Source organism: Abramis brama (genome assembly GCF_963993115.1).
Source record: "Abramis brama genome assembly, chromosome: 1".
NCBI classification, from domain to species: domain Eukaryota; kingdom Metazoa; phylum Chordata; class Actinopteri; order Cypriniformes; family Leuciscidae; genus Abramis; species Abramis brama.
In genome coordinates this window covers 21,542,781-21,679,219 of record NC_139963.1, presented here as the reverse complement: position 1 = coordinate 21,679,219, position 136,439 = coordinate 21,542,781, and the positions used below count along the sequence as shown (strand labels likewise).

General features: G+C 37.7%; 7 protein-coding genes across 14 annotated transcripts; 4 read left to right on the top strand and 3 right to left on the bottom strand.

Annotated features, from left to right (window-relative positions):
• Nucleotides 1-2,306: 2,306 nt before the first annotated feature.
• On the bottom strand, nt 2,307-13,460 carry csf2rb (colony stimulating factor 2 receptor subunit beta). Of its 4 annotated transcripts, none has more exons than XM_084114840.1 (14): nt 13,331-13,460; nt 10,561-10,718; nt 9,757-9,895; nt 9,439-9,608; nt 9,204-9,352; nt 6,757-6,904; nt 6,523-6,649; nt 6,269-6,420; nt 6,043-6,176; nt 5,765-5,945; nt 5,060-5,156; nt 4,816-4,885; nt 4,377-4,471; nt 2,307-3,856 (listed from the first exon to the last, which is right to left on the bottom strand). In XM_084114840.1, exons 2-14 carry the CDS (start codon nt 10,661-10,663, stop codon nt 3,397-3,399), a joined length of 2,025 nt encoding a protein of 674 aa, XP_083970966.1. In that variant the 5' UTR covers nt 10,664-10,718; nt 13,331-13,460; the 3' UTR covers nt 2,307-3,396. The 4 variants fall into 4 exon arrangements, with proteins under 4 accessions (XP_083970966.1, XP_083970967.1, XP_083970964.1 ...); XM_084114841.1 differs by lacking the exon at nt 13,331-13,460 and adding an exon at nt 13,169-13,287; XM_084114838.1 differs by lacking the exon at nt 13,331-13,460 and adding an exon at nt 12,820-13,280.
• Nucleotides 13,461-26,336: 12,876 nt separating this feature from the next.
• pvalb6 (parvalbumin 6) lies at nt 26,337-70,679 on the top strand. 2 transcript variants are annotated; one of them, XM_084124482.1, is made up of 6 exons: nt 26,337-26,601; nt 39,735-39,768; nt 68,077-68,145; nt 68,327-68,459; nt 68,739-68,848; nt 69,914-70,679. In XM_084124482.1, the coding sequence occupies exons 3-6, from the start codon at nt 68,085-68,087 to the stop codon at nt 69,937-69,939; spliced, it is 330 nt and encodes a 109-aa protein (XP_083980608.1). In that variant the 5' UTR covers nt 26,337-26,601; nt 39,735-39,768; nt 68,077-68,084; the 3' UTR covers nt 69,940-70,679. The 2 variants fall into 2 exon arrangements, with proteins under 2 accessions (XP_083980608.1, XP_083980607.1); XM_084124481.1 differs by lacking the exon at nt 39,735-39,768.
• Nucleotides 70,680-71,118: 439 nt separating this feature from the next.
• Nucleotides 71,119-82,197, bottom strand: baiap2l2a (BAR/IMD domain containing adaptor protein 2 like 2a). Of its 2 annotated transcripts, none has more exons than XM_084124233.1 (14): nt 81,975-82,197; nt 81,511-81,586; nt 79,773-79,859; nt 79,090-79,151; nt 78,896-78,967; nt 78,550-78,630; nt 78,316-78,447; nt 77,858-77,959; nt 77,675-77,726; nt 76,364-76,556; nt 74,778-74,843; nt 74,545-74,701; nt 72,791-72,831; nt 71,119-72,653 (listed from the first exon to the last, which is right to left on the bottom strand). In XM_084124233.1, the coding sequence occupies exons 1-14, from the start codon at nt 82,026-82,028 to the stop codon at nt 72,581-72,583; spliced, it is 1,248 nt and encodes a 415-aa protein (XP_083980359.1). In that variant the 5' UTR covers nt 82,029-82,197; the 3' UTR covers nt 71,119-72,580. The 2 variants fall into 2 exon arrangements, with proteins under 2 accessions (XP_083980359.1, XP_083980358.1); XM_084124232.1 differs by having other exon boundaries at nt 74,545-74,704; nt 81,975-82,183.
• Nucleotides 82,198-85,583: 3,386 nt separating this feature from the next.
• cbx6b (chromobox homolog 6b) lies at nt 85,584-95,357 on the top strand. The gene is made up of 5 exons (XM_084123053.1): nt 85,584-85,774; nt 87,434-87,477; nt 87,561-87,626; nt 88,005-88,071; nt 89,905-95,357. The coding sequence occupies exons 1-5, from the start codon at nt 85,610-85,612 to the stop codon at nt 91,153-91,155; spliced, it is 1,593 nt and encodes a 530-aa protein (XP_083979179.1). The 5' UTR covers nt 85,584-85,609; the 3' UTR covers nt 91,156-95,357.
• A 244-nt stretch (nt 95,358-95,601) lies between these two features.
• On the bottom strand, nt 95,602-103,575 carry LOC311088776 (uncharacterized protein). 3 transcript variants are annotated; one of them, XM_084123065.1, is made up of 10 exons: nt 103,483-103,575; nt 102,227-102,439; nt 101,929-102,030; nt 101,639-101,772; nt 101,115-101,139; nt 100,850-100,999; nt 97,837-98,390; nt 97,662-97,757; nt 97,349-97,582; nt 95,602-97,271 (listed from the first exon to the last, which is right to left on the bottom strand). In XM_084123065.1, exons 2-10 carry the CDS (start codon nt 102,414-102,416, stop codon nt 97,149-97,151), a joined length of 1,608 nt encoding a protein of 535 aa, XP_083979191.1. In that variant the 5' UTR covers nt 102,417-102,439; nt 103,483-103,575; the 3' UTR covers nt 95,602-97,148. The 3 variants fall into 3 exon arrangements, with proteins under 3 accessions (XP_083979191.1, XP_083979192.1, XP_083979193.1); XM_084123066.1 differs by having other exon boundaries at nt 102,227-102,429; nt 103,483-103,569; XM_084123067.1 differs by lacking the exon at nt 103,483-103,575 and having other exon boundaries at nt 102,227-103,042.
• Nucleotides 103,576-115,214: 11,639 nt separating this feature from the next.
• Nucleotides 115,215-125,422, top strand: nptxra (neuronal pentraxin receptor a). The gene is made up of 5 exons (XM_084125794.1): nt 115,215-116,106; nt 117,713-117,968; nt 118,622-118,863; nt 121,495-121,674; nt 122,830-125,422. The coding sequence occupies exons 1-5, from the start codon at nt 115,429-115,431 to the stop codon at nt 123,061-123,063; spliced, it is 1,590 nt and encodes a 529-aa protein (XP_083981920.1). The 5' UTR covers nt 115,215-115,428; the 3' UTR covers nt 123,064-125,422.
• Nucleotides 125,423-128,184: 2,762 nt separating this feature from the next.
• On the top strand, nt 128,185-134,444 carry dnal4a (dynein, axonemal, light chain 4a). The gene is made up of 4 exons (XM_084125692.1): nt 128,185-128,317; nt 130,846-130,928; nt 131,666-131,749; nt 131,960-134,444. The coding sequence occupies exons 2-4, from the start codon at nt 130,857-130,859 to the stop codon at nt 132,122-132,124; spliced, it is 321 nt and encodes a 106-aa protein (XP_083981818.1). The 5' UTR covers nt 128,185-128,317; nt 130,846-130,856; the 3' UTR covers nt 132,125-134,444.
• The last annotated feature ends 1,995 nt before the right edge of the window (nt 134,445-136,439 follow it).

Here is a 136,439-nt window from a genome sequence, read left to right as displayed (position 1 = left end):
TTTTTCATGCTTGTAGAGGACCAGTGGTTACGTTCACACTGTAAATTAAAAAGAGTGATAACTGCATTTAAATTTCGGAGAGAATCCGCAGAATTTTAGTCCTGTGAGTCATGAAATTGCGATGATTGACACAGTAACTATAGCAACATGAGAACGTGATAACCAAAGCAACATTTTGGCGTCTAATAATGTTATGATTTTTGTTACATTGATTTAGCCTACACTTTAGTCATAAGTTTACATACACCTTGCAGAATCTCCAAAATGTAATATTTATTTATTTTTTAATGAGGATGATCATAAAAACATTGTTTCTAGGCTATTTATTACTGCCCTGAAAAATCTTTTTCACATAATGGATGTTTAATAGCCTAGTCCACAAGAAAAAATACAAACACAAAATACAAGACAAATTACATAGGCTTTATTTTAATATTGTGTTTCTTTACCTGAATGATCCACAAGTTTTTTTTTAGTTTTTTTTTTTAATGGTTGTTCATGAGGAAAAGTCCTCCAGCTCCTGCACATTCTTTGCTTTTCCAGCATCTTCTGCATATTTGACTCCTTACTAGCAGTGACTATGATTGTGAGATCCATCTTGTCACACTGAAGACAACTGATGGACTCATACACAACTATTACAAACCCTGCAAACATTTAGTGATGCTCAAGAAGGAAGCAACCATTAGGAGCCAGGGGGTGTACATTTTTGAACTGGATCATTGGTGTAAATTGCTCTTATTTTATTTTAAAAATCATTAATTAATTTAGTCCTGCCATTTAGAGGCTAAATAAGATATTAGCATGTAAAACAAAATAAGATCATCAAAATAAATAAAAATTAAAAAATCAACGTCATCTTGCTCGAAAGTTTACTCCTGGCTCTTAATGCATTGTGTTATATTTTTGAGCATTACCTTGCAGAATCTGAAAGATGTACGATAGGTAAACGTATGACTGTAACTATACATTGGAATCATTTAGTAAGGTTTAACATATTAATTTAAGAGCTCAGTGTTGAGACCTTTCACTGGAATTTGATTGACATGCGATCTGACCAATCATAATGCAGATACCTGCCATTTTTGTCCGACAAACAAACCAAACCAGATAGTAGATTAAAGTCATTGGACTTGAACTTGAAAAATGGTGTGTATTGAATTCTTTTTGCAGTTCTGATGTTCATTCATGTTTAATTCGTGCTATAACTAGAAGATATTATCAGTTCATGTGCTGCTTGAGTTGAGGCCTATATTAAAGCACCACAAAACGGTGTGTATTGTTTTAATTTCATAAAAATAAAAATTACAAAATTTGAAAGCTGAGACTTTATTTCATACCAGAAGTAGCCTTGTCTTGTCTGTTGGCGCATTGTCAGTGTCCTCTTTGCTCCGCAATATATATTTCACTGTGTGAGAACATATTTCCGGAGTGAGAGCGGAATGGCTTGTCGGACGTAGCGACAGTAAGAGGGGCGGGTCTTTGTGAAAGGTCAATTTAAAACCATTTAAATCTTTGTGGACTCGGCCGGACTCGACTCGGACTCGGATGTTAACCGCGACTCGGCCCTCTTTGGACTTGGACTTGGACTCGGACTCGATTGTTAAGGACTTGGACTCGACTCGGACTCGACAATGGTGGACTCGGACCCAACACTAGTAGACACTAAAACGGTCCAATGCATAAATCATTTTTTATGATAAAATAATTAATATTTCTGTGCCACCCCAGACTGGTTGCTGGCCCTTGCCTGGCCACCCCTATGAAAAAATCCTGCCTCTGCCACTGTATATTGATTAGGCCTACTTTGCTATTCTATAAATATATAGGTCTAATAAGTTGTATTATAATGCTATAATGTATGAAATATATTTATCTAAATGTATCAATTAGTTTCTACAATATTCACCAGAAGTTATCATTTCAGGGGTTATTTTTCATAATTTTCAAAAACAACATGGCAGATGTAGTACTGTATGTCTGGATTACATTCATATCTATATTCATTTAGAACATTCTTTTTAAATGCAGTTCAAATGCAGTATCTACTCAGACAGTATGCAATTTCCGACACACCGTAAGCCTTTGGATCAATGATGTGAGTTTGGCGCAGGCATGTCTATTTGGACGACTAATGGAAGACAATAGGAATAACACTTCAGCTGTAAGAAAAATAACACAGTTTTTTATCATTAAGTTATATAGTTATATTATGTTATGTAATTTGATGAAAACAGCCAAACAAAGCACTACAACAAAGAATAAGTCTCATTTACAAATAATTCCGTACACGTAGCTTTCTGTGCAACCTGTTCACTCTTGTTGAGAATAAACAGTAACATTCTCAAAACCAGTTAAAATACAACAAACAGTTTTATATATGCCAACAGTAGGCTACACGCAAATTCGCAGAAATGTCATTTTTGTAATTTATTTTTACCCAAAATTAAATTTAGTTCAAAGTTTTGTAGACTCACTTAGCCTACGTTTTCCATTTCTAATAATAGCCTATGTTTATGACTTGTTTCTAAGGCCCCCTATAGTACAAGTGATTTATTTACTCGCTTGTTTTGCGTGTGTGTGGTTTCAGCTGGGTATTGAAACTCATTATTGATACAATTGTGATTTCTGCGTGAAAGCGTTTGGTGTTTGTATGTCAAGCATTTCAAAATGAATTAACAACAAGCAGAATACATTCAATGCAGCGAATAGCCTGTGTGAGCTAGGCACAGACAAAAACATTCATTTTCGACTAATGCGTTGTTTGCTTTCCTTGCTTTCCACAGTGTGCACAGTGGAAAAGAGAAAACAAAATAAGATTTTTCTTACATTCATTTAAAGCATTACTGCCATCTGTTGGTGAGACTGTCATAGCACAGCAGCTTTAACAAGTCCTTCTGAAGCTCCAACGAGTTTTTCACCAGCTTTCATTATGTACATGTGAAAGTTGTCCTAAACCTGTATGAGTTTCTTGAGTTTCTTGTGTTTCTTGTGTTGAAGGAAGATATTTAAAAGAAAGTTGGTAACCAGACAGTTGATGGCACCCATTGACTTCCATAGTATTTTCCTACTATGGAAGTCAATGGGTGCCGTCAACTGTCTGGTTACCAACATTCTTCATGATATCTTTTTTTTTTTTTTTTTTGAGTTTTGAGTTTTGGAGAACAGAAGAAAGAAACTCATACAGGTTTGGAATACGTAATTAAAATTTTTGGGTTAACTATCCCTTTGGAGTGACATTTTAAATAAAGCAAAGATTTTACCTGCGTTTATTGTGCTCAGTATCATGCACATTTTAGCCATGGCCCTCGCTTGCATCTCTGGGTCCATCTTTGAGGACTTCACATTTATTATTATTTTTTTAAATACACCAAACTAACATGGAGTCCTAGATAATTACATTCCAGACGATCCACTCATGGCAACACATGGCATCGTGAAGTATCCGGATGGATGAGGGAGGACCGTACAACCCTGATCTGGGCTGGGGGTGTATGCCGGAGGTTCATCTGATGGGTTATTGTTCGGACTGTCAACGGGGGCGGCGGGGTTTTGAATGGCTGGCATGGCGGTGGGAGGAGTTACAACGTAGCCTCCATTTATTGGAGCAAAACTCTCAGACTTTCCTAACACAGATGTGTGATCTCTGACTGTAGACCCGTCCAATACTTTGTCCTGAGAGCAGGGATCCTCACAGCACAGAATATAAGGCCCACTGAAGTTCATGCCTGATTTGTCTTTGCACATGCCTTCCCCCACGTAGGTGCACAAGTGGTTTGATCCACATGACTGTCCCATTTTAACAGCATTTAAACTCATATCTTCAGTGTTTAACAAAAGCGGCTCGCAGGTGACACTGTAACAAAATTATGGATAAAATGTCAGACATAGAGATTTAAGATGCACTTTAAAGTCGACATGAATTTCAATACGCAATCCACACCATAATGCAACATATTTTTTCATAATCTAAAACAAAATATAAAACTATTAAAAAAAATGTTTGGTTATTGAAACAAAGCTGAAGTCAAGTGTCTTTTATTTATATAGCGCTGATATAAAAATGAAAGCTAAATAAAAATATTTAAAAAACAAAAAGTGATAAAAATTACAAAAGTACAACATTTACAAAAAAATGCACACACAAAAAAACTGAAACCATGAAAATAAAAGCTAATTCAAAATGTGTATAAATACAATATTAGTATATAAATTATACTAAAATATCACTGTTGCAGAGACCATACTGTAATTCCTACACAAAAGACCATGATCATGCAAATATATGTAGACATCACAAGTGCACAACACATTCATTTTGTGCCAAATTTAGAACTGTTTTATTGTGAAATGTTTTCATTTGAGTGAGAGCTTACCTGCTTTTGCAGATACTGAGATTGTCTGTAGCCAGCAGAACACAAACAGAGGCCGCCTCTTTCTCAATGATATGCGGCCATCCGGTGGGAGACTTCTGAAAGAGAGAGAGATAGAAAAATGAAATATGTAATTTACTAGTTATAAAACGTAGGCTATAAAGACAAAACTGATAGGCAAAAAGCCGGAAGAAGAAGGTAATCTGGGTAGTTTTTGCCTACTCTTTTATGAGTACTGTGAATTCGGACATACTTCTTTTGTCACATATGTTTTTCAGCTACTATATATAGTAGGGAAGTATGTGATTTCAGATGCAGCCAGAGAGATGGCTGAGAGACATTACAAAAGAGAAACGGTCAGAGGAATATCACTGGGAGCAGAAGGGTTTTGATCAGGCAAGAAAAAAAAAAAAGTTGAAATAATCAGTCAGTAAAGACACACCTTGATCATCCCCTCCAACACTTTGCTCTTTATGGGCGATGGAAGCGAACCGTTCCATAACTTGATCCTTCTGTTAATGGAATTACACGCATGAATAAATAAACACACATACAAAAAAATCTACATAATGAATGTTCTTGTAGCTCAAACACCATGGGCTAGCAATACCAGTGTAATGAGTTTGATTTTCAGGTAATGCATGTTGGATAGATGCATAAATGCATAAATGTGTGGTGTGTTTTACCTGTGACAGGCAGGAAGGGCATTGTACAAGATGACGACAAGCACCACCACAAACACAGGAATCAAAATGTAGATGACAGAGCTGGTGGGCAATAAAACTACACACAAAAAGCATCATGTATTGAGTTATGTCCTGTGGGTATCAATTAATGTTGTCCTATAAGCTTAAATAATTTTACAAAGATGTTCCCAGAACTTCTTACATCTTTTTTATTTTAAAAGAATCTCTCTATGAATTCAGTACACATGTATAAAGTTGATTTTTTTAATGCAAAGCACATATGCACACATAGGACAGAGTATACAAGAGTACAGAGTATACAACACACTCAATAAGTATATCTGAATGAATAAATGAACAAACAAATAAATGCATACATACACAAACACACATGCAGCAGGGTGATTTTAAATGCTCTGTGCCACTTTTTTAATAGTAATTTCAAAATTCACCCACTCTACCCAAATTCAACGCATGTGTCAATTTTAATAATTTACTTTTTTCAAACCTTATTTAATAAATGATTTAGTGTGTAATTTCATTTATATGGAAGAAATCAGTAATTCATCATTTTAAACCATTTCCAACATCTCAGTTGTGAACTGCGCACTGACACATTATCCAAATTTGTCTAAAATTAAATTAGGAAAGAAATATATCAACATTATAAAATAGGGTTGTATGATCAGAAGTGCAGAGTGTTACCTGGCTTAGTGGTGAACACTGCTGGCTCCGACCAATCTGATGGCTGAACTTTATACACGTCGTTTTGTTTAATTACAGGCAGTAATCTGATCTGGGCCTGGTAATCAGTTGAATGATATAGATTCCCAGAAGGAATCGCAAAATAGTTGACCCCCTCTTGAAGGAGAATGATCTTTGAGTCCTACAAAAAAAGAAAGTAAAACCAGGCATGTGATCAGTCACAGCTACAATGAATCATTTAGTCAATGCAACACAGTTACCGAAAGTAGCAAACACACCTCGTTGGTCGAGATGTTTAGCTCGGTGGAGTACTCTATCTCCGCCTTTGTTGGAAGAGCTGGTACAGACCAGTTAAAGTTGTAGGTGCCATCTTCTTCCATCACCTTAATCGGGTCAGGTTGTAAAAATTTAACTTGAAGAAAAGAAGAACAAACATGAATGTTCTTCCTAAACTCCAGAGGGCAGCACTGGCACTCAAGACTCCACTAAACAACAGAGACTTACTGTGTTCTGCAGTTCTGAACGTCTTACTGAATAGCACTGGTTTCAGCTCCACTGTTAACAGGTAAGGGTCAGAGACATTCACAGAACACATAAACTCGGATAGCTCAGCGTCCTGGGACTGCAGCTGAGGATATTTACAACAAGCAGATAATCTGAGGGACAGAGAAAGGGTTGTCAATGTACAGGATGTGACATCACACTGTAGATCAATTATTAGGGACATCATATGAGTTTGGGGTGGATGGAGAACTCACTCAGCGTTATCACTGTCACTGCACAAGAGATGATAAGACATAAACTGAACATGGTCTGTCTTCATTTGCCAGGAACACGCCACAGTTTTTTCTCCCACAATCACACACTGCAGGTTAAAGGCTCCATCTGCAAGAGGCCATGAACTTCATTAAAACAGGTATTTGCAGTATAATAAGGAAAAAAATGTATAGATTGTGAGCAAACATAAATAAATAAATAAACAAAAATAACACCATTGTGAGTCTTCCAGGACACTAGGGGGCTCCAGTCACTCCAGAGTCCTACAGGACCCCGCGCCCTCACTCTGGCTTCATAATGGTTGCCGGGCAACAGTGACTCCTTGTCAATTATATACTCGGACGCATTAATGTTATCCACAGTCTGTTCCAGTAAAACAGAATGAAATTTTCAATAACATGCAACCAATAAAATCTGACATCATAAATAACCTTAAAGACATTGTATATGGTTGTTGAAGCCATCTGCTTTATTATTTTTTACTTATTTTTAAATTCAAAAGTAAAGCATTTATCAGTTGGAAAATCTACATTACCCATAATGCTGTACAAAAATTTCACCAAAAGGGTGGTGGGCTATATATGTATATATATATATATATGAAAACAGATAGGCCTACATATTTTTGAATTGTTTTTTTTTTTTTTTTGATTATGTTGTTTGCAATGGTATTTTAGTTCTTTCCCTCAATAAAAATGTAAAGAAAATCTTTGTTAGTGCGTCACTGAATCATTCACTGAACCGTTTTGCCTAAAAAATCCCTGATTCATACACGAACAAAACAAGCGCGCTTATGAGTGTGTTCGACCTGAAGCGGTGCAGCGCGATCGCTGTATGACATCAAAGTACCGCGAGGGCGATTAGAGAGCAGACGGCTCCGTATGCCTTCGAAACGCTTTTACAGTACTTTGATGTCACACGACGATCGGTCAGCGCAGCACCGCTTCGAGTCGAACACACCTTATAATGACTAATTCATTTACTGAACTGATTTTTTTTTTCAAATATACTGATTCATTCAGGAAGTAAACACCCTGTGTGTTTCACGGAGACAAGCAATAGTCGGTTGTTCTGTGGCTTCTTTTGGAAATATTGTCCTTGGCGGAGCAAACAACTGTCAGTATTGCGTCAAAAGTGTAAGTTACTCAATATTAACACATTGATTATTGAACTGTTGTGTAAAACATATTCACACTTGCAATCATGCTGTAGCCCATGTTATATATAATTATCACACGGCTCTGTGAAATACTTTCTAATTCTAATTGGTCAATTGCACCATCCAGCATGGTTATTTCCTGATAACGACTGGTAAAAACTGATAACACATGCACAGTCCTGATCCCCCAACGCAAAGCAGATAGCAACCGGCTGGATGTGCATAATCCCTTACTTAAAGGGATACTTCACCTCTGGAAAGATGAATGTGTATTTAAAATGGGTCATTTATGTAGTAGAAATGTGAAATTATTTTTGAATTTGGAGCTTTCTAGACTGAGAAAAGCCAGAAAATGTATTTTTGGCTTATGTGGATGAAAGACAACAACTCCCAGAATGCACTTGCTTCGCTGCTCTACGAGGCCACTCCCAAGCCACGCCTACCGGTAAAAGCGCGCAGTTAAACAACAAGACTAGGCTACTAGTGAGTCTCCGTGACGAGTCTGCCTGGGATTTCGAGATCACCCGAAATGGCCAAAAAATCCTCCGATGACGCAAAATGACGTTTTTTTGCGTCATCGGACGATTTTTTTCAGACAAAAAATACATAAATCTCTCGTCTCAGGGGGACATGAGGGAGGAAAGCACGATAATCCTGAAGTATCCCTTTAATTCATCACACTGGAAATATAAGTTGTAATATTTATGCAGTATACAGTACACAAGTATTTTGGCAGCATGTTAAACCACACAACCATTTATTTTTCCACAAGTGGCATATACTGATTACATAGGTAACACACTGATTGTGCATGTGCAAACACACATTAACGGGTAACCAAACATTGCGCAGTCAGGCTAACCAATCGCATAAATACACAAATAAACGCACTCAGCATTCACCCTTGTAAATATCCCAATCTTGACGGTGGATCTATCTCCAGTTTCAGACCGCTAGCATCACTCTTTCATGTGGAGGCTTTATCTTAGGTGGGAAAGTTTGAGGTTATTATGACGTTTCCTTACAGTGTCAGATTGTGTTGTTTGATAGTACAGTGAAACAAAGCTGCTGCAGCATGTTGTAGACAGGATATTCACACAAGGCATAGAAAATGTTGCTATCAGATTATATTTTGAATATATCAAGTATATCATCAAAATCTTTTGTAACATTATAAATGTCTGTATTGTCATTTTTCATAAATTGAATGTGTTCTTACTGTAGAAAATATAAATGTATTGAAGACAATTACAAACAATTGTGTGTGTGTGATAAATTGTCTTCAAGATTTTGATTTCAAATAAATGCTGTTTTTTTGTACTCTCTATAAATTCAATAAACATGAATAAAAAATTATATATATTATACAATTATATCATTTTTTTCATGTTTATTGAATCTAACCCTAAGGGAGTATGTTAGTACCTTATCTTAAATTAACATCCCCTTAGGGGTAGATAGAGCACAGTATTCTGACAATGTACTGTATATGTGTGTACTCACAGTCCAATCTTGCATTCTGCTATACTGAAGCTGGTATGTTAGAGTTCTTGTGATATTTGAGGATGCGGGATATGGGCTTTTCCAGGACAGCAGATGACCTCCGCCATCAGCCACCTTCTCCGTCAAGTCAATCGGGGCCTTAACTTTTCCTAAAATCACACACAGAACGGTGAAATGCCTTTCCACACCAGAGTTGCTTTAGAAGGTAAAATACATGCACAAAACACACACTCACCATGCTGAGCAACTTTGAAGGTTGTGGCTTTGGGGTACTTACAGGGTACTTTGAAATATAGAGTGTGATTTGTACCAATGCCAAACCTTCTAGTGTCAAAGCGACACTGGTGAAATGTCTTCCCATTGGGAAGCACAATGGGTCTGAGCGGTTTGCAATGTGTTTCTTGTCTGAGAAGGAGAGAGAGAGAGAGAGAGAGAGAGTTAATTTTCCCCATTGTAGTCTTTCTTTCTTTCTTTCTTTCTTTCTTTCTTTCTTTCTTTCTTTCTTTCTTTCTTTCTTTCTTTCTTTCTTTCTTTCTTTCTTTCTTTCTCCTACCTCTTGCCCCAGTAGTAAAGTTCAAAGATGGATTTGTTTGCTGTAGCCTGTGGAAGACCATGCGGATCGACCTCCCAGCTGCATTGTGCATGTGTCATGTAGTCATTGTAGCACTGCAAGGAATCCATCAATGGAGATTCTAAATCAAGAGATCAAAGGTCAGTATTAAAGGTAAAGTCACCAAAGCATGCAGAGCATGCAGTCACCAGAACATTTTTCTCTGTTATAGTTATAGAACAGATATTGTTATAGTTATCTTTATATTTACTGTTCTTGGTGCTTTTAGGATGTCACATTACAGGACATTCTTCCCAAAAGTATTTCATGGAAACCATTGGACATTAAAATTGCAATGCATGAACACTGCAAACTTTGTTTCCAAGAACATCGCTATCTCACAGACGTGTGACCACAGACAGGAACTTCTAGAGGCTTAGATTGACAAAGTTCTGGATGATGTAATTTTTGGATTGCTAAACTTAAAGGGATTTTTATATACTATTTTTAGATTCAGCAAGGCCCTCAAGATTACTTAGAAGTGAATTTCTAAAATTCTGCAAATCTAACTGACCACATCCTCAAGTGTCTGCAAAGGAAAATCTCTATTGACTGTCTAGCTAGGTCCAAGATAAGAGTTTATTTTTGCGGGGATAATAAAATTTATATGTATGAGTGCAGGACGGAGGCCACAATAAGATTAGAGAGACCACCGATAAGGTCTATCTGATGGACACAGGCCTGAACTACACAGGTCTTATAAAATTGAATGCAATAATATCTGAAGGTGTTATCTTTCTCTCTCACCTTTCCCAGTCTCGACTTCATAATGAGGACACTGGTTGTCACCAATGCCCCGTCTGACCAGCAGAGTGAATGAAACCATATGCAGAATCCATGTGGAGAACATTGTAGCCGAGATGCACTTTTACAGCAGGCAATTCTTCTGTTTACTTCCAAGATATCTGAATATTTACAAACCAGTGTTGATGGTTAGAACCATTCAATTTAAAGGGACAGTTCACCCAAAAAAAGAAAATTCTGTCATTGTTTATTCACCCTGCAGTCGTTTGTTTTGAAGAACTTTGGGGTACAAACAACATTGAACCTCACCGTCTTTCAAAAAAACAAGGCAATCTTCAAAATATCTTATTTTGTGTTCCACAGAAGGAAAAAAAGTCATACAGTTTGGAACAAAACATGTGAGGTGCTAACAAAGGGTGAGGTAATTTCAAAATTTTCATTTTAGGGGAATGACATTACGCTGTTATAAAAGCAAACACAAAAACACACCACAGACATGCTTCTGGGAAATACTTATTGCTTTGAAGTACAGAATTTCATTTTTCTTACATTACATTTTTCCTGTCATTAAAAAATACTGCATTCACACAGCAAACTTTAAAGCTGAAGTGTTTTTGAAGTCATTTCTGTGCCACCAAATGAAACCAAATTGTAAAAATAAAGCTGGTTTTCCTGAACACTAGACCTACTCCCGTCTGCCATTGTTCCGGCAAACAGATTGTCCTGCGTAAAACTCATACCATCGGTTGTGTCTTCAGTTAGAAGTGTTTTAACATAGAAACTGACAAACTTAACTTTAAAAGTATTAGTTATTTTGAAAACGTAACAAAGCATCTAAAAATGAAGGATGAAGCACAAAGTTGTATATATAAAATAGCTTACTGTTTGAGACAAAAGTATGGTGATCTCCAAATCCATCTTTAAATTGAGGATTCAAAATCCATATTTTAATTAATGGAGCACCTCAAGGAACAGGTGCAAATCTTGATAATCGCTCTAGATCTTCATGGCACACGTTTTGTACAATAACTGTACATAAAACTACGCTTCTGCGGTGAACCTGACCCTACCCTTAACCCACTAATGGAGCGACACAGCGTAAAACACAGACGTGGTACTCTGACACTGATCTCGCAACTGCCAGGAAACTGTAAAGAAAGGGATTTCCCTGAGCTTAAAAGACTGTGAGGGGCGTTGGGGGAAAGAGATGTGGTAAAACTGAACACGTTCTGTCGGAAATTGACTTTAAAATATGTGTAGTTTGTAAAAGTTATTTTCGTTTCTTATGTTTGTCTGCCAATTTTAAGTTTACGCTTTCATTTAGAGGTTGTTTGCCGTACGGCTGCTATGTTTAGCTGCGGTGAATTACAGGAGCGAACGTAGGTGAGAGCTGAAAGGGCAAAAGAAACAAAAAACATGTTTTACCTCACTCCTTGTTCCTACACTGACTTACAATATGTTTTCACCGCAACAACTCTTGGTGGCCTTCATGTTTGCTTTGCAATAAACAAAGCAAAAAAAAAAAAAAAAAAAAAAAATACGGTTTAACAGTGTAAAACACTGCAACAAGACAGATTTACTTGTTTTCAGAAATCTAATAATTTTTTTGGTATTTTTTGTTTGTTTATTTGTTTTAAGCATAAAACGTAATAAATTTAGCTATGCTTAAAAGCAACACTTTTTTTTTGTTAAGATTTTCTTCTTGAAACATCTTCCGAATATATCTTCATGTTTATTTTTTAGGTTAAATGTTGTTATTTCTCAGAGAATCTTAGGGATAAAAACATGTTGAGAATATAATTATCTATAGTCTTTTTGGTTTCTGATTATCTGTCTACTCTATTATTGAGATGATCTTTAATCCATATAAAATCAGGGTAAAGGTCATTTTTGATTCGGAAGTCTTCAGAGACGCTTATAACAAAGTTGTTTTTTGAAAATTGTTAAATTACCACTTCATGATAACTTATCAATGATCTTTTTTCCATATATCCCATTGTATTATCAATGTTGTTTCAGTCTTTGCGAGTTCAATATAATGGAAATATTTGATATTTTTCCAAACATTAGTGCTCTATTTCATGAATTCACCCAAATTATCTTAATATCATATATTTTCCACTTCTGTCACTGGTGATTTTTGAATTTGACTAATTTTAATACTATATAAAACATATATGTCTGCGAATTGCAATAGCTGAAAACTTATTACACAATTTCATACTCATCTAAAAGTATATTCTTGGTTTAAAAAATCCTTACCTGTATTTCTGTCATCAAAAGCAGGCTAGTAAACTTCCCATTCATCAGTGCTTGGATTAAAGAGTACTTATCTTGGTCTGTTGCTAATCGACTTCAAATCAACATGCTTTAGCCTACTAGTGAGTGTGTTTGAGGCGGTGTTCTCATAACTGAAGTGCATATGCACACATGAGATCATTTACTTGAACTATAGCTCAAAACCAAAAGTTCCTTTTTTTTATCAGTTGGGTAAAAACAATAGTTGTTTGGTCATCAAAACAGACTTCCACAGGAAATGGGTTAACATGCTGCAGCTGAATATGAACCAATAACTAAATAATATCTTAATCAATATATTGACTGTATTCACCTTTACAGCATGAACGGCACCTTCTTATGGAGAATGAATGTCACAGCTTTCGTACAGAACCTCTACACACATTTCACTTCACACATGCAAAAATACATTCACACACTCATACTTCCACATTCAGTTGCTAACACATATGTTGAGGTATACCCATGAACTCACATTTGCAGACGCAAACAGCAGTGAGAGCTTTCCAGTAACAGGCAGGAGATCCTGAAAGTGTCAGAACTCTTTCTCTTCCTCTTTTTCTCTGTGCATAGTGTGCGTGTGCACGCATGAGTTATACTCAGCTCTTCTATTTGAAGTCATAGTGAACCTAGGTGTTCAAGTATATCATGTATAAGCCATTTGACTTTTTGATTGGTTGCTGATGGAAACATGTTTAAACACCCAGTTTGTTTGTCTTATATTTCCAGTAACCACGAGCAATCCCTTGGTATGTGTCTCTGAATTACGAACACAAGTGTTCCTTAACAAACACAGGATGACTAAAAATACTATTTTTGTCACTGGATGGTGCTTGTCCCCACAAAAGTTACCGCACAAGGGTTGTTCAAATCCCTAATGCTAAATATGTGCCATACTAGTAATTCTGTTCAATTAGAAGGTGACACTGAGGCTACATTCACACTGCAGGCTGAAACGACCCAATTCCGATTTTTTTTGCCCCTATGCTACCTGTATCTGATCTTTTCATGACAGTCTGAACGACACAGATCCGATCTTTTCAAATGCGACCCAGGCCACTTGGGTATGTGGTCCCAAATCCGATAGGGGAGAGTGGGGTGAGTTGTGCCAGTTTTTACTCAAAGTGACTTTAAAGTGAGGCCATGGCAGTAATGCCTTCAACTTAAGGATGTACATATATTTCAGGATGTGGTGCATCCCTGAGAACAATAACTTTGGATCTGAAATAAATTGTTTCAGAAATATAGCTCTTGGGAAAAAAGTGGTCTCATGGCACAACTTGCCCCTGGTGCGGGAGAAGTTGTGCCTTTGGGGGAATACATTGGGGGTAAATTGTGCCAGTGATTTCTGAAGTAAAACAGAACATTTTAATGTTATGAACCGTAATGCTATATGAAAGCAAGATAAATGCAATACAAAATGACTAATTTAAGGTTTATTTAGATATTGTCACCCTGGAATACCATAGCATGCGTTTTTCCTACTATGGTCAATTGCATAGGGATTTTGTATTGAACATAACTCTGGATCACAGTGTCATAGAGACAAGGGGGCGGGCTCATTTTACTCAGACGACCAATCAGTCTCTCAGGATCATTGTGAAGCTATCAAACTATGCCCTAGCAACCATTTAGAGCACCATAGCAACACAATATATGATATTTGTGAATCATTTCAGGCAAAAAGGCTTTGGCAATAGATGCATGTTGACATAGCGCTGTCTGTCAATTATGTAACATATAAGAATAAAGTGACTAGGCTAATTTCTAAACATCCTATTGTGACATAGGCCACTTAAAAATGGAATAAAACTTCTTTTTAATAACATAGTGCAAACTCAAAACTGAAATCAGTGTTAGCTAAATTAAACAAATAGCAGGCAGGCCCAAGTAAAACAATGATGAGGCATGCCCATCTCCTCACTTCTCAAGATTATCCCGTGAGTATGTAGGTCTAGGTGGTCTGGATCTGGCACAACTTAACCCAGGCCCTTTGGCACAAATCACCCCAGACCCACAAGTTTGAAAAACGCATGATCCAGCAGTTAAGAGCTAACATCATGCTAACTGTATAGAATTATTGTGTAGCCTACTAAAGCACTAAAACATGTGTGAAATGTTTTCAAACTTGTCTATAATTGTTCAGACACTACAATCAGAAAACCTTAATCATAGAAATTTTACTTTGAAAGGGAAAAAACAGTTTTTTGCACTAAAATGTGCTTAACTCTCATGCCATGTGTCTCTCTTCTTTGGAGGATGAGTAAAAGTGATTGCTTTTCAAAATGATGTGGTCACATGACCAATTTCTTCTATGGTTTTCCAGAAACAAGGGTGGAACTACTTCCCCCCCTGGCACAAATCACCCCACTCTCCCCTACATATCTGGGGCATGTTCAAGTTCAAAACGGTGCGCAACGTTTTGCTACGGTTTCCGGGTTGAACGTCATGTTTCCTGGAAACGGCGTGCACCGGTGTGCAACGGGGTTTGAGATACGTTTTCTCTTGTTTGGTGGGTGTGTCAGAACTGCAGTCCAATCAGCAGCAACATGTATATAAAGCACGAGGTATTAAAGTGAACTCGCACAATGGTTTCAAGGAAAGTATTAAATTTACAAATGTGTTCGATGCAGCTCGGTATACGCAACAACTGAGGATATTAGAAGACATGTTTGTCGAAAGTTTTATTGTAAAAAATATAGGATATCAACAAAATGATGTAGTTGTTTATATTTTTAGCTTCATTGCACATGTATTGGTATAGAAATAAACAATGGTAATTAAGTGATTTTCCTAAAAATGAGAAAGAAAATACAGGGTATTAAAACAGTATGAACTACACTGAGAAAAACAATAAGTAGAATTTACTCAATTTTTATCAAGTAAATTTCACATTGATGGAAATTAAGTAAATCTACTTAACTAAGCCGAGTAAAATTCACAAAGTGAATAAGTACATATAACTTGGCCTGTTAAATTATATTGAGTAATTTTTACTTACAAATCTGATATAATTAATATAATTAAGTAAAACCACTTGATATTTTAAATACATTTTACTTGTTTTATGCAGTGCTGGTAATTATTTTAAATTAAATTAAATGTTACTCTTATAATGTGACAAAATAATACTGTGACAATGTGCAGTTAAGAGTAATTTATTAAGAAATAAGCATATACAGAAACCTATAATAACAATAATAACAATTCAGTGTGTTCGGTCTCTCTCTGTCCCTCTCAACTGGTTTACAGCAACGGAGGCACAAAGGGCTGAATGCATTTGAGAAATATCCTGAAATTAAGAAAAGAGAGAGAGAAAAAAACAATAATCAGCAAATACTTTTAAATTAAAAGTTAATTAATTTGCATTCACATTATTCATTTCATTTATACCAAATCATTAAAAACATCCTGCATGACCTTTCTCTCATAGTCATTTACACACATTAATGCTAACATGTGACACACAGCATATCAAGGCTACGAATTAGGAATTTGGGAGTACGAATTATTGTCATTTACAACGTGGTCACGATTTAGTAAAAGCAGGGCCCATTTAATAGATAGTATGCACGATTTAGCAAATGAATGAGGAAATTAATTATATTATGCACGATGAGGGAACGAGAACCTTCTTAGGCCTATTGTTAATTCGTGGCCAATATTTGTCATCTATAAAGAAAATTGCACACAAAATAACAAATATTAAACAAAAAGATCATGATTTAAGTGACATATTCATGGTTTTTAGGCGTAATTACTGATAAATCGTGTAAAACGTAAAGTTTAACACGACTATGATTTTTAACACGAGTGTTCTCTTTTGTTCTGGGTGGCAAGTGCAGTAGCCTAACTGTAACATCGGGCATATTTTGTAGTATTAAACACATATTTATACCGACTTCATCAGGCTCCGAAAATTCTTCACAAAGAATAGCCTTCTCAGCTGCCATAGTTGCAACTCTTGCGTCATCAGAACAGTGTGTTCAACTCATCACCGTTTCTGTTTAAAAAACGTTGTGCAACGTTTTGTCGGGGCTGAACGCAGCCCTGATCTTTTGAAATGCGACTTCAGTCTGAACGGCCAGGTCGCATGTATCCGACCCGCACGTCATTGACATAATTCTGCGTTGAAGTAGTCGTCGGTTTGAAAATGGACTGCATATTCGTCGAGCTGAGGTAAATCTGCCGAACGGGTCGACCTCGACGAGCCCGTAATTAAAAAAATAAATAAAAGCCCACGGCCACCATCATTATATATGACTAACGTTATGTTAACTTGTTTGTGCTGATATTAGATAGGTCAGCGGCTGCTGTCTGGCTCTTGTGTAACGGTCGCTGCGCGCGCTCTTGTGTGTGTGTGTGTGTGTGTGAGAATCACAGTTAGTTGAAGTTTACTTCCGCAAACAACAAGTGACATCGTTGACCGTTGAGTACTCTTCTGCGCATGCGGGTCACTTCTGGGTCATTTCACGTTCACACAGGAGATCGCCTCGTTTACACTGCAGGTCTTGATGCCCAATTCTGATTTGTTGCCTATATCCGATTTTTTTGACTCTCTGTTTACACGTTCTTTAAATTGTGACCCATATCCGATTCATGTGTTTACACTTGCCATAGGCTACTATCTGAAACATACCGCGCATGCTGAAAGGGTTAAATTCTCTTGCACAAATGGACGAACACAAAATATGTTTCATTCTCTGCGATATGCAAAGTTGCCAAACACCACTTTTGAATAAGAAACAATGTCTATAAAACTCGTTAAAACTCCACGAATCACAAACGTATCGGTGAGAACACTCGTTAAAACAACATACACACACCCGAACTTGACTGCACATCACATATTTGACATTATTGATACTGCTTTCATTCGTAATGCAACGGACTGATCTACTGCACATAAATTAAGGGCTGTTCACTGTTCTACAATAAAGAGCCTGCACAGCGACAAGAAATAGAAATTAACACAAAAACGACTGCCTAGAGCCTGTACTTACACAACACTGACAGTGGAGTTGCGCTCAGGAGTAGAGCAGCTGTGGACAATTTTCTTTTTCTTTTTTGAGCGGCTGCGGACGAATTCTTTCTATGCACACACAATATTAGGCCTACATCACAATCTGCGCGTATGTTTTAAAAATATAATTGAACATGTAAATAGTCCTAGCACTTTTTAAATTTAAATAGCCCACTTAAAGTGTTTATTACAAATAAATTACTAATTGCTTAAAATGAATAAATGTAGGCCTAAATGAACAAAAAATTTCGTTAATTTACAATCATGTGAAAACACTTCCCCACATTCCTCTCCTACGATGACACAACGTTTCGTCGGGCCATCCGTCCCTTTGCAGATGTGCGTCGGGGATTCTCTCGTCATTAAACCGCGGATACGTTGCCTAATGCCTCAGAAAATCCGATCTGCCTGTTTACATGACAGTCGCATTGGCATATATCCGATTTATTTCCACATATGAATGAGGCCTGAAACCGATCTGGAAATATCCGAATGCATGCGTTTTTTTCCTGTTTACACTGTCATAGAACATATCCAATCTGTGTCACATGTGAGCAAAAAATCGGAATTGGGTCACATTTCGCTGGCAGTGTAAAGGAAATGTGAACGGCCTTGCAAAAAAATCTAATTTTTTCAAAAAATCGGAATTGAGCATTAAGCCCTGCAGTGTGAACGCAGCCTGATTGTATTTTCAGTCATAACATAGTATATAGAGGGGAGAAGTTAGAGTGAGAAGGAAAGTATTGAAAGTATTGTGTCCGAATATACCTATTTCCATACAATAGTTGGCGAAAAACAGTATGTGAGCAAGTCGTATGTCCAAATTCATAGTGTTCATGAACCAATAGGCGAAAAGCACCCAGATGACCTACAATTTCCGGCGAGATTCTGAAATGCGCATCTAATGGACACTTTACTTTCCCATGAGGCTACGGGAGAGAATATGTAAATGGCAGTGAAGCAACGTAATTGATGCCATAGGTCAAGGTGGATGTAGTACATCCAAATTGAATTAATACTACACACATTCATACTATATAGAACTTTTTTTTTTTTTTTAAAGTCGCAAAGGAAGCTTCAAACCAAACGTAGTACCTCCTATACAGTATTCGATTACGGACACAGAGAATGCATTACTAACCAGTAACCAATATCAATGCACTAACCACCAGGCCATGACCACAGATATTGTCATTTTATTTTCAAAACTGTTTAAGAATACTTCACTGCATAACATGGCTAAAACTTCAGTTCCATCATTGAATGACATTTAAGCTATAAAGATTCACATAAAAAAAGCTGATGGCTTTTTATTTCATGGCCTAATATGTGTTTTGGGTTTTATGCTGTCTTCATTTTTGATGTCTGAATGTGTGCTGATCTATGAATTATCAGTTCACATTAAAGTGATGTGAAACTGCGATATTTCCTGACCACAGGGGACAGGACGTAAATAAGATACTGATCTCTCTGCCACAAAAATGGTGCAAACGCTTGAGCTCAGGTTGGATGACAACTGGCAGCCTTTGTGAAATTTGCATCTACATAAATGCCATACCGGTTTTTTTTTTTGGTTTATCAGTTTGGTTTATTGGTTCTTTGGTAAAGTACGTTGTCAGTCTCCAAGCCCTCTGTGGATATCGCAGGGTGGGCAGCATATATATATAGATAGATAGATATAGATATAGATAGATAGATAGATAGATAGATAGATAGATAGATAGATAGATAGATAGATAGATAGATAGATAGATAGATTATAGTCTGTCTTTGCAGCTTCTCAGGAGCGTGACTGTCAGTCAGACCACATGTTAAAAAGAAAAAACTGAAAGAAGAAAACAAAGAGATATAAAGAGAGATCGTGTGAAGATATGACAGGTTGTAGCGGTTTTTACAGATGAGCAAAACAAGCCTCTGTAGATCACAATGTTCTTAGGAGCGAAAACATGTCCTATGATATTTAAATAATATCAGAAAAAAATGTGTTTCTGTTGTTGTCTTCCATTTTATATGCAGAATAGACCTCTGGGTGGATCTCGATCAGCATATTTCTATTTATGAAGAGTATGTGCTGCACTGGTGATGAGGATGTAAGTACAGTATGCACACAAGTTTGCAGTAAAACAGTAGGCCAGGATATTCTGCACAACTACCTTCGTTTAGGGGTGGATTTATATGATTTATATTGAGGGCAAAAAACCCCACTGATGACACTATTATTGTCTGTCTTGGCTCTATGCAGAGCTCTTTTATCAATTGTACAGAAAATACAGGGGAAACTGTGTAGACTTGATGTGTAGAATTTCTGTCTGTCAGGAAAATAATTGAAGTGCCGAATAGTTAACAGAAAGAAAACAGCAGAATATACAGTTTTGCTCAGGCACAATTAAGTTAACTTGCTTTTAAGTGCACAAAAGCACTAATTTATATGAATTTGGTGCCTTTTAAACATCATTTTGTGTCCATCAGACTCAATAAAAAGCCCTGGCCACCATGAATTTATGGAAAATTACAACAGGCTAGATTGGCAACAACCCTTGATATTTTTGGATCACACGAGCTGTGGCCATCATTTTATGCTAAAACTAGCATGCGCTGTAGCTAAATTCATCACTGAGCATTGCAAACTTTGTGACCAAAAAGGCAAGCAATTATAAGTGTACAAAGATGCATGCTTCAAAAATCTATGAAAAATAGGATGCCATCTGGGCATCTGGTAAACTGTGTAGTATTAATAGTATTTGAATTGTGAATGTGCAGTATATCTTGTGGATAATGAAGGAACTGATCATTTATTTTAGTTTTGTTTATATGTTTAAGTTTATGTTCTCTTTTTTGTTTTGTGACTAATTGTAGTGTATGTGTCTTCTGAGCAAGATTGGGGTTTGTGGGTTTGGGTTATGTTTCCGTAAGATAAAGATTTGAATGGTTAGCTGCACATTAGCTTAATGTTAGCATTAGCCACAGGAGGCTGGTCGTGTGCATCTATCTGGATTTTTTTTATGTGTTTTGTGATGGATTGTATTCATTTACAGAGTGGTTTTATCTTCTCAGAATCGTGTATGTGAAAGTTTGCATATTCATGCATGACTGATTTCTGGATTCCCCTATTTCTAATTTGATGTTAGTTCGACTCAGTTGAATTTCACACCTTTATGCTTTTGTTGCTTGTGTGTGTGTGTGTGTGTGTTTTGACATAAATTTTTTTTATCTGTATACTTCTTGGAGCATGTGTAAGATGCAAACGTCTAAGTGTACTTTTTAGAAAGTTCAATAAGTCTTTCATTCACAAGGTCTTGCCATGTAGGTTTTTATAACACTTGTTAGTCATTTAGGTGCTGACACTAAATGACATTTGATGCTGTGACTCAGTCAAGAAGAAAATATTTAAAAGTCACATGCTCTTCTTGAGTATAAATGTCTCCTATTGGCCTTGCATTCCCTTTTTTCCCAAGGTCACTCTGTAAAACTCTGTCCTGTGAGTAACTCTTTTCACCCATGCGCTTGATTCTCTCAAACAAGTCTCTAGAAGTTTTTGTGTTCTCAAGACTTCAAAACTTCCTGGTGACAAGTCTCAGCGTGAACTTTAAAAACCCCAATAAGGTTAGAACTTCCTCATTTTATTTTTTTCAGGACCTCTTTTTCCACGGTTAAACCTTTAGTTTGGTTTTCATATAGTTTATTTTGAGTTGTTCTAAAACCACTCTAAAACCAGACGATGACTCATGAACAGGTAGGAAGGTTTTGTGGCCAAAAACTACTTTCATTTCAAGTTAGGTGTTTTACAGGAATTGCTTTTGGAGTGATTTTTTGTGTGTGTTTTCTGTAGACACCCCACTTCTTGTGCACCTTGGTGATAAGTGACTTGAAGCTGATCAAATGCTGAATGAAAGTTTGCCCCCATAGTGCCACCTAGAGTTCTTTTCTTGACATATCCATTCATATTTTAACAGCAGATTACACAATGAAGGTGTTTTGTGTGAAAGTGTGTTTCTTTCTCTTATTCTTTAAAATAACTCCTAATAATGCAAGTGAACACACACACGCACACACACACACACACACACACACACACACACACACACACACACACAGTTGTTTTCCAAAAGTTCCTTGGTTAAAATAAGTTCCTTAGAAGTTGCCGTTTCGATATGATGTAATTCTGTTTTCTTCAGACATGAGTCTACTTCCTGTAAGCAAAGATTTCCTTCTTTGTTTTTTAATTCAAACCAAGCTGAGGCATATTACCAGGAAACTTCTTTATTACAGTATTAGCATATTTTACTGATAAGGAGAGACGCTTTCTCATTTGGGATGGGGAAACCGTCTTTAATGGGACTTTTTTTTTATACCCGAAAAGTTGTGTATTTGTTTTGTGTAAAGTTTTGTGCCTTAAAACTTTTTTGTAGTCATATGCAGCACTTACAAGAGGTTCCAGAGCCATTTTAGAGCGATTAATGCTGATGGAGGTCTAATGCGGTGCAATATTGTTTTGCAGTGTGTCCTTTACTGTTCTTCAGAAGCTTAAGCCATGGGCTGTGATGTTGCAGCGTTAGTGTGTGTGTGATCCAGAGGGAATTATACATTCTTTGTCCTTCATGCTAGGGCTGCACAATTTACTCTTCAGCAGGCTTAAATGGACTACAATTCCCATGGGATGTCCACAGGATACTGCATCCTCTCTATATTTTAATATTCATCCCAATATTCAATTCAACCTTCAAATTCCGAGTGATTTTGTAATGTACAGAAACATGATTGATAATCCTGAATCTCTATAACATTTGTGTGTTGTTGCAGGTGCAATACTCCCTGCCACAATTATGGTTTGGTGGGTTTTCACAAGTTCAGTTTGATGTCTCGTTTCTCTTCTGACCTCAACCTCCGGCTGATCCCAGGACTCCGGCTCACTCTACAGCATGTACGACAAAGCATGCTCTATCACCACCCAGGTAAAAGTTGTTGGATGGACTAGAGAAAAAAAGAAAAAAAAGAAAAGAAATTAAATGAAATGGAGAACAAGTTCCACAGACTTGCCTAGCAACCAGTCTTTGCTCACTGGTTGAAGTCAAAAGAGTTGACCACCGTTTAATACTTCAGGGGTTTGTTCATGAAATATTCACTTAATATTCTCGTAGATTAACAGAGCACTGCATTCGTCTCATGATTTGTAGGTACAAGGTTTTCTCAGGACAGCTTTTTCCATTTAATTATTAATCATGACATCACTGGGAAAATTTAAACTGTCCACATACTGTGCTTAAAACTCAACTGAAATGAGTTGAGATTGTTGCAGAAATGATCTACATTGTGACCTTATAATCGTTCCCTGAAAGCCAGTTTCCCTGCAATTTCTCTCCGAGTGCAGTAAATGTGATCATTGTGTGTGTGTGTGTGTGTGTTGAAGGCTTTAAACTGCCCTATAGTGGCGCTGGAGATGCTGATGAAGTCTTTGGGAAGAACTGGATAAGAGATGAGCTCATTATAATTTGCTCTTTTATTCCATGTCTAAATGGATTTAAGGATCAGCTTACTGCACATTAAATGAACAAATTCCCTTTTGGATCCCAAAGCAAACTGAGGAAAGGAGAGAGCATGCTTTAGTACGTTATTCCGGTAAATCTATCAACTCTCTCCCGTGTACACTGGATCATTCACATGGAGAAAAGTGGTGTACATGCATCCCTCACACAGATACAGTATGAAACTCTTTACACCAGATTACGTTTTCAGACGAGTTTGTTTCCTGTCATTTTCAGCCAGCCGAGTAATATATTCTTGCGTACTAATTGCCAAACCAGTTTGTGTAAACAGTGAATCAGTCTGTGAATTACCAAACAGCTGAGGTAAACTTTACCCCAGGTTTGAGTAATTCTGTTATGTGGCTTGTTTTTGTGCTTCCGTTGAAGGTTGATTACAGAGCAGCATGTTGCTTGATGTGATATTGAACGCCATTAGCGTTTAGCTGATCTGGGAGCTGTGTTGGCCGTCAGCCTAAAAGCGTTCTTTTTATATACACCAAAGAAACCCAGTAGCTCAGCTCAAATCTCTCAACTCAAGTATGCATCCCCTAAAACGCTGAAGAAAACAAGCAAACGTTGCCTGTGTTTGGTTGAGGCACTTGACAATCAAAGTCACTGATTATGTCAAAGTAGAAGTCACGTACCAAGCCGAAATATCCATATTTGCTGAAAGTTTTCCCTTTCACCATTCACACACATTCAAATTGCTTTGGATAAATGAATATGTTTTGGAAATGTTGCTTTTTTTAAATTCAGGGAATAAATGTAAAATCATCGTAATGCATCGTGCCAGTGAAGCCAAACAGCATTGTTGTGTTTTCATAACCAATTGTAACAGACTGAGTTAATGATATGCCATAAAACGGAAATCCACCCTATCTATATTTTATAAATGCTTGTTATTGCATGTTATTAACGTTTTCTATTTATATGTTTAATAGTTTTGACCTCATAATTTGTAATCAAAATATCTTGATTTCTCTATGGTGAGGTGATGTATGCCGGACTTCTCCAGTCATTTCATCTGCAATAACACGCATCCATTTCTTAAAATCGACTGCATGCTCGCATTCGGATCTGCCTTTATCCAATTAACAACTAATGGACAGAACCAAGTTTCCAAACTATGTATATATATATATATATATATTTTTTTTTTTTTTTTCATAATTCGTTTCACTCGGATGTGCAAGACACAATCTGTCGCTACTTCTGTTTCATCGCAACTTTAAATGAAATGTTCCCCACACAAAGGTATCATATGGCTTCATTTTTGGGTTGCATTTAACACAATTGCCACTCTGAGTGAAGAATGAGAGAAAAACCAGAGGTGCTGTGGCACACAGAGTGATAAAACTAGATGGAGTGATATATGGCTCACTGGAGCATGTTTCCAGGACTGTGATTGGACAGCAACAGGCGGATGGGTTTCTGTGATGCTGAATATACATGCTTGAAGACAAAATATATTTATTTATGTTGTGTCTGAAGCGCTGTACTGTATCTCACATTCAACCTCTTGTTCATGCTTTTATTCCCCATAAAATAATTGTGTATGTGCCAGGTCATTCTATTAATTTGGACTCATGCCACTCTCTGTACCCCTCCTGGGAATTCATCCCTCGTTTTTGCTAGTCATTCTTCCCCACTCAGCAGCTTTTGCTCTTTTTGTGCATGTTCCAGTTTATTAATCCTTGTGTTTCATCTTTACCTCAAAACATAATTTTCTTCAGGGTATGCTCAGAGGCTTCTGCATTGTTCTTTCATTTCTCAGAAGATTTAATTTTCAGTTGTTCCCATTTAAGTATCAACTTTTCCTCCTAAAATGACTTAGATTACACACAAAGAATGTAAAATGAATGTGGATAGCATATAGTTTAGAATAGATCATTTGGTCTTGAAAGAATTTGATGAGTTCATGTTGAAATCTTTGACTTTGGAACTTGAGACATTGTTGAGATCTCCTTTGAAACGCTGTAAGAGACACATTTAATGTTGTTAAAAAACAAATTCGTAGTTCTTCCAAAAATCATATTTGCTATAACGTTGGGGTCCAAACGACTTGGATCGCATTAACTTTACATGTATGAATGAAAAAACAAAACAAAAACACATTTGTTAATTTTGACTTTTTTCAAAATAAAGTCTAACAGGTTGGGTGAGTAATATATAATGACAGCATTTTCATTTTTGGGTCAACTGACCCTTTAAGTGACTTTCCATAACTTCTTGTTTGTTTTTTTTAGACTGAGATAATCCTATTTTGTGTTAATTTATTTGTTTATTTGTTCAGTTTTCAGTCATTTTATTTGTTTGTTCATTGATGCATTCATTAATTCATTTGCTTATTCATTGATGCATTCATTAATTCATTCACATTCATTAATTATTTGTTAGTTCATTAACACTCATTCTGATATTTATTAATTTTCTCATTCATTTGCTATTCGTTATTATTGAATGATCAAATTATTAATCAATGCAGTCATTTAATCATTTATTTGGTTATTTGTTCATTCTGTCATTTCATTCATACATTGGTACATTCAGTTGTTCATGTAACAGTTCATTAATTCATCCATTTGGTCTTTAGATCATTTGTTTATTTGGGTGATTTATTCGTCATTTGCTCGTTCACTCATTTATTTATTAGGGAATTTGTTAATTCATTAATTTGATCATTAATCATTTGTTTGTTCAGATAATTTATTACTGTAGGTAATTTGTTCATTCGCTTATTCATTCATTAGGTCATTTATTAATTAATTAATTAGCTCATTTGTTCATTCTGGTCATTTATTTGGTCATTTGTTCATTCGGTCATTCATTCATTCAGTCATTCATTCATTCATTCACTGATTCTCACTTCTTTTCTTACGGCATCGCACTGTCCCTCCTATCTGACTTAAGCCCCTCCTCTTCCCTCTCTCTCCCTCACCCACTTTCTCTTTCTCCGTCCGTTTATCTTCCTCTAACACTCTCTCTCCCCTTCATCTCACCTCCAACTAGTCAGTGTTCTGTCTCTCTGTCCTGCTCTGTCTCTCTCTTTTTCCCTCTCTGTCTGTCTCCTTCTCTCTCTCTTTTTGGTGTGCTCAAGCTCCAGTTTGGTTTCCAGTTTCTGTCTGTCTGCGTTGCCGGTCTCGTTCCTCTGCGGACCTGAACCTCCAGCTGAACCCGGGACTCCAGCTCACTCTACAGCAGGTAAGACTCCGGCATGCTTCACTACCACACAGAAAAGACTTATGGAATGACTAGAGACGGTAAAACAAGGAACTGTTGTGATGGGCTGGAGTCAGAAAGGAGAACAAGTAGAAAGGAAGTGAGACAGAAAGTACACTGATAACTGGAAGAAATGGGTAAATAATCAAGATTAAAATGGTTAGGGAATGCACAAAGAGAGGAAGAGATGGTCATCTTCTATCAAAGTCAGAGTGGCTGCAACATCATCCTCATGTAATATCCCATTCACAAACCACAGCTGAGCTCTGCCAGCCCTCCGCACTGTCAGTGTGTGTGTGTGTGTGTGTGTGTGTGTGAGAAGGAGGGAAAGAGAGAGCTTGTACAGCATTACTGAAAATGTAATAGATCACATCTACAGAAAATGGGACTGTAAAATAAGAAAAGACTGGCAGAGAGATTTAGGAAGACAAACTTGACGAATCGCTCATTAAAAAGCAATTTAAACCTCAACACAATGATGAAGGCAATGTGGCAGAGCATTCTATCTATCTATCTATCTATCTATCTATCTATCTATCTATCTATCTATCTATCTATCTCTTGTTCTGTTTATTTCTATCTTTCTGTCATTCTGTCTGTCTATCTCTGATGTTGGAGTGTTGTTTCTCTTAATGCGTCTATATTTATTTCATTCATAAACTCACGCTGATTCTACTGTAAATTTACAGAGATAAACCAGCCAAATAATATTTCTGTAATAATTATATTGTCTGAATCAATTGATTTACTTTTCTGTCTCTTTCATCTCTTTTCTACCCTTCTCTCTCACACTAAGTTATCATTTGCATGCACACAGGGTCTTTCCATTGACGCCCTAAACCTAAGCCTTACAGAAACACTTTTAAGTCTCTTTATAATTTTATATGTGGAGATTTCAGGTTTTACTATCCTTGAGGGAACATTTGGTCACAATGTATTCAAACCCTCTACATACAGCTTTTCTTATAGTCCAGATGTTGCAATCACACAATCTGGAGATTGAACTTGCACAGAAAGAGAGGGAGAGATTTACAAGGATGACAGAGGATGAGGAAAAGAGCTTGGCTGCATTAGTGCTGCTCCAGTCCTGGTGCAGTAACGTGTCTTTGGGTTCAAAAACTCTCTGATGCTTGCTGTCAGGGTGTGTGGGGACTGCTGGAATGGTGTTTGCGTGTTAGCTGAAAGGATGGCATAGCAAAAAGATTACATCCATTCTGCAGTGATGGCACAAAGAGTGTGTGTGTGTGTGTGTGTGTGTGTGTGTGTGAGAGAGAGAGAGAGAGAGAGAGAGAGAAGGGAGAGAGAGAGAGAGAGAGAGAGAGAGAGAGAGATGCATTACTCCTGCAGTCTGCCTTTTCTGGTTAATGAACCAAATCAGTCACACACATTCAGTCTCTGGGGGGGATGGGGGATGGGGGGGGGGGGGGGGGTGCTTTGAGTTCTTGAGCCCCTGCCCTATTTTAAAATTAATCAAAAGTGCCCTTCTCAAACAAATATCAATGAAAATATTGTGGTCAATAAAACAAAATGCATTTGATTATAATTAACATGACAATGTGTACAAAACTAAAGTAGTCTAAATTCCCATTTATTTTTATGTTTCTGTCAGTCTGAGGTGTCGTTGCGCGTTGATATGGGTTGCGTCACATTTATATAGCGCTTTTCTTGGCTCTCGAAGCATTTTACATAGAAGGGGGAATCTCCTCAACCACCACCAATGTGCAGCATCCACCTGGATGATGCGACGGCAGAACGCCCACCACACACCAGCTTACTGGTGGAGAGGAGACAGTGATGAAGCCAATCAGTATATGGGGATGATTAGGAGGCCATGATGGACAGGGGCCAATGGGCAAATTTGGCCAGGATACCAGGGTTACTCCCCTACTCTTTCGAAAAACATCCTGGGATTTTTAATGACCACAGAGAGTCAGGACCTCGGTTTAACGTCTCATCCGAAGGACGGTGCTCATTGACAGTATAGTGTCCCCATCACTACACTGGGGCGTTAGGATCCACACAGACCACAGGGTGAGCGCCCCCTACTGGCCTCACTAACACCTCTTCCAACAGCAACCTGGTTTTCCCAGGAGTCTCCCATCCAGGTACTGACCATGCAGGCTCAGCCCTGCTTAACTTCAGTGGACAACCAGTCTTGGGCTACAGGGTGATATGGCTGCAGTCAAGTTGCATGTGTCTTGTTTCAGTCTTGACTGACGGGGTTAGTCTTCATTTTCGAGGGTCTAAAACTCCGGAGTAGTGTGTGTGGTCGGCGGGCATAACCGTAGCAAAAGTTATGCGTTTTAAAATGAAAATGCACTAGTGTAAACGTAGGTATCCCACAGTCTGCTTGGGAACCGATGCTCTCGAGACAAATATGGTTCTTTCAGTGAGTATATGGCTCGATGGCAGGAAAAAAATAAACCAAACAATTTTTTTACTTTATTTTTTTTCCAATAATAAAAGGTTGTGTGTCGATTCATTTAAAAATTTCAGGGAATTTACTTTATAATATAAAATATAATATAAACTAAAACTATGATATAAATCATGTCTCAACTTTCACAGCTAAGTTAACTAGCGACATCGCTAGCTATTTTAGTCTGACTGACTCTGGTGGCCAACTAACATTATTATTACTAATTATATAGTGACCAAATACAACCATAAGCAAATGTTCAGTCTTGCTTGTGAAAGGTAATTCCCTGAGACCTGTTTTCAATTGTGCAGCGATTTGTACCAAGCAGCACACAAAGCAGGCATTTTTCTCAATTCTGTTATGAGACTTATGGGAAAGTTGCCCTCCGCAATATGGCGGCCCCGTTGACGTACGATTCAGCGGCCAATAGGGCGTCTATGTATTTATTATGCCTATGCCTACACCGACCAATCGTCATCTGGCACAACAAGTTCAAAATCTGCGTCGTTGAACTAATGGATGTTAATTGACTACAAAGCACTGCACAAAACCAGCACCAAAAATAGCATTAATGGTAAGTATAGTATTCAAGTCACTTGTATTTAGTCTATATTGATACACCATTCGATGAAACTATCATAGTTTGTTAAATGAAGCCCAGGCGCCATCTACAGGCCTATTATGTGAAATGTAGGCTGACAACAACAGCAATAGTATAATAGTACAGTACTACTGCTCAAAAATGTGCACACACATTACTATTTAGGGCCCAAGCCCTGAAAGGGCGGAGGCCCTATTGTTTTCGTAAGGATTTTTTTTTTTTTTTTCTTCATTATTTTTTTTTTTGCCTTTTTGCCACTTTTGGGTCCCTTAACATGCTCAAAAACTCTTGAAACTTTGCACACAGGTCAGAACCCGCGGCCATCAGGGCCGGACTGAAGCTGGTACCCGGGCGTGGCAGGGGGGCTCGACAGCGCCCCCTGGAATGGGGTCCGAAATCTTGGTCCATATATCAAACACGCTTGCATGTAATAATATGAAACTCAGTACACATATAGATCTCATCGGGCCGAACAACTTTCGTGCTCTAAGTTTTACAAAAGCCCAACAGGAAGTCGGTTATTATATGTTGTTTGGAAAACGCATACAATGGAATGTGAAATACTCCTCCTAGGGAATTCATCCGATCGCCGCCAAACTCGGTGTGAATGAAGTCAAGACATTGAGGATGAATTCTTGCGAACAGATTTTTGATATCTCGAACGGTTTGGCCGTGGCGAGGAAACGAATTTATGGCAAATAATGGGACACAGGAAGTGTGTTATAACTTCTGCATACATTATCTGATCTTGCTGAAACTTCAGCAGTGTGTTCGTTGTAAGAGGCCGATCACATGGATGTGACCTTTGTGAGTCAAAGTTATAGCGCCACCAACTGGCAACAGGAAGTGTGTCACTTTCAAAATGCTTTGAAATCACTTTCTTATTTTTACCCGATTTGCTTAAAACTTTATGTGTATAATGTAGACACACGGCAGATGTAGACCTGTGAAAGGATTATTGATATCTTAGATACTGTTGCCGTGGCAACGCATCAAACTTTAATATTCTTTTCGGATGCTTTTGAGACTCTTCACATGCTTGAAAATGCATGAAACTCGACAGACACATCACATTTATTATACAGTAGACATGTGCAAAGTTTCAGAAATGGGCGTGGTGGAATGGCTCAGTAGCGCCACCTTTAGTCAAAAATGGGGGCTTAGTTTTTCCTAGAATCACAAAACTTGGTAGGTGTATTGTTCTCATCAAGCAGGACACCTTTCTAATTTACAGTCATTACCTCAGACCCACAGGAAGTCAGATATTTTGGTTTGAATGTGGATTTTCTGGAGAATTTTCTCTCTCTCTCTGTGTGTCTGTGTGTGTGTGTGTGTTGGGGGGGGGGGGGGGATTTGTCTATTCCATTTAATCTTTGTTCTTCAAGGTTTCAGGGGCTTTTGGGGCCCTTAACGTGCTCAAAAACTCTTGAAACGTTCCACACAGGTCAGAACCCACGGTCATCAGGGCCGGGCTGAAGCTGGTACCCGGGCGTGGCAGGGGGGCTCAACAGCGACACGGTCTAAAAACTTGGTCCATATATCAAACACGCTTGCATGAATTAATATGAAACTCTGTACACATATAGATCTCATCGGGCCGAACAACTTCCGCACTCTAAGTTATTAGCTCCGCCCAACAGGAAGTCGGCTATTATGGGTTGTTTGAAAAACGCATGCTGTGGAATTTGATGTACTCCTCCTAGAGAATTCATCCACTCGCCTCCAAACTCGGTCAGCATGAAGTCAAGACATTGAGGATGATAAATTCCGGATGGATTTTTGATATCTCGAACGGTTTGGCCATGGCGAGGAAACAAATTTATGGCGAGAAAAGAGAAACACGAAGTAATATAACTTCTGCATACGTTAACTGATCTTGATGAAACTTCAGCAGTGTGTTCGTGGTAAGAGGCCGGTCAGATGGATGTAACTATTGTGAGTCAAAGTTATAGCGCCACCAACTGGTAGCAGGAAGTGTGTCACTTTCAAAATGCTTTTGACAAAAGTGGAGGGGGGTTACTTTTACCCACAGTTACAAAAATCAGTACGCATATTGGTCTCATCGAGCCGGACAACTTTCTAATTTACAGTCATTAGCTCCGAGCAACAGGAAGTCAGATATTTTGGGTTGAATGTGGATTTTTTGGATATGTCAGACTCTGAGTTTTTAGTTACTCCTCCTAAGTGGTTTATTTTATTCACACCAAACTTTTTCAACATTATAAAAATACATTAAAGATATATATATATATATATATATATATATATATATATATATATATATATATATATAAATATAGCTGCGAGCAGCGATGAAGGGCCAAAGCCGGCGGCACCGCCACCCCGGTGCCTTTAGGTAACTAATGGCATCGTGGTTGCGGTGCCACCGGCTTGGGCCCGTAATCGCTGCTCACAGCTATATTTATTTTTTATTTTTAAAGAAGTCCCTTATGCGCATCAAGCCTGCATTTATTTGATCAAAAATACAGAAAAAAAAATTACAATTTAAAATAATGGTTTTCTATTTTAATATACTTTAAAAAATGTAATTTATTTCTGTGATGCAAAGCATATATATGTATATACACACACACACACACACACACACACACACACACACATACATATATATATATATATATATATACATACCCCTGCCCCTGAGGAACTCTCTGCACATCCCTGCAGTTGCTTGCACATATTTGGCCATTTAACTCTTTTGACTAGATTAACCGGCATCCACCAGAAGTTACCAGTTTAAACTGTGTGTTTACTTGAAGTAGTCTTTTTTTCCCTGTGGTTTCTCTGGTGTTGTTTACGGTTGTCCTGATTTAAAGTTGAAGTGTGTAGCCTAATTTCTGTGGCACTAGTGGCATCAAATGGAATGGTTCTGTCCCAAAGGAGCAGTCCACCTGCGAGTCCACACTATTATGACATAATGCCACATAGACGGACTAAGAATAATCTGTTCTGGAGCCCACAAAGTCCTTCTGAAACCTGAAATGACAAATAAGACACCCTATGTCTTTGTGGACTTTCACTGCTGGTGCAGTTGTCAGAATCAATGATTGTGTTGAAACAGGTTTTGAAACACTCTCCTCGTCTGCCAAACTGATAGTCCTGCCCTTAGTTAAGCAATGTTGAAAGAACCAGTGTTTGAACTTTTTTGGGGAATCAATGTATAAATTACTTGCTTATACACTGAAAAAAAATGGCGTAGAAACAATTTTCACTTTGAAATTGCCAGCACCAGCATTTTTTTATCATATTCACAAAACTTGAATGGCTCCCAGAATATTTTATTGTATTAATATGTATATTGTATTTTTGTATTTTTTTCATCCGGATTAGATTCAGAACGATGATCAAAACATAGATAGACTAAATCGAGTCCATCAACAGCCCCAATGCTTGCATGTACCTCTTTGTGAGTCTGACATTTTTCTCAGAAATGATCACATTAGCTTACATGTGTGGAAACAACTTCTTCCTGTCTCTCGCTGGGCTGCGTTTAACTCCACTTTTAGACTTGTGAACTTCCCTAAGCACTTCCCCTTGAGGGAATCACCGCCACCATTTTAAAGTGCTTCGTCAAGTGGATGAGGGAAGTTTATTTGGACAGACCCTCGACCCCTCAGTTTTAATCGAGGAAAGTAAGTCTACTCAATATGTACACTTCAGGCAGATCCATAGACCACAATGCACCATGATTGTGACTTCACAGCAGGTCGCGCTTAATTAACCCCACCCCACACAACTGTAGTGTATGATATAGGAGTTATTTTGACACTTAACCGCATAATACTTGTAGCTACCTTAAGCTGACTGTTATAGTTTATTGTATTATAATTTTCGTTCTCCAACAGCCCAAGCATACATACAGGCCTATATGGTGCATAAAACAAATTCATAAGGAAAAAAAACTGTAAATAATAAATCGGCTCCATTGCGGATTCCAAGTGATCAAGGGTTTAGAGTGTTTCAAGGGTTCCGCCAGTAGTGGGCAACGTGAGCAATGACATACATCCGAGTGAACGAGGTGGAGGGAAGTTAGCGAGGGAAGGGCATAAAAAATTGGGCTGCATCTGAAATCGCATACTCTCTTGAGTAGGTACTTATTCTGAATAAGTAATTACTCCACGATCGCTAAAAAAGCATGTTCCATATAGTATGAATATGTGTAGTATAAATGTAGGCCAATTCAGACATACTACTACTGTTGTAATCGGAATTATTCAACCCCCATTGCAAATAAGGTTTATTGGCAAAATTTACAGACTTTCAGCTGTTTGCAATGAACAAATCAAACAAAAGTAATCGAAATAGCTGGTTTCCCCAAATTCAACTGAAAATTATTTAACCCCTTCATGACAAGCATCTTTAGTACTTAGTAGAACACCCTTTTGCTGTTATGACCTGCTGCAAACGAGATGTATAACCAGACACCAGCTTCTGGCAGCGTTTCTGAGGAATCTTAGCCTATTCCTCATGAGCAATGGCCTCCAGTTCAGTAATATTCTTGAGTTTTGCGTGCTGGACTGGACTTCCAGGACTTCTTCTGCAACCAAGCTTTGGTGGAATTTGAGGTATGCTTGGGATCATTGTCCTGTTGGAATGTCCAATGACACCCAAGCTTCAGCTTCCTCACTGACGGCATGACATTTGCTCCTAGGATTTCCTGATACTTCAATGAATCCATCTTGCCTTCCACACACTGCAGGTTTCCAGTGCCAGAGGATGCAAAGCAGCCCCAGAGCATCACCGAGCCCCAACATGCTGAACTGTAGGCAAAGTGTTCTTTTCAGCATGTGCTTCATTCTTCTTCCTCCAGACATACAGCTTATCCATAGGGCCGAAAAGTTCCAGTTTTGTTTCATCGCTCCAGAAAAGAATCCCAAAACTTCAGTGGCTTATTTATATGATTTTGAGCAAATTGGAGCCGACTTTTCTTGTGCTTTTGGGTCAGTAGTGGTTGTACGTCTTGGAGTTCTGGCATGCGTTTAGTACACCCATACTGTGCAAGCTGTAACCTCAGTGCCTGTTGCCACCAAGTCTTGCTGCAGGTCTTTTGCAGTCACTCAAAGGTTTTTTCTGAACCTGCCTTCTCAGAAATCTGGTTGCAGCAGTTGATAGCATCCTTTTTCTAACCCAGCCAGGTAGTGTAACCACTGTTCCTTTAACTTGCAACTTGCAAACTATGCTTCCAACAGTGTCTCTGGGAACATTAAGTGCCTTTGCTATCTTTTTGTATCCTGTTCCTTGTTTGTGAAGAGCGATGATATCTTCTCTTAAATTTTTGGGGCATTCTTTTGACTTGTCCATATTTCTAATATGCAGTCAAACTTGACACTCAACAAATCTAGCCAGTTGAGATATTTCATGTGTTCTAGCTCATATAGTTGCACTCACGCCTAGTGCAACTAATGAAGCCCTTGGTTAGTTGCCTCAGGTGTGCTCAAGAATCTCACTTGAAGAAGTAGGAGATCTGAGCAACTTTTTGCCTACTCTTTTATGAGTACTGTGAATTCGGACATATTACTTTTGTCAAATACTGTTTTGCACCTACTATATAGTAGGGAAGTATGCAATTTTGGATGCAGCCTTGGTTAATGCAGACCTTCTCTTGTTTTTGGATCCAGAGATGTTGTACTATTTCAGAAGATCCGAAACAGCAACCCCTACCGTATAACAGTGAAAACACGGATTGCTGGAAAAACTGGGGGCAAAAGTTAAGGAGAAAATATTTAACATTTGCTATAGGAGATTAACACTAAACATTACACACTTTCTGCTTTTTTATGTTTATTGTGATTGTTTGTCAGACCCATTGTGTCTTTTTTGTAGTTGTGGGCCATTATCTGTGGTTGTGTGTTTGTGTTTGTTCATACAGTTTTGGATGAACAGATAGACATCGTTGAATTTGTGTGTGTGTGTGTGTGTGTGTAATTGCGTATGTGTGGATGTGAGAGTGGTTGAGATTGGACAGCTGACACTAATTGAGTATTGGCAGATAGAGAATGCAATGTTCGTGAGTGTGGGATGGTGTCTGTATGTTTTGAGTTTCACTCCTACGTGGGCAGTTTTTTGATGAAACTCAACAGCCACCTATCTCTTGCGATCCGTTTCTGTCTATCTTTCTTTCTCTCTCTCTCTCTTTCACACACACATCACTCAGTGAGGCTTTCTGGAGATTAATTAATTAATGCGCTCTACTGTTGTGACAGTCTTGAAATGATAGATTAATTGATTCAAGACTTTGTGAGGTCTGCGTTATTTCAGCCCCGCATTAGTGGCCTCACGTTAAACGATCAAAGCAATTACGGCCGATGTCTCATCAGAACTACGTATGCATACTAATTGAAGCTGAAGTGACTTGTGATTTGGAGGATATGGTGAAGGTATGCCGTTGTTTACTCCCATTCATGTCATTCCAAACCAGCATGAATTTTTCTCTGTAGAATAAAAAAAAGGTGAATTTTTGGACAATATCTTGGTCAGCTTTTTTAATTTATTTTTTATATACACATAATGACAGTAAAAATACCATCATAAAAGTTGCCCATATGACATTATATTTCCAGTCTTCAAGAGGCGAAAATTATCAGTGATAATTCAGCAAGGATATGCAAATTCATCAAGAGTAAGTTTTACTTAAAAATAAATATTCTATTTGATATAAATGCTCTTTTTTTATAAATGAAATGGAAAACAAAATTCTATATGAACCATATTTACAGCCGCATGTATTGAACAGCTGCACCTACAGAAGACCGCCACATCTTTCTGCTTCCAGTCACATTCACAAAGCGGGAGACTGATCTTAAGTCATAACCAAATATTTGAGCTGTCAAAGCCTCTAGATTTCGCACAACTTCAACTTTAAATTCCCTTTAACCGTTTACGCTTGATCACATGCTCATTCAAGGTCAAACGGTCTGATAACTGCCTCTTCTCTTTGTGCTAAAGCAGACCACTGCAGTCAGGCCAGATTCTTGGCAGTTGTAGAAGGTTGTAGGCTGGCAGATATCCTGGGTAATACACTAGATGGATGGATAGATCTCTCCATTTTCTCTTTCTCTGACTCATAATTATTCTTAGTAACTATATTTATTTATTTATAACAAACATTTTATAATTTATTCTAACACACCTCTCCATTACTTAAAGGGTTTTATCTCGTTTTCTCTTTAAATAAAATGCTTCCATTTTCACTTTTCATTTTTTGAAAAATTTGCCTCACACATTTAGTTTCACAGCAGCAACAGCAAGCCAAAGGAGACAAGGTTTCAACTGAGCATATGCAGTTTTTAGACTACATTATATTCTTGCTCTGTCTATACAATAAATGCACGTTCTTAAATGAGTAAGGTTTTCAAGCGTATTACAGCTGCCCAGGTAATTGTATGACATGACCTATTTTAGTGGCGGCCAAATGACACTTTAAAATCAGTCAGAGTTACTATAGAAATGTATATTCATATGTAAATATGAAGCCGCATAATCATAATTCGCACCTTGATAGCACTTAGGCCTAGATGTTTCTGCCCACTTTCGATCATGTGATTGTGCTCTGCTTTTCCGCTAGACTGAAGTGTAAAATACGCCGCACAGTTACTTTCAGCTACTAAAAGATAAATACTGCAATTTTCTGGTGTTTTTTTTATTTATTTATTTTGGTTTTGATTGGTTGGGGCAGCCCTTCATCAAACTTCTAAATACACCGTCCACCTGATAACAGATAACACTATATGTGCCTAAATTTTGATTGGGTGGGCCTAGCCCACCCCTGCCCATGCCTAGATCCATCCCCGACGCCAGTACACTGATAGATTTCATATCCGACTACTGCAACTTATGAAAGTCTTAAGGACTCATTTAATTTATAAGGCTCTGATCAGGGATGGATCATAATTACAGATGCACCAATATTATTACAAATCTGGATATTGATAAAGTAATAATTATTTTCATGTTATGGCCAATAAATAATATTCATATAAAATATTTTTTTATTAATAATATTAAAGGTGCACTATGTAATATTGATAGCTAGCGGTTGAACTCGGTACTGCAGTCAAAATGAAAAATATTGGAGAGAGTTTTTTCCCTCGACGCTCACACGGGTTGCCAGATTGAGGACAGGCAACAGAAATTAGTGCAATTGACAATGGAAAACGACTAGCCCTACAGAATAAGTTGATCAGCTAATGTATACGTTTGCAATGATTTTTCGAGGCTTTGGGTAGAATTTACGATTTCTGATCCAGTTTATTTGCTGGCCATCACTGTGTTTTTCGCCAGCTGGCAACTCGGGGTGTCAAAATAATATTGAGTAAATTAGCAGTGGGCGGGATCACACAGACCAAAACAAAAACAGACATTCTGACACGAACGCACATTTCAAAGTAAAATAACTGGCTGTAGCATTGTTTTTCTGATAAATGAGTAGCCTATTTGAACTCAGCATGTTTCCTATATCTTTGCAAACATATTGTGGTATTTGCTATGCTTTAGTACAGTCAAAAAATTTAATAAAGCACATTTAAGATTTAAACTATTTTTGTCTGTGAAAAAATTTAAATCAAACTTAAAATCATGCATTTTAAATGCTGCAAGTGAATGTAGCTATCACAGAATTTGAATGTACAGTATGGAAAATGGATATTAATTTTGCGATTTATTTATTTTGATATTTTTAGTGGAGGACATTTAGTATTGCTGTCATTATTTCTGATGTGATTTCTGATGGATGTGGTGGATTTGTCGCGATTATCAAGAAACAAATCCTGCTATCTTGTTTGTGACCTTGTAAGGGACATTGTGTGGGTGTCAGGGGTTTTTGAAATTAATATGTGTGTGTTTGATGCCAAGCCTTTCGTATGCGCGCGCGTGTGTGTGTTTATCTCATTTGGATTTTATCTGTAATGCTAAAACACCTGCTAATTATCCACTCAGATTGAAGCCGCATGCTAATGGACTGACACATCACACACACACACACACACACACACACACACACACACACACACACACACACACACACACACACACACAGTAGGCCTATCTGGCATAAACATGAGAGGTTTTCTGTTAATAAGTTGTTTTATTTGGAGTGACAGTGCGTGAATGTTCTCTGTAGGAGTGCAGCATTCAACAAGAATGCATAGAGAGAAGACTTTCTCACCTGTGCTAATTTATATGCTACATCTGTGCCAAAGTGCGAACATGTAGGGATGTGAGCTATATACCCTTTGGGCTGTTTCTTACACAAATCTATCATATGCCCTCAGAAGACTCACTTTTTATTATGGTGTTTTTGTTTTCTGAAATCTCTTCTTATTGCAGACTTTGGTATCAATGTGTATGACTGATCTATTCTTAGCTCTTTGTACCGTTTTAAAGTGACTATTTATTACCTTGGCTTGTGTTCGGCAAGGGAAAAGTCTACCTTTAGACTGACGTTAAAGTCACCGTGTCGCACCAGGAGTCACACGTTCAATTAGCCAATCCCTGACCTCCTAAATGAGGTCAGCACTGTGGCGGAGGTCCACCGGGAGAGCAGTCTAAAACGGACTCACTCAGTCTTATCCGGTTACTCTCACTGTTCTTTCTTTAGCTTTCTGGATGATCTTAAATGCACACTGTGATATGCCCTAAATTTGCACATATAGCTTTAAAAGCAGCTGAGCTTTGGAGAAATTATATACTAGTTTATATATAGTGAAATATTATTACAATTTAAAATGACTGATTTCTATTTGAATATATTTCAAAATGTAATTTATTCCTGTGATGCAAAGCAGAATTTTCAGTATTTTCTGTCTTCAGTGTCATATGATCCTTCAGAAATCATTCTAATCTGCTGATTTGCAAGAAAAAATGTCTTATTATCAATGTTGCAAACAGTTGTGCTGCTTAATATTTTTTAGTGGAAACCGTGATACATTTTGGCAGGATTGTTTGATAAATAGAAAGTTAGAAAAGAACAGCTTTTATTTGAAATATAAATATTTTACTGTCTTCTGTACTGTCATCTTTGATCCGTGATGAATATGCAGCACATGCATGCTCATTCTCTTTCTGTCTCTTTTGCAGAGGTCAGTTGTTCATTCAGTCAGCAGAAAAGGAGGTACAGTGTGTTCCTTCTCTTTTCACTGAATAGCGGTTTTCTGTTACAGTATCTTTGCTTTGTCATCTCAGAAACTCGCTTGATCTCAAGGGACACTCCCACCTAAAGGGCAAAATAATAGAAGTCACAACAGTCGATATGAATCCGCAACTTCAATCTGACGACCAGTAGGATTTCATGTCTTTGCCCTGTGGGGAGTAGAAAAGTCCTTTACTCTGATAGAGTTCCAGAGGTTAAAGATACTGCCTAAGAGTCCATACTAACTGTGATTTGCTCCCCCACTGAATCAAGATTAGTTTTGATTTGTCCTCCAAGATAATTAGCCTTATTATCCTGTAGTCTGACCTCCTCCACTCTCACTGAACCAATGGCAATGAGTCACATGCACCAGGGGACAAATAAATGTGTGGTTTTTTTCCTAGCTGAATCAAATCCAGGTTTAAAAGTTCAACCAAAAATCTAAATCCTTCCTTCACGTTGTTACAAACCTGTATGACTTTCTTTTTTCTGTGTAACACAAAAGAAGATTTTTTTTTCAAAATCTGTTTTTGCTCCTAAATTTAAAAACTTTTTGGGATGAACTATCCCTTTAAGAATCCGTTGAGTAATTAATATTCAATGCTGCTAATCTGAATATTTGGAGCAACTGCTCAAGAATATTCTGATAATAATCATGATATGGTCACACAAGCAAATAATGACTTAACTGCTCTCGGCGCCACATTTAAAAAACCAAGAAACAATCAGAATCGTCACCATTTGTTCCAGGCCAATCACAACCAACCAATCCTGAGGGTGCACCGCAGTTCTGAAGGTCGTTTTGCCCCCTGCAAAACAGACAGGGCACAAACATGTACTGTAACACTGGTACTGCTTGAAGCCAGTGAATTCTGGGATAGCCCAGGAGATAGGAATGGTCACGGTGTGGAATGAAGTGACTTAATTAGGCCGAGCAGTGCTTTAATACCCACAGGGCTCTGGACAATTACAGTAGAGGCCATTATTACAGTATTAGCCTGCTCTCTCTCTGTGTGTGTAACTGCATATATAGCTCAATACTTTCATTTACGTCCTGTACGACCATGAGATGTAAGACCTCTCTCTCTCTCTCATTTCACTGTTCTCTATGAAGCACTTAGCGCAGTGTTTTTGCCTCAGGCTCAGGCTGGTCACTAGAGTGTAAAGTAACTGTATGAGTGTGTGTGTGTTTGTGTAGATGTATGTCGCCATATCTAAACTGCTGAAAGAAGCAGAGTAGTGCTCTACTGCCCTTGATACTGATACAGGACCTCGCTGGCTGTATTACAGTAGCTGTAGACATGACAAAGATAATCTGTGATTATTATTATTATTATTATAATTTGTGAATGAATCATTCTTTTGGGTCCAATCTTTTTAGTGAACCTGGTTGATTTACAAAACCTGTTCAAATGATTCATTAACATTGGAATCAATAGTTTCTCAATTTCAACTCACTGACTCGGATAGTCACAGCAATGTCTGGTCTGAGTTTTCACTGAACCACTTGATTCACAAAAAAAAAAGCCATATTTTAAGTCACATCCTTCTATTATCCAGTTGATTCACCTGTCTGAATTATTTGTTCGCAAATCCGACAGCAGCGGTTCTCATATCAACTCACTGATCTAAAGCAATATCCAGTTTGTGGGGGGAATTGCATCTTTCTATAAACTGGTTGGTCTGAATGATTTGTTCACAAATGCATCAGTCCTCAGCTTCAACTCACTGACTAAGTGATTCAATCACAGCAATGTTTGATTTGTGATTTTTTTATTTTTTTTTATAGTCTGGTTCATAAACACAACCTGTTTGAATGATTCGTTCACAAATCATACTGAATCGATTCTCAATTCCATCTCACTGGCTCAATAATTTGGTCACAATGGGTATCGGCTCACTGAAGGGGAAGATTATCAGTGAATAACAAAAACTATTTTGCTCTGCTCGCCACACAAAGCTGTCGTATTACTTCAGAGAAAGGACTTGGAATATCAGGCACAAGTTGAATTGATGATATTTTTGGTGCATTTGCATGCTTTTTGAAGCTTGAATACTTCAAGTCCATATTTATTGTATTTGCATGGAAAAGAGCGACCAGCACTTCAGAATCTCTCCTTTTGTGTTCAGGTTTGGAATGACATGAGGGTGTGTAAATGAATCATTCCATTCCAGAGGTTTTCTCTCAAAACCAGCACCGAAAAGTCTGCAGATTTCATCTTAGGCTAATAATAACTTGTCCTTTTAGCTAATTTTACATGCTGTCTTCATTATTGTTGAGTTGTCATGTTTTCGTGTTGATGTGTGTCTTACACTGAAGATTATGCTGACTGCAGAGGGTCTCTTCAACTAATTCTATTTTCAAGGATTCTTAAACGGTGAACAACAATCCCCTCTAGTGCCTGTTAGTGCACACACACATACACACACACACACACGTGCGCACACACACACGTGCGCACACGCACACTTATAGGCCTACTCTTACATACACATTGCACCAAGCATGAGGAGAATACTAATTTGATGTTGGTCCTCTTTTTTCACGCTATAAGCTGTGGACATGACAAGAATGGAAATAGAGAGAGAGAGAGAGAGCTGCCTGCTGGGTTGCGGAGAAACGAAGTAGTAGGAAGAATAGAGGACGGGAGAAAAGGAATGAATGAATGAATGAATGAATGACAATGGAGGTGAGGAGTGTGTGAATGAAAAAAATAATAATAGCTGCACAATTTCAGCTCGCACTAGAGGGATGAAGTAGCAGAGCATCGGAAATGAATCTCAATGAATGTTTCGTTGTACAAACAAGCACCATCTGGTTCTAAAGTGGGATGGATGAAGCTTTCCCTTTAAACCAGTTCAGACCTGTTATTGTGTAGATCGGGCCAGTTCTGAATCAGTTTGTTCGGTTCATTGTGGTGAAGTGGTACAACTTCAACACGAGGACCAAAACAGCTGTGAGATGAAGGTCTTCACAAATAGTGTTGTTTTGGCATTCACGGTTGGTCTGGTAGCCTACAGTAGTTAAAGGAAAAGTTCACCCAAAAATGAAAATTTTGTCATTCACTCTCATGTTGTTCCAAAACTGTGTGACTTTCTTTTGAGAAATCTCTCTGCTTTTGTTTGATCAGTGAGTCAGCGGGGTCTAATATTGTTTGAAACTCAATGTTCTTCCATTTAAATGAGGAAAGAACAACTAAATTATCCTATTATCATGCATAAACTTTTCACAATAAATTTAATTTAAAGTTTACTTCATCCTACTTTACCCTGGTTCTAACAGACAATAGCCCCTTTCACACAGCAGTCCCGATAAATTACCGTAAAATTACCAGAACCGGTAAATACACAAATATGCTGTTCACACAACACAAGCATCGGCGTTCTGGCATTTTACCGGTAAGAGACCATTCTCACGTCATCAGCAGCAAAATACCGGTAAATTCTGTGATGTCAGTCATTGGAAATGCAGAGCCGCAGCGCTGATTGGGAAAGAAGGCTAGGTCTCGAGCACAGCGCATTGAAAAATCTGAGATGATCAAAGATGATAATTTAGCGCATATTTAAATAGAAAAACTATATAAAAACTAAAACAGCACGGAGTAATTAGTCATCTCCATAAGTCTTAATGATTGGCCCAAAGTAGACTTCTTACGTCATTGCGTTCTGACTTCGTACGTGATTATCACACTGGTAATCTTCTTTCCGCGTTCACACAGAGCACATTACCGGTAATTTACTGGTAATGTTACAACTTCCCTTACTGGTAAATTGCCGGAACCAATTTACCAGTATTTTTGAAAAGGTCCTGTTCACACATAATCTGTTACCGGTAATTTACCAGTAAAGACTGTATGTGTGAAAGGGGCTATTGGTTGTTGGCAGCAATCATGTGCCGCAGTCATGGGCAACACTTCCATCATGCTTTTAATAATGAGAGTTTTATGTGTACATGTATCGATCTCAAGTGCTGAAAGAAACACAAGAAACACTCCCTCTTAATGAGCAGAAAGCTTAAGTAAAGTCTTCTGTGGCCAATTATTTACTGTTATTGCTGTGATTAAAATGTATGAGTACTGTATCTTTGCCAGCACAGATAACTAAATAACCTCAGCAGTGTCTCCTGTTCTCAATAAAACACCAAAGTGTCAAAGTCAATAGATACGAGTGGACACATGAACCCGTTCTGTAAAAATGTAAATGAATCTGATGTTTAAAAAAAAACTATTCTCTGTAAACCAAAAGTCTGAAGGATCCCGAAATGACTTTGGCAGCAAACCCAGAATCTGTTTTGCAAGGAATTGACATTTGTCACAAAATATCCGCCAACAACCAGAGCCTGTTTTCCGAGAGTCACTTCAATCAAATCATCATTAAACATCTGCACGGGAGTCATGCTGTAAATTGAAGATCATTTTCTCCACCATTAAATCTTTGTACTGATATCATGGCCGTACAAAAGTGATTAGCTCATATTCAGACAGCCACAGCAGCTGCTACAAACTCATTAGCGGCAAATTTATGTTTGCATGTTCCTCTTGACTTCCTAGTTTGTAATTAAATTTGTTAATTTTATTGTTTATTGCTTTTTTCCTTTTATGAATGTGATTATCAGTATCTTATGTCACTATATAAGTTTCTGCATTATTCTTACAGTTTTTGTTACTACTGTAAAAGTATTATATTATATAAATGTTATAATTGATAATCTACTGTAAATATAAATATTTATAATAAATTATAATAAAAATGAAATATTATTGTAGTATATCTTTCAAACTTATTTTTTTTAGGGGCCAAGCCCCGAAGGGGCTATGGCACCTATTGTATCTGTTAGTTTTCTTATTATTATTAGGGGCCAAGCCCCGAAGGGGCAAGGCACCTATTGTATCTGTTAGTTTTCTTATTATTATTATTCTTCTTCTTCTTCTTCTTCTTCTTCTTCCGCCAATGGAAGTCTATGGCAGCCCTATGAACCGTACATAGGAAAATGATGAAATTTGGCACAGTTGTAGAGATAGCCATGAATAGTAATTGGACCAAATTTGGTGTCTCTAGGACCAACTCTATAGCGCCACCACCAGTTCAAAAATTCAACATTGAAATGGTTATAACTTTTGAACCCTTTGATCTAGAGAAATAAAACTTAGTACACTTGATTCATCTCATCATGGTGATCAAAATCAATAGCTTACATTAAGACTCCGCCCATTACAGTAGTAGCCATTTTGTAAAGTACAGTATTCCGTTTTTTCGCTACTCCTCCTTCAAAATTTGTCCAATTTTGTCCAAAATTTGCTCAAATGATCTTTGGACTGAGCCGCATAGAAATGACTGAACAGATTTTTTTTATTCATCTTTGTTCAAAAGTTATGATGTCGCAAACTTAATGAGGTTGACCCAAAATTGGTGTAGAGGCTGTATCTCGGCCAAAGTTTGATCAATCGAAACAAAAATTGATACACTTGATTGGAAGCATTGTTTGAGGGTCCGTGCCAAAGTTGGGAACAGCGCCACCTACGGGTCATGAGATATGGAAAATAGCTATTTTGGTCAATAACTTTTGAACAGTTTGTCAGAAAATCATAAATGTGGTATCTATGGATTCCTTGGGTCATGCCAAATCCATGCATACCGATTTTGCCAGGATGGGATGTACCACGTGTCCGCCATTTTGAATTTTGTCATAATTTGCAATAACTTTTAAACTATTTGACATATCTTCACAAAATTTAGTATGGATCATCGACACAATGTCCTGAAAGTACATGAGAAGATTGAGCACAGCGCCACCTAGTGTTCCAGAGATATAAGGTCTTTTGTAAAAACGCTTATAACTTTTGTAAATATTGTTCAAATTTTGATTTCTTTATGTCATTACATTCTTTGGCTTATGCCGATTCCGTCGATATCTCATTTGTCATTTTCCAACAATGTGACTATCCGCCATATTGGAACAAATGAAAAACAGTTTTTTCGCTACTCCTCCTTCAAATCTTACTCAATTTTGTCCAAAATTTGATCAGATGTTCTTTGGACTGAGCTGCACAGAAATGACTGAACAGATTTTTGATATTCGCTACCGTTCCTGAGATATTCATCTCCGAATTTGACCTAGCCTGTGTATGTTGCCTTATGCCAGTTACCTTAGCATAATAATTGGTTAGCATGCTAACCAGATGCCATTCTTTCTAATGTGGCTCTAGAGCTATCAGGATAACCATAAGCTACATTAGCATTAAGCTAGCTTAGCATGCTAATCTCGTTAACATGTTTTTGTGTGCTTATTCTTACACTGAAGCCTCTCCTCTGCAGCTTTGAAATTTACGTCCTCTGAGTGGCGCAAGTTGTTAAACCATGTGTCATGAATCCCGAACCATTACGGTCGTGGGTTCGATTCCTGTGTGGCACATGTCCAGACTGAAGAGGTACTGTGGCCTTAAGTGGTGGAAAAGTTGTTTTAGTTCCACACATGATGTGTATCTGAGAAAGGATCTCCATAAATATAACATGCAGCAAATTTATATAAAACATCTTCATATTGAGTTCATTTTCACTTGTACTACTAAAACAGCTGTTTTTTTTTTTTTTCAAATTAAGCACACTTGTAGTGATTGTAATGAATAGCAATTGGACCAATTTTAGAGTCTCTAGGACCACCTCTATAGCGCCACCACCAGTTCAAAAATTCAAGGAAGGGCAGGAGAGGGGCAGAGGGGGCAGGAGAGGGGCAGGGGTCAGGAGAGGGGCAGGGATCAGGAGAGGGGCAGGGAGGGGAGTGATGGGGAGAGTTGCTGCTGCTTCAGGGCTTGGCCCCTGTATTGCTGCTTGCAGCTATATTTATTATTATTATTCTTCTTCCTCCTCTTGAAGTCTATGGCAGCCCTATGAACCATACATAGGAAAATGATGAAATTTGGCACACTTGTAGTGATGGTAATGAAAAGTAATTGTAGCAATTTTTGAGTCTCTAGGTCCAACTCTATAGCGCCACCAGCAGTTCAAAAATTCAACATTGAAATGGTTATAACTTTTGAACCCTTTGATCTAGAAAAATGAAACTTAGTACACCTGATTCATCTCATCATGCTGATTAGAACCAATATCTTACATTAAGACTCCGCCCATTACAGTAGTGGCCATTTTGAAAAGTACAGTATGCAGTTTTTTTGCTACTCCTCCTTCAAAATTGGTCTAATTTTGTCCAAACATGTACTCAAATGATCTTCGGACTGAGCCGCATAAAAGTACTGTCCCCGATTTTTTTTATTCTTCTCTGATCAAAAGTTATGACGTCGCAAACTTAACGAGGTCGACCCAAAATTGGTTCAGAAGCTATAGCTCGGCCAAACTTTGATCAATCGAAACGAAAATTGGTACACTTCATCGGAAGCATGATCTGAGGTTCCATGCCAAAGTTGGGAACAGCGCCACCTACGGGTCATGAGATATGGAAAATGCATATTTTGGCCAATAACTTATGAACAGTTTGTCAGAAAATTATAAACTTGGTGTCTATCGATTCCTTGGGTCATGACAAATCCGTGGATATCGATTTTGCCATGATGGGATGTACCACGTGTCCGCCATTTTGAATGATGTCATAATTTGCAATATCTTTTAAACTATTTGAAATTTCTTCACCAAATTTGGTATGGATCATCATTAGCATGGCCCGAAGGTACATGAGAAGTTTGATCACAGCGCCACCTAGTGTTCCAGAGATATCATTGTTTTTTGAAAAAACACTTATAACTTTTGCCAACATTGCTTGAAATTTGATTTCTTTATGTCAATATATTCCTTGGCTTATGCCGATTTCAACGATATCTCATATGTTATTTTTCAACAATGTGACTGGCCGCCATATTGGAGCGAATGTAAAACAGTTTTTTCGCTACTCCTCCTTCAAAATTGGTGTAATTTTGTCCAAATATGTACTCAAATGATCTTCGGACTGAGCCACATAAAAGTACTGTCCCCGATTTTTTTGCTCTACTGGAAAAAAAAAGTTATGATGTCGCAAACTTAACGAGGTCGACCCATAATTGGTTCAGAGGCTGTAACTTGTGAACAGTTTGTCACAAAATCATAAAATTGGTGTCTATCGATTCCTTGCGTCATGTCGAATCTGAGGATATCTATTTTGCCAGCATTGGATGTACCACATCATAAGCTATATTAGCATTAAGTTAGCTTAGCATGCTAATCTCGTTAACATGATTTTGTGTGCTCATTCACACACTGAAGCCTCTCCTCTGCAGCTTTGTAAAACATGTCCTCTGGGTGGCGCAAGTGGTTCAACCATGCGTCATGAATCCCGAACCATTGTGGTCGTGGGTTCGAGACCAGTGTGGGGCGACTTTGAAATTGTGTATAAAATAATAATTTAAATTCCTTCCGGCTCTGCACTGCTGTTGGTGCTTAAATGCTAGCTGTGCTGCTGTAATTGATGTGCTTACTGTGCTTGATGTACATTAAATTTCTGATGTTTTGCTCTTCTGGCTCCGCATTGCGCTACAGCGGCTGTTGCTTGCTCTGCCTTGCAGGGCTTGGCCCCGTATTGCTGCTTGCAGCTATATTTTATTATTGTTTCTGATTAGTAGCCTGTAGTTTTAATACTGTTTCTCTTTCACGGCTCAGTAGATTCATATAAGTATCAAATTGTCTCATCTGTGTCTCCTAAGAATTTTTGGGATACAAGTGTTGACCAATTAATGTGGATATAGCCTTGGAAGAATTTGATGAGAAATGTTTGAGATTGTATTGAGATCTCTGACTTTTGATTACAAACTTCCTTAGCAAATCTGAGCACAGAGTGAGACTGTGTTGAGATTTCGAATAAAACTACAGAGAAGAGTTTTTCTGAGTAAAAAGAGACTCAAGCTAAAGTCTCAATTTGATCTCCATTTAATCTCACTGATGTCTTTGAGAAACAAAGAGATATTAAAGAGAATTTCAAGAATTGCTTTACATTACTAGCCTAGATGTGAAAGATAGGAGCACATCTCAGAGAACTGAGGTGAGTGACAGTACACTAAAACACTAATATTTCCCAGCATGCACTCTGGCAGCGAGCCACAAGCCTTCACGCCAAGCAGACTAGAGAACTTTTAGTCCTTTTCCTCTCCTCCGTTCTTCCAGACCTCACTGCCTTTCTTCATTAATCTGTCCCTTTTCTTTTTCATCTGCTCTTGCTCTTTTCTTCACTTCTCCTCTGCTGTTCTCAAGACTGCCTATATTCATTACTTCAGCTGCCTCTGTTTTTCTCTTCAGCTAATGGAATAGTGTGACTGTGATTGTCAGTTGAAGTGACTGAACAGTGTTGGTGTTTTAGTAGGTGTATTTGAGGCCTTGAATGAAGCTTTTATCAGAAGGTTAAATGGTTCTTCAAGACAAACACGCCTCTTATGTCTGTTTTGATGCTGAAATCTCTATCTATCCTTACCTGCGTCTCTCTCTCTCACACACTTTCAGTGTCTATATATTCACTTTGTCACTTTTCGCTTAATCCACTAAAATCACCAGTTGTTTAAAAATAGATGAAGTTGGCAGTATTTTTGCAGATATAATTTTCAATATTTAATATTCAGTCTAGGGATGCAAAATATAATGAGTTGAGCTTTTTATTTTGACAGTGTATAGACTTTTCATGCTGGCCTTATCAACAGCTTATCACATTTTTAATATTGGTGCATCCCTAATTCAGACATTTTTAAATTTGTCTTAAGTGTCCAAATATTTTTTAACTCTCTGTATGTGTGCTGCAAGGCGTTGCTCCTCAACTTGAAGTGTTTTTGACCCACCTAATGTCCCCTATAATATCACCAAAGGTCAAATTATTGATATTTCAACTCAAACACATATGCACACACACACACACACACACACACACACACACACACACACACACACACACACACACACACACACACACACACACACACAGACACACACACACACAGACACACACACACAGACACACACACACACACACACACACACACACACACACACACACACACACACAAGATGATGGTGAGGTATTACAAACGCGTTTTTGAAGCGCTATCTTCAATGCACCAGGTCTAGTTCTAGTTTTGAACTTCTGCATGCAGCAGCTCAAAGGTCAGTGTCACAGAAGAGTGCCTGTGTGAGTGGAAGTCTGATATTTTAAAGCTCCCCAGGGTACCAGTTACAAGAATATTTTGATATTAATACTAAAATTAATTGAATATCTTTTTCTCTTTTTTTTCAGTTTGTAGAAATGAACAGTAGAGGCATTTAGTTATTTGGGTTTTGGGCTGCAGAAAAGATTGCATTTTATGCTAAAGCTGTAAAGTTGTTGAAATTGTTGTCATAATCGTCCATTTGAGATTGGACTATGGTGGAGGGAAATTTTGGTTATGTGTTGTGAAAAGGAGTTATTTATAAATGGACAGATGAAAGCATATGGCAGACTGGAAGGGACGGGATGGAATGCGTGAGCTAGTTGGAGGACCATATTGCCCTGAGGTTGTGATGCATTGTGGGAATCCTGCAGCATGCAATGAGACTCATGCAAGACTGAGCATGTGAAGGAGGAAACTGGTAAAGCTATCACTCCTGTTGGCGCATTTAGCACACACACACACACTTTCATTTACACAAACCTATTTCCTCTTTGTCTTTGGTTTCTTAGACTTTAAGTCTTTTGCCTGATTCTCAGGGCGGCAAGGTTTGGATGGTTAGCCCGTTTCAGTTAGCCCCTGCTGGTAGATGTCATAACAGCACCATCTAAATGCGAAGTGCGGCTATTCAAAAGTTGTTGTTTTCCCCCGTAAACAACATATAAATCACAAATATATTTTGAAGGCTTTTAAATGTGTGAAATGGACTAATGATTTTCCCTATCTGCTGTCTTGATAGTGTTGGATAGTCACAAGTAAAGGTCTGGGACTGGAAACATCTCTGTGGTGTCATCAACCAATCAGGGGTGCGTTTCCCAAAAGCATCCTTAGTCAACTATGGTTGCAAGTCCCATTGTTACTAACATAGTTCAACGATTTGGCGTTTCCTGAAACCTAGTTCCAATGAACATTCGAAAATAGCATTGCAACTTTTGTGGTTGGAATTACAGCTCTCTTTCAGTTCCATAATAATAGACATGTGATTAAGGTCATGCTCTTTGGCACAATAAGCAAGATAACATTCAGTGCATTCTATATCTTTCATGCCATTTAAAGTCCCCCTGAAGTCAATAATTGTATCTCTTAAAACTCATCTTTGATCACCAAAATGACATATTTTAATGTTTTTTCTTTGATAAATAATTGCTTTAAAATAGCTTGAATGTAACTCTACACCCTTGCCTCATCTAGTATACGCGGTTCTATGTATATGCAAATTAGCCCGTCTCCACTCACTCACACCAGCTCAGAGATCCACTCGTTGACTATCACACGTTGACGTGATTGGTTACAAGGTAATTTGTGAGGTCAGAAATACCAGCAATTTCAATTTCAAATTGTGTCTTTGGTTCACTGCAGTTTTAAGGAGTTTAAATACTCAGCAATGGTGTTGACTTATGAATGTGCACATGGTTAGTTTTAAAGCATATTAAAAACACTTAAAGACATATAAACAACATTAAAAGCTTGATTTTCACCACAGGGGGACTTTAAATACATATACATTTTAATCTTTTAGCTTGTTAACTATCAACTGCGTTATTAAAGAGTGTCCATGTGCATAAATGTGTAAGGTACAGTATGAAAAACCCGCAAACATCTAAAAATTACATTGTGGAGAAAGCTGCTGACCGAATGAAACGCATAGATAGTCTACCAAAGTACACCAATTGCATACTGGATGTTAACTTGATTCAAAAAATGAACTACTTTCTGTTGTTTTGTGTAAATTAACTATCATAATCTGACATTAATTGCAATCTTCAATCAATGAATTAGCAGAATCTATTACTTCACCTGCGCGTGATGTATTTAACGTCAGTCCTGTATCGTTCAACCAACGTGGTTTCTAAAGTTCCTGGTTAATGTCTTGAAGAACGCATCATACTGATAGTTAAGTTATATTGTTGTACGGAAAATGTAACCAGGAACCATGTAACCTGTTCTCTTCCGATTGGCTCTAGGATGAGTCACATGGCATTTATGGCTTAGATGATTGGCTCAAAATGTTCTGTGGTCCCATTCAAACTTCCTTTCCTGGGGGTTCTGCACTGCACTAGCAAAGCAACTGCCATAAATGAATGGAAATCTCAACGGATATGTTTATCCAGGTATCATAAACCTCCTTGGTACAAACACACTTTATAGCCTAAAGCTAATTCGTCTTTCTAATCTTCCTTTTCTTTAAGACAAGAAATGCGCTACAACCCATTTCTCTTTTCTCTCTCAGTTTTCCTTCGCTGAAAGGTATGTTCTCCTCTTGAGCCGTTATCTTTCTCTCTCACACACACACACACACACATTCAGGGAAATGCTTTGTCCTACTCAAAGGAGTTTTATGTAATTGCTCACTGTCACGGCCCAGGGGTTTTTACTTTACTTCTATTCTAATGTTGCTTCACCCTAGAGCCAAAAGTATTTATGAATTGCCAAAGATGACCACCTCTTTGTCCTCCAACAGTTCAGTATTTCGAATGCTTTTCCCCCTATACTCAAATAATTTAGTTTTGTTGGATGTGCTCACGCTCCATCGACCTCCTGCTCAGTGATGTTTCATTATGTGCATGAATTACAGGCATTTTATTGTTTCCTTATTTTGCCGTCCCGAGAAACCCACATGCCTTGTTTCATGGCACCTCTTCTCCTCCCACCATCCATAATTGATGAGAGAATATCTGTCTGTTTTTTAAACATGTGCTCTGCAGTTGCAGCAATATGGAAAAATTACTCTCTGATTCAACTCAGCAGTGGTTTATGGTGCTATCCTAAATGTTAAAAGTTATTGTGTATTTAAATCATTTTTATAATAAAAAAAATACATATACACATATATATATATATATACATATACATATATATACATATACATACATATATATATATATATATATATATATATATATATATATATATATATATATATATATATATATATATATATATATATATATATATATAAATGCATGGCACATTTAAACATTTATAATGATGGCAGTCGACTACACAACTGTTGATTGTATGGGTCCTGTAGAACTTTTAGTATTATTATTATTATATTTATGTATTGTCAAATTATTTGTCATTTTTTTACTATAAATACCATAATTTTGGTATTGACAAATGGATTTGTGATATTGTAAAGAATACCTATAAATCACTAAATGTGTCTAAAAAAAAATATATATATATATATTTTAATATATTTTAGTTAAAAATCTTGAAAAATATTTATTAAAAGGGTTAAAAAGTGCCAAAGTGCTCTCTGTAAAACAATTCATTTTGTTATTGAGTCTTATTAAAGATTTTTAAAGATTTTTTTTTTCTGTGAATGTTGTTTTATGCACTATAGTAACATGGAAATAGGAGCTTTTTAGTGTTTAGCGTGGACATCTCAGCTGTTTTTGACCTAATACATTTAAATTTTTCATCAGCAATCCATCGATTTTAGAATTTAGTCTTTTTGGACTGATTAGAATGTTTTCAGGACTGAAACAAACAGTATTACGTACAATTTACTGTAGCACATAATGCTCCTTTTACAAAATAAAGAAAAATCTATTTATGATGTAAAATGACTTCAGTGTTAGACTTAGCACAAATAACAGTCTCACAAGTGCATCTACAGCAACACCAGATGGTCCATTTATTATCTCACACACACGCTAACAAATACTCCGTTTACCAGCAACTGAATGAGTTTTGGGTTTGCTTGTCCTGGTTTAGCAGAAGGCTTTCTAGATCTCTTGGAGTCCTGTAAGAGATCCACAATCTGTCTGACAAGGACAGAATGCCTAGTGCACACGGTCACACCTGAATCAAGCTGTGCTTTCTATTCCTGAGTAGATCAACCGGAGCAGTTCGGAACACTGTGGCACGGATCAATGAACTTGTCTCTAATGTTAATGCAACGTCAGCACAACACTCAATATAGGAGTTGCAAAAGTTAAGTTTCTACATGGGCCCTAAAAAGTAATTGGAAACACAAAAAGAATAGTTCACCCAAAAATTTAAATATCATAATTTATGCCCACACATGTAATTCCAAACCTGCTTTTTTTTTTGGTTTTGCAGTGAAAAAAACAACTCAAAATAAAATATTCTGGATGTTTTGTTTTTTTATGCACAGTTGTTTGGACCCCAATTCCAGCCCCCAAATGTCTCACTTTTGAAAAAGGGTTAGCAAATATCCATGTCTGAGGGAAAGATACAATTTTAAAATGCTATATGTTTCTAGGCAATAGAGCACATCTACATGGTGAATGGCCTTGGGTTAACAAATCCAAGTGTGAAAAGGCGAAAAGTGTGACTTAGTACTTTTTGAGGCCATGCATGTACTATAGAGAAAAAAGGAAGGGGAATAGAAAGAGACACTTTTAACTTTCTACAGTATTGATCCAATAAAACCAATGATAGAGACAGACTGAGACAGAGGACAAGCACTGAAGAGTTTAAAAATCAAATGCCTCCTTCCCCCAAGTCAAGTGCGGTTTGGATAATTATACATCATAGAGAAATGCACAGAAGGTTGTTAACCAGTTTCAACCGCACACACACAGAGAGAGAGAGAGAGAGAGAGAGAGAGAGAGAGAAAGAGTGAGAAAGAGTTCCTGTGGGTTCTGTGCCCCATAGCCCATGTAATTGACGATAATGACGATCTGACATTCCCGACCCGTGAGATCTCTCACCTTGAGCAGAATTGGACTCCCAACCGCAATGCGGTCTCTCCACAACAGCACAAGTTTACGACCCGGCGCACAACTGATGTTTAAAAGTGAATTTTGTTTGAACACCAAGAAAGGGAGTCTGCTCGCACAGACTCTGAAAACAAATCTAGATTAGATGAAATCCTATACAGACGATTCATAGTTTGGCAATTCAGCTGAAAACACTGGTGCAGTGAAAGGAGAATATATAAAAACCTCTTTGCAGTGAAATAAAATGTGTGTGACTACAATCTTAAATTCAATAAATGTATGACTATTAAAAAAAAAAGTTAATATGCTTCAATTTCATTCCAAACCCATGTTGGTTTGTTATCTTCAGTGGAACAGAAAAATAGTTATTTTAGTGAATGTGCATGCTGCTCTTTTTCTGTAGAATGAAAATGAAAGGGGTTTTGGGCTGTCAAAAAAAAAGAAAAGAAAAAAAAAACAATTAAATTGTCATAAAAGTGGTTCATATGATTTGTATGTTCTGAAGACATATAGCTCTGTGACAAAAATGTTAGTCTTTACTTAACATTCATGTTGTGTATGGCAAAAATATGTCATGTTGAGGTCATTGATCATTATGAAATCAAAAATTTTGCCTTTTCACACTTTTATTTAGAGAAGATTCTCAACCACAGATCTATATAAACGTCTGGATTGCTCAAACTGCAGGCATCCTTGACATACAGCCAAAACATTGACCTAAAATCACCTGATTTGCAGCGAATCAGTCGCACTTGAATAGTTTTTAAGATAAATGTATACATTAATTGATACAGGTTATCTGTAATGTTTATTGTCTTTTCGGGCAGGATAAGCGATCTTCAAGATGGGTGTGTCTACTGCACTGTTTATTAAGCATAAACATATATCTGGGATTATTAACAGAAATTTATTCGAATATACATTAAATATTACAATACATACAATCCCCCTATTACTAAATTGCACTATACTATATTAAAAAGGTTTACCATGCATGCATCATCTTGTTCGGAGCGACAGTATAAATGCTTGAAAATAAAGCTTTGTATCTTTAAATCCATACGCAGTCAGCACCAGTTCTATGAATTATTTGTGAAGGGTGTATATTATTTCCTGATGTCTTTTTGTTGACCAAGACTCTTTTCAGATTTTGAAAACCATTAAAAAGCCGGTCAGCTCAGTTCACGACTGAGGTCATGACAGTCTGTATATGAATGAAGTCTTATTTGTATACATTGTTGAGCTAATTATTAATTTAAGCAACATTTATATTTACTGCTTCAAAATGCATGCTGTTAATGAGAACACTGTTGAGTCATTTGCAGTTACTGTACGAATAAAAACAGTATTATATAACACAACATAATTACATAACCACAGTGAATAACTGTACATGACAAATTAAGTTGAATGCGCATGCCTTACAAATCATAAATCTGTATTCAGATTTCAGAAGAATCATTTTGACATTTGTAACATAAATGCTGAGGTGTCTCGTTCTTTAGCTGATCTGATATTGAAGATGAATGTAACTTCCAGAAACTTAAAGTGTTCAAATTTCAAGAATTGTATGTAAAATGAAAAAATAAATAAAAAGGAAGTAGTTATTGAGGGAGGTTTTTGTCTTTATTGTATGATCTTTAGCTTTTCTATTAAGTTAGAATATTTTAATTTACTAATAATGTATTAATATACATTTTATTGATAATAATGTAAATGCGTTAAGTCATTCTATGGCCACTAATATAGAGGAGACTAAAAGCCCCACTTAAAAAAGAAAAAAGATTTTTGCTGCTTGTTTAATTTACTTAATTAAAATGAGCTACTGCAACACAATTCTTTAACATTTTGACATAACTTAATTTCATGTTCATTCCATTTAATTGTTTTAAATGGAAGTTCATTTAATCAATTTGTTTTTGGACTTGATTAATAATTTTTGTTGTTGAAAGTCACCAGTAGGTTTCTAGCTCCCAATATGCTTTGTGTGGGACTGGATTGGGAGTGAAAAAGGTTAAATTAAGTCTAATTGCCTGCTTGTTTTAAGGAAGATCATTAAAGTATTAGTTATGTTGCAGTTGCAGTTTGTGGTTACCACTGTTTTGAAGAGTGGAGCTTGAGCTTAGTTTGATGTCCAATACCTGAAAACTACGATGCATATTGCATTAACAGCAAATACTGTGCATTAGTACATTACATATAGTAAAAAAAAGTTAGCTAAGCTAGCTAGCAGTTAATACGCCACAGCTCCGTGTACACATTGTGGGATGGAAGGGGAAGTATTTGGGATTCAGTGCACACTACAGGCAATGATGGATTGTACTGATGAACCTGATTCACTCTGTCGACTTCACTTTACCTCTTTGTCCTATTCTTCGCCAGTGAGAGGAGCAAAATGTGACTAAACCCAACAGCTTTATGAATTCAGACTTCCTAAGGTCTCGGCAAACACAGACGTTTCTCTAGACGATCATTCCATCCGTCTTTCTCAGATTGCTTGACAGCCTTTTCGTATGGCCATCAGCTGATGTGAAGAGAAATGAGTTTCGGATGGTCTCTCTTTTTCTGTCGTGAAGTTTGTCTCTACTCCCTGAATGCAGACTTTTAAATCAATCTGGTTTTGGCTTATTTCCATCGGTTCTTCTCTGAGGAGCAAATGATTAACTAAAGCATTAGAGGTTTTCAATATTTCATAATAACTGTTCGTGATAGAGTTTGTGTGTGTGTGTTTTATCCTCCTGGGACCCAGTAATTTATTTTTATTTACTGTAGTGCACATTTGTTTTGAGTGAATTCCTCTGAAAGCATATAAGCCGTAGTTCATTATCTGAATTGGTGCATATTAAAGAGGCAATTCTGGGCTGTGTGTGTGTGTGTGTGTGTGTGTGTGTGTGTGTGTGTGTGTGTGTGTGTGTGTGTGTGTGTGTGTGTGTGCGTGTGTGTGTACAGTACATATCTATATGTCTGTGTGTAAATACACTGCTGTTGGGGTCAGTAAGTTTTTGTTTCCCAAAAGAAATTAATACTTTTATTCAGCAAGGATGCATTATTAAATTGATTAAAAGTGACAGTAAATACATTTATACTATTACAAAAGAGTTGTGTTTCAAAGTAGTCCTGTTCTTTTTACCTTTCTATTCATCAAAGAATCCTGAAAAAAAGAAAATGCATCTCAAGTTTCTAAAATAAAAATTAAGCAGCACAACTGTTTTCAACATTGATAATAATAAATAAAAAATCTCGACATATTGGTATGATTTCTGAAGGATCATGTGACACAGAATTAAAGATAATCATTAAAAATTCTGCAGAGAATTTGTCTGTCTATATGTGTGTCTACAGTGAGTGTTACTTATTTATTTATGTTGTTGGAATGTGTTTCGTATGCTCCAAAAAGAAGGTTAAACGGATTGTGGTTTTAGAGTAAAGTCAGATCTCTTGATGGACCCTAAAAAGCCTTTTCACCAGCTTTCACTGGTGTCCTTCCTCAGATTTACCCTCGGCTACAAATATATTGTTTCCATCCCTCCATTCAGAGCGTTAATAGACTCACAAAGCTGTTTTCTCTAATGGATTGTTGTGGCTTTTGTATTTGCTCACATGCGGCTGTGTTTTATTAAGTTCATGGATCACTGAGCATACTGTAATATAAAACTCCTTCTGGGTCAAGCAGGATATGTGTCTATACAAATTTCTTATTCATGGTCTTCATCTTGTGCGTGCAAGGATTTAGATGGAGAGAGCTGTGTTGTTAGATGAAGCATGTTGACCCTTTTCAACACGAGAGCCTAAAGCACGGCATCTTTTCTCTTATCTTGTGAACAACAATTTTTACTTGCTTTTTTATTTAAGCAGCATCACAAAAGAAAACGTGCTGTTGAACTGCTGTGGTTGCAGCCATCACAGCCATGCTATAGTACAGCGTGACTAAAGGTGCATTCCGATTCGCATTTTTGTGCACTATTCTAAGTTGTTTTGTAGTATTAGTGTAGATGTTGCCTTACTTCTTTGTAAGATGTTCATTAGGTTTTTTTTTGGCACAGATACTGATAATGAAATTGAGCAACATAGTGTTCCTTACATAATTTCAGAAGAGTTTGCTTTCTAGATGTTCTTGTTGCAGATGCTGCTGTGACATTTATGCTGCATTACATGGACTATTAAGTGCTTTAACATTATTTGAACAATATTAGATTGTTTAATATAAAAAAAACACACATGTTAAAGGATAATTCCAGTATTTAGCACTTTGAGTCTCTTTTCTGGTTTGTTCTGGATGAGTGGTGGGCACAGAAATTTTGACGATGGGTCCTGTCTCGACTTTTTGACTCGTTTAGAATCGCCTTTGACCGCTTCAGAGTGGCTGGCTACGGGCATGCACGAACATGTCCTTAAAACAACCCTTAACGTTCGTTTTCAAAACTGTGCAACTCACCGAGTGGTTAGTGGTGTTCGTTGATGTTCCAAAACAAGTAGCGTAGCGAAATACAGTTTCTGTCGTGTTTTATTTGGCATTTTGTACAATCCCACTGATTTCTGTTGGAGGACTCATTGCTCGTTGATATTACTGCGCTTCAGACTCAAATATCGAGCGGAAGTTTAAATGCGGTTGTGAGGTATCTGAAAAAAATAGTTCCACTATAGCAAATAACACGGATTTAAATCATACATTGCGCCGATATATTTGTTTTTAATCATCAACGAACACCACTAACCACTCGGTGAGTTGCACAGTTTTGAAAACGAACGTTAAGGGTTCTTAACGAACGTTATGTTCGTGCATGCCCGTAGCCAGCCACTCTGAAGCAGTCAAAGGCGATTCTAAACGAGTCAAAAAGTCGAGACAGGACCCATCGTCAAAATTTCTGTGTCCACCACTCTAGTTCATCCAAAACAAACCAGAAAAGAGACTCAAAGTGCTAAATACCGGAATTATCCTTTAAAGAAATATTTATAGAAAACTAAGCAACATATTTAGTATTGGAAAGTTTTAACAAACATGATTATTAGGGCCCAAGCCCTGAAAGGGCGAAGGCCCTATTGTTTTCGTAAGGATTTTTATTTATTTTTTTTCATTATATTTTTTTTTGCCTTTTTGACACTTTTGGGGCCCTTAACATGCTCAAAAACTCTTGAAACTTTGCACACAGGTCAGAACCTGCGGCCATCAGGGCCGGGCTGAAGCTGGTACCCGGGCGTGGCAGAGGGGCTCGACAGCGCCCCCTGGAATGGGCTCCAAAATCTTGGTCCATATATCAAACACGCTTGCATGTAATAATATGAAACTCGGTACACATATAGATCTCATCGGGCCGAACAACTTTCGTGCTCTAAGTTTTACAAAAGCACAACAGGAAGTCGGTTATTATACGTTGTTTGGAAAACACATACAATGGAATGTGAAATCAGAATCAGAATCAGAATCAGAATCAGAAAGAGCTTTATTGCCAAGTATGCTTGCGCATACGAGGAATTTGTCTTGGTGACAGCTTCCAGTACACATACAATATAAAGTGACAAGACAAGTGACAAGTAACATAGGTATAAATAAAAAATAGAAAAAATAAAAATAAAATAAAAATAAAAGATTATAAATTATAAATATATATAAAGTTATAAGGTGCTATAATGAAATGTCTGAGGGAAGTATTGCACATGTTTGTTCCACAGTAGGGGAACATTAAGTGTTCATGAGGTAGATGGCCTGGGGAAAGAAACTTTTCCTGTGTCTGGTTGTTTTTGTGCTCGGTGCTCTGTAGCGTCGACCAGACGGTAACAGTTCAAACAGAAAGTGTGCTGGGTGTGACGGGTCCAGAGTGATTTTGCGAGCCCTTTTACTCACTCTGGATGAGTGCAGTACTTTGAGTGTGGGAAGGGTAGTGCCAGTGATTCGCTCAGCAGTCCGAACTATCCGCTGTAGTCTACGGAGGTCGGTTTTGGTAGCAGAGCCGAACCAGACGGTGATGGAAGTGCAGAGGATGGACTGGATGACAGCTGAGTAGAACTGTACGAGCAGCTCCTGTGGCAGGTTGAATTTCCTCAGCTGACGCAGGAAGTACAGTCTCTGTTGGGCTTTCTTCACAATAGAGTCTATGTGAGTGTCCCACTTCAGATCCTGAGAGATGGTGGTGCCCAGGAACCTGAATGACTCTACTGCAGTCACAGTTCTGTCCATGATGGTGAGTGAAGGGAGTGCAGGGGGGTTTCTCCTGAAGTCCACGATCATCTCCACTGTTTTGAGCGTGTTCAGCTCCAGGTTGTTATAACTGCACCAAAGAGCCAGCTGCTCCACCTCCTGTCTGTACGCAGACTCGTCACCGTTCCGGATGAGTCCGATAACAGTAGTGTCGTCCGCAAACTTCAGGAGCTTGACAGAGGTGTCTTTAGAGGTGCAGTCATTTGTGTACAGGGAGAAGAGCAGTGGTGAGAGAACACATCCCTGTGGAGCACCGGTGCTGATGGTGCGGCTGTCGGACGTGATTTTGCCCATTCTGACTAGCTGTTGTCTGTCTGTCAGAAAGCTGGTGATCCATTGACAGATGGAGCTAGGGACAGAGAGCTGGGTCAGTTTGGTCTGGAGCAGTGATGGGACGATGGTGTTGAAGGCAGAACTAAAGTCCACGAACAGAATCCTTGCATAGGTCCCTGGTTTGTCCAGATGTTGTAGGGTGTAATGCAGTCCCATATTGACCACATCATCCACAGACCGGTTTGCTCTGTAGGCAAACTGCAGGGGGTCCAGCAAGGGTCCAGTGATGTCCTTCAGATATGCTAACACCAGTCTTTCGAATGACTTCATGGCCACAGATGTTAAGGCAACAGGTCTGTAGTCATTGAGTCCTGTGATCTTTGGTTTCTTCGGGATTGGGATGATGGTGGAGCGTTTAAAGCAGAAAGGGACTTTGCACTGCTCCAGTGATCTGTTGAAGATCAGTGAGAAGATAGAGGCCAGCTGGTCAGCGCAGGTTTTCAGACAGGCTGGTGAAACACCGTCTGGGCCTGGTGCTTTCCTTCTCTTCTGTTTCCTGAAGATCTGACGCACATTATCCTCACTGATCTGAAGTGCAGGGGGGGAGGGGAGGGGGATGGCTGGAGGTGTTGATGGCTGTGTAGAGAGATGGTCAGGGCGGGTATGGGGTGTCTGATCGGGGGTCTCAAATCTACAGTAAAAGACAAATACTCCTCCTAGGGAATTCATCCGATCGCCACCAAACTCGGTGTGAATGAAGTCAAGACATTGATGAATTCTTGCGAACAGATTTTTGATATCTCGAACGGTTTGGCCGTGGCGAGGAAACGAATTTATGGCGAATAATGGGACACAGGAAGTGTGTTATAACTTCTGCATGCATTATCTGATCTTGCTGAAACTTCAGCAGTGTGTTCGTTGTAAGAGGCCGATCACATGGATGTGACATTTGTGAGTCAAAGTTATAGCGCCACCAACTGGCAACAGGAAGTGTGTCACTTTCAAAATGCTTTAAAATCACTCTCTTATTTTTACCCGATTTGCTTAAAACTTTATGTGTATAATGTAGACACACGGCAGATGTAGACCTGTGAAAGGATTATTGATATCTTAGATACTGTTGCCGTGGCAACGCATCAAACTTTAATATTCTTTTCGGATGCTTTTGAGACTCTTCACATGCTTGAAAATGCATGAAACTCGACAGACACATCACATTTATTATCCAGTAGACGTGCAAAGTTTCAGAAACGAGCGTGGTGGAATGGCTCAGTAGCGCCACCTTTAGTCAAAAATGGGGCAACTTTCTAATTTACAGTCATTACCTCAGATCAACAGGAAGTCAGATATTTTGGTTTGAATGTGGATTTTCTGGAGAATTTTCTCTCTCTCTCTGTGTGTCTGTGTGTGTGTGTGGGGGGGAGGGGGATTTGTCTATTCCATTTAATCTTTGTTTTTCAAGGTTTCAGGGGCTTTTGGGGCCCTTAGCGTGCTCAAAAACTCTTGAAACTTTTCACACAGGTCAGAACCTGTGGTCATCAGAGCCGGGCTGAAGCTGGTACCCGGGCGTGACAGTGGGGCTCAACAGCGCACCCTTGGACACGGTCTGAAAACTTGGTCCATATATCAAACACGCTTGCATGAATTAATATGAAACTCGGTACACATATAGAACTCATCGGGCCAAACAACTTCCGCACTCTAAGTTATTAGCTCCGCCCAACAGGAAGTTGGCTATTATGGGTTGTTTGAAAAACGCATGCTGTGGAATTTGATGTACTCATCCTAGAGAATTCATCCAATCGCCTCCAAACTCGGTCAGCATGAAGTCAAGACATTGAGAATGCTAAATTGCGGACGGATTTTTGATATCTCGAACGGTTTGGCCGTGGCGAGGAAATTAATTTATGGCGAGAAAAGAGAAACACAAAGTAATATAACTTCTGCATACGTTAACTGATCTTGATGAAACTTCAGCAGTGCGTTTGTGCTTCAGCAGGCTGATCAGATGGATGTAACTATTGTGAGTCAAAGTTATAGCGCCACCAACTGGCAGCAGGAAGTGTGTCATTTCAAAATGCTTTTGACCGCACTGACATGGATAATGGTGCAGAGCGAGCATTTTCAATGAATTCCTATGGAAGTAGGAATGAACTAAAAAACGTTCGCTCTTCTCTGCCCGTTCCTCGCCGTGGACGCACACCATATATATATATATATATATATATATATATATATATATTTTTTTTTTTTTTTTTTTTTTTTTTGGTTACATACATATAATGTATATATATTTATATATATATATATATATATATATATATATATATATATAGCTGCGAGCAGCGATGGGGGGCCCAAGCCGGTGACACCGCCACCCCGGTGGCTTTAGTGTAACTAAAGGCACCAGGGTGGCAGTGCCACCGGCTTGGGCCCGCAATTATTCTTATCGCTGTTTTCATTTTCTTTTAATAGAATTGTAGTGTTTTTAAATGAGTGTGATTTATGTTACAGTCCCGTTTACGTCTGCCTCCATAATTGTGTTTTATGTTTGCACCATGTAATTCACTGTCTGCATGGTCTGAAAACATTGACTCTCCCAAAGCACATAAAAAATTCATGAAGTATCTATCGTGAAGTATATGCACTTAAAAAAACCGCAGCCGATCAATTTTAAAAGAAAGATGGAGAGAATCGCCTCTAAGAGAGAAGACTCTGGCACTGCTGCAGACCTTCACGCTTGTTTGTGAAGGTCCTCAAACTTAACCTTGCTTAACTTTACAAAATGTGTTTTTTCCAGCAACATTTTCACTGCTATTTGTTGTTGATGCTTGTGATTTCTCCTTTTTCCTTCATGATTTTTCTTTTATGTTTCTTATTCTCTCTTGATCTCTGAGACAGTATGAATAAAAAGCGTTTGTGTGTGTGCGATTGTGTTTCTGTCACTGAATACTGTATTCCCATTACAAAGCTGCCTGAGGCATCCGGTTATGAACCAGTCGCTCTGTGTTATGTTTTTGCCTGCATTGCGTGTGAATGTCTGAGTGAAAGAGAATTTAGAACGTTCCTTTTAGTTTGTTGTATTTTAGATTCTATTTTATTCAATGAGCTTGACTACAGCATGATCACATGATCAGTATTTTTGACATCCATAGTCTTAGCTAATCAACAGGCTGGTTTGAGCCCAGGTGGGCAGGTCTTGTCTGATCTGATGTGGTTTGGTCTGTTCTCTGTTGGCATTTTTCATTGTCAGCCTCAGTGTACGTCAGAGCGAGTAGGGCTCTGTAAAATACCAACTCAACTGTTTGAAAAGCATCTCACTACTCTTCACGCTCTGTTCCTCTCTAGTGCCAGACTGTCTTTTCCTCTCTTTCTCATGCACTCAGTGCCTTTGATGTCTCTCTAGCTCTCCCTCCTTATTCACTTATTCGCTGCTTCTCCTCCCCTCGTTGTGTCTTCAGTGAGGCTTTAGGGTGTTTCCATCTGTTCCTCAGTTCAGTAGTCAGCGCACTGCCCAGGGAGTCACCAGTTCTTGTGCACTGAAACCATCCCTATTTATTAGGATAACTATAAAGATATTGTTCTAAAAATCATTCTCAATATTAAAGAATAGCAGAGTTCACACCACAGCTATAACGATAACGGCACAGAGAAACAATATCGTTGGAATCACTTTCAGAGCGATTTACGAGAACATTCATTAAGTACAAAGTACATCGTAAGGAAGCTCCATGTTCTCAGAATGTTGTTCTAAGAACGTTTTCTCTCAACATTACGAGAACATTCATCAAGTACAAATTAAACCATGGGCGTATCATGGACGTTGCACTCAGAACGTTATATGATAACATTATGACAACATTCAGCAAATAAAATAACATTAAAAGGACTTTTCCCGAGAATGTTATTCTAAGAACGTTTTCTCTCAACATTACGAGAAAGTATATTAACTGTTAACAACATTATAAGAATGTTCCATAAACATTATTTTAAGAATGTTTTGTCCTTACATTTACATAACTTTGAAAGAACGTTAGTGAAATTTATGGGAACGTTCCGTTAGCTGGGATTGCATTTGCCCTGCAGAGTGCAGACATACTTGTAAGTGCCACAGTGAGTTAAAAACAACTATAATGAGGTTTTGACTGAGACCAGAGGTCAAATGTATTTCAGATCAGGGCATTAAGGGCAGCTCTCCACATGGCAGACATAACCGTGGCTGGCATTGTAGATTCCTCCCTCCCTTTGATCTCCGTCTCTGGCAATCTTGACATTCCCTGGCCCTGCTGCCAGCGGGGCTCATGAGGGTTGACAGTTACGCCCAGCGATGCTGCAGGATTAGAGATGATTCTCCAAGGCCCCGGGGTCTCTCCGAGCCACAAGGAGAGAAAGACAGAGAGAGATAAAATTAGCCCCCGGGAAGGGGAACTGGAGACTTTGAGGTGGGAGGAAAGGGGAAAGCCTTACAAGAAGAACGGCATCTTCTGGGAAACAAACAGCGTGAGACATGAAAAACACAAGGAAGAAAAAGTCTTCTAGAGGGCTTGTAGCACCATCCCTTGCAGATATAGAGTTAGTGCTATACATGCTACTGAGACATATCCTACATCCTAATTCACACACTAATCTATCCTCTCTTGCAAGAAAATATTGTGTTTTGACACTATAGTATTTCTTTATACATACCCCTTTGAGGGCTTGAAATACTGTTTGCATGTTACCGTATAGCCTCTAAGAGGACAAAAAGAGATTTTGATTTCAATTGTTAAGAAGAGAGTGAAGAGGAGTGGATGAGGGTGGAAACAGAGAATCATTAAAGAGAGATGCATGTCAAGAGACTGATGGGAGGGTGAAGAGAGATATCAAAGAGGGCCGATGCCATCTCTGAGAGGGGTGTGAAAATTAGGATATAACATCAGATATAACCCATGCAGTGTTGGGCCAGATCTGGCCCACATCTGGTACATGTGGATTCCACGCGTACCAGATGTGGGCCGGATCTGGGCCGACACTATGTTGCTGTCTGAAGAGTGAGGAAGAGGTTTGTGTTGTGCAAGATCCCCCTTCCTCAGTACCTGATAAGAGACCTTCATGATGAAGCTAGTTTGACTAAATTTGGTCAGCTAACTGAAAACAAAGAAAGGAAAGTGTTTAATTTTAGCTTTGGTATTATAATGTGATATGTCATTTGAAAGACATTAATTAACATATTTGTGTGATTTAGAATAAACAGCAAATTAAACAGCTAACAGCTGACCCTACCAAAATTTATTTTACCTGTCTTCAATGTTTTGCTAATTAAACATCTCTGTGTTTTGTTGGTTGCTGTATTAGCTTGTTTGGCTTTGCCAGCGCAGCTGACATCCACATTAGACCTTCACATGCATTGACCAGATAGATCTCGCTGTATCAAACGTCTTTGAGGAAAGTCAGCAGCCGCGCTGCGCTCCAGTCAGCAGAGCTGAAGCTTGTTTTTGCCCAAGCTGACCTCCAACTGATCCAGATCAATGGAACGAGGAGCCAGCTGAAAGCAAAAAATACAATCTGTACTTTCACTGCACACCTGCACATACCCATACTGCCGGGTATGGGGAAAATGACACTGAGGAGGGTTTTTTTTTTTTTACTATGGGCGGGTGAAGGACTAACAATCGGTCGAGGTAAAGTAGAAAGAAGCTGAGAGGACTGCTAAAAACTGCTTTTAAATGATTACGCCAGTCTGACCGTGACTTGTGTGGAAATTATCACCTTACTCTTAAAAAGATAGTTCATCCAAAAATGAAAGTCATTATTCACTCACTTTCATGTCATTCCAAACCACTATTATATTATTGAAAAAAGAAAAAGAAAAAAATTATTTTATTTCAGCTAGTTGCAAAGGCAACATTTCTCATTTTTGATTAGGCCAACTAAAATAACTAAAACTAATGAATAAAAATACCACATATGACTTGTGCATTATAAACTGTAGTCTCCGCATGTAAAGTCATAGTTTTGTATGAGGAACAGACTAAAAATTAAAGAATTATTCACTCAAATTCCATTCGCATGATTTAAATATGCACATTTACAATTGGTTATGAGATGACTGAATGTTCATTTTTGGGTGACTGTCCCTTTAAAAACCCTTAAGAACTAAGCAGTACAGTTACTATCAAAGACTAAACTGTGAGTCATCTGCTTAGGAAGCGTTTGGTGAATGTGTGCTAATTAAAAAAGTATTTCCAGCTAAAGTCATCTTTGATTATGGTCTCCGTGGATCAGCTGTTGGCTTGGACTGAAGCTAATGATGCAAAGACAATCTCTGGATGACTGTTTGAAATAAGTATATCTGATAGTCATAATATCTCAGTCGGATGTTAATTTCACCTCATTTTTTTTTTTACCTTACTTTATGAAGGGATATATAGAAAGAGAATGGTAATGAACACTGTAGCCATCATGTGTGTGGAATCACTTAAGGACTGTAGGCATTTTGCAGGATGCACTCTTAAAAATATAGGTTCTTTATTGGCATCGATAATTCCATGGAGAATCTTTAACATCCATGGAACAAAAGGTTCTTTAGATTATTAAAATGTTCTTCACACTAAAACAAAAATGGTTCTATTAAGAACTGATCACTGAAAGGTTCTTTTTGGAACACAAAATGGATCTTCTCTGCGAAAACCTCTTTTGAAACCTTTATTTTTGAGAGTGTATGATGGTAGATATAGAAGCCTCCGAGATGTTTTCCTCTCTGATCTGGAGTTGGACCTGAGCTGTGTGGTTTCAAAGAATCACACACGTCAGATGTTTGGCATTCTCTCACCCCTCAACACACGTTCATAATTTATGAGTTTTTGAAGGCCTTTTATCCATTCCTTCTCTTCATGATATCTAATGCATTGTTTCACTGTGTATTGCTTTTCTACTATACAGTATCACTGTTTTTTTTTTTCTCTGTCTCTTTTTGCAGTTGTAGAAATGGCGATGAACAGCATCCTCAACCCTGATGACATTAAGAAGGCACTGGATGCATTTAAAGGTGAATATGATCCACCTTGTCATCCAAAATTCACCATTTGTGTTTTACAAAAGAAAGAAAGACATATGAGTTGGAAAAAAATGAGGGTGAGGAAATGATGATTTTCGAGCAAATTATTTGTAGTTTCCAGACAAAACATCAGTGATTCTCTCTGTGTTTCGATCTTCTCATCTTCTCGCAGCCGTCGGCTCATTCGACCACAAGAGGTTTTTTGAGATTGTTGGACTGAAGGCGAAGTCGGCTGATGAGGTGAAGAAGGCTTTCCATGTCCTGGACGCCGACAATAGCGGCTTTATAGAGGAAGAGGAACTTAAGTAAGATTTGCACAATTTCTATGCTACAAAAAACAAACAAACATGTTTTCTTGTAACCAATTAACCCCCCATGCCAGGTTGCACCGATGGACAATGATATCGCGTATCGTCGATAGCCAGACGAGATACTGTCAAAAGCATCAGCTATCAGCCATATCAAGGGATTTGCGCTACACCACTGCTTGTAACCTGTAACATTTGTAATTGAAACTCTCTGGATAAAGGTGAGCACACAAGAGGTTTGAAAGGTGTTCGACTCGCTCTGTTTGCTCTCTGCAGGTTTGTTCTGAAGGGTTTCGCTACTGACGGGAGAGACCTGACTGATAAGGAGACCAAAGCATTCCTGCAGGCTGCGGACAAAGATGGAGATGGAAAGATTGGAGCAGAAGGTAAAGTGAAAGGAATATACCATATCTGTTATCTGATTGATAGTTTATATTTTTTTAGCAAGTAAAAGCCTTCTAGTGTTATTCTAAAAATGTCCCCCTTCAAGTTATGTTACACACGTTCAATTGCTGTCAAATCTTTAATGATTTTTAAAAAGCAAACATAAGATTAACTTTTATTTTGTTAGCAATATTTCCAAATAAACAGTTACTTGACTAAAGCAACCTAGGTTTACCTGATTATATATATATTTTTTAAGAAAAATCATGTTAAAATGTGAGAATCAAATATGATACATCAGGCTTTTTAGGAATGGCTTTTTTTCTCAATCATAATTGTATTGTATTGCATTGCATTATATGTTTTGCCCTCACAATAAAAACTAGAGATTTGGTCATAAACTGATGTTTAAATATTACTTTTATGCAAGAATTCTGCTATAATGTTTTAAAAATCTCATTGATTTACATTACAAGCTATTAGAATTTCATCTTACTTTTGGCAATATAAATATCATCAACCAAATTCCATATTTTTTGCTTAGACTTTTTCTTTCAAGTATAAGCTCAATTTTCTTATTACGACACAAATAGTATAGTACTATACTATACTATACTTTATGAGCCATAAAAGTCTGTTGTATCAAATATGATACTCAACAAAAAACACATTCAACATTTTTATGTTTTATCAAATATTTAATAATCTGTTCCATTTTTTAAATATATAAATAATAAAAATAGATTTTTCTGACTATTATTTCATAAGTCAGGCTGGTTACACTTTATTTTAAGGTGTCATTGTTAAAGTGTAATTATATATTTAAGTACTGAGTACTATTTAAGTACTCATTTCGCCAATATCTGTTGAAACTTCATATGGATGCACACAAACTGACAACTGACTAGATTTTAAAATTATTGTCGCAATTTCTTTTGTATTTTTTTTATTGCACTTACAACAATTTTAGTCACAGTCTAGAGCCCTTAAAGGCATGATACTTAAACAACATTATGTACCTTTTTCATCGAAAACTACTAATAGTTTCTAATCTCTTTTTGTTTCAGAGTTTGCTGCTCTGGTTCGTGAATAAGTGATACAGACTCTTGGCCTGTTCATAGGCCTACCTCATGACCCCTTGACCTTGACCTCAGCCTAAAATGCCCCTGAAGCACAGTCGCACATACACACTCACTTAAGCCCCAGGTATACTTCGTTTTCCGTGTTCCGCGTTCCGCTCGTGAGTGCACAAGCCTTTGAAAGTATACTCCTTTAGCAGTGAACGTGGAAAGACGTGTTCAGCGCACATCACACATCTAGTGGACTTTGCTTTCAGGCGCTCAACACGCAACGGTCACAAAAATTGGGCTGTCCGTGGACAGTGTGCGGACCCTCCTGATGACGAAAATTACGTCACGCAGGCAGTGCGCGGACCGTTGCGGAACGTGGAAGACTGAAGTATACTTTGGGCTTCGCACACATGCTTGCACACCCAATCCTGAAGACATCACCAACACACATACACAAATCTCCCACCATCATGCTATTTATTTTCCTTTTTATACAAAAGTGAGTGTTTCTGCTATTGTGTAGATCGAGACCTTTAACTGGGAAAGCCTCATGCCGTCAACATGTAGATATAATAGAAAAGAAAACAACATACTCTCCATCTTAATTTTCCTTGAATCTCTCCCATTGATCTTTCTCTCCACTGCCCCCCACCTTCCCTCCAAACTCTCTCCATCTCTCTGGTAACAAGCCTCTGTGAAACACACCAAAAGAAGAAAGAGGTCAAGTTGTGAAAGAAAAGAAAATAAAGAGCCAATGCCTGAAGAGTTCCAGTGTGAAATAAATCTTTTTGTGTTCTCTCTTTTCTTCTATAATTAGTCAAAAGTACAGTATGTCTGAAAGGGTTACAAAATTCTGAATATCTATCTATCTATCTATCTATCTATCTATCTATCTATCTATCTATCTATCTATCTATCTATCTATCTATCTATCTATCTATCTATCTATCTGTCTGTCTGTCTGTCTGTCTGTCTGTCTGTCTGTCTGTGTCTGTCTGTCTGTCTGTCTGTCTGTCTAAAGTGAATATTTTTCAGAAGAAAGCTAACGTCACATTCTGGAACTAAAATGGTTTGTGAAAAAGTGGCACTGCTACTTTTAGTTATTTACTCCCTAACACAGCAGTTAACTTTATCACTCTCAAACTCTTATGATGCTCAAATTGAAAATTTTCAGAGAAATTGACCACTTCAGAGACACTGAATCAACTTCACATCATTTTATTTGTTCAGCAAATAGATCAAGATGTGAAGAATCGTATGCATAGTTCACAATATCTACAGGAGAGAGTGTACGTGCGCCATATATTTTCCCTGTATCCTCTGGTTGAAGCATAATAGGTGTAAATCACTGTGATATAGGCACATATTTCTGTATTGAAGTATTCAATTAAACTAGAAAATATTCTCAAAGAAAAAAAAAAACATGCTGATTAGATGCAAGACATTCATAGAAATGGGCTTGTACTAATGGGCTTGACACCGCAGGAGAAGGTCACGCCAATTACTGTCAAGGTTAAAATGAACATTCACTTTAGAGGCTCTTAAGCAGACAGAACAGCCAATTTAAGGGCAGCTTATAATTGGGCACGTCAGATGAATTAACTGAGCCGAGAGACAAAGTTCAAGCACAGAACAGGAGAGAGAGACCGATAGTCGCTTATCAGAGACACCGGGGGTCCAAGAGGTCAGACCTCATAGAACTGTAGTTAAACCAGCCCAAATGGCATCAAGCATGGCAGTATACATATATAAAGTGCATTTGGAGGACATGGGATGCTTTAGGAAGTGTTTTTCTTAGTGCAAATTATATGCAATTATTAGAATGTGTGAAAGATGAAAAAGACACTTGTTTCAGCGCTTAAAAGCACTTGAGCTGACCTGCATTTACGTTTCCTGGTTGGTCAGCACAACTACAGCATAAAAAAACCTGCTGCACTTTATAATGGACTGGAGGAAACATGGATGACAAGAGAACCAGGAAGTGATGTCATGTTTGAAAATACACAGAAATTACCACTGGTATAGTGGCATTAAATATTTGGACACATAAGCCACATTGAAAAATGTCATTGCATTATATGACAATATCAAACCAAGTGCATTTAGTTTAAAGAAATACAATTTTCACGTAACACTTTTCAAGCCATAAATTTCACAAAAAGAAAGGTTTCAAGTCATAGGTACACTGTTCCAAATAAAGATAAACAGTGTTGTGAAACTTTCTGGTAATCGGATGTTGCAACATGTCCGTAGGTATTGTGATGATCTGTGTTTACTCTGAGAAGAACTGGCTTCATACATCCACTAAAAAACACCTGCAGTATTTGCTTGTATATGCCACACCATGAAATTCATGTATTTTAAGTGTGACAAAGTGTCCAAATACGTTATGGGACTTCTCCATGTAAAAGAGAGTTATTAATTGTTTGTTGCCGCCAACCCTCCAACAGCCTGCAGATAAAGGTACATTTTCTTCACTACCTGATTTAATGCATTTTTAAAGACCAGTCATTAATCATTGTTGAGTCGCATTGTCTTAAATGTGATGCTTTGTACTGATTATGCTGGAAAATTAATGTTTTTGAATATGGATGAACAATGTATAGCAAAATGTGGAGCACTGATTAGCTGTTGAATAATTGTTGCCATTGGTTGAAATATCTTTCATATGCGTGGAGCTGATCTGTCATTGGTTTTGGTGGGTTTCAGCTTCACGGTGGCAAATGGATTCGTGCCTCTGCAAAAACAGAGAATGAAATTATGATAAACAGAAACATCTGCAATGTAGATGATCTCTTATTGGTGCTGAGGATGCGAAAAGCAACATAATTAAACGTTAATGAACATGAATAGAAAACAGATGTTTTTACCGACCTTGGAAAAAGTACTGGTCGAGACTCATATTGATCTTGTCCCTGTCAAAAACAAAATAAGACAAGTCATTCAGTATTGATGATTCTTTTAAAGTGGTTTTATACTATTCTTACAATTAGTATGCAAAAAAAAAAAACGTCACAGCAAAACCACACAAATGTAATGTTTTCTCCTAGAGACTGATCTTGAAATCAAGGGTCAAACTCAAACCAAAAGCGAACTGCAGTAGTGAAACTAACTGCTTATAGTTGCATCAAAGATATACAGACGAACTCTTCCAGCCCATTAGATTTTATTTTGTGGCCTCCGATAATAAATAAAGATTATTTAAGTATGTTTTATAAGAAAATACTCTATTATCAGTCTATTTAAATTTCATGCTTAATCCAATGTGTTACCTACCATTTCTTTGTAATTATTTGTGAAATTTACTAGCAAATTTCTGAGTGAAAATTCAAAGTAAATCCTATACTCATTTTTTTAGTACACTTTAAATTTTATATATGTTGCAATATAATTCTAACATGAAAATGTCCTACTTCCTATCGCGTGAACATAATATTTCGTAATTATTGAACAACAAAACTGCGACACTGATACGGAAGTCACTATGCAGTACATTATTATGAATGTATTAATATATTGGACAAAATATTCAACTTACAATTTATAAAAATCATGTTGGTTTATTGTTCAGTTTCGTATATAATGAATATTAAACAATATTCCCAACAACTACTGTTACTATATATGGTTTAATTGGTCATCAATTAAGGTTTTTCCTGTGTCCTCAATATCACACCTGTTAGTCTTTTGTAAAATCCCTTTATCTAACAAAAGCCACATCATCCTCCAGGACATGACATCATTTTGGAGGGAAATGGACAGCACACATGTTGGTGAGCAATGGATTTGTTAAATTCTGTGATGTCTGTGTTTGGTTGGTTTCACACTAAAGCACACTCTATCCTGTTTGATAAAATCAATTAAATCAGCTTGATGATCAACATGGATGCTGTCATGTAATCCAACTCAGTCCCTCACTGAGAGGGAGAGAGAGACATAGACACAGCAAACCAGAACAAATGCAAAAGGAAACAATAGGCTCATATATAATTGTTACTCTTTGCTTAAATTTTGGTATAGCAGAGGATCACACCAAAGCATGCGCGCACACACACACACACACACACACACACACACACACACACACACACACACCGTCAGCAGAAAGAGCTGCCCCCCTGCAGCCACCAGAACGAAGGATGCGGTGTCGTGGAGTACAGAACTTCACCACAGTGCCCCTGCTGGCCACAGTAGGAACTGACACTTAAAATTCAACGTCAGTCTGCTCTCATCTCATCTACACATTTACATTAGATTACAGTCAGGAATCTCTCCAGGGATTTAAAATATTCTGAACATCAGCAGATCTTAAAGAAACCCACGAACCACATCAGAATTTAAAACACACTCAAAGGATTCCTACATTACAGTCACTGAATCTTAATCTTCAAAATGTTTGCCTTCATAAATTTCATCAAAATGTAATAACTTTACCTTTCCAGCTGAAATCTTCAACCTGTCATATAGATTATTTAATCGCTGTCTAATAGATTGCTGATGGATAAAATCCAGTCATTTTAATATAATTAATAAAATTAAAAAAAATTAATGACTTAATGAATAATTTTAATTTTTTAATTAGATTTTTTTTTAATGTTGTTGTTGATGTTGATTTTAACAGGTCTTACTCTGTTTTCTGAAGGGGTGGGAGTGACAGGCCTGGAGTTTCTAGATCTGGTTGATGGAGAAGGCGGCGGAGGAGGTGCAGGCGGAGCTATTTGTTGGCTGCTGCTCACGGTTTGATCGAGGAGGTTACTCATACTGCTGCTGCTTCTAAAAGAACTGCTACTAAACAGAGAATAATGGTTAAAAGTCATGAGATTGAAGAAATGAGAAAGTAGAGAAAGCAGTATCGGCTTACCTGGAGACAGGTGGCCCAGGTGGTTCATTCATGGGGCCTACATAAGCAGCAGGGAACCAGCCTTGCCTAAACAATGCATATCAAATGATCAGGAAACAAAATCAGGTGGTCTGTTTGAACATCAGATGTTTTTAGTCTGTTACTGAGGAGAATAAAGCAACTCTCTTTCAAAAAAATGGACATTCATGGAGTTTGAACACCATCAAAAGTAAAGATGTTCGAGTCTTGAACGAGAATGAATCATTCTCTTAAGCGGGTAACTGGTTCATAGAATCAAACTGAATCAAACTTTAGTTTAGTTAGAGGTAGTCGAAAACACATTTGACCGGATTGCTTTCATAGTGTAAACAGTCATGTGGTCGAATGTGTTCGAACAGTCAAAAAAAGACGCCTACTCTCTGCCTACTGACCTAATGTGTGACCTAAACATTATTGGAAGCGCGCTAGCCGGACGGGATTTAAACTTTGTCGGCTGGAGAACCAAATTGGGTTTGAAGACGAAAAACGTACCAAGCACAATGTTCTCTTGCCATTCCTGATTTCTACATTTGGTTTTGCGGTTTTCAGAGAAGTAATGAAAGCTGATGATCTCCATGTTTTTCCGTCTCGAGTTGCGTTCTTATGTAAATTGAGTGAGCTTATTTTGTCCATTAGATCAAAAGATCTGAAAAAAACACATTTACCCGCCCATAGACCCTCCCCTCGAAGAAATCAGGACAGAAGTGCTTGAAAGTGGACAAAAGAGATGGATTAAAACACCAGGTGTAAACAGGAATGTGTCTCCCTCGTCTACTAGTGATCCGATCAACCCAATGCATTTATACCAGGTGTAAACAGGGCCAAAAAGAATCAAATGAGCCGGTTCTAACCGTCAAGTTTTTTAAAGGTTATCCTCTGACTGTCAGTCCAAATCCAATTTTTGTGCATTTCCGATTTGAATCTGATCATATGTAGCATGTGTGACTGTGAAGGGCAAAAAAATCACATGAAATGAGATTTTCACAAATCAGTTTTGAGCTACATTAATGTGTGGTTTGAAATCCTATTCAAATCGCATTTCTGGAAATCTGTTTCAGTCTGACCACTCTAATCAGATTTTGCGTGATTTATGTCACTATCACAGCATGTAAAACATGTCAGACGTTGTTATAGGAAACATGCTTAAAGTCGCTGCAGAAACAAGGTTGTGTTGTTTGCAAAGTGCCGGATGAACAACAAATGACAATATAATGGAGACATTACAGTACGGAATAAAGCTGCACATAGTTAAGCAAGGTAACCCCCAATCGCTCCCCGGGTGCCGCAGCGAATGGCTGCCCACTGCTCCGGGTGAGTGTGTCCACGGTTTGTAGTGTGCGTGATCAGAGTACATATTCCGAGTTACCATACTTGGCCTTCACGTCACTTCACTTCACTTCACTTCACTTCACTTCACTTCACTTCACTTCACTTCACTTCACTTAAAGTTATAATTAAAGTTAGATTCACATTGAGTCTACATTTATTTAAATGTAATGCTCGACCGGACCAGAATCAAACAGCCCTAAAAGTCTAAAGGTGAGTATTAAGGTGTTAACTGCTCTCACCGTCCAGAGCTATCAGAGCTTCCATACAGCCAGCCGTTCCTAGGCTCTTTAAGGAGCAGTGTGATGGCTTCTCCCTGAGAGAACGGCAGGAGGGTGGAGTTAGCACTGGGAGGGTGGGGCACCAGCGCTCGCATCACTTTGCCACCAGCCAATCCTGAGACGGAGTTGGAACGACTGGGCTGAGGGGAGGGGCCTGCGATGAAGGGGTGAAATTGTCATATTGAGCAAAAAAAAAAAGGCCATAATGCAGAGCTGCCAACTCTCACGCATTCACCGTGAGACACACGCAATTGACACTTTTCACACGCTTTCACGCCACACATCCATTTTCTCACGCACAGAAAAATCGTGAAGTAAAGAGGACACGGACACCGACAGACTAGACAGAGCAGGTTACTTATGATATAAAAAAATCTCAGCTCTCAGATTCTGTCAATTTTATTACGAAATTCAAACAATAAATACCGTTTTGGCGCTTGTAAATGTGACGTGACAGATCCCTAGAGGCACGTGAACCGATCATCTCTGCTAATAGTAAATAAACACGAATGAACATTTGAAAGATACAGTACAACTTGCCGAAATGTATATTCCTCATACATAATATCGACCAATCAATCAAACAAAGGGTCAATAAACAGCTGGAGAACAATTATGTCACATAACATTTACCTCAGGAAAGCCATTTGATGACCATAATATAGGCTATAGCACGTTAGTTGGCTAGAAAAAAAGAGCAATAGAGAGTATTTTGCTAAATGTGTACTATATTACATATTTATTATATTTTTACTTTATAATAATGATATTTTATATCATTAAATAAAGTTGTTATTATAATAAAAAAACGCATTATATTTATTTGAGTTATTTTTAACCTTAAATAATACTGCCAGCTGATAGGGCTCTCTGTATGTTTACAGCATTAGGTGAGTTGTTTTTTTCTTGAGAAAAATTAATGCCTATCTTGTGTAGCCTACCTAATATTTATCCAAATGAGTCAATATTAAATCAAATCACAATAATTGAATTGAAATAATAAAAAAGCGTATCTTACCAGAAATTGCACCATGTAAACATTGTAAGGTTATGTTGTCACTAAACCTAATAAAATTCAGTTTAGTTACTAAAATGTTTTGACAATCACAATACACTTATTGTGATGCAATAAAAAAAATGTTACATCCCCCCTAACAACCCCCCCAAGCACCCCCCCGCCATAAATCTCACTCCAAGCAGAACTCAAAAGTTGGCAGCTATGCATAATGTTCTTCAGACGTTTCGTCTGATGTCAGAATAAGGTCTCCACACCTCTAGAGGGCACCGTTCCCAGCGGCTGCTCCGCCCAGCGGTTAACATCAAGCTGACAGAACGACATAGAAACATGAGATGAGTTTAAACATCCACATCTATGGACAGCATCATCATTTAGGGTCACAAAGTGTCATTAAATATAGTATCAAATGATTATTGTGTCATTATACTGTATCTTACAATGTTGTCCTCCACTCGTGAAGGAGTGCGTGGACGGGATTCTCTTGTGTGATTCACCAGATCTTTCCACCCCTCTGCTCTGTTTTGCAGGCTACCCCCTGTCTGTGGAGGAATAACACAGTCAGTGTTAATCAGACTGAACACTTTGCATGAGCAAAATCCAGTTACAAGAAATGTTTAAAAGGTGGGAAAAAACTATATTCTAGAAAATAACTTTTATGTAGCATATAGCAGGTTTTTAAAGTCCCCTCGAAAATTGTGTAAATAAAAAAGTTAATAATTACTAATAATAAGCTTTTACAATAAGACCTTTAGTACATTTCAAGCACTTTTGACAAGTTCTCCTTAATAATATCTACATATTACTTTGGTTACAACTCAAAGCAGCACGTTAAGCAGCAAGTTAATTATAGACACTAAAAATATAATATAATATAAATTAAAAAAAAGACATTAACCTTGTTCATGAGATATGCAATAGACTGGGTGAGTCCGCAGTGTTTCTCCGCCAGGAATCGATATCTTCTTTCTTCCTCCTTTAATGCGTCTTTCTGACACTCTCTGAGAAAGTTCACATACTCGCTGCCATCCTAAACACAAACATCACCATCAACATCATCATCATTCTTTTTTTCTTTTCTTTTTTATGAGAAATTACATGCCATTTGGGAAGAGTCACACACTGCTCTCACCTGTGGGACCCCTCGCCTCATCTGTCTCTCCAGTGCTGTTGCCTGGTTTCTCACCTCCATCTCATAGCGCCTCCTGCTGTTCTGGAGGAGAAAGCGAACCAACAACATCAACATATATATATTCTTTTAGTTTCAACATTCAGGTTCATTTTAATCGGCTAATGTTCCATGTTATGAGTTTTGAGAAGGCTGAAGGAAGTAATCCTTTATTAAGGGCCTCATAGATTTAGATTTAGATTTAGCCGTTATAATTATAATAACAAGCAGGTGTTTATGTGGGTTTTGTTTTCTTAAAATGCACATTCTCCTGTTTGAATGTGCAGTATATACAGAATAAAAAACTCACCAATATGTAATCTTTATCTAGTCTGACATTGTTGTCCATCTCTTGAAGGACCTCGGAGTGGAACCAGCGGAACTGAATCAATCAGACATACTCATTAAACATGGGATTACCTGTACAGACAGTCTAACAAGTATTACGTCAATAAAGTGAAAGATATAAAAAGATGGGTCAATAGAGGAAGGTCTGTAACACACCACTCCCTCCAGCTCATTGGTGAGTCTCCTCTGACTGTCCGAGATCTGTATTAACACATCACCTGCAAAACAAACACACACATACATTTTTATTTATGATCTTATTACAGCCATTGTATCTTCTAGTTGAGTGTCTGTGTGCTAAAGTATAGGTATTATCCTCTAAAGGTTGCACTGCCAAGCTGACGTTATGTCATCATTTATTATTTAACATCACAGAGGAGGTGCAGTTATCTGATATTGACTACAAAACTGACACACACACACACACACACACACATACGCACAAACTGTCACACCATCTCTCTGTGGCCATAAAATATGATTCATAGCAACAAAAGCACCATTGAAATTTAATGAAATTTTTCCATTAAACCACAACAGGGTGATAGATGTCAGCCATAAATAAACTCACTCACTCTCACTCACTCTCTCACTCTCTCGTGTGTAAGAAGGTTCTGGGGAGGAACAGAGTGCCTTTACAAGAGCAAAGTACAATATGATTGTTTGAAGGACACTGTCTCCCTCCCAATTTATCACCCTCAATAAAAACACACTCAAAACTCTCTTTCTCTCGCTCTCTCACTCTGTCCCTGTGATGGAAAATACATATTTATCAGAAAAAAGAAAATGAACTGTGTATCGAAAAAATCTCTGACTTTGACAGAGAAATAAAAGCTTACCCAGCAAACGCGATGACATAGTCTGCATGGCCTGTTCACCCATCTTAGACAGAGCATTGAAATAGGCCTCACTGGTGACGGCAAGGGCTGTAGACACACACAGTTTGATTCATTTACCACGGTAAGACTGATTTTAACATCTTTTCACAGTAATAATACCTGAACATCCTTTAAATAAAATAATTTGCCTAAGATAAAATATTAAATACATTTTCATTCAAGAACTTGTTAGACAGAGAATATGTCATTAAAGTTAGGGTAGGCAATTTTCTGGGCGGCTAGCAATAGCGAGCTAGCTTTGAAAGCATGAGATCCCACCCTCCCTTCAGAGCGTCTCCAAAGACATGCCTCCTTCAAAACACATGAACACACAGCAGAGTCTGCAAAGCGTCACGAGAGACGACGTTAAATTACCTCATGTCTCAAAGGACATAACATTACAATAATATGAACATAAACAACTTAAAGAGCACTGACCTACCACTTGACTGCATCAGATTCATGTCAACGTTGATAGTGTTGACATGAGAAATATGTCTATAGAAAGCTTGAAATGTCTACCTTTAAACAAACCAATTCAAATCTAAAAGAAAGTTGCATTTCTCTCTAGGCACGTTCACTACTGCGGAGATGGCGAGGCAACATCATCAACTTCATCTTCGCTGCCGACACTGACACAGAAAACACTAGTTTATTAATAAATAATTAAAATGTCTCCTCTATTTTTTGCACCGCTCTGCTTTTGCTGGTGCTTTGCGACAAGCTGTCTGTATGCGCTTGAGCGTGGAATAGGCTATACTACGCCTATATATATTAAACGCTCATTATGGTTTAGTATTCTCCTCAGTATATATTTAAGTAATTAAATTAATATAAACGTGCGATTAGTCGACTAATGGCTTAAATTAACGACTACTAGTCAACAAGAAAAATCTTTAGTCAGGGGCAGCCCTAATAAATAGACATACATAAATCCTGTAGATCTATATCTAGGCAGGTGGAGCTGGGGGAGGTGGAGGGTTTCAGAGGAACTCTGATAACATGCTGCAAGACTAGCCTACAGCAAACACTAAACCAGATTTAAATGTTGAGCAAGCAATCTCATTGGCTGCATAATCACCAGAGGCCAATCAGCTTGTACCATGAGGTAATGATTGTTTACAGAAAGCATGTAAAGGACCTACCAGCTTGCGCCCTCTAGAGTTTCATGAATGAGCTAGATATATCACACTAAATTTATGATTTTATTTCTTGTTTTGTAATTTTAATTATTTTCTTTCTTTGGGCTGGAGTTTAGTTATGTATGCAACACCAATTTCGAGGACTGGTATAAAGTAAAATATATATTGTGTAATCACTAAAACACTATAAAAAGCTATGAAATCACTTTATTGGTTCTTTAATCAATTGGAAGATGACTATCAAACAATCAGAATGTTGTTTGATAGTCATCAAGTTTTTCACAGGATCAGATGCTATCAAAGCTTCTGACGTACATATGTCAAGTTTGCACAGTTACCCTGGTGTTAGTGAAACTCAAGACTCATAAAATAGACAGTCATTAAACAATGATGTTGAATGAGCCAATGGCGTTGCAGCAAAGCTGACTTATTATCATCAATGACAACCAGCAGCCCAAAGTTCAGCCACTCCACTTTCTTTCTTCCTCCTTTCATCTTTTTCAGTCTTACTTGCTTGCTTCACTCCACCTCATTCATTCTTTCACGTGTTGACTTGCCTTGGAAAGCCTGAATGTAGCTGTTTCCCAGTGCCACCAGTCTCTGCAAGCTTGGGTTGAACTGCTCCATTACGCTCTAAGCGGGTAGACAAACGGTTTGAGAATGACAGTCTGATAACCGATCAAATGTCAACACATTTTGTGACTATATGTTACACCACATTAATCTATCACCTTGGTTACAGATTACTATTTGTCACAACAAAGTTTCCTAGCTAAAAACCACTTCTGAACATATATATATATATATATATATATATATATTATTTAACTTAATATGATCAAATTTTATGACTAAAAAAAATGCTTCATGCTGAATATTTATAGATTTATTATAAAATTATATAGGCAACATTTCTGGACATGTAAATAAATGTCAGTGTATTTTATTACACACGTTCTACTCAGTAAATAGACATGTGATTGTGTAATCCAGACTCAATTGTGAGAGACTTCACGCTTACCGTATAAATGCCCAGAGTGGTGCGGTGTAGCTGATCACTGTTTTGTCCTGACATCCTGATCTGTCACCGTAGCACAGCAAACAAATAAATAACTTCCACTTACTAAACAACAAACAACCAGACTGACAGATGTCCCACTGCTGATCTCCCCCTTGTTTCCTGTGTCCTCTCTTGTCTTGTCCTGTTTGTGAGTGTGAGTGTTTGTGTGTGTGTGTGTGTGTGTGTGTGAGAGAGAGAGAGAGAGAGAGAGAGAGAGAGAGAGAGAGAGAGAGAGAGAGAGAGAGAGAGAGAGAGAGAGAGAGAGAGAGGGAAACAGTGAGCTATTGGCACCCATGTGGCCTGTGAATTATTGAACAGTGCAGAGTAATAAAAGTGTGACTGAGGTTAGACACCTGCCGTAAACACTGCACACCAGAGATAGGAGACAGGACTGCTGTTGTACCGTCTAGCATTTTTCTCAGTGCAGTGATCAGAGAGACCTTTGCAAGTCCCTGACATTATTTAGCTACATTTATGCATTTGGCAGACACATTTATCCAAATTGTCTTTATATTATATTGCAGTTGCTATATATTATGTTGTCATTATGTTGTCAAAAAATAGTTCACATAAATTATTTTCATTGCAACAGGCCCCAAAAATGTTTTATACAAACTTGCTTGTGCTTGGAAAACAATTATAGTCTTTAAAGGGGTGGTATAATGCCCTTTTCACAAGATGTAAAATAAGTCTTTGATGTCCCCAGAGTGTTTATGTGAAGTTTTAGCTCAAAATACCCCACAGACATTTTTGAGGGTGAGCAAAAACGCACCGTTTTGTGTCTGTTCCTTTGCAAATGAGCTGCTGCTCCCGGCACAGAGGGCGGAGCTTCAAGAGCTTGCACTAACACAGACATGCACTGAAAATTTCCAAAACGTTCAGCCTTTTATGTTCAAACCGGATTCAGACAATGATGGAGACGAGACTCAAGAAGAAGTGACAACATGTAGAATGCAACAGAACGTTTCTGAATGGTTAGTAGTTGATGAATTTATGTAGCTTATGTAGTTATCTTCTAGTCATTTATTAGCATATCATGTTCAGGGACCGGGTTTATGTAAATTAGGGTTGGTGATGTCACTAACCCTGGAGGAATGTGTGTAGTCCCTACTAGTGATTTCTTTAAAAGCAAATATCTCCCTTTGCTTTGAACTTTGAGCGTTGTAACTTTGCAGATGTTGTTTATGCTCAAACAGCAACATTACACACTAACTAAAGTTAAAAAAAAGTGAAATCATAATCAACCACCCCTTTAACATCACTCATATACTTCTTTATCCCCTAAGCATAATCATACAATATATATTAAATGTAATATATATAATTTATTATATTCAAATTTGTATTATCATAATGCCTAGTGTCATTATTGATGATGATGATGATCAGGCACGTGCACACATAGACATCAAAGGGGGCTTGAGCACCTGCCCTTTTTATTCCTGGAGAGAAAGTGCCCTTTTTTCTGGGGTGCTTTTTTTCTATTTTTGAAAAATAATATATATTCCTGTTTGCGCACAGCTTCCCTGTCAAACAAATATATTTATTGAAGAATAGTATATCTAAATATCAGGTCCGTCCAAGTGATCTGAGGGCGCGCGCGCATCCTGGTGTGTGACGTGTACGCAGACTGGTGCATAGATATATACACTAGATGTCGCCTTGTCTACGGCAGGTCATTGGAACGAATGTCTTTAAGGCGACATCTAGTGTATATATCTATGCACCAGTCTGCGTACATGTCACACACCAGGATGCGCGCGCGCCCTCAGATGTCAGATCACTTGGACGTGGCAGTGTTATAAGAGCTAAAAACGATATAAATACTATTCGTTTTCTCACACAAACCGCTCGTTTCGTGTCTTAGGCCATCAATGTGTACTTACGATGGGGAATTGTTTAATTTGGACGATGGGGAATTGTTTTAATTTGGACTCTGTGCATGCTCTTTGAGACGTGACCATAAACCTGCATTATATGACTGACAGACAAGAACGGTTCGATCTAAATATCAAAATTTAAACTACTGCGGAAAAAAGACACCTACATCTTGGATGCCCTTGAGGTAAGCTAAAACATAGCAAAATTTAATTTCAAAGTGAACTATCCCTTTAACTAGTTGACGCCTAATTTGCATACAGAACGTCCCCAGTTAATGACTTACATCAAGAGTCTTTCCCCCTGAAATTTAGAAATATAAATTGGTGAATTTAGAAGAAATCTACAGATGCAAACAGATGGAGGATACACTCTAAAATATGTAGTAAATCTGAGTAACTGCATCTGGTACATTAATACATAAAACTGAGTAGAAATAAGTTAACATTAAACATTAAAAATAACAATATTTATAAACGTTTTATTTATGAGTAATTTAACTTTTTTTATTTCCTCTAAACCTTTATAAAATAGTATTCCATACAACCACATACATGACATTGGCTTTTATTGAATTTTTACTCAATTATTTTGGTAAGTTTAATTCAAACAATTAAGTAAGATTTTCAGAGATTTTATTAAGTTAATAAAGTTAAATATTTCTGTAATATTTACTAAGCCACAGAATATTTTTTAGAGTGTAGTAGGTTTAAAACAAACTCCATCTAAATGTGGATTTTGAAGGTTTTATTTGATGATGATGATACAGTCCTCCCTCAAATGTGAAACTAAGTCCATGTCAGTCACCATCAGTTATTGTGTATGTGTGTGTACATGCATAAACATCTACAGGGACGTGGCCCTCAGAAGGTTGCCCGCTGTAAGGGAGGAAGGAGAGACAACCAGGGAATGGAAGTAACAGATTTTATTTTGAAGTAGAAGACCTTTTTTTTGTAATAATTTTATTAAATTGCTGTATTTTTGTATTTTGTCAATCATTTTTGCAGTGATTTTTTTCAGTAAAGTTAACAAAATAGCAGCAACAGCCCTCTTCAGTTTAGAGTGAATATTTGTGTTGATTTTAAAGTGTTATGTATTCTGATAACACCAAAATAATTAAAATGATGTAGTGCCTTGTGCAAAAATAAACAAATTATTAGTAAAACACGCCCCTCTGCTTGATGCAGTTATTTAGGTTATTCTAAATATATACTTGAAACTAGTAGCATAGAAAATGTTTTCAAAACATGCACATTGTGGAATGGTTTCCTTGCTGCTCTATAAACCTAGTGAATACTAAGGAGACCATGGTTTCTGTGTGAACTGATTATTTTGTAGACATCTTTTGAAAATGAAACAATTGCGTGAGTTTGAGGAAGATAAAATTAATTAACTTTTTTAATTAATTTTTTAAAAAGGAAGTCAGAGTTGCGTTAATATATATACTTTTTTGTTTTTAAAAAAGAAAAAAAAAATACATAATTATGAGAAGTGCCCTTTATTTCACTTGAGCCCCTGCCCCTCAAAATGTCTGTGCACGTCCCTGATGATGATGATAGTTTAATATAATGATAATAAAATAAAAAGTAACAAAATGAAAAATAAATGATATAATATAGGCTACTAATATTTATGAAACTGGCTGTCCGCAAGTTTCAATAAACTGTCGATCACTCTCTCATTGCATGGGCCGTATTGTCAAAGAGGCGCGCGGGCGCATGTGTGTGTTTGTGTTTGGTTCACTCCTCCACTCCACGGCGCAGGATCTTTCCATCGCTTCCGCGGAAGAACCCGTCTCTGCTGTCCCACTAAAGATGGAGCTATCTGCGGCGGGCGACCGTGTGTTTGCCGCCGAGGCCATCCTGAAGCGCCGCGTCCGTAAGGTCAGTCTGTTTATTAAAACTCATTTTATTTCCTTTCACTGCGGCCTACAAACGCAGTAAACTTCAGCCCTGCAGACCGAGTGCAGTGAATTGAACTGCATTAGAGCACCATGCTTTCTGTGCAATCATAAAACCGATGTATGTGTATGCATTTGTGTATGCATTCATACTCAACTAATTTGACTAAGTTGCTTAATTTTGAGCTCAGGGTGCAGTGTGTGTCTGTTTAGATTGGACTGGCGCCAGCTGGAGCTGGTGCTGTTAGCGCGTTAGCTTTTTTTTTTGTGTCTACCCGGAGTGCAAATTTTTGACAAAGGCCGGTTCGTCTGACACCCCATCGACCCTGCAGGCGTGCGGCACGATGCGACGCGACGCGACAACACTATACGCTTGCACTGTATCCTACACAACGGGTATGTTTACATTGCGTTGAAACCAACCGAACAGCATACATTTTCGCGCGATTGTACAGTTTTCGGTCATTTATAATGGAATATTTGTGTTCTGTATCTGTGGCGTCGCGTCGCGTCGCGTAGCAACCACTAGTTTTTACGTTCAAATCGCTGTATGTTTTTGTTTTCCGTACAGCAGACGATTTTTTTTTTTTTTTTTTTTTTTTTGGAGGGGGTGGGGGGGGTTCGGTGCGGGGGAAATTTTGGTAGTCAAATCACCAACATCTACTGATAGTTAAAAATCTGAAAGAAGTTTGTATATTGTGTTGCATTTGATGGAGTTCACTGCCTATGGGCATTTTATTATTATGAGCTAATTAGAATTTAAAGAAGTAGTTTGCCCTATTTTTTGACAATCATCATTTACTGACTCACGTCCCTCCAAGCTTGCATGACTGACTTTCTTCTGTGGAACACAAAATGGAAAGTTTTGAAGAATATTTTCTTTTCCATAATGGGAACTGGGGATGTAACAGAAGCGGGAAGTGGAGCATACAAACATCTTAAAAGTGTTTTAAGGACTTTATCCCATGTCCTCTAAAGCCTTAAAGGGATAGTTCACCCAAAAAAGAAAATTATTCCATAATTTACTCACTGGCAAGCCATCCTAGGTGTATGACTTTCTTCTTTCAGCCAAACACAATCGAGTTATAATGAGTTATATTAAAATATATCCAGGCTCTTCCAAGCTTTATAGTGGGACTGAATGGTGCCATTTTTTTGAAGCCACAAAAAGCTGACGTATGACGTAAGCGTAGCATACATAGCATCTAGTGAGAAGTGACGAACATCATATGCCTACGTCATACACTGGAACTCTGAACACTGTCGTGAACGCGTGTACGGCAATTACCGGAAGCCAGAGATTTTAGTCTATAAAGTTATAAATATGGATAATTTTCTTAAATTATGGGATAATTTTCATTTTTGGGTGAAGTAACCCTTTAAAATAGCTTTGTCATATGGACAACTTCCACTCGATTATTTACAGTGCTTTAAAAAATAATGGAGCATCATCTGTATAGGACAAGCTGAGTAAAGATTCTTTACAAATATCTACTTATGTCTTCTACTGAAAAATAACAGCATGCAGGTTTATAAGGGCATGAAGGAGAGTAAATAATGACACAATGATCTTTTGGGATTTACTTTTCCTTCAATGAGATATCTTTCAGGAATGTTGGAAACTGATTTGTTATTTCCATAGGGACGGATGGAGTACCTAGTGAAATGGAAAGGATGGGCAATAAAGTGAGTTAACAGAAATATGATTCATTAGTTAAGCTTGTATGTCTAACAAGTAGTGGATGTTAAATGATCTGTATATTTTTCAGGTACAGCACATGGGAACCTGAGGAGAACATCCTAGATGAACGACTGGTTGCAGCATTTGAACAAAAGTGAGTTATTGCTTTTTCTCGTTAATGATTTTCCCCAGATTAACAATTTTAAAGGAAATGGACTAGTTACGAAATGTTAACTCCTGCAATCATGAGCGTTAAATACGTTTGTGACCGTTGATTCTTCTATTTGAAGTGGTCTCCCTGAGTCAAAGCAAGGTTGACTCTCTCCTGCATACCCACAGGAAGCAGTCTCGAGACATCTCTATCCACATCACATGAATACTTGAGTCTCACATCTAAAGTGATACTTTTGTAGTCATGCTTTATGCTCAGAGGAAGTTTGTTGTTCATAAAGCTGAAACTGGCACAACTACTCAGTATAAGCTCAAACACTGTCATAATCACAACCCTTTGATCAACTCATTTTTTACTCAGAGAGCGAGAGCAAGAGATGTACGGACCTAAAAAGAGAGGCCCGAAACCTAAAACGCTGCTTCTAAAGGTACGTCAGCAATACCAACTGGCATGGAAATAAATGTGGTTTGTGGTGTAATTTAGTGAATTTGTTTTGTAAATATGCTTTAAAATATTTCAAGGTATAGTTCACCATCATTTACTTACTCTCATGTTCCAAACCTATAAGACTTTCATTCATCTTCGAAACACAAATTTAGATATTTTTAATGAAACCTGAGAGATTTCTGTCCCTCCATTGAAAGTCCATGCAACCAAAACGTTGATGCTTCAAAAGGTTCATAAAAACATTCTAAAAGAATATCATATAAATTGAGCAGTTTAAAGTCTTTTGCTTGCTTTATGATGAACAGATTTAAATTAGGCTTTTATTCACATATAAACATTGATCAACGCTCATATGTAGAGTACATCAAATATGAAAAATGGAAGCTTAAATTAGGGATGTCACGATACCAAAAATCTAGTATTCAGTACCGATACCACCAAAAGTACACGATACTCGATACCAAAGTCGATACCACGGTAAAAAAAAACCAAACAATAATACTAAAACAATGTATTTGTGTTTCTATTAGGTAATTTGTTGCAATAGTCAGTAATAAAACAAAAGAATAAGCACATTAGAAGCAGTAGCATAAATGTATACAATAAAATAAAGAAACAAATTAAACAATGCTGTATATTTTTTTTTAGGTAGGTCTAACAGTAGTATTCAAGTAAGCATACCACAGAAATTGAATAATCAAACATAAAACAACTCTGCATAGTCATAACAGTACAAGTTAAATATAGATTAATCCTTATTAAAGCTTTTCTTTTGCTGTTTGATTATCATTAATAATACAGACAGCCAATATTAGACAATAGCAGGATTTAAAGGCTGCCTCCACTAAGACCTAATGGATGGAGACAATATGCTGTATGCTGTTCACATTCACATAACCGACGCGAATATTCGTCAAGACGGACATTTAGACATAACTGTATGTGTGTTTGAGCATTTGTGTAATAAGCCACAAAAGTCTGACACTCACGAGATACGGCTATGTGTGTGCGCTTTGGTTGAGAGCGTACTGACTAAAGAACGTCTTTCAGAGAGCTTGCGAGTACTTTATAGTTTAAAATCGCTCGAATTTATAAATTGGCATGATATAAAACGATGTGCGCTTGCTTGCAGAGCAAAATCAATGTGGATACTATGAAGCTATTTGCGCATTTTGAAATAGAGAGTGAAGACGCAGTACCGCTGAGTCACTAACACTGTTTGTGAAATTACATCTCTCAGAAAGTTTTCAGATTAATGATTTGCTCTGATAATCTGTTTGGGCTCAACCTACATGATATAGTGCATGAATGTTTGGGACCATTGGGACCCAAAAATGTTGATACCGACTTGGTACCAAAGTATCGGTTATCATGACATCCCTAGCTCAAATGTACACATTAAAAGTTTTGTTGTTGTAAATAAAAGAAAGATTATTGTGCATTTTACAAGAAAATACTCTTTTCTTTTTAATAAATTGTGAAATTTACTACCAATTTCTGAGTGAATTTTTTCTACACCAAATATTTTCAGTGTACTTGCTTTACGTGCAAGAACAAAATCATAGGTTCTTGATAAAAGCTTAAATGTGCATACATGACACGTGAGAACAAACCTCATTGGTTCTCGCGTGTCAAGCAAGTGCAGTTTTGGTTTAATAGCGGGACAGAAATCACTCAGGTTTCATTTGTGTTTCAAAGACGAACGAAAGTCTTATTGGTTTGCAACGACATAAGGGTGAGGTAATAAGGTGACATACGGTTTAACTAACTCTTCTAAAAGTGAATCATTTTTGACTTTTTCCCAATTATTTAGTCAAGAGCGCAGGCTGCAGACACTTCCCCAAGAGTCCCGGAGTTCAAGCCTAGTCGTCCTCAGCCACATTCCAAGCTTCCTCCGCCCTTAGCTGCACCGTCCTACACCCCAACTGCCCCATCTAATGCTAAACTACAGTCGGGCGCTGCTCAGCCCAAACTGAAAAAAGACATTCACCGCTGCCATCGCATGGCACGTCGCCCCTTGCCCCGCCCGGATCAAACAGTCGGTCCCTCCGGTCCTTTTTCGTCCCGTCCAACAGTCAGTCCCTTCTCGGAAACGGTCCGTATTCTCAATCGAAAAGTCAAACCCAGGGAAGTGAAAAAGGGACGGGTCATTCTGAACCTCAAAGTGGTTGACAAGGCTGGGAATGGCGGAGTTGCTAATAGTAGAAGGACACACGTGCCAGCTACCCAGCAGTCCCATTTTGGGCGGCAGAAAATTCCATCCCGGAACAGGGTGATTGGTAAAAACAGGCGGTTTGGAGAAGTGTCCTACCGAGGAATCCAACCCCCATTAAGGAGTTCTGGGTTTCCTGTTTTCGGAAAACTCTTCGATTCTCACTCTCTGAACAGCGCAGAGAACCACACTCAAAGTGGAGAGAGTCGCAACAACACAAACACTCTCTCTTCCTCCAAAAGTTCAAAGGTCCTGGACGTGTCCAAAGGTCAGACTCTTAATGATGAACTGCCTCCTTCAAACTCAAGCTCTGAAGTTTCAGACGGTGAGCCACCCTCTCCACGACAAACCCAATCCCAGCATTCCTCATTACCACCCAAAACCTCTGCAACCAACGCCCAAGATCCTGCCCTTCACAAAGTGGGCGCTCAACCCTTGGCATCCAAAAACAGCTCGGGTCCTTCGGCTCTTCCATCCTCTCCGATGTTTTCCTCTTCGTCCTCTGCGTCGTCATCGTCAGAAGACAACGAACACATCCTGGACCTCTCCGTACCTCATGAAATGGACAGGCGATTGCGGCGACGGCATCCCTTCTCTGGCCGTCGGCAGCTCAAGGTCCCAGAGGTTCCCGTGTCGGAGGAGCCGTCGGAGGAAGAAGATTTGGACTGGCATCCTGACATGACTTCCCGATGTGCCAATGTGGTCGTTACGGATATCACAGCTAACCTCCTCACCGTAACCATCAAGGAGTTCTGTCATCCACCATCCGCTACCTCTCCTCCCTGCTACCCCAAAAATATATCAGCTCAACACAACACACAACAGCCAAAGCATCCCCCTAACAAAACATGAGTGCAGACAACACCGATACGGCCTCCTCTAGCCTTCAAAAGGGATGTTAGGAGGTTTGTTAGTAGATTGTTTACAGTTTCAGCTGCCTTTGTTAAGAGATGTGGCCAAGCTGTCCACTCTACAACACTGTGCCATGACTTTTATAACCATGAAAGAATGTCTCTGATGAAGGATTTTTGGCTCATTGTGTTCAATCTGAACACATCGACTTTTCTAAGCAGATCAACTCACCAATGGCTTCTTTAAAGATGTGCCAATCAATTTCCTTTATGGTATTTATTCCATAAATCACAACTGATTGAGTTGTACCATTCAAAAGTTTGGGGTTGGTAAGATTTTTGTAATATTTTTGTCTCTTAGGCAAATTATTATTTAAGTAATATTGTGAAAAATTACAATATTAATAAATCTTTATTTATGATTACAATTATTGCTGTGATGTCAAAGTTTTCAGCATCATTACTCCAGTCTTAAGTGTCACATGATCCTTGAAAACAGTTCTGCTGCTTAATATATTTGTAAAAACTGTGAAGAAACTTTTTTTCAAGATTCTTTGATGAATAGAAAGTTCAAAAGAGCAGCATTTATTTGAAATGCATGTTGTTACAACGTAAAAGTCTTTACTGTCACTTTTAATAAATTTAATACATCCTTGCAAGTATATATTTATTTTTTACAAATCGTACCAATCCCAAACTTTTGAATGTTTATATTAAATATACACACACAAACACACACAAGTATTAATTGCGTCTTATTCAAACTAAAACTGCAGCATTTTCGATCATTTCTGTGAGTGAATGTATTATGTATAGCATCACAAACATTGAAATGTGCTGTAAAACGCAATTGAGGGCTCAATTTTAATATATTTTTTAGTTATATATTCACAATATTATATATAGAGAGAGTCCAAATTGATCAAAATATGCGCAAGAATTCACTTTGGAGAGTAAATATCCAGTTGTCCAATAATTTCTTAGGAATAGCAATGCAACCCGAGAAACGATAGTCATATCTTCGCCAGAGTTTTTCTTATATTGTTCTAATAACGACAACGAAAGGTTGTGACATTCCAACCCGATATGTTTTTTACGAGGTGGCTAATTTGTACGAAATCGTATGACCTCATTTGTACGATTTCATATGATTTTTCAAAAAGTGTCATCAGGAAGGACCACCCCTAAACCTACCCATCACTGGGGTCTAGACAAATTGTACGAAAACGTACGAGGTTGTACGAATTAGCCACCTCGTAAAAAAATACGTGCGATTTGCTGCGAGATTGCGTTGGACATTCCTGTCGTTAAACCACCGATACATTGTTTTTGTGAGATTACCTGCAGTAAATATTCCAGAGGAAAGCAACTAAATATGTTGTCATAACAACAGGAATAAAATTCCTTTGCTGGTATATTTCTTATAAGAATTATTTATTGCCATAAAAGTTCCTCAATTCTCCTGTCATTGTGGCACAAAGTTAATATTTGACCCTGGTTATTTTTTATTTTTAGTTAAGCTTTGGCATATGGCAGGATTCCTGATGCAAGCACCTTCAGCTTTAAGGGTCCCACAGCCAGTACCTTCATTATGAAGCAGAATAACAACCATGTCAAACTTGTATGTTTTATCTCAGTGTTTATGCCTGACAAGTGTTTATAGTGCTGTCTTACCCATTTTACCTTTCCCAGAAAACAGTAAGAAAAAGGGAGGGAGAATGAAAAATAGGAAGTTGTGTTGTTGCTAAGCTGAAATGCAGAGATAATTGCCAGAGATTCAACTACAGGAATCTAAGCCAGCAAGCCATGCTTTCCTTCTCTGCTGTTTTCTAGATTTTCCTCTTAAATTTGGCTTAAAATCTCAGAAAGGGAGCAGTGCTTGTTTTGAAATCTAGCTGTTAATTGATGAACTCGTTCAAGAAACATTAACTGTTATTTAATGACTAATTAGAGTCATTCATGCTAATGTTGTTTTATTTTTGCTTTTTTAAAGACATTTGTTCAGGTACAGCTATTTTGCTTCTCACTGAAGTGTTCTTTTGTTGTAGAGAATCTAAATGCTTGTGCTGCAAAAAGCTTCGAGTTAAAAAAGTCAATAAGGTCAACTATCACTCTCACTTGGAACGTGAGGAATCACTTTAGTATCATCCCGGTCTCTCTTTATCAGCAGGGGTTGAAAAATCTCAACAGAGAGAGAGTGTGTAGTCTGTCACTTTGAATCCAGGTTTGCGTAGACTTTGGTGAAGGGCATTCTGGGAAAAGCAAGCTTTTGATCTAGTCCGGATGTGGTTGGAACGGTCTCTGCCCTCCAGTTAGGTTTTAATGAGAGTTAAAGTTTAAGCCCCATAAGCTTCGGTCTTGATGCAAGCCAGTATCAGTTTTTAAATAAGAAAAAGCACAGGCGAAACACACTGAAGTGAATGGTGATGTCATTGATATGGAAACTTTTGGTGTGGCCAAATACAATATTTGGGGCTTTGCTTAGTCATAAAATGAGCTCATAGTGCAGTTTCTCTTACTTTCTTGGCGTGCCTTGTTCTTAATGTCTAACAAGCCTTTTATATATCTTAATTAAAACTGTAGACTTGATTGATTGACTGTTTCGTTTTGTGTTGCTTTTGAATATCCATTTATGTCATCAGATCAAGCACTCAGTCCTGCTTTCTGCAGCTTTGTGGTTTGCACCAACATTGTTGGTCCTAAATCCCTTATATTTGCTGCAAACACTGGATATTTTGACCCCTGTGACCTCCCCTGTAATCCCACTTAACCAGTACTTGTGCGTAGGGAGGGGGGCAGAATCAAGATTTCCTCTCAAAATCCCTATCTGGATCGCTCCGAGTTCACGGCATCATTCTGTTTATCCCACTGAATCCTGACTCTCATTATTCCTCCACATTTGTTGATGGTTTATCTCAAACCTCCATGATGAGGATGATTTAAGGACACATTCTCTCATTGACCTGTAAAGAAATTGATTTTTATTTTAATGGAGTTGTTTGTTCAGCCATATTGTTTGTTCAGCCATATTGTTGTTTTTTCCCAAAATGGCAAATTTGAGGAATTGCAAACTCCTCGGCACTTAGAATGCATGTTTTCAAGTCTTATTTAAAAAGATTCAACTGTAATGCACTCGTGCCTTTGTGCAAAGGAAGAGTTTTTGAATATGTAAATATTTTCAAAAGGATCATGCATAGTTCTTTTGAAGGAAGTTTGAATATATGGAATTAATTTTAGTTCTGGTTTCATGTACTTTCGAATGTATGTATTTTCCATTACTTTTACATACAAATCATTGTGTTTAACTTTTTATTATGTTGCCTTGACAAAGCCAGTACTATTATCCTGTACACAGACACTTAGGTTAAAAGGGTGTTCAAGTTACATCCATCAAACTCAGTCCTTCAGACTGTTCTCAGTTCTTTTCTACATGATTGGACTTCCCGGGAAATTTTCTGTAATTGTAATTTCTGAGCTTTCAAGCTGTGTTAACCAAACATATTAGAATTGGCTATAGTAGTGGCTTAGCTAAGACTTGAACTTCAAGCGAACCTTCAAACGCTCAGGCTCAACTTTCCCCAGCCGACATTCAAAGTTTCCCTTGAAGACAAGTTATTATTTACATTTGCTGTCTTGTGCAACCAGGTCTGTAGCGTTAGCAGGGTTAAGCACACAGAACATGTGCAAATCATTAATGCCCTGACTGTTTGAGAACAAGCCCTTAAACTGTTCAGGAGATCAGCTCCTCACGGCTGCACTTTGTAACTTTTTAACCATTCTGTGTAGTTTTGAGATTTTGCTGGCTTCAGGTGTGTGTGTGTGTGTGTGTGTGTGTGTGTGTGTGTGACATTCTTCCTGTATAATAAGTTCTGGAATTTGACACTCCATCTCATCTTAATCACATATTAAATGTAAATATTTATTGTTGGTCCCCCCTTTAAGTCTAAAAAGCTTGTTAGCCAATTTTATTTATTGATTTCAATTTTCTCTAATTTGTTGTACATATTTACTTTATGCCTGATTTGTATTTTGTACTGGCCATAGCAGAATTATAATTATTTTTCATTGCTTTATGTATTGTGTACAGATTTGTAACTGAAGTGTTGAAAATCATGATAATTTTTGTATCGTCTTTGAAGTAGAAGTGTAGCTAAGCTCACTGGCCCTGTTTTAATAAAGGAATTGCATTTGTGATTTTGCAAATGACGTGTCGTGCAGTTTTTATATTTATATTTTGTGGTTTATAGTCAAAGCCTATTCAATTGTCATTTTTCACTGATCGTTTCTGTCTTATGTCTCAGTAATGTCACCAGCATCAATGCAGTATCCATTTGGGTATACTGACTGTCAATACAATTACAAACCAATACAGTTAACAAGTGTTCCTCAGTGAAAAGATGTGAAAGGAAAATGTGTATTGTGTAGTTCTGCAGGCAAGACATTGTTTCACTTTATTCAAGGTCTTTATTTAGATTCTGTTATTCAATCTCATGTAATCAACATGGGTACAACATTCACATGTAATTTCACTTTCACAAAAGAAGGTGGGTAATAAGAAACATTCTACAAATTCATATTAGTTTAAGTGTCAAAGTTAGTTCCTCAAATCTGGTTTCAAGATACAACAGCATTGTTTAAATGTTTTAAATTCACGTTTTTGTAGTTTAGACAGAGACGATGATGGTATCGGTTTCAAAAATTTGTACTTTGAAACCCTTTTTCAAAAGTTAGCATTTTCAGGCCCTCCAAAAAAAGTGTTCCGTATTTATTTTAAAACGATGTCGTGTAAATGGCCCCTCAGATTGCTCGAGGCAGGTTTCTCTGTAGTGAAGGAATGTGAAACATAGTGGTTGAAGTTTTCATTACTTCAATGAGCTCATTGTTTCTTCCTTAAATTATAACATTGTTTAAATTAATATGTTTTTCACTAACTGATTTTGTATATGTACATTTCTGAAATGCATAACTTAGACAGTCACCTCTGATAACAGGTCACTCTAAATTTTAATGTGGACTCTTTAATGTGAATTTTAAAGCGCTATACGAATAAATTAATTAAATTGAATATCACAATCATGCAGTTGGTCTAAATATCAGAATCGCATCTGTGACACTCGTGGCTACAGACAAATGCACATTTTCAGAACAAAAGCACTCTCGCTTCTTGTGATATTGCTCAAGTATGTTATTTTTTATTTATATTTCTGATTTATATAAAAATCTGCTTTTTTCATATTGTTTTTCATATATGTGTGCATTCAATTGACAGGTGAGATGATCAGTGGGGCTGAGGTTTTATCATCTTTGCTTAGTGATGGGCAAAAATATGGAAAGGGTTTCTCAGTGATAATCTCACTCCTCATAATCCACAAACACTCCCACCTTCTGGGGCTTCACCCTCAGAGAGAATAAAACCTCTCATAAAAGATGATTAGTTCAACATGTATTGAAGATACACTATATGGATGAAACAGTTGGGACACACCTCTTAATTCTTCAATTCAGGTGTTTAAATCAGACCCATTACCACAGGTTTATAAAATCAAGCACCTAACCATTTACAAACATGTGTAAAAACAAACAAAACCAAAAAAACTTCTAAAGCCGCATTTCCACCACAGTTTGTCCCAGGAACCCCACAGAGTAACACAGCTTAAGAGCTCCGTAAATTCAAGCATGTTATTGTGAGGAGGCCACCTTTTCCATAAGTCAGTTAATGAAATTGCGTCTGTTGTGGCAAAAACAATAATTAAACAATCATCATCACTGCATAAGAGACACCAAAGAATCAAATTGTATTTTAAAAGATATACTTAGTCACAAAATCACAGCAGCTACCCCGTGACGTGAACAAGACCTGACACCCAGCCCAGGAAATTCCCTTCTTATACTCCTTCTTCAAGGTCTTTTCTCTGTAGTTTTCCACTCACCAAGCATGGCCACATCCACATCACATTTAGAATAGAATGAAATTCAGTTACCATTTTTTACCAGTTACACAAGTTTTTTCTGCAGGCGAGTCAGAGCTTTCCTGAGGGTTTCCAGACTTGGATGAGTGTCAACATTGATATCAGGCCATTTCTTGATGTTGAACGGGCTGCGCAGGGATGGGTAAACCTACATGAAGAGAAAGGAGAAATCACTCAGCATGAGGAACAGAGTTGCCCTGTGATGCGTTTGCATCGTACACTGACCTGTAGGAGGTGAAGGTGATCCTCAGTGCGTGAGAGCTGCTCCAGCTCAGTGTTTCTCAACTTGAGCTCAGTGATCTCCTGCTGCAGCTCTTCAGTGATCTTTTCTTCCTGTTTCTCTGCTGCTTTCAGCTTCTGCTCCATCATCTCCAGCCGCTCAGCCTGACATCGCTCAATGGAACGGATCATTGCCATAAAGAGCTCAGTGCTCTCTGCTATTTCTTTCTCTGTGTTTTGCTGATAAAGATCGATGAACAGATTCCATTTTAATTGTAATTCAGAACCTTGCAAATGTATATTTTACATTTATACTCACTTTTCTGAGTTCTGCTGAGTGTTTGATATCTTGAATCTTCTTCACTCTGTCCTGGATAATCTGCTGCACTTCTGTTTGTATCTTCATCACTTCAGTCTATAGACACAGATGAACACACATTTTATCACTCATAGATTTATTGTTAATATATTTTGTTATTTGTTGTAACTCCTACCTTCTTCTCCTCGCTCTCCACCTCCAGAGGAACAGTGTTGTGAGTCTTGTGGTCTCCATCAGTGCAGGACAGACACAGAAACGTCTGATCATCTCTACAGAAAAGCTCCAGAGGTCTCTCGTGTTTCTGGCATATATAGTCTTCCAGATTTTCTACAGCGTTTATCAATTTGTGTTTTTTTAATCGTGAGACTCTCTGATGAGGCTCAAGGTGAGTCTCGCAGTAAGAGCTCTGACATATCAGGCAGGACTTCAGGGCTTTCAGCTTTCTTTCGTCACAGATGTCACAGAGAACATCAGGTTTTGTCAGACAGGACTTTTCTTTAAAGAGCTGTACGACCTGCCTAAGTGCTGTGTTGATCTTGAGGTCGGGTCTTTTACTAAATGTTTCTTTACAGAGTGGACAGCAGCAGGCCTCATTCTTCTCCCAGCACTGGTTCAGGCAGCTCTTACAGAAGTTGTGTCCACACGGGATGGTGACCGGATCGGTGAACACATCTAGACACACAGAACACTGAAGCTCCTCAGTTAGAGGACCACTGGAGAATGTCAGGCCTGAAAAGAAGAAAATGAAGATTGGATTGCTAGCATTTCTGGACACTATACTCTCACAAAACTGGTCAATCACTCATTCACTTATTTACTCTGTTTCAGGGTTACTTGTATCTAACTACATACTCTGTCTCCTGGCCACTCTATTTTTTGGTGGTTAAGTTAGAGGATTATGCCATTGCTTAACTCTTTTTAGTGTTTTTTTTGTTTTTTTTTAAATGTCAAAGCACTCATTTTTACAGGATGAATCATGACTGTAAAACTGATTTTTAAAAAGCACAAATCAAGCAAATTGCTGAGGAATGAGGTAACAAATAAAATTGGTTATCTAAACAAGTGTTTTTGCCATTTCTACTTCAAAATTTTTAAAAAATACATTGTCACATAAATTAATGTATATATTTAAACTCTTAGAGCATGCACTCAAAAAAATAATTTTTGCCTCTTGTTAAATTTAATTAATTAAAATAAGCAAAAGTAACACAATTGTTTAATATTTAAGTCACAACACAAAATTAAGTCACAACTTAATTTAATTGTGTCCAATCAACCTAATATATTTAAAACTGAAGTTTACTTAATTAATTTGTGTGAAAACTACATGAATCATTTTTGTTGACAACTAACAGGGCAGTGGATCTGTAGTTCCCAGCATGCTTTGCAAGGGACTGCATTTGGAGGGTAAATTTAGGGATTAAAGTGTTATTTTATGTGTTTTTCTGTAAATGGAAAGATGTTGTTAGTTAATGTTAGTGTTTAATATTCACTAATGTTAGAAACTTAGAGGACTTTCTGTAATGTTTTTGAATTTTGTGGTTACCATTATGCAGAAGAGTGGCGACTGTGTTTAGCTTAGGGCTGTGGGCCTCAGCATATACTCTATATATGCATTAAACCTCTTTCGCAGACCTGCATAAGTAATATTTAATGTTACTCTGTAAAAAGTGGTTTTAATTAAACTGAACACTAGTAGCTCCTATCATTGGAAATAACTGTAGAAATTCAGTTCAAGTCAAATTAAATAAAATTATAATGTTGGTGATTTTAGGCAGGGCAAAAATTAAATGTAGTCAACCTGACAAAACTTTATCTAGCAGGAATGATTAAATGAATTTAAGTTCATACAACAAGATTACAACAAATCATTTCAAACTAATTAGATTTTGTGGGAAAAATGTAATTCATTTTCATGGAAAAGTTTTCCTTAATTTAATCAAGTTCGTTCAACAGCTTATTTTTTTGAGTGAAAATAATGCAGTTATATTTTGGGTAGAATATTTTTATGAAACGTGAGATTACAGACAAATACATATTACAGCTCTATAGGACACAAAGTTCTGAGAAGAAATCAAATACAACTTTTATGTTGTTAAATGTAGGCATAATTATGATTGACGTGTGACAAGCAAGCGTGACCAACTCTATAAAAGCAGAAGTTTTGGCAACTGGTCTGGAGCGTTCAGGTGTGTGTTAAAACACAATGTCAAGGAGGAAAGACATCAGCAATGATCTTAGAGAAGCAATTGTTGCTGCCATCAAGAGTTATACAGCAGTTTCCAAACAATCCGAAGTCCATCATTCTACAGTGAGGAAGATTATTCACAAGTGGAAAACATTCAAGACAGTTGCCAATCTTCCCAGGAGTGGACGTCCCAGCAAATTCATTCCAATGTCAGACCGTACAATGCTCAGAGAAATCGCAAAACACCCAAGAACATCTCAGACTCTACAGGCCTCAGTTAACATGTTAAATGTTCATGGCAGTAGAATTATAAAAAGACTGAACAAGTATGGCATGTTTGGAAGGGTTGCCCCGAGAAAGCTTCTTCTCTCCAAAGAGAACATTGGCAGCACAGCTTAGGTTTGCAAAGTTGCATCTGAACAAACCACAAGACTTCTGGAACAATGTCCTCTGGACAGACGAGACCAAAGTGGAGATGTTTGGCCATTTAATGGACAGCACCACGTTAGGTGAAAATTAAACAGCAAACCAGCACAAACACCTCATACTAACTGTCCATCTCACTGGTGGAGGGGTGATGATTTTTTGCTTGTTTTGCAGCCGCAGGACCTGCTGGGCACCTTGCAGTCATTGAGTCGGACATTAAATTGGGTCATGCAACAGGACAATGATCCCAAGCACACGAGCAAATCTACAACAGAATGGCTAAAAAAGAAAAGAAACAAGGTGTTGCACTGGCCCAGTCAAAGTCCAGACCTTAAACTGATTGAAATGTTGCGGCGGGACCTTAAGAGAGCTGTGGTAACAAATGCACACAAACCTCAATGCTGTTCATCTGAGGTCACCTGCTAAAGACCAGATGATTTTTTTATTATGTCCTGATACATAAAACCATAGGATTCAAAAAGGTGTACTTTCATTTTGACATGACTGTATTTCACCAGCATACAGTATTAATATTTGTAGTAATTATTTTTTTTAAATGTGTCCACGCACTCACCTGTGGCAAAGCGAGATTTGTGTGGGATGCCAGATTTAGAACCGCAGGTAACAGGTAGGGTAGGATCCTCCTCCTCCTCCTCTTCAACATCATTATCATCCTCCTCATCAACATCATCATCATCATCACCATTGTCCGTGCCACTTGATTCTACAACAAATGCACAAACACTCAGGAAAACAAAATATAAAGAATACTGAAATTTACTTATAACTGTTGATATTAATGAGCATTTTGTCTCGTTACGGGTCATTGTCATACTAACCAGAGGTGTAAGGGCGTTCCCAGTTCTGTGAAAACGGAACAGATGCAGGTATGTCAATGATGAGGAACACAGGAAAAGATCCCTCAACCCTGTTTAGCTGAGAATCTCGGTTTCACAGACAAGGCTTAATAGTCCCAGACTAAACTGCATGTTTGAGCTGTTTTAACTGAAAGCAGCTTTCACTGACATATATTAAAATATATCAGTGCCATTGTTTTGTCTCAAGATTCACAGCAGTAATGTTTTTTTATTTTTTTTTATTTTTAGGCACGTTTATTAAAGCTATTTAAATGTCCTAATTGAACTAATGCCTAATCGTGGCTTAATCTAAACCTATTAATCTAAAATCTATGTTTATCTCATGATAAATATTGATATGTTAATGCTATTTAAGTATAATTTATTTTATTTAATTTTGTATTTTAGTTTTGTTAATTGTATTTCAGGGAACTGTTAATTCACACTCTGAATGCTAATTATATTTGCACTTAAAGAGTGCATTAGTTGAAACTGTTCTTATGCACCTCTGTGAGTTTCTGGAGTGGAATCCCATTGTAATGGATGCTGATCTTCCACTTTTTGTTCCTTTCCTTTCCTCCAAACCTTTCAAACTTAGTGGGATTGAACCACAGGCCGTCACTTAAAATGCACTTCTGATCTACAGACAGAGAAGTTGATGTACAGTTTATTCAACCACTATACTGGAATCTCTTTGAACTTGTTTTAGAGCATCTGGATGTTCTGAACATGTCTAGATGCTCCAGAATAATTATTCCACAAGAGACTCATAATTGCGTTAAGCATCTGCACCTACCTTTCTTATATTTCTCAACATAGAAGATGCCTTTTTTATCCCCACATGTGACGGGAAGTTCAGATTTGTTTTCAGATATTTGTCTCAAATACTGGCTGGAGTCTGAAACAAAGGACACATGTCAGGCATGAATGGAGCTTTAAAACAAACTCATTACAGATAGAGCAGTGTTAACCTCTGTATAGCCTATCTCTAGTCTTTTGAAGGAACTTCTGAATTCATCTGCTGTTTTGTAATGTAATGACTGAAATAAACTGTATTTTGGAAAACTCAATTGGGTTCTTTTTGGGGTCTGTGCCTTTGTCTTGGCTCTTCTTTTTGGGTGTTCTGGGGTAGTACGGCCCTCTGCGTTGACAGCGTCGTTTCATATTCCTTCCCCCCACTTGTTTTCCTCTCTTTTCGCTGTCATTCTCACTCGGACTGTCAGATCCTGTGCAGCTCTCCACATCCAATTCAGACTCAGACGTTATTTCTGACTCTCTTTCCATGTCCTGTGGTTCTCTGAAACACACTTTAATTATACATTTTACGTAGAGGAAATCAATGTTGTTTTTGCACTTCTTTATCATGATCATGGAAGCTCACTCCAATATATGGGCCATTCTACAGAATTGGTTCAAAGTCAGAGTTGGAAACGTCTTGAAAAAAATTGGTCTTTTTTCATATTTTTATGTATGCAAATTGTATAATATCCAAGGCACACATTTCTAGTAATTGAGCAGTTAATTATTATATTGTATTTTCAGAAAGGTTTGGAATATTTTTCCTCTCCCCAAATATGTCACTACCAAAACACAATAATAAATAATTTAACAAGAAGGCTTATATTGACCTATTAATATTTTGTTTACATCTGCCTTGTAAATATATTTGTTGCTGTTTTCACAGGTAAATCAATAACAATTACAATTTTTAACAATATTTCAAGTGTAATTTATGAGATTTGTTGTATTTTGAACTGCTGCCACGCAACGAAACTAGGAATACGACCGGTTTAAGATGGCGGCCGCATTTCTCAGTGCCCAGCGGCCAATAGGGCATCTAGTCTCTATATAATATCTATGCTCGCCTGCTTCGGCACAGATTGCGACATGTCGTGTTTCAGTCGATGTTCATTAGAAATTGTGGAGTAAAGCCGGATTAACATTGTCTACATTATTTTAACTGTATAAAAGTTGACAGAAAAAGTCGCCCATGGTCAAATAAGAGATACTAGATATACCAACATTATAATGAATCCTACACCAAAACAAACAAAACTGAAAGTTACTTCCTGGACTGGTGTTTTGGAAATTGAGTGACAGAAAGTTAACCCTTTTCTTAAGCCCCAGTGTGTATGAAGGTGAAGAGAAGCCTTTATGAAGTTTTCTTTCTTTTTTTCTTTGCAAAGAAAATAAAGTTTTATCAATAAAATGTCCCAAATGAACCAAAAAATGATGTGGAATAATCATGTACCATCAAAATGGAGAGGGTTAAAAGAGGAAACAACAGAACAGAAAAAAAACCACTACATTAAAATTGTATTTACTCCTGATAAAATGAATGTCTACTCACCTTGCTGTGTCCACGTTTTGCAGTTTTTCTAGTGTGTACACACACACACACACACACACTTCTAATCTTCTTTTCTTTTCTCCACCAAACCACGCCTTTCAGCAGATCTGCATTCCAATGTGTCACTGTGGAACTATTCCACCTGAAAACTAGACATGGAAAAAAATGCATTTGTGCGTCACTAAGAATTTATTTTGAGAATTCCTATTAAATTCAAATTTGAATTGAGGCTGGAAACAGGATGCAGAAATGGAATTCGAATTTGAACTAAAGCAGAATTAGAAGTAACTGAAATTCACTGTAAATTGTAACTAAAAAAGCTATTTGTCAAGATAAAACTGACAAGAACAATAGATAGATCACCCCTTAATTCTGTGATTATCAAGAGATGTGCTATTTTTTTTTTCCCTGGTCGCTATACTTTATAAACTATTATATTTATTGTCAGTATTAAAGATATATTAATATCATCGTTCATTGGAGTGGTCAAAGACCCTAAGACTTTTGTCGCACATAAAAAACATGAATAGACATAAAACAAAATTGACTGTATTCGAGGACTTTTGTGGTTGAAATAAAAAAGAAAGTAACAAATCCTTCCCTCGTGGGTCAATTTGACCCCCTTAGGAATAATTGGAATGTGAGGAATGCTTCAGTACACATAGAAAAACCTAAAAATACTCAATTTAAACAAAAAATGCTAAAACTTTCCCCAAAAATTATTGTATAATGTCGACATCCCTATCTGAATGCATACTGAAGAGAAATTACTTTAGGACCCAGGGGAAATAGCTAATTTGCTCCATAGAGCTAGTCATGAAATATCATGGTATATACATATATATATATATTATTTTTTTTATTTTTATTTTTATATATATTATTTTTTTTGCAAAGACACCCAATGTACGAAATATTGTGCTGAATTAAAAGGGTTATGTATGAAATTGTGTTATTTTGAATTTAAGTTGAAAGAATGTGCTTAAAGTATCATTAAATCTATTATCTATTATAAAGGTAAATAAAATAAAAATCTCCAAAAAAAATCCATTAAAAAAATAGGATCAAAATGAAATAAAATAAGCTTTCTGGACAAAAAAAAAAAAAAAAGGGTTATTTTGAACCGTGAGGGAACACTGTAAAAAATGATCGTAATTTTAACGGTAAAAGACTGTAAAAATGCTACAGTGAAAAACTGTTAATTGGTTAACAGAAAGTTTCCGTACTATATACGGTAAATAACTGTGATAGATCTAACGGTACATTTAATGTAATTTTACTGTAACATACCGTTAAATTTACAGTTTTTGAAAGTGAAAAAACAACTCATTGTATAATTTACAGTGAAAAACCGTAAATTGACATTCCCACAATTCCCTGTGACACTTCACATTTGATGTATTTTTGTTGAAATAACTATGTTTGTTTCTTCATAGTTTTCTTCGTTTTTTCTAATCAGTTATGTACATTAGGGGTTTATGTTACATTTAATGTTGTTAAATTAATGTTTATTGCATTTTTAAAATTTCATGTGTTACCATGATGGTGTTTAATGTTTGTGTGAATGTCACTGTGCAGCTTCTATATATATTAGTATTAACTTTCTTGTGGAAGAACTGCTTGTGTTGAGCTTTGATTGATCATGTGACTCTCATCACTGCTGTGATTGGTGGTTATCAGTGTACAAAACAGATATTAATACTTCAATAGGACGGTAAATTAACTTTATATCATATTACTGAAATTTACTGTTATATTTACTGGATTATACTGTAAAATTGACATGTTGTTCAGAATAGCACGTACATTTTACAGTTTAAACCAGTAAATATAACAGAACTCCAGTGTGTTATATGCTGGTTTAAACTGTAAAATGTACATGTTATTCGGTAAAAGCAATTACTGTTTTGTTGTATATTTTACGGAATTGTTCTGGTAACCCCAGCTGCCAGTTTTTTTCCGTAAAAACTACGGGATTTTTTTTTACAGTGAAGGATTTGTTACAAAGTGCGAGGGAAGGATGAGGGTTAATCATATCTTGATGACTGTGACTTACTCCTGCTTGACTAAGGAGTGAATCTGAGGATTTTCTATAACAGCAGGTGTTATACTGATGTATGCTGAGCTGTCCTGCCCTGGCTGGGTCATCTGTGGTCTGGACGGCCTCCTCTATGACAGGAAAGACTCACAGGATGTGAATCAGGTGGATCTTGGTTTGAGGAAGGACAAGGAGTGTGAATTAAAAACATTTCATTATGGTATTGTTAGGGGGTAGCAGTTTAGGATCAGATGTTTGAAAGAAGACCCGGAGACAGAATTATGATAAATTGAAGAAATGTTTTACTGAAGATAGTTTGCAGTTTCAACAGCAGTAGTCAGCTTCAAGACTCACACAGGAGTTCGTAGGCCGCCCCACTTACAGTTACAAAGATCACAGCAATTATACCCTACACCAAGGTCCAAGCTACATCCTTGCTTCAGGTTGCAGTTTCTGATTGGCTAAGAAAAAGTGTCCTCTCAATACATCAAGATAATACGTTCTTTCTCTCAAGGAAAGCTACACTTTAGTCTAACTGGAAGTAAGGCTTTAACAAAGAGATGTTCCCTTAAACTATAGACTTCATTGACCCCTGTGACCATAGTTGTCAGAGTACCCTAGAAAAACAGATGTATGTATTGACACATGTTGAAGTTCTTTCTCAAACAAAACAAAACATCTTTATTTCATTTCTGGAAGCCGGGCTAAATGAGCAAGCACTGTTACTGCATTCATATCAAATACAGACATTAGAGAATACATGAAAAGAACATTTCAGTGATCACACTGGTAACTTCTATAACAAAGTAAAATCTCACAAGCCTAGAGAAATCATTCAACTCATGTGATATTTAGAAGGAGAAATATTGATTAATACCTTGATTATAATCACTCATTAATTATACATTTAAGCAGCAGTGGATTCCAAAATCCATCCCCTTCAATATGATTCATGCAACAATACAAACACAATTAATTATCAGTCACCCTGCACTTTAGTACGAGCAGAAGTCAACACTGCACTACATTTGATTAAAAAAATTAAAATCTTAAATTGGCACAAGCTACTATTGAATATAAATACCAATAGTTCTTATATTCGTATCATCAACAGATACTGTACTTAAAGCATCTGATCGAGATAAATCATGAGGATGAGTTTAAAGCACACACAAATATGTTAAACAAAGTCTGAAATTTTAATATTCATCCAAAGGAAAAACAGCAATAGTAGCAGTAATGGACACTGGCAATACTTAAATATTCTTATTCTAATGAGAAGCAGAAACATAATGCGAAAGTGACTCTGCCATCTATTAATGAATCATTGGTTGAGTTGCCAAGACAGAAGTGCTTGTGGTTTCAGCTAGCCCATCCTTTGTGTTATGATCAGTTAAACTTCACAGACCACATTGCTAGAAGTGCACAATCTTGCAGATTTGCCTTGTACAACACTGGGATGATCCAGCCATTTATCGGAACACGCTACTCCTGGTCCAAGCTCTTGTATCCACTGGACTATTGTAATGCTCTCTTGGCCACTAACATCAAATTCAAGGCACTAATGTTTGCCTACAGAACAACCACGGGCTCTGCACCCCATACCTAAACTCACTACTTCAGACCTATGTGCCCTCCAGAAGCTTGCGTTCTGAAGGACAATGGCGCCTTGTGATGCCATCCAAAAGAGGGACAAAATCACTTTTACAGACCTTTACCTTTACTGTTCCCTGCTGGTGGAATGACCTGCCTAACTCCAACTATTTTCAAGAGACTGATAAAGATGCATCTTTTTGTGGACACTTGACCCATTAATACTAGCTCTTTCTGTTTGACAAAAAAAAAAAAAAAACCTTGCTGCACATACTGTGCTAGACTAACTAGAAATTATCACTGCACTGTTGCTTACATTGTACTCCCAATTTGTAAGTTGCTTTGGATAAAATCTAATTGTATATCAAATAATAACTGCAATATTACAGTATAAAGGTATTGTGATAGATGTGAACAGTAAAGGGAAAAAGAACACGGAGGCAGCAGGCTACAGCAAACGGGTTTATTTCCACAGAATAGGGTTACAAAAGTAAAGCAAATGTTAACCCAACTGAGGTAAGCCAAAGTATTTATAAAGAGAAAAAAAAAGAAATAAAAAACAACAACAAACAAAACACTTTCACAATAAACACGAGTCATTGCATTTGCCTCTCAACGATTACAGAGGTCTAGACACTGCAGGACCTGTTCTCTCACAGAACACCACTAACTCATACAGAAACAGTTAACAAATGTATACATTGGTGGTCAGCACCAATTAACACAAAAAGGGGGATACGCAGACACAAAATGGCCATTGCACAAAATAAACATAAAATATACACAAACAAACACTTTAAATAATACTGTCAAATGACTTCACTTTATAAATGTGCTTCCTATACATAAATAAAAGAAAAGGAAGTGAAATAAAAAAAAGAAAAGGAAGTCCTTGGAGTCCCCCGGGGCACTTGCGGCCCGATCATTGGCTGGAACCATATGTCTGTAGTTTCCGCCCGAAGTTCCCGAACCCCATTTGACGGTGCACCAGCTCACGGGACTCACACGTAACAAACAAGCAAACAGAAAAAGAATGGTAAGAATAAACTCAGCAAACTAAACAACGTTAAAGAGTGTGTGCACTTAACTCCAAATGAAAGTTTAAATAAACTAAGTTTATTAAACCAAAATAATGTTGTTGTGCCTTCTTTACTGTAAACAAATTCCATTGAATAAAAAGACAAACTGACCTGACCCAGGCTCACCAACATCCACCACACACTCCCCCACTTCTGGTTTCACGTCGGCAGGCGAGAAGGAAAGTCAGCCATTACATTATCTCGACCAGGGACATGCTGGATGGAGAATCGATATGGCTGGATCGACAAATACCAGCGGGTAATCCTGGCGTTTGAATCTTTCATGGGGTTCATCCATTGTAGCCCTTTATGGTCTGTCTCAAGCACAACTCATGTCCAAGCAGATAATACCTAAGGGTATCAAGGGCCCATTTTACACCCAAACATTCCTTTTCAACAGTGGAGTATCGAACCTCCCTGGGGAACAACTTGCGACTGATGCAAGCTACAGGATGTCGATCTTCATGCATCCCCTGGAGAAGAACCGCTCCTACTCCAATATCTGAGGCATCAGTTTGCAGTATAAAGGGTTTATCAAAATAAGGACAACATAAAACTGGCCCCTTAATATCCTGAAGAGCCTGCTCTGCCTCCTCAGTCCACCAAATCTGGTTCGGACAGTTTTTCCGCGTTAAATCTGTAAGGACAGCTGCCCTCACAGAAAAATTGGGTACAAACCTCCTGTACCAATTTGCCACTCCAAGAAAGGATCTTATCTGAGACTTCGTCTGTGGAATGGGGCAATTCTGTATTGTCTGGATTCTTTGAACTTGAGGTTTAAATCACCCCATGGCGATCACATACCCCAAATACTCAGTTTCTGCCGTTGCAATGGAACACTTGGAAGGATTAATGGTGAGCCCAGCTGATCTAATACGGTTAGTAACCACTTCCAGATGTTGCAGGTGCTCTTCCCAAGTCGAACTGCAAACGACAATGTCATCTAAGAAAGCAGCTGTAAAGTCAGTCACACCTGCAAGTACCTGATCGATGAGCCGCTGGAAAGATGCAGCAGCCCCATGAAGGCCAAAGGGCATCTTACAGAAATGGTAAAGGCCCCAAGGGGTCCGGAATGCTGTCAGCTCCCGGGACCTTGCACTCAACGGGACCTGCCAATAACCTTTAGCTAAATCAATAGTGGTTAAATAATTGGCTTTACCCAATCTGGAAACTCTGCTGCCAGACATTTTACCATTTTTTTTTTTTTTTTTTACAGTGTAGGTTTCTATAGAACCCCACTGAACCTTTTATTCTAAGAGTGTATGTTATCACATGAATTACATACATGTTCTATAAAACTTTTTTTTGTCTTAGATCTGAACTATAAATTGTTTTATCATTTACATTTAAATAAACGTAATTTTTGTGACATATTTTGCTTATGCATGTGCTATCCTTCTTAAAGGAGAACTCCGGTCAATTTTAACATTTTTTTGTAAATTTGGAGTGCTGTCAGTACAGAGAACAACAACAAAAATCGGTGTTGCCTACACCGTGTTATCCTTTTTTTTAAATTTGCACCCTGTTGACTTCAATGGGGCAAGTTTTAAACCTGCTTTTAGCCTCTTAAAGGACAAATCCAGTGAAAAATGAACCTGGGCTTAATTAACACATGGTTACCGAGTCGATCGTTCCCTGCGATGCGTTTTCATGAAAATCGAATGTATAGCGTTTTATCTTTAAAAACAGATTAGCTCATAACAGTAGTATATGGGGCACAGAGTAAGTAAAAATAAATCGCTAGTTAATACCACTAACAAGGCTCAAAATAGCCTCACACTAACACGGTAACATAATGAGGGTCCTTACATACAAACCGAAGCATTGAGAACTTTGTAAGTGTACAGACAGTTTAATAAGAAGATACTTTATAAAGACAGTACATTACGCGTTGACATGCAGGATCCATCTTGGAAAACAGTCTCGACTAATCGAGCCACGAACGCCGTCGATAGGATAGCTGGTCGATAGGAATTACGTTTGTGAAATCTAACGTAGCACGGCGTTCGTGGCTCGATTAGTCGAGAATGTTAAAACCCCAGGTTCATTTTTCACTGGATTTGTCCTTTAACATCCTTGATGTGTCATTACAAGTGCACAGCCAATGTGAGTGATTCCTTCAAAGTGAACATGGGTGAATCTGACTGCAGTAGATGTGAAAGATATGAATAAAAAAATATATATTTCAGCCAGTGCTCATACCTGTATTAACATCCTGTTTTCGGTCGAAGTCCATAGTAATCGATTGTCGAGTTCACGCGCATGATCATTGGTAACTAAACCCATGGGCGTCGGAAGAAAAAAAAAAGTGGGTGGGTCCTCCCCCAGAAAAATGTTACTGGAGTAAATACCATTTCATGTAGGCTATTCTGGTGCCTTTTAATTAAAACAACCCAGGTGAAAAAGACGTACTATTAAATATATAAAAAATGTACTTGAGTATGTTTTTAGTACAATACAAATATACTTTAATGCATTTTTAATACATTTAACAGTACGTCTTTTTCACCTGGGAAGTAAACTAAACTCCACTTCACGTCGGGCGGTTCTTTGCCTCCAAGTCGTGCATTAAATGCACAGCTATTCGTGGATTATCCCGCTAATACCATGGTCATCTGCCAGCAATGACAATTTAAAGCTGTTATTGATGTTTGCAATGCAATATTTGACTGGAAAGGTACAACGAGCGGTTACTTTCGTCAGTTGCGGCTCGTTGAGAAATATAATGTAGCGATTCAGCGGAGTTTAATTTATTAGGGAATTCCCTAATAATTGGATTTGACTGACAGCACTATGAAAAGACAAATGCGCTGAATCAGAGACGGTAAAAGTAAGTGGGTCCAATATCATTGGTCTTAAAAAGTGGGTGGGTATATACAATGGTTCCGACGCCCATGACTAAACCTATGCACGTGAACTCGACAATCGATTACTGTGGACTTCGACCGAAAACAGGATGTAAATACAGGTATGAGCGCTGGCTGAAATAACATCACTTTTATTCATATCTTTCACATCTACTGCAGTCAGATTCACTGTGTTCACTCTGAAGGAATCACTCACATTGGCTGTGCACTTGTAATGACACATCAAGGATGTTAAGAGGCTAAAAGCAGGTTTAAAACTTGCCCCATTGAAGTCAACAGGGTGCAAATTTTAAAAAGAGGATAACATGGTGTAGGCAACACCGATTTTGTCGTTGTTCTCTGTATTGACAGCACTCCAAATTTACAAAAAAAATTTCTCCTTTAAAGTCGGCATGAACTAGGCTCGTTTGAGATGACCAAACAGCCACAGGTGATCACCGCGAGATGCACGCCGGTTAGAAATGTGACCGAGTGTGGTCCATCTGCCGGAAGCTAATTATTTTAGTCGATAAAGTTTTAAATATGGATATTTTTCTTACACAAACACATCACTTCATATTTTAATAGCCTAACTCCGATTGTGTTCGTCTGAAAGAAGAATGTCACATACACCTAGGATGACTTGAGGGGTGAGTAAATCATGGGCTAAATTTCATCTTTGGGTGAACTAACCCTTTAAGTGTGTTAACTACTGTGATTTCCAGAGGGCGCTAATGTTAACTACCCACTAGAGGGCAGCAGTAAAACACTTCAAAAGGGAACAAGAATGATCTGCTCCCTGAAGAGGAAAGGTCTCCGGACATTTTATTTGGAGGGGCAGAAACGTATGTGCATTGAGAATTAAGAAACATGAGCACAGCAAAGACATACTTGTTTGATATATTTTTGCCATCTTATCTTTGCCGCTTATCCTGCTATGCTACTGTTATGCTATGTTGTAATACATATGTTAGTATAACAACAGACTGTTAGATTTAAGGATTCTTTTATCCATCTGAAATGAGTAGCTTACTCTTTTTTTTTTCTTTTTTTTTTTGGCATGCTTTTAACAGTGACCTTCTTTAATTTTTCATAGCACTGTCAGTCTTTCTGTTTTAGAGTGACACATTCTATTCTTAGACTGATGTCCCACTTTTGCTTTTAATGAAATCAGGAATAGTATTCCCTCTCCTACCTTTCTCTTACCTGGGTGTTGCACGCTTGTTAAAGTCACCATGAAATCAAAATACACAATTCTTATTTTTTTATGGAATTTTGCAGTATTGTAAATTATTTATCTATCTATCTGTCTATCATTATTTGTTTAAAATTTGTCCTTATAATCTTTCAACAAAATAACTTGCCCTCCCTCTTGCAGCTCATCTCTTCTCTTCTCTGATGATGTGTTTGCTGGCACGAGGGCGGGGCAACCTGTCACTCACATGACATCACAGCAACAGCAAATTTATCATCTCAGATGAATAAAAGAATCCTTAAATCTGACAGTCTGTCTTCAGTCACTGAATCCAAACTGGTTGTGAACTAAGCAAAAAACAGCTAAATTGAAGTCACCATCCACCATTTCTTACTTAAAGTTTGAAATAACCTAAAGCCTCCAGAAATACAAAAATCCTCACATAAAACATGATCGTTAGAGATTATTTGATATAAATCTGTGTTAATCTTCTGGCTTTGGCCTGGGTTCTTTTAGGCACGATTTTCTCATCCTCCTCACGCGTGGTGTATGTGTGTAAGCATGTGTGGAGGTGGATTACACATAAAAGGGCGACTCTATAGACTTGCTGAGTTGCTGTGAAATGATAAGGTCATGCTTATCCAGTACACTAATCTCCCCCTGTGCTCGGTGATTTCATACTTCACTGGGGCCAGTATGGGATCAGAGGGATTCCAAGGTTTCGACACACCTATCCAGGATGCTCATAAACGAGGACAGGAAGAGACGTGCAAATTTGTAGCCACAACTTGTTTTTATTTTAAAAATTGTACTAGCCCATTGATGTTAGAAAGTCAATATCAAAACATTTATACACTTTAATTTCAAATTTAAAGTTGACATACAAGCAAATTCTTCTTTTTATTCCTTTTCTCTTCAGTTCAAACCACTTAAAGACCCCTTTCAAACTTTGTTTTGTGGGTAACTAAAGTCTTAAGTGTGCCATCTATTTTTTGTTTTTATAAACTTTTAAGAAATTATGTACAATGAAGTTTGAAAATCTGATATTGATGTGCATTGTGAGAGTGTTTGCTATGGACGTTGTGCGCAACGAACTTCGGTATAGAGCGATGCAGGTATGACATCAATTTGTAGGCCAAAACGCGGAAACGAATTAGCATTTTAGCACACGTTTTTTGAATGGGGTTTTTGGTTAAATGGTTGAAATAAGGTCTGTGGTGAACACAAGCTCAAGACACTTTCACGTTTTATTCTACGACATGAAAAACATCTGTATTACCACACTCAAGATTTTTTAAGCTGATAAGTGTCCTGAAAAAGGCTGTTGCTATCAAGTATAGTTAAATGGGACTACAGAGGCTATCGAGGAGATTAAACGTCATCACGCCGGACAGGTAAACTCATTTCACTTTTACAGCATCGTTATGCTCTTAATTGTGCTCTTGCAAACTTTTCTAACTCAAACTTTCAGGGAAATGTTTTTAGATAAAAACTGAAAGAGTTGTGGGAAGCTTTGTGATGGTGATGTTGAAGTCATAGGAACGTGGTGTAGTTTGTTTATAGCCTACCTTTAGCTTTTTACTTGCGACTATTTAGGCTTCAAAATTCATAAAAGTTTTGTTCATCTGTGATAATTATCTTTATTACAAAACGTGTAAATATCATAAACTTTTGTTGATCATAGAGCTTGTTTTTTTGCAATAATGCATATGGGAAAATCCTATTGGGTTGTTGTAGAGGGAACCAGTGTGATGCTAACAGCCGATTGGCCTACATAGTGACATACCTGCACCACTCTGTAAAACAGGTTGCATCTTTCAGGTCTTTTGAATGTGCTTCATTAGATATAGAGCCGTTTTACTAAAGATACTTGAAAGGAGCGAGCAAAGATTAGCATAACCAATGATGCATAATGCAGATTGATAGACGTTTTTTTTTTTCTTCTTCTTCTTCTTGCTAACATTTAGATATTTAAATAGTATAAAACACCAACAATAAAAAGAACTAGCTACAGTAGGTAAACTGCCGTTAACACTTTGGCTGCATCTAATATCGTGTAGCCTATATGCCTACCCTTATAGTAGGCTATACTGTAGGTCAAAAACAGTAGACTATATGACAAAAGAAGTATGTCCGAATTCACTTTACTCATATAAGAGTAAGCAAAAAGTACCCAGATGGTCTAACTTCCGCCGAGATTCTTAAGTGCGCATACGATGGTCACTTTAGTATCCCATGAGGCCAGGGGAGAGGATTTGTGAATGGCAGTGAAGTGATGCAGTTGACGCTGACAACAGTTTGACAGTGACAACATGGCGAATGTAGTAGGCCTACATCCGGAATGGATTACATTCATACTGTATAGAACGTAGGGCCTATTTTTTTAGCAGTCGTGATGTATTTACTTTTTTTAAATAAGTACCTGCTCAAGAGAGTATGCGATTTCGGACTCAGCTTTTCTTTGACAAGCGGATGCAATGAGACCTGCTTTCCTGTTTGTTCATGTGACGTTGTTCGGCATAAAGTAAACTAAAGTAAACATTAAAAAAAACTAGCTAGGCTACATAGATGGCATCACTGTATTTTTTGCATGCTGAAATGATAGGCCTTATTTCTTGCATTTATTGAATTCTCAATAAATAAATAAAATATTTTACAATATATATACTAGGCTATTTAACTCTGATAGATAGATCGATTTTTATATAATTAATAAATAAACTTATACATTGTGAGTGTATTAAAATATGATATAGAGTATCTCTAAGACATGTCAATATAAGACATGGTTAGACGCAGCCCCCTAGGCTATATTGCATCATGCTTCTTGATTTTCCTAAGCACTACTACAGGTATTTTTCAGACGATATGAAATCTAGCTCACATTGGTCGAACATGAGGTTGATGTCTCCACCTCCCTCGCATGTGCAGCCCACCCCTGATGATGTGTAAGCTAAACCCCCACCTCTTGTTGTCCCCACGGTAATACCGAGATGGAGATATAGAGAGACGCGTCCTGCGGGTGGACACATTACAGAAGAAAAACTGTTGACATTGAGTCGTGGGTTGAAGAATTTATTGATGAAATTAATTCATTCTTAAGATCTAAATATCCCCGTTATCTTTTGTTTCTTTTCATTACTGATTTTTTTAACCGCCACCCTGAAGTTCATCGTTGTCATTTTGGCCGCCGGGATGGTGGCGTTTATCGGAGCGGTCATCTGCATCATCTTCGCGGTGCACAGCGGATCTCCACCGGCATCCGCGGCCGCAGCGCAGCCCCTGGCCGACAACCAGTCGCTGTCACCGGGCGCAACCGGGAAGGCTTTTTCCTCCGGGTCCGTCGCTCGATCAGGACCGCTGGACGCTCTCCACGGTACTGATGCGACAAGCCGAGAACGGGGAGGACCGGAGGCGCCAACATTCTACGGTTTAACGGGACTAGGGACCGGTGGAAGCGAACAGCAGGTCACCTACAGCAGACTCATCTGCACCCCTGTCCCCGCCGGTGAGTGCAACCCGAAAAAGTTTCAGCAACAAGCGGACGACCAGTCGTTATATGCGGGAGAGGACTGGGGGTACCTCCGCACCACCGCCGAGGAGCTCCGACAGACCGTCCTACAGCAGAAAGATGAGATCCTCACCGATCAGAGAACCATACGGGAGCTAACGGGAAAGCTTTCGGAATGCGAGAGTGGCTTGAATGGACGGAAGGTCCCGGAACGGAGCGCAGGACTTGGGGATGCGCGAAAAGACAAAAAGGAGCAACTCATGATGCAGGACGATGCGGGATCCTCAGTACGGACGGCTCATGCGGTGGAGGAACTGGGGCATGCCATAACTCAAATGAAAGACCGCATTGAGAAACTGGAGGTAAGAAAACCGCAAGACCTTGTAAGATATTTATTATGTGGCTGAGAATCAAGTTTTTTATAGATCGATAATAAATGTCTGAGATGATAATAATGGGAAATGTAGCTTATATGAAATTTAAGAAACGTGCCGAGTTTTTAGAAATGTAGCGATCATGTTGATTCCAAATATTTGTAAATAATAATAATAATAATAATTAGCCTATACACACACACACACACACACACACATATATATATATATATATATATATTATTTTTATTTTATTTTATTATTTTTTTAAGTAGGCTACTAGAGAAAATAAGCGTAAAAGTAGGCCTAAACACTGTTCTTGGATATTATTATATAAAAAAATAGAAAATAGGCATATCTGTGGTCTGTGGAATGACATTATTTAGATGGCATAAATTATTTAGATGGCGTTTAAACAAAATATAAAAAAAAACCCCAAAAAAAAAAAAAAAAAAAAAAAAAACAACAACATACATTTCAGTCATTAATTAGATATCCCCCCCCCCCCCCCCCCCCCCCAAAAAAATTTTTTTTTTTAACTAGGCACCACAAAAATATATATCAAACTTCATTTTGATTCAGAAATGGTCATTCAAAAGGATTTTGAATAAATGAGCGTATAGCCTCAGATAAAGCTGGTGCTAGATAGCTACTATCTGACCTGTTGATAAACGCGATTAGTATTATAGCAGCCTGTTTTGAACATGTAAGAATAGGTGCTGCAGTGTGCTTGTAAAGTTCGTCCCTCCGCGAGTCCTGGATTGCGTTTCAGCTCACGTACGATCGCGCGCCTGTGCCGTGATTTATCGCTGTGCGCCAAGATGCGCGTCCCTGATTGGGTTTCGATGGAAATATGGGCTAAGTGAGCCGATTTCATGGTTTACCAGCCTATGGGAACAACAAATTACATCCTCATCAGGACCATATTTAGGGCATCTGATTAACCTCGATCTAACCCAAATCTATCAGTCTGAAAACCTAGACATAGCCTGCTAGAAGGAGCAGTTAAACAGCCCATAATTTACATACCAATACTCAAGAATGTATGTTTTAACCTGAGCCTATCAGTGACTCCAGCATGTGTGACAGCAGGGGAGAGATGAGAAACATGACACACACCACTGAAAGCATATTATGGACTCCTGCAGCTGCGAATGGGAGCTCTGCAAGCTAGTGCAGATGCCTTTGTAATGATCCCATCATAATAGAATAGAAATGAACTTGTTATTTCCATGCAATTAGGGAAATTGAAATTGGTCTCATTACACATCCAACCTCTCTCATACTTGCAGGAATCCCCATCAAGGGGTGCAATATTTGCTCTGAAATATGATTCTGTTTAATTAATCAATTAAATAACATGATGCATTATTAAATCTTAAATTTAGGCAGGGTTTGATTTGATCGGAATATAAGATGCATAACCATTTACGCTTGAAAAGAGGTTAATAATTGCATTTTGAGTAATAAGAATGAGAAGTTTGTTAAATGCATTCACTTTGCATTGTTAGATTGGTTGCATTCATGTAATGTTTATAAATGAGGTGATGTCTTCACAACACACAGGACAAAAATGACTATGTCTTTTTTACAGTCTGAAATGGCACCGCCGGCGTTCAATCATACCGACTCAAGCTCACAGAAAGCAGCAGGTGCTGCCTCTAGCGCTGCCCGTACACCAGTGGCAGCTGCACAGAGACGAGTGGAGGATCTGGAAGGAGAACTGAAGAGAAAGATAAAACTGCTGGAGGAAGAGAGGAAAGCTCTGCGCAAAGAGACACAGAAACATCAGGAGAATATTGATTATGGACTGGACACTGTACAACAGCGGATAAGCACTCTGGAGAAAGGTGAGGCAGAGGTTGGATTTACTGCTGGAAGAAATATTGATTTTAAAAAACTGATTTGACCAAAATCTTCTTACAGAGATAGTTCAATCAGGGAAATAAACTTGTGTCATCGTTCACTCGCCCACAGGTTTTGTTCCATGGCTTTCTTTCTCCTGTGGAACCTAAAAAGATATTTCAAGAATCAAAAAGAAATATATAAAAATATACTTTTTTTTTTTTTTTTTTGCGCAATACAATGGAAGTCATTGGGGTCTAATGTTGTTTGGCTCCCAGCGTTCTCCAAAGTACCTTCATAATGTTTCGGAACAACATGAGATTGAGTATAGATGAGAGAATTTTCTTTTAAAAACGAGCATGCAAATTGATAGTGATAGTGAAATTGACAGAAATTGTATGTATATATATGTATGTATAAGTGTATTACAATGGAAATCATTTTGCAATGAGTCAAAACTAATGTTCTGATAATGAACAGCAGGTCACAGATGCTGTCAATAGAGCTTAAATTGTATTGAACCTGGAACCGGCCTTTAAACTCTTATCCAGTGTTGTCTTCTCTGTGCTTAGGTTTAATTCAATTCACTCTTTGTCATTCATTCTTTCTTTCTCTCTCTGTCTCTCTTTCATTTGATTTCTCAAATTCTTTTTCACAGGTGTCTCTGAGAACAAGTTTCCGGAGGGTTACAGGCTCTCGTTCCCTGTACGGAGCACTTCCATGTATGCTATCATAAAGCAGGAAATCCCTGTCCTCCACGCTTTGACTGTCTGCATGTGGCTCAAACCTGGAAAGAGCATCTTGGGAACAACAGTTTCTTATGCTGTTTCTGACCAGAGCCATGAGTTTGTGCTTCAGCAGTTGGTTCATGGGCCAATTGAGCTCATCATTAATAATGAGGTAGCGCATCACAGCACGATATTTGACAGAAGTTTGTAACGATTCTGATTCTGATGTTGGTTCCTTAAACAACTTGTTGTTCAACGCTGTTGAATCGGTAGTGCTGGGAACTCTGTATTTTAAATATGGTGAACATCTGCCTTAGCAAAAGAATTCAGAACTGACTGTAATTTGCCGAAGCGACTTTGATTTCCCAACCATATGAATGTACCTGACTGAGTATAGTCTGTGCTTTTAAAGTGTGAACGTCTAGTGCATGTTTACATTTTAAAAAACAATAAATAAAAAAAGGTTCTGTGTAAACAGCCCCTTAGTCAGCAGATTGAACCATAATATACAGTGAGGAAAATAAGTATTTGAACACCCTGCTATTTTGCAAGTTCTCCCACTTAGAAATCATGGAGGGGTCTGAAATTGTCATCGTAGGTGCATGTCCACTGTGAGAGACATAATCAAAAAAAAAATCCAGAAATCACAATGTATGATTTTTTAACTATTTATTTGTATGATACAGCTGCAAATAAGTATTTGAACACCTGAGAAAATCAATGTTAATATTTGGTACAGTAGCCTTTGTTTGCAATTACAGAGGTCAAACGTTTCCTGTAGTTTTTCACCAGGTTTGCACACACTGCAGGAGGGATTTTGGCCCACTCCTCCACACAGATCTTCTCTAGATCAGTCAGGTTTCTGGGCTGTCGCTGAGAAACACGGAGTTTGAGCTCCCTCCAAAGATTCTCTATTGGGTTTAGGTCTGGAGACTGGCTAGGCCACGCCAGAACCTTGATATGCTTCTTACAGAGCCACTCCTTGGTTATCCTGGCTGTGTGCTTCGGGTCATTGTCATGTTGGAAGACCCAGCCTCGACCCATCTTCAATGCTCTAACTGAGGGAAGGAGGTTGTTCCCCAAAATCTCGCAATACATGGCCCCGGTCATCCTCTCCTTAATACAGTGCAGTCGCCCTGTCCCATGTGCACAAAAACACCCCCAAAGCATGATGCTACCACCCCCATGCTTCACAGTAGGGATGGTGTTCTTGGGATGGTACTCATCATTCTTCTTCCTCCAAACACGTTTAGTGGAATTATGACCAAAAAGTTCTATTTTGGTCTCATCTGACCACATGACTTTCTCCCATGACTCCTCTGGATCATCCAAATGGTCATTGGCAAACTTAAGACGGGCCTTGACATGTGCTGGTTTAAGCAGGGGAACCTTCCGTGCCATGCATGATTTCAAACCATGACGTCTTAGTGTATTACCAACAGTAACCTTGGAAACGGTGGTCCCAGCTCTTTTCAGGTCATTGACCAGCTCCTCCCGTGTAGTTCTGGGCTGATTTCTCACCTTTCTTAGGATCATTGAGACCCCACGAGGTGAGATCTTGCATGGAGCCCTAGTCCGAGGGAGATTGACAGTCATATTTAGCTTCTTCCATTTTCTAATGATTGCTCCAACAGTGGACCTTTTTTCACCAAGCTGCTTGGCAATTTCCCCGTAGCCCTTTCCAGCCTTGTGGAGGTGTACAATTTTGTCTCTAGTGTCTTTGGACAGCTCTTTGGTCTTGGCCATGTTAGTAGTTGGATTCTTACTGATTGTATGGGGTGGACAGGTGTCTTTATGCAGCTAACGACCTCAAACAGGTGCATCTAATTTAGGATAATAAATGGAGTGGAGGTGGACATTTTAAAGGCAGACTAACAGGTCTTTGAGGGTCAGAATTCTAGCTGATAGACAGGTGTTCAAATACTTATTTGCAGCTGTATCATACAAATAAATAGTTAAAAAATCATATATTGTGATTTCTGGATTTTTTTTTAGATTATGTCTCTCACAGTGGACATGCACCTACGATGACAATTTCAGACCCCTCCATGATTTCCAAGTGGGAGAACTTGCAAAATAGCAGGGTGTTCAAATACTTATTTTCCTCACTGTATTTGGTTATCATTACCAGAAGTGCCGCGTACGCAACTGATACCTGATCACTGACTCAAATCTACTGGAATCTAAAACGTAATGACTTGAATCATCAATGGAACATGACTGGGACTGATCAGACCCATATTATTTAGTTTAGAGCCATTCTCACCAAGAACTATTACTATGAATAACAATAACGATAACTATATCAGCCCAAACCTGCCGCTTTAAATGCTCAAGCTCTTTAAAGTCCAGTGGGTTCTGATTGGTTGTCTATGTTTTTATCCGTCATCAGCTGGAAAAAAAAACATTCTGAAAGTGATTCCAAGGATATTGTTTCTCTGTGCTATTATTGTTATAGCTGTGATATATATATAGCTTCCCTATTCTAAGGGAATTAGAACGAGTATTAAAACTTTGTAGTTATCATCCTTATAGTCAATAGGCCTTAAAAGGCAGAGTGAAGTTTTAGGATGTTTTTGGTAAAAGATGAACAGATGCTTAGACTGACCTCTGACAGCTCTTACGGAATGTTAAAGCAATTGATTTTTTTTTTTTGCCTGTGTGTTTTTCAGAGCTGTAATAGTGGACAGTAAGATAATCTCTCAAGCTTTCAGGCTGGTCTCAATTATCTAAGCACATGGACCACAGGATCAGTCTTTGGATTGTAATTTGGATTTTCTTTTTTGGATCCTCCATCCTTTAGGTGGCGCTGGTACCTCTCAACTTAACAGTGGGCAGATGGCAGCATATGTGTGTGAGCTGGAACCGGAGAGCTGGAGCGTGGCATGCCTACCTAGGGGGCAAGCTAAAGAGTGAAGGAAGCGGCCTGGCAACCCGGCACAGCATCCGACGGGGAGGAACCCTCATGCTTGGCCAAGAACAGGTACGTCAGACTTTGGCACTTGTAACTGGTTGCCAGACGGTGGTCAAGATGAGCAGCATTTGGGATTCACACTGCACATACTGTAAAACTCACGATGTTTATTTATCCTTTCCTTTACCTTTTCCTGCCCTCTTCATCCCTTACATTAGAACAAGTAGGGCTTAAAATCATTTTCTGGTCCATGTTGTAGTCTGAGGTTGTGCTTTAAGCTGTGGACTGACTGTGATTAAAAAAAAAATTATAAAGGAAACCATGTTTCCAAAAAAGATGTTTACATGTTTTCATTTAGCATGGGATTTTTTCTGGGATTTTTCTGAGATGTTACAAACGATTCCAGTATCATTGGCTATGCAGAGTTTATATAATACATTTGTGGATGTGTCTGGGACCATTTTTTTATATTGGAATATAAGACACCTTAAAAGACACACTGAAATGGTATTTTCAAAATGAGGCAACTTTTTGATTAACACTGATAAAACTAAAAAGGTCCCACTATCAGTTGTCTCAGTCTCAGAAAGGGCCAAATGTCAAATGTTCTTTTGCTGTTTTTAGGGCCGTATGAAGTTTAAATGCAATTTTGGACAACTACAACAACAAAATTGGGTTTTGGGTTTTTACACCATCAGATTTTACACTGATAACACTACTATTTTTGTCATCGTCTCACTGGGTGTTGCTTAGAAGTTAACTGTTGCAATGAGTGCTTCTGAGGAATAAATAAATAATTTAATAAAAATAATTAAATCAAATAAAAAAAAGTTTTACAAAAACCACACAAAAAGCCCTAAATGTATTATATATATATATATATATATATATATGGATCTGGTTGGAACAAAATTCCAACAACAAAGTCATCAGTTTTCTCTTATGTCTTTAAAATAGTATCTTTTGTCTTTTATTCTATTGTCTTTTGTCTTTAAAATAGTATTTTAAAAAGCTGTAAAAAAAAAAAGCTACAATATTTACCAGACATTTATGAATTTTATCTGAAGTAATACCACTCAAAAATATTATAATTGGGACATTAAGTACCAGGCATGATAATTTAGTGGCAAAGGCAGGTAATGAATAAAAAAAAACTTTGTCACTAAGTCACTCATTCAATTTCAGTGAATATTTAGCATTTTTAATATTTCCTGTCTCCTGCAGAGCTCAAAGGGCGGTCTTCGTTTCGATGTGTCGCGGGCTATGGTGGGAGAGCTGTCTCAGTTTAATGTGTGGGACCGGCCGCTTTCACACGTAGAGCTCTCTGCTCTTGCCCACTGCAGCACAGGGATGCTGGGTAATGTAGTCCAGTGGACCAGCCGTGAGGTAGAGGTTTTCGGAGGCGTCACCAAGCAACCGGCCGACCATTGCCAGCATCGCACCAGCGCCATTCAGTGATGGGCTTCTGAGGGGTTGTTTAAAGGGTCAGAGATGGTTTCAGAAATGGAAAAGATTCATCAGAAAACCACGCCACCATCAGATATGTATGTTGATTTCAAGGCAAAGTTTGCTGAAACAAGCATCACTATCATTACAGCTCAGGGTTAGTGATTTGAACAAACCCCTAACCCTAAGTGTTAAATTTCAGCGCATATAGCTCGTCCCACCATTTGTGCTACAAACAAAAATGATACCTCAAATTGTGTGACTTGTTGAGGAAGAGTGTGCTCTTATTTTTAAGCAAGCCAACAAATTCACTTGGTGGATGAGAAAATGGGTGCAAATATCCTATAGATTTACTGAGTCACATTTACTGTTGTTTGGTGAATTTTCGCAAATGAAATACTGTCTTTTCAATTGGAATCCAGGTGAGAGCGAACGATTTATCTGTGCAACGAGTTCAAATTGGTCATGTGGATTCGCCATGTTGACCAAAACAAAGCTTCTTGGTTTGAATGTGACTTGTGAGCTATTCTTTACATATTTAAAACGAATTTTGGATTCCAGGGAAATTTCTGCCAAATTTTGCTAATGTGACCATTTCTAGGTCACTTTCACATCAATGTCCTAGCAACCACCTTAGCAATATACTAAAGACCATTCTGGACACCTTAGCAAATGCATAGCAATGCCCTGGCAACACCTTAGCATCATGGGGCGGGTTTTGCATGAGGAAGTATCAAGATTTAAATTATTGACATTTTTTGTACTAGTGGCAAACATCATTTGATGTGTGATCTTCAGTTTCAGTGCTTGATAAAACGATTTATTTTTTACCACAGTTCAAAGTTTTCAGATTTGTTGTTATTTATACAATGTAGCCTATTTGATTGAAATTAGTTTTGAAAAACACACACACGAACAGCTGGGAATTTCTTTGCTTTTAGTCTTGCATTTTTTATACTAGGTTTTTTTTGTATGTTTGATCTATTCAAGGTTTTTTTTTTTTTTTTTATGTTTTTGAATCACACTGTTTCTATGGTGATCACTCTAACAGACTGAATCCTATTGGTCAGGCCAGTCCTGAATTCTCCTCCATTAAAAACCCTTCAACATCATCAGAATCACATCGAATTAGAACGAACAACAGAAAAAGGAGCAGTTGAAGAAGGCATTTGGCCAGATGAATACTTCAGCAATATTTCAACGAATAGCTATTAATTAACCTTTAAAGCCATGGTTTTTGAAACCCTTTATAATGTGGCATCTGCAATGACATGCTTTCTGAGAACTGTTTTCAGTGTTCCTGTTCAACGTAATCTGCCAATATCTACAGACAAACAAATATCTTCTCATGCTGAGAAATTAACAAATATAGCCTATAAAGATTTATAAAAAAATCTACTCAAGAAAATTATTTGTAAAATAAGCAACAAACATTCCGTATGATGAATGTATATTATTTACACAATATGTCTATCTATCTATCTATCTATCTATCTATCTATCTATCTATCTATCTATCTATCTATCTATCTATCTATCTATCTATCTATCTATCTATCTCTCTCTCTCTCTCTCTCTCTCTCTCTCTCTCTCTCTCTCTCTCTCTCTCTCTCTCTCTCTCTCTCTCTCTCTCTCTCTCTCTCTCTCTCTCTCTCTCCATAACTGTGACTGAATAGACATCTCTTGATAAAGAGCTTATGTAAATTACATCGCACATATGATATGCTTTATGTGGATTATACTCAATGTATTTCTGTCTAAAATGCAGCAGGCTGAAAAATGCCTATTTTGTGGCCTTGTCAAACACAAGAATGCTGTCCCAAATGTGCAGTCAGAAGACATATATATATACGGACACACAAAACTGAGATTATGGATGTCATTTTGTGTATGTTGCAAACAGTTGTTTTAATGGCATGTGTTTTGAGATTCCGTGGCCATACAGTTGAACTGCACAAGATCATCATAATGTTTTCAGCACTAAATATATTTTCTTTCTGATGTATAGTTGCTATTGTTAGTGTAATGCCTGTTTGTTTGCATTTCAGTGGTCATTTTGTGATGTTCAATTTGTATATGAACAAGCTTTGAATTGTATTCAGAAAGAGTGGTTTACAAAATGATTGTTTAATACTGTTACCTTTTCTGGAATATATTTGCTTTTGAATGAAGAAATGTATTGGAAGTTGGATGTAAAGTTCTCTTTTTGCTTGAAAATTTTTCTACACTGAGAATTTACTCATTTACATTTTTCTAATCTTTCTTCTATCATAATGTTGATTTCTTGAATTCTGTCTGTGTCTTTGTGTTGAAATTGAGATCAAATGTGTTAATATCAAAGATGGCAATGAGAATAAAATATATATAGCACAACAAACACTAGTGTTCTCTTTCATCTCTCTCTCTCTCTCTCTCTCTCTCTCTCTCTCTCTCTCTCTCTCTCTCTCTCTCTCTCTCTCTCTTCTTTACAGAAGCAGGGGATGTACAAATATCCATGATGTGAGAGAATGTAAATTGCTTTCGAGAGGCTGTGCACTATTTCTGTTTATTAGTCCCATTCATCCTTGTTCATATTGACTGAATGTAATTGTACACACAAAATGTATACATATATATTTGTATGTATACATACATATTTGTATAGGTGATCACCATATTGCATGTCTTTGCGTGTACGGTCTAGTTTTGTCATCTCCATCTAAATCCAATCTTCAATGAGACAGCTAGATCTTTCAACTAAAAAGAGCATGTCAATGTTTCATTGTTGTAAACATGATTGCTCTTGGAGCAAAGAATTATTGTCATTTATGAGTATGTATTACTTTTGTGTTGCCCACTTGTGTTTTTGATATTTAATCACTTCGTGTATTTTATAGTCCTCTACTGTATTCATTGTATGAGTGGATTAGACAACACATCCTCCATCATCTGTGCACCAGCCAACAAACTGAGCCAGCCATGTGCATCTGTCTCCTTTTTATTTTCTCTGTCTATGAATATAAAAGAATCCCAGCATGCTTTAACTACATTCACCTTTGTACCTGAGAAGCACATACCAATAAGCATAATCTGGATGTGTTTTTAAAAGGTGGGCTAGAGGTTCTCCAAAAGTTCTGCCAACATGGAACCTCAAATAAGCATCTTTTAATTTTGATCTTTCTTGTCATCATTTGTCATTGTTCTTCAATTTGTCCTCGAATGAAGGATAAATGAAGATTGACGTGATTTTTTTGTTAAATCCTTGTGAATCCTCATCACATTTGGAAATTAGTTGGGGATAGTTAATCTTCAGAACACAAACAAAGATCTGTTTTAATTAAATCTGAGAGCTTTCTGTCTCTCTATTGACAGCTATGCAATTGACACTTTGATGATTCAATAAAGTTCATAAAGAGATTATAAAACTAATCCATGTGAATTGACTGGTTTAATAAAAAACAAATTAAGTGAACCGATCGCTTTATGAAAAGATTTCATTTAGGTTTTTATTCACATTTAAACATTGATCAGTGAACATAAACAGAACTCAATTGAACTTGCTTGACACGCAAGAACAAACCTCTAGTGGAAGCTCAAACGTGCTGCGTAAAACAATAATGAACCTCATTGCTTCTTGCTGACGCTCAAACGTGCTGCATAACTCGAGAATGAACCTCATTGGTTCTTGCTGACGCTCAAACGTGCTGTGTAACACGAGAATGAACCTCATTGGTTCTTGCTGACGCTCAAACGTGCTGCGTAACTCGAGAATGAACCTCATTGGTTCTTGCTGACGCTCAAACGTGCTGTGTAACACGAGAATGAACCTCATTGGTTCTTGCTGATGCTCAAACGTGCGTAACTCGAGAATGAACCTCATTGGTTCTTGCTGACGCTCAAACGTGCTGCGTAACTCGAGAATGAACATCATTGGTTCTTGCTGACGCTCAAACGTGCTGCGTAACTCGAGAATGAACCTCATTGGTTCTTGCTGACGCTCAAACGTGCGTAACTCGAGAATGAACATCATTGGTTCTTGCTGATGCTCAAACGTGCGTAACTCGAGAATGAACCTCATTGGTTCTTGCTGACGCTCAAACGTGCTGCATAACTCGAGAATGAACATCATTGGTTCTTGCTGACGCTCAAACGTGCTGTGTAACTCGAGAATGAACATCATTGGTTCTTGCTGATGCTCAAACGTGCGTAACTCGAGAATGAACCTCATTGGTTCTTGCTGACGCTCAAACGTGCTGCGTAACTCGAGAATGAACCTCATTGGTTCTTGCTGACGCTCAAACGTGCTGCAAAAAGGTTCTAAAATCTTCTTCACAAGAAGAAAATGCTTTGTTTAAGAACCATATTCATGTGATTGACCTTAAATCAAGTATTATCCTACCGTGTTTAGCTGGGTATGTTCAACTCTGTTTGCTACTTTGAGGTTTTTACAACTCTAAAATGCCAATAAAGTATAAGGTGCAGAAAAGTAATGCAGTAAAAAAAACAGACAACAGAGTACCCTGTGGAGATGTGAATAGTGCTTGGTAAGGATGTGTAGGAGGTCTTTTAACCTCTAGTCTCTGTTATGAAATACTGTTATCTGTGTTGGCGGTGTGGGCGCTGATTGCAGCCAGGCTCAATAACATCTCCACGTGGACCAAAAAATAATCAAAGACGTGTGAGTCATTTTCAACAATCCTGATCAGAACTTTGGTTGGATTAATTGCAGAACACTAATGTGGATGGCCCACATTGCCTAGTAGTTTCCTTAATCTCCAAAATGTCATAATTCCCGCAGGGATTACCTCTCTGCCCTCTCTTTCGCAGACGATTCACGAGTGAATGGCTTTAATGCCATTATAAGCGAAAAAACAAAAGGTTTACTGACATGTGTGGCACACCAACCGGCTGACCCAGTTTTAACCATGTAAGGTTTTAACACACAAAAAAAACATTTTTTGTGTGTGTGTGTAACTGTCACTGAGCCATCACTTGCAAAAAAAGTACTGGGGTATTCTTAGATATGCCTTGGAGTACCATGGAAATACCATTGGTACTGTCCAAAAATCATATGGCATAAAGAAAGAAAGAAAGAAAGAAAGAAAGAAAGAAAGAAAGAAAGAAAGAAAGAAAGAAAGAAAGAAAGAAAGAAAGAAAGAAAGAAAGAAAATCAGTGGACGGAGGCGGAAATAAACAGGTCACGTGGGTCGGAGGTTGCCAAGGCCGGTGTGTATCCATGACAACACCAGTGGAGGAAACTAGAGTCTGTATACAGCGCGACAGAACGGTACGTTATTGAACTGTGGTGATATAAATTAACTATTTCAGAGCTTTAAATGATTTACTTGTTTATATTTCTCCATTGTTTTCAATCATTTATCAGTCGTAGCTTTTAAGTGATGGTGTCGAGCTAGCAAGCTAACATTAGCTCACAGATGCTAAAAACAAACGCTTAACTTACTCGACACGTGTTTGTTTATTTAATTTTATTTTATTTTTACATTATAATGCACTAAAGACTGTACATATGTAATTTTGCACTGGCTATTTTTTATTTTACTTGGAGTGGTACGACAACTTGGTGTTAATTTAGTAAGACTCTGGTTCAGTTTGTAAGTTCAGTTTGCAAGCTGTATTGGCACTGTCACCGTTATCTCTAATAATTCGTTTTAAACAACAGATTGTTTATCGGTCAAAATCTTTAACTGAATTATAATTGAATTATAAATGTTTTGTAGTGTGAAGGTATTTGTAATTTATGTTAACGTTACATAAAAACACGTGATAATGACAGTTTACGCGTTTCATTTTTTTTTTATTAAATATTGCAGTATTATTTATAATAAATCTGACGACATGTTTACTGGCGCGAGGGCGAGACAACCTGTCACTCACATGACATCACAGCAATAGCAAACTACAACCATTCAATTAATTTCCAATGGAGAAAATATAACCCTAATAGAATAGGAAAGAAAAGAGTATCACAACTTCTATTTCATGTCTACTTTAAATTTGCCGTAATATTTTGTTTTAAATGATTTATGGTTTGACAAATGAAGCTGTAAAAGTACAAATATTCCATGTCATCTCTCAGTATGAGGTCATGAAATCTATGCACAATAATAGTTATCTGTTATACAGTTAGAAAAAAGGTTGTTTTAAAATTGTTTTAGATGAAGTTAATCATGTCACACTACTTTCAAGATAATAGTTTTTAAGATATTTTGACACATTGTTTCAGTGAAACTCCAATGGGGTCATTCCATGTCAAATCAACCAAATTTCAGAAACTTTCCATGTTCAAATGTTCAAAAATGTAAATAAATAAATGAAAGAATTCTGAAGAAAGACAAAGATAAATGGTGATGGAAGCAAATATTTTGTCATAGATGTATATTTACTGAGTAATCCACTATTTGGAGCCAGATTACAAGGGGTTAAAATGACTTTAGAAAGATGGCAGCATCATTATTTTTTATTATATATATATATTTTTTTTATTATTAATTATTTTTACTAGAGATTGGTAGGTCTATTAGTAAAATCTATTGACTTTAGCTATCTTTGTTGCATTATATACCAACGGTGAAAGTTCAAAAATGAGAAAAAAGCACTTCTTGTGTGTTTTGCCTCAAGTTTGCATGCCTCTAACTACAGAACTATTAAAGATATCGTAATATCCTTTTGGATTTTGTTTTTTAAAAAACATTTATTTTGGTAATCTTCATTTTAAAGGCACTATACAGTTCAATCCCAGAGATATGGAGGTCTTAATGCAGTTCCATGAGTAAATGAGTAAAAACGTCCTCGTTTTTAGTGGTCAAACACCAAATGTGGGTCACTTTGCATACAGCTGATACTTTTTGTCTTTTAAAGAGGAATATCTGAACAACAAATAATGTTGTATCTCGTTTTTTTTATCAACACAATTGCGTAGAACACATATGTGTATAATATGTGTGCCATAAATAATATTTTTTCAAAGTTTGCATGCCTGTCACTCAAAAAGTTCATTACTCCGTAAATATACATTCATGACATTTAATATTTTGGCTTTCTTCTTCATTTATGTATTTCTTTCACCAGAAATAAAGTGATCAAAATCAACATTTTTAGCCGGGGACCTCTGGTTAAAGGTATAGGCTAGTTCACCCAAAAATGAAAATTAGCCCATGATTTACTCAACCTCAAGTCATCCTAGGTGTATATGACATTCTTCTTTCAGACGAATACAATTGGAGTTATATATTAAAAAACGCCCTGGCTCTTCCAAGCTTTATAATGGCAGTGAATTGCTGTTTCTGTTTTGAAATCCATAAAAGTGCATCGATCCATGATAAAAGTGCTCTGGGGGTATTTAAAACTTTATAAAGTAAAATAACTAGCTTCCGGCCAAACAAACATACGAATTCCACTTAAGTGTACAGCGCAACTTATGCGAGTAATGCGACATACTGCTGATATTTACACTACGCCATGACGCATTATGCTACTTCCGACGTCACAAGTTGCGTAAGTGGCCGTTTGGCCGGAAGCTAGAATTTTACTTTGTAGCGTGTTAAATATGAATATTTTTCTTACACAAACTCATCGCTTCACTTTAGAAGGCCTTTATTACCCCCTCCCCTCCTCCCCTCTTCCCCTCTTCCCAATGTATTCGTCTGAAAGAAGAATGTCAAATGCAACTGAAAATATACGATTTTTGATCTGCTGCACTTTTTTGTTACTTAATGGGTGAGAAATTTGACCTAATGTTCTGTTTGTTTTCATCAGACAGGACTAATCCCTCTGTCTCTCTTTCTCTCTTTTTAGTAAAGAAAAGGATGGCAGAAACCAGAGATGGTAAAAAAGAGGATGCCGACTACAAAAGGCTGCAAAGCTTTCCGCTCATCAGGGTGGGTGCAGCTCGACTGATGCTGTGACCTAGATAGAAAGAACCAGTTATGAATGCATCTGTCTGTGTTTGTCTGTATTAGGGTTATCATTCAAACTGCTCCCTTTTTCGTCCTTAAAAAAAAAAGTTAAACATCTTTATCCATCATGCATTTTCTCGCAGGTAATATTTGCACTGCTTCTTTATTTGACTTGGTTTACTATCTTTTTACAATCTTAATATTTTGCACTGCCTTGGTCAACTCAACATACTGCACCTCATTTCTGTTTGACTATATTTTCAAATGTAATTTATTGTTGTGATGTCAAAGCTGAATTTTCAGCATCATTACTCCAGTCTTCAGTGTCACATGATCCTTCAGAAATCATACTAGTATGATAATTTGATGCTCAAGAAACATTTCTGATTATTATCAAGGTTGAAAACAAGTGAGCACCTTAATATTTTTGTGGAAACTGGATTATTTGATGAGTAGAAAGTTTAAAAAAACAGCACTTATTTGAAATAGAATGTTGAAATAGTCTTTACTGTCACTTTTGACATTTAATGTGTCCTCGATGAATAAAATAATATAACCAAACTGACCCAAAACTTTTGAACAGCAATGTATACTTCATATTACTTAAGTATATGAACTTACTAAGTATATATATAAGTATAATGTAGTGACCTCAGAAAATAATCTCGTTGCACCTGTAAGAGCTTGACCCGAATATGTTCTTTTGGTTTTGTCTACAGCACACGGATATGGCAGAGGAGATGCGTGTGGAGACCATGGAGCTCTGCGTCACAGCCTGCGAAAAATTTGCCTCTAACAATGAGGTCAGTCGGGTTTGTGTGTGTTAGTGTTATTAAGCACAGGCTTTCAGATAAATGTGCTCCCCAGGTCACACAGGTAGGGTTGGGCTCTGTGTTTCCGTCTAGTACTGAGTCAGGACGTTTCACACACTCGTAGTCGGGCCATCTGGACTGCTCTACTAGCCTACATGCTTTCATCTCGCTCTCTTTCTCGCTCTTTCGCTCTATTTTCAGAATGCTGCCAAAATGATCAAGGAGTCCATGGATAAGAAGTTTGGCAGTTCGTGGCATGTGGTGATCGGTGAGGGGTTTGGGTTCGAGGTGACCCATGAAGTCAAGAACCTGCTCTACATGTTCTTCGGGGGAAGTCTGGCCGTGTGCGTTTGGAAATGTTCCTGATGTCACTTCCTGCCCACACAATCGCCAATATGAGATATTTATACTCACGGACCCGTCTTAACTATGCAGCCCTATTTGACTTGACACGTGTGTGTGTGTGTGTGCGTGTAAGTGTGTGAAATTGTGTATGAGGGGACAAAAAGATACAGATTCCTATGCACTTCTCCAGATGATTCCTTTTCTGTCTTGATTTTTAATGTATAGGCTACAGTTTTGAGTTTAACACACAGATTGTAAGGGGTTTAATTAACTTTTTTTATAGCATTTATAATAAACTTTAGAAGTTTATTGCAACTGACTGCAGGACCTAGTCAAGAAATAGTTTTCTTTTTGTCCTCTTCCTGTGCCGTTTACTTTCTCAAATCATGTCCCTGGTCTTATCATGCGCAATTCATCATAGCACATTATTCCAAAGAAAACTTTTGTATTTTTAATCTTTCATCCTTCTCACAAAAGACTTTCCTTTTCAGCTGATGTCACCAATCCATCATATTTCAAAACCTCTCAACCGCCTGTCAACATTCTGGTATGAAACAGCTACTTTTCATGGGACATTCAGTTCCCAGTGGATAAAATGAAGTGCAGCCTTACGCTTTTTTCTTATTGAATGTCATTTTTCATTCAGAAATGCATTGTATTACAGAAGTAATTGGGTTGCGAACTCATTTTCCATGTTGAACTCTTTAAGTGGTGTATGTTATTCCAAACAGAATCTGCCTTTTAAATCCATCATCAACTTTCCTTTTCTGTTGACAACACGTAGGTTGTGTGTGCTGTTGAACAGTGTTTACCAAGAGCCAAATAGCTATTAGTCAGTCTTTTTTGTCTGGCTGATTAACTGGTATGTAACACTCACCCGCCAATCAAGTCCTGCTCTTGATGATGAATATCCTATTTCACTTGGGAATACATTACCGTTCAAATGTTTGGGGTCTGGAAGATTTCCTAAGTTCACTAAGGTTGCATTTATTGCATAAAACACTAATATTGTGTAAAATAACTGTTTTCTATTTGAATATATTTTAAAATGTAATTTATTCCGGTGATGGCAAAGCTGAATTTTCAGTATCATTCCTCCATTCTTCAGTGTCCTTCATAAATAATTGTAATATGCTGATTTTGATGCTCAAGAAACATTTTTTATTATTGTCAATGTTGAAAACAGTTTGGCTGCTTAATATTTTTTATGGAAACCGTGATGCATTTTTCTTCAGGGTTATTTGATAAATAGAAAGTTTAAAAATATATATTTATTTGAAATTGAAATCTTTTGTAACATTATACCTTTCTTTACTCTCACTTTAGATAAATGTTATGCCTCTGATTAATAAAAATATTAATAAAAAAAAAAATCGTTCTCACCTCAAAACATTTGTACGGTAGTGTGTGTAACATTAAAGATGTAAAAATGTATTGTGAGCAGCAATACTGTTTAATGTAGTTCCATCCCAATATCTTTTTCAGTGCATTTGTGACTGAACATTGATGTCCTTTGTAACAAATGAGGTGTCAGTCTGTCTCTCAGAATACTCAGTTGTATTTGTCTGGCAGGTTGTCGTAGGAGTGTGTTTGCTGTGTGAGGCGCCTGTTCAGAACAGAATGGGTGTCGTTGCACTCCATTTCATGTGTCATTTTAAAAATGCATTCTCTCTCTCTCTCTCTCTCTCTCTCTCTCTCTCTCTCTGGGCTGCTCGGCCACCTGTTTCAGACTCCCCTTTCTTTTTCACTGTTGCTTTTTTTTTTTTCATTTTTCATTCTCACCCCAGGAACCTTGTGCCCTGTCCCTTTTCCTCTTTACGTAACCAGCATTTGTAGAGCATGAATACTTGAATGTGAATCAGATTTTTTTTTAAACTTGACTTCTGCAGGTTTCTGTAGTTGTGCAATAATGCAATTAATACTCTTTTGTACTACTTTACAGCCCGTAATTTCACAAATGTCGAAAGTTATTACAACACAATTTCATTTGAATATTTTTTGACCATTTCTAAGTTGATTGTTTGCTGTTTCACACTTTTGATACATAAAACGAACTTGCTGCCAAAGTTTTCTCACAGAGGAGGCATGCAATTATGTTACAGACATCATCCTGAGAAACTATTATAATGCAAGTAATGGTGCTTTTGATTTCAGCTTTGGTAAAATGCTGCAAGATTTGATCAGAATGTTCCATCCTAAAGTTCCTGCAATGTTTAAATGCAGTAGTCACCCCTAAAAACCTGTAATGACTTTATTCTGATCTTTTATTCAATGTTTAAATATTTTTGTCAACACTGTGCAATAATTGCTGTTTAGATAAATAAACATTAAAAAAAACCCCAAAAAAACATGCGAGTTGTGGGTTTCTCCTACACACCTGACTTAAGTTAAACCAGGTGTCCCCCTTCACCTCCACCCTGACTATGTTGGTAACCCCTGATGCCTAAGAATAGCTACTCTGACCACATTGGAATACCAGATGCCTAATATTAATATTCTGACTGCATAAGACACCTATAGCTATACTGACCGCATCAAATGCTTAAGAACTATAGCTACTGAACGCATCGGTAACCCTGGACGCCTAAGAGTCTCTCTCTGAGTCAGATGACTTTTCGCCCCCTATGAATGCTATCACTTGGGGATAAGGTATCTAGTGTTCCACTGACATGCTGTATAGCAGCAACCCAGACAATGCCTTTGAATGCTTTAATCATGGCCTGGAGGTAAAGTTGAGGTTAATTATCCTTTAACTGATTCTTGAGTACTGGGACAAAATGAAAACTGAAGAATTTTAAGGTAATCAGAAAGGAATTGTTTTGGATTAATAAGAGGTTCAGAGGTATTCTCTATATTTTTGGGTGTGTCTTCTGCTTAATTTGTCCCACAAAATGTCTTTTCCTGTGTGACCTTCTGGATGAAGACTGACTCATGATCATGATTTTAGATGTTTTCATAAATATTGTCTGTTAAAGTCACCATGAAATCAAAAACGACCATTTTTTTTAAATCAGAATATTGCAGTATTTATAAATGATTTATCTATGCACATCATTACACCGTGTCCTAACCAGACGCGATGCGATAAGATTCCAGCGACAAATAATTTGTCTGTCCACACTAGACGCGACGCGACTGCGAGATGCGTCAAAATCAATCGAGTCTCGTGGCAAGTGCGCGGCACCAGAGAGTAATCTTGACGGCACTCGCAAGAAAATGGATAAGTAGCGACACATATTACACCACTTAAACATTATTAAAAATACATAGGTTACTGAGTTACTAAAACAATCTTTGTCAAAGAATACACTTGTTTGTTCACAGTTTGAACGTTCTTGTTTCCATTTGTTTAATTTCAAGATCTGAGGTGAATTATCCATTGTTGCTTTTACATCTACAAAGCTGGAGCACTAAATTATATTTAAAGTCACATTACACGCTTTTAACATTAAATAAAGCACATAAACAGTAGGCTACCTGAGATTATCACTACCACACATTGTGTTTATTGTTCCAGCGCGACGTCGCAGAAAAATAGAAACCGTTTCTAAATTAGAAATGTCGCGTGTCAAAAACTCTGATTAACATGGAAAAGATACCTTTTATCGCGTGTCGCGGCGTCGCGTCGCGTGTAGTTAGGACACGGTGTTATTTTATTAAATGTATGTGCCCTCGTAATCTTTAATCAAGGTAACTTCCCTCTTGCAGCGACATCTCTTCTCTCTGATGACGAATTTACTGGCGGCTTTCTTGTCAACTTTAAAAACAAAATTGAAATAGTTGTAAACCTTCTATCATTACATTGCAGTAATGTTTCTGTAAGAGATATATATTTCAAATAAATTTTAATCACTATGAAGTATTGTTATGGCACATATTTTGCCCCATGTCTGAAGAATTACTGCTCTGAGTAATTTCATTCTCACACAGAATGCATTTTTCCATTCCACTGTGCTACTTTTTCCATTGTTTTCTATGTAAACGCGCTAGATGGATGTGTTTGACCGTTCCACTCACGTCTTCCATCTTTTGCAGCATGACATGGGTCTCAAGTTAAAATAAGTTCAACTTTTAAACAAATGTGTCTCGAGACTTTGTATCCCCCCATTCCACTGCCCGCATCTCTCCTTTTTCAAAGCAAAAACGCGTTCTGTGTGAACCAGCTAATACTTCACAACTGTGCATTATGTGAAGTCAGACACTTGCAGTTTTACGGGATTTCCAATGTGTTTTAATGTTTTAAATCCAGCATCCTCTACTTGTTTCATGTTTAAAGGCTACAAGCTCCTCCTAAAGTCCATGTCCTCTTCTGTCCACCTCTTCAAGCTCCTTCTAT

Excerpts from the sequence above, each read along its gene's own strand:
- csf2rb (XM_084114840.1), bottom strand. The coding sequence starts at position 10,663 with ATGTTCTCCACATGGATTCTGCATATGGTTTCATTCACTCTGCTGGTC. Across the intron at positions 9,609-9,756 it reads CTTTACTACTGGGGCAAGAG|ACAAGAAACACATTGCAAAC; the intron begins GTAGGAGAAAGA and ends TCTCCTTCTCAG. Across the intron at positions 4,886-5,059 it reads GCCCTTCCTGCCTGTCACAG|AAGGATCAAGTTATGGAACG; the intron begins GTAAAACACACC and ends TTCCATTAACAG.
- pvalb6 (XM_084124481.1), top strand. The coding sequence starts at position 68,085 with ATGGCGATGAACAGCATCCTCAACCCTGATGACATTAAGAAGGCACTG. Across the intron at positions 68,146-68,326 it reads GGCACTGGATGCATTTAAAG|CCGTCGGCTCATTCGACCAC; the intron begins GTGAATATGATC and ends ATCTTCTCGCAG. Across the intron at positions 68,460-68,738 it reads ATAGAGGAAGAGGAACTTAA|GTTTGTTCTGAAGGGTTTCG; the intron begins GTAAGATTTGCA and ends TGCTCTCTGCAG.
- baiap2l2a (XM_084124232.1), bottom strand. The coding sequence starts at position 82,028 with ATGTCAGGACAAAACAGTGATCAGCTACACCGCACCACTCTGGGCATT. Across the intron at positions 78,448-78,549 it reads TGAGGCGAGGGGTCCCACAG|GATGGCAGCGAGTATGTGAA; the intron begins GTGAGAGCAGTG and ends GTTTGTGTTTAG. Across the intron at positions 77,960-78,315 it reads TTGCATATCTCATGAACAAG|ACAGGGGGTAGCCTGCAAAA; the intron begins GTTAATGTCTTT and ends ATTCCTCCACAG.
- cbx6b (XM_084123053.1), top strand. The coding sequence starts at position 85,610 with ATGTGTGTGTTTGTGTTTGGTTCACTCCTCCACTCCACGGCGCAGGAT. Across the intron at positions 85,775-87,433 it reads TGAAGCGCCGCGTCCGTAAG|GGACGGATGGAGTACCTAGT; the intron begins GTCAGTCTGTTT and ends TTATTTCCATAG. Across the intron at positions 87,478-87,560 it reads TGGAAAGGATGGGCAATAAA|GTACAGCACATGGGAACCTG; the intron begins GTGAGTTAACAG and ends TATATTTTTCAG.
- LOC311088776 (XM_084123067.1), bottom strand. The coding sequence starts at position 102,503 with ATGATCATGATAAAGAAGTGCAAAAACAACATTGATTTCCTCTACGTA. Across the intron at positions 102,031-102,226 it reads AAAGAAGAGCCAAGACAAAG|ACTCCAGCCAGTATTTGAGA; the intron begins GCACAGACCCCA and ends CCTTTGTTTCAG. Across the intron at positions 98,391-100,849 it reads CAAATCTCGCTTTGCCACAG|GCCTGACATTCTCCAGTGGT; the intron begins GTGAGTGCGTGG and ends TCTTCTTTTCAG.
- nptxra (XM_084125794.1), top strand. The coding sequence starts at position 115,429 with ATGGTGGCGTTTATCGGAGCGGTCATCTGCATCATCTTCGCGGTGCAC. Across the intron at positions 117,969-118,621 it reads GATAAGCACTCTGGAGAAAG|GTGTCTCTGAGAACAAGTTT; the intron begins GTGAGGCAGAGG and ends TCTTTTTCACAG. Across the intron at positions 121,675-122,829 it reads TCATGCTTGGCCAAGAACAG|AGCTCAAAGGGCGGTCTTCG; the intron begins GTACGTCAGACT and ends TGTCTCCTGCAG.
- dnal4a (XM_084125692.1), top strand. The coding sequence starts at position 130,857 with ATGGCAGAAACCAGAGATGGTAAAAAAGAGGATGCCGACTACAAAAGG. Across the intron at positions 130,929-131,665 it reads AAAGCTTTCCGCTCATCAGG|CACACGGATATGGCAGAGGA; the intron begins GTGGGTGCAGCT and ends TTTTGTCTACAG. Across the intron at positions 131,750-131,959 it reads AATTTGCCTCTAACAATGAG|AATGCTGCCAAAATGATCAA; the intron begins GTCAGTCGGGTT and ends CTCTATTTTCAG.